This window comes from Saimiri boliviensis, chromosome 1 (assembly GCF_048565385.1).
Source record: "Saimiri boliviensis isolate mSaiBol1 chromosome 1, mSaiBol1.pri, whole genome shotgun sequence".
NCBI classification, from domain to species: Eukaryota; Metazoa; Chordata; class Mammalia; order Primates; family Cebidae; genus Saimiri; species Saimiri boliviensis.
This window is the reverse complement of record NC_133449.1, coordinates 301,191,768-301,332,619: the sequence shown is the minus strand read 5'-3', so window position 1 is coordinate 301,332,619 and position 140,852 is coordinate 301,191,768. Positions and strand designations below refer to the sequence as shown.

The 140,852-nt window shown below is 55.3% G+C and overlaps 2 protein-coding genes, 2 long non-coding RNA genes and 1 pseudogene across 6 annotated transcripts; 3 read left to right on the top strand and 2 right to left on the bottom strand.

Annotated features, from left to right (window-relative positions):
- Positions 1–39,636: 39,636 nt before the first annotated feature.
- Positions 39,637–92,152, top strand: CEP72 (centrosomal protein 72). Its single transcript, XM_039471821.2, has 13 exons — positions 39,637–39,730; positions 48,689–48,816; positions 49,653–49,845; positions 61,310–61,418; positions 70,325–70,503; positions 74,879–74,971; positions 75,594–75,803; positions 77,661–77,962; positions 80,565–80,700; positions 81,868–82,061; positions 85,235–85,361; positions 87,678–87,789; positions 91,629–92,152. Exons 1-13 carry the CDS (start codon positions 39,649–39,651, stop codon positions 91,792–91,794), a joined length of 2,031 nt encoding a protein of 676 aa, XP_039327755.1. The 5' UTR covers positions 39,637–39,648; the 3' UTR covers positions 91,795–92,152.
- On the bottom strand, positions 45,420–46,327 carry LOC101048650 (protein CUSTOS-like; annotated as a pseudogene).
- A 6,590-nt stretch (positions 92,153–98,742) lies between the features above and the next one.
- Positions 98,743–133,311, bottom strand: TPPP (tubulin polymerization promoting protein). Of its 3 annotated transcripts, none has more exons than XM_010343075.3 (4): positions 133,218–133,311; positions 116,123–116,437; positions 104,557–104,710; positions 98,743–104,023 (listed from the first exon to the last, which is right to left on the bottom strand). In XM_010343075.3, the coding sequence occupies exons 2-4, from the start codon at positions 116,431–116,433 to the stop codon at positions 103,829–103,831; spliced, it is 660 nt and encodes a 219-aa protein (XP_010341377.1). In that variant the 5' UTR covers positions 116,434–116,437; positions 133,218–133,311; the 3' UTR covers positions 98,743–103,828. The 3 variants fall into 3 exon arrangements, with proteins under 3 accessions (XP_010341377.1, XP_039326889.1, XP_003932565.1); XM_039470955.2 differs by lacking the exon at positions 133,218–133,311 and adding an exon at positions 132,858–132,930; XM_003932516.4 differs by lacking the exon at positions 133,218–133,311 and adding an exon at positions 132,126–132,625.
- LOC141581618 (uncharacterized) lies at positions 127,728–132,178 on the top strand. The gene is made up of 2 exons (XR_012514355.1): positions 127,728–128,675; positions 131,396–132,178. It is a non-coding gene; the product is annotated as an uncharacterized LOC141581618 (long non-coding RNA).
- On the top strand, positions 133,197–135,560 carry LOC120364618 (uncharacterized). The gene is made up of 2 exons (XR_012514353.1): positions 133,197–133,287; positions 135,025–135,560. It is a non-coding gene; the product is annotated as an uncharacterized LOC120364618 (long non-coding RNA).
- The last annotated feature ends 5,292 nt before the right edge of the window (positions 135,561–140,852 follow it).

Below are 140,852 nucleotides of genomic sequence, written 5' to 3'. Positions count from 1 at the left end.
AAAAGGGGTCCACCCCCATTAGGTCACCAAGGCAAGGAGGTGGGCTGTGTGCAGCAGGTGTCGTGCGCGACACTTCTTACCTGGGGGCTGGAGGCTTCAGAGGGTTTCTAATAGAAGGATGCTGTAAGCCAATGCAGTGGGAGATGACAGACTTGTGCTCTTCTCTTAGGATATTTATGGGATGATGATTTGAGCTAGCACAGAAGCAAGAAAAGACTGACAGGGTGTCCAGCCGCCGTGACTGGTCACACCAGAGGGGTTCTTCTCCCTCCATTACTTCCAGGATCTCAGGCCTGAGGCCAACTTTCCACAGGAACTGGATGCAAGGTGCTACAGCTCCTTTCTCAGGAAGAGAGGCTCCTGCTCCAAGCCTGCCGTACAGCATTTGCCCTTTCAGGCAGGGCCGCCGCCGCCTGGGTCTTTGGTTCTCGTCCTGGTCCGGCTGTTTTCCCATGTACTGCTTCCGTGCTGTGACTGCTCCAGGCATTCCTCCTCCTACAGACTACTATATGGTTATATGGAAGGATTCTATAAATCAGCACTGAATGTGTCAGTGCAGCTCCGACTACAATACCTGTATGATTATATAGAAAGGTTACAAAGAACTAAGTATGCTTGATGTAAGTATTAAGTATGATTATATAAGCTGGATATATGTAAGCAGTAAGTGATACTTCAGACGCTAATTCTATAAACTAATATATGATTATATAAATAGCATTATATAAAGGAAACAGCTGAGTAATAACACTGTAAACTAAGATATTCTTCAGGCACTAATTGTTTCTGGGGTCTGGACAGTTCTCCTTCCTCGGTGCCCATGGGAGGTGTTACCCACAGATGTGTGGGAGGCTGGAGAAGGAAGAGTGGAACCCAAAAGGAGAGAGCCACAGACGACAGGGCCCTCAGCACTGTGTGCAAATTCCATCGCAGTCCCGTCCTGGACTGAGTGTCCTGTGGGAAATGCTGAGGGTTCCTGCAGAGAGGCAGCAGCATGCCTTCCCCCATGAGGGAAGGTGGGATGTGGCCACAGTGCATGGGTGTGTGGTCTGGGAGGGTGAAAGTGACATCTTCCAGTGGAATGTGGCCACAGTGAGAGCAACATCTTCCAGTGGGGCATGGCCACAGTGTGAGCAACATCTTCCAGTAGGGTGTGGCCTCAGTGAGAGTGACATCTTCCAGTGGGGCGTGGCCACAGTGGACTGGCATGTGGCCTGCAAGGGCAAGAGCAACATTTTCCAGCACAGGAAATGTAATCCAGAGTCTCTGTGTCATATTGACAACAACAGCCATATATCGTGCTGACAGAAAAGCTTCCAGGCGTGAAAAGAAACAGGAAAATGTGACCTACAGCTGAAAGAAACAGCAGTCAACAGAAATCTGCCTCAAGCTAATGAAAGATGATAAAATTAGAAGACAGGGACTTTAGTATGTTCAGGGAATTAAAGGAAAGTATAGTCACAATGAATGAACAGAGAATCTCAGCAGAGAAATCATAATCACTTTTTAAAATAATTGTTGAAAGGAAAATAGAATTTCAGGACCCCAAACTCCTGGTGCCTAAGGGAAAGTGAAGCTTGGGAGTGGATTCCTGTGGAAACTGCCATCCTTTTGTTCCCAGAAAGACAGCAGTGATTTCCCATGCTCTCTTTATCTCATGTAAAACTCAGGTCCAGGGGCTGGGCGCGGTGGCTCAAGCCTGTAATCCCAGCACTTTGGGAGGCTGAGGCAGGTGGATCACTAGGTCAAGAGATCGAGACCATCCTGGTCAACATGGTGAAACTCCGTCTCTATTAAAAATACAAAAAATTAGCTGGGCATGGTGGCGCATGCCTGTAATCCCAGCTACTCAGGAGGCTGAGGCAGGAGAATTGCCCGAATCCAGGAGGCGGAGGTTGCGGTGAGCCGAGATCGCGCCATTGCACTCCAGCCTGGGTAACAAGAGCAAGACTCCGTCTCAAAAATAAATAAATAAATAAATTAAAAAAAACCCACAAAACTCAGGCCCACTGGGTGCTGATCAGAGCCTCACAGGACAGAACCATGTGCCTCACTGACCACCCCACTCTTTTTCCTTCCCCTCCTGTCTGTTCTTTCCCTTTCAATATTGACATTCCCCAAACCGTCCTCAGAAACAGCACGGGACACAGATCCCAGAGTGACTCATGGGCATGTCCTCAACCTTGATAAATAAACCTCTAACTGATTAGGATCTGTCTGAGGTACGTTTTCCAAACCAAATGGAAATGCTGAAACTGGAAAGCACCACAGACCACATAATGGATCATAAGATAAATCTCAAACGTTTCCATTAATTGAAATCACAGTGAGGATGCCCTCTGATTACAGTGGAGTTAAAGAGAAATCAATAATAATCATACACCTGGGGAAAACCACAAAGATTTGCAAATTAAATAAAACATCTAAAGAACCTGTGGGTCAAAAGAGCCACAGGGGAAACTTGAAAATATTTTAAACAAACGACAATGAGCACAAAACATATAGAAATCTGTACGATGAGCTAAAAATAAGTTTAGAGAGGAGATGAGAGCTGTAATGCTCACATTAGAAAAAATATTTTCAAAAAAATGATCTAACATTCCACCTTAAGAAGTTTTAAAAAGATAAGCAAATTAAATCCAAAATATGAGGGGACTACAAGGAAAAAAAGTTATAAAGATGAGAAACCAATGAATTATAAAACAAATAGAGAAGTCAATAAAGACAAAAGGTGTTTTTTGAAAAGGTTAATAAAATTGATAAAACGCTGACAAGACTGATCAAGGGAAAACTGCAATCATCCATTACCAATGCCAGGAGAAAAAAGTAGACATCACTACAGACCTTACAGACATTAACAGGAAATAACATAACATTGTGAGTGATTTTCTGCTGATTCATTTGACAGCTTATGTAATAAATTCTGAAAATACAACTTATCAAAATTGACACAAAATGGAATAGAAAACTTGAATATTCCCATATCTAGTCAAAAAATGAACTTTTTGTCAAAAACTTTTCCAGAAAAAAACTCTAGAGCTAGATAATTTCAATGATAAATTTTATCATAGAGTTGATGAAACAACATAATGCTAATATTTAATAAAACATTTCAAAACTTGGGAGAAGAGAAGAAAACCATTCCTAACTTTTTAATGAGGCCAGCTTAGCTCTGATGTAGAAACCTGGCGAAGACATTATAAGATATGAAAATTACAGAACAGTATCCCTCATGAAGATAGATCCAAAAAACTGTAAACAAAATACTAGCAAACTGAGCCCAAAAACTTATAAAAAATATAATACCTCATGACAGAGTAGGGTTTTTTCAGAAATGCAAGAGTTTGGTGTCTGAAAACCAAACCAATGTAACTTCACTTGATGGAAGAAAAGAGAAACCATATGAAACATCAATAGGAGCAGAAAGAGCTTCTGAGGAAATCCAGAATCCATGTGAGGTAGAAGGTCCCGGCCACCGAAGGCATCACGTGAAACCTGCACCCGCATCATGTGCAATGATGAGATGCCACGCGCTTCTCCCCTGAGACCAGGGACAAGGCATGGAAGTGTACTCCGTTTCCACAGCACTGTTTTCTCCAGGTCTCGGCTGGACCCCAAAGGAAGGAATGAAGAGCAGTAAAGACTGGTCGGCAAAAAGTGAAATTATCTCTAATCGCAGACGATGCAGTTATTTACAAGGAAAATTTTACGGAGTCTTCAGAAAACTGGAATGCATGTGAAACTCACAGGGTCTCAGAACACAAGATCAGTACACGGAAATCAGTTATGTATCCATATAGCTGCAGACAGGGAGGGAAACGCTGCCTGGTGCAAAAGGAAAAGGAAATGAAGACAAAGATGAGAGCACACCAGACCGACCCTGAAAGGAGGAATGAGCAGCAAAATACTGGCAGGGCCGGCTGGCCAGAGGCTGCGCAGGTGCTGCTGGTTTCTCTCCATGCCTCTCTAGGTTGAATCTCCTGGTCTCACATCCCTACAGTTGATCACTTTTCAAAGATATAAGCAGAAGTTTTATAAAGAGGGACGTACTTTTGTTTTCTCTTTGTACTTCTCTGAGTAAAGGATACTGAGCCAGCATCCCCACAAATGCTGAATGGGTGCCGAGCCAGTGTCCCCACAAATGCCCAATGCACACTGAGCCAGCATCTCCATACATGCTGAATGCAGCTGAGCCACCATCCCCATGAACTCTGAATGCAACTGAGCCAGCATCTCCACAAACGCTGAGGGCAGCACACACCTCTGTTGGACGGTGGAAGAAGCCAGGAGCCTGTGTTTCTGGGACAATGGAAAAAAGTGGGCGTGATCTGGGGATTGGCTGATGTGAGGGAATTATACTTGTTTGGGCCTGTGGTATTGGGTTCCACAGGAACAGGCCTTATTCTTTAGAGACGCTTGCTGTGTTCCCGAGGGGTCTGATGGCATGGTGTGTATACGTCGACCTGACTCCCTCGACCAGGATAATAGGTGAAGTAAACACAGCCGGATGTGAGTGCGTTCGACAGTGGTGGGGGGCGGCTGGCTCTCTCTGCCTCTGTGTACGTTACAATCTTTCTGTAATTAAAATTTTCTTCTGCCCTCTGCCCAGTGGATGCAGCCAGACCCTGGCAGAGAGGTTGCCTCCCTCTGCCCCCGGTTTCCTAACAGCATTTTCCATAAAATTTTTGTTGCTTAACTTTTATAAGTTGTTTTGGAAGGAATGCATTTCAGAAAGTAACACTTTATCTTAACCACTTAGTTCAGCATAATCGTGACAACAGTGTTAAAATGCCCCGTTTTCCCCGTGGAGAAACAGCCCCTAGTGCGTTTGTCCCCATGGGCCTCCTCCTCCTTCTGCACTTTCCCACCGTCCCTCAGGCTGCATGTGGACTACAGAGAGACCACGCAGGCTGCCACTGCACACGGGCCACAGAGAGCCCGGGTCAGCTGCCACTGCCTGTGGGCCACAGAGAGCCCAGGCTGGCCCCCACTGCATGTGGGCCACAGAGAGCCCACGCAGGCTGCCACGGCATGTGGACCACAGAGAGCCCAGGATGGCCACCACTGCACACTGATCCGGGCCGGCCATTGCCACAAGTGGACCACAGAGAGCTTGGGCCAGCTGTCACCACACATTCATCACAGAGAGTTCAGCTGGCCACCACCTCACATGGGCCACAGAGATCCCAAGCCACTGCACATGGACCACAGAGAGCCCGGACCGGCCGCCGCACGTGGGCCACAGAGAGCCCGGCCAGCCGCCACTGCATCTCATCCCCTGCCTTTCACACTATCTTTCCTTCACCCGTACTCACTTTTTAATTGTGTGATTCTCTCTGTTTATTTTACCTCCTCAGATGCTTTTGACAGTGACACAAAGCAGTAGCATGTATTTCCTATGTCAGCTTTACCCAAGAAGCACCCATGAGTGGGGGTCACTCTGCCCTCAGCACAGGTGTCCCTGGTCAAGGGCAGCCCGCCTGTTTGGGGATGGCAAAGGCTCCAGGTGTTGAAGTGGTAAAATCATGAAGCTGCCTGGCTCATCTCTTACCTGGGCTCTCCTGGGTCATTTTGCCCTCAGGCCACCCCACCCAGCAGCCTTGCTATAAAGATTTTCTGAGGAGTCCAGCAAGGCTGAGGTCCCTCTCAGCCACCTTGAGTTGCCCACTCCTGGTGCCCCTGGGACCTGTGGATGGAGAGGGAGAAAGGCCATCCTAAAGGAAATTCCAGGCACTGACACCAGGAAAGGGGAAGTGGACGTTGGGCTGGTGGATGTAGCGTGCATGTTGTGATGGTGAGGGTGAAGAGGAGTCACTCTGGTGTGAGGCACATCGTCCGAGAGCCCCCACAAATGAAGGCAGGGCTTCGGGGGGCTGGGCAGCATGTAAAAGGTGATACAGGTAGGGGAGGTGTCCGGCAGTGGAAACTGATGAAGGCTTGCAAACAGGAGATACAGTCAAATTTACATGCTGGGGAGGTCACTCTGGCTGCCAGAAGTTTATAACATCAGCAAGCTTGCAGGGCTTCGCACCTAGTAAACCTTTAATAGATGGATGAACAGAGAGCTGAATGGATGGGTGAGTGGGTTGGTGATCAATGGGTGGATAATGGATGGATAGCTGCATGAATAAATGAGTGAGTAAATGGGTGGGTGGATAGATAAATGGATGGGTTGATAGACGGATGAGTGGGTGGGTGGACAGATGGGTGGGTGGATGAATGGGTGGATGAATGGGTAAGTGGGTAGATGGGTGGATGGGTTGGTGGCTGGGTGGATAGATGGATAGATGGGTGGGTAAGTGAATGGATGGATGGAAGAATGGATGAGTGGATGGATGGATGGATGGATGCGTGGATGGGTAGATGAATGGGTGGCTAGATGGGTGGATGAGTGGTTGGGTGGGTGGTGGATGGATGAGTGACTGGAGGATGAGTTACTGGATGGGTGGGTGGATGGATGGCTGGATAAGTGGTTGGATGGATGGGTAGGGTGGATGGATGGGTGGCTGGAAGGATGAGTGGGTGGCTGGATAAATGGGTGGATGGATGAATGGGTGGATGGCTGGATGGTTGGATGCCTGGATGGGCAGGTAGATGGACGGCTGGATAAGTGGTTGGATGGATGGGTGACTGGATGGATGGGTGGGTGGCTGGGTGGTTGGATGGATGGGTGACTGGATGGATGGGTGGGTGGATGGGTGGCTGGCTGGGTGGGTGGGCTGGCTGGGCGGGTGGATGGCTGGCTGGGTGGGTGGATGGCTGGCTGGATAGGTAGGTGGATGGATGGATAAGTGGGTGGGTGGATGGGTGGCTGGAAGGGTGAGTGGGTGGCTGGATGGGTCAGAGAGTAGGTGGGTGGATGGGTGATGGAATGAACAGGTTTAATGGATGGATTCAGGCATGGATGAGGAGGCAGTGAGGCATGAGGAGAGCATGGACTTTGACAACATGCAGATTGGACCCTGGCTCTGCCAGCCACTGGCTGTCCCATCTGAGACAGATCTGCAGCTCTTGCATCTCCACCTCCTCATCTGGAAAATGGAGATAATAGTTCTGCCCTGGCTGGACTTGACGTAAAGGTAATGGAATTATGCAGAGCCTGGCACCCAGCAGGTGACTGAGCATGGGGGCCATGGCACTCTGAGACTGCTCTCTCCAAATGCAGCACTAGGGGGTTGGGCATGGTGGGGGGATGTCAGGGCGTGCCCCCACCTCCCCCAACACCTTCAAAGGCAGGACCCTCAATCACACAGAACCCTAGGAGAAGAGCCTTGGCCGAGGTCGCCTCCATCCAGCGGTGCTGAGCCTGCACCCCTGAAGACACAAGTACTGAAAATCGATGTTAGAAATGCTTTAAAACTCATCCTGAAAAACTCCAGCCAGGTGCGGTGGCTCATGCCTGTTATCTCAGCACTTTTGGAGGCTGAGGTAGGTGGATTGCTCAAGCCCAGGAAGTTGAGGCTGCAGTGAGCCAAGATTGCATCACTGCACTCCAGCCTGGGTGACAGGGTGAGACCCTGCCTCAGAGAGAAAGAGAGAAGGAAAGAGAGAAAAAGAATGAGGAGGAAGGAAGGGAGGAAGGAGAGAAAGAGAAAGAAGAAAGAAAAATAAAGAGAAAATAAAAGGAAGAAAGAAAAGAAAAAGAGAAAGAGATACAATAGCAGACCTGGAACCAACCCAAATGCCCATCGATGATAGACTGGACAGGGAAAATGTGGCACATATACACCATGGAATATTATGCAGCCATCAAAAACGATGAGTTATTGTCCTTTGTAGGGACATGGATGAACCTGGAAACCATCATTCTCAGCAAACTGACACAAAGCAGAAAATCAAACACCGTATGTTCTCACTCGTAGGTGGGTGTTGCACAATGAGAACACATGGACACAGGGAGGGAAGCATCACACACTGGGGTCCGTTGGGGGGAAATGGGGGAGGGACGAGGGGGTGGGGAGGTGGGGAGAGAGAGCATGGGGAGAAATGCCGGCTATAGGTGATGGGGAAGGAAGGCAGCAAATCACACTGCCACGTGTGTATCTGCAACCATCTTGCATGTTCTTCACATGTATCCCAAAACCTAAAATACAATCAAAGAAAGAAAGAAAGAAAGAAAAGAAAAAGAGAAAGAGAAAGAAAATGCCATGCAATATTGTTAGGAAAAGAAAGGGTGAAGCACAGATTGCTGTAGGAAACCTTTTGTGTAAGACGGGAGGAGGGGATGAGCCCGCACAGCCGTTCACTTGCATTTGCAAAAGTGAATTCTGGAAGCCTGAACACAAAAACAGCAGACACAGAGTAGGCAGGGCTGGGAGCTGGCAGGGATGGGGGACAGTGGGAGTTGACACATGAACTTTACTGTTTCATTATCAAGCCACACAAATGCATTGCCTTTTGTTAAAATCAAAGAAAATTAAAACAATGCATCTCCCATTTGAGGGAGCAGTTAGCAGGGGTTGAGCCCACTCCGCCACAGTCCACTGCACTTTCTGCTGAGCCCCTGGGGTCAGGCCCTTCCCTGACTGACCTTGCACCACTCCTGGGTGTCTGCTGCAAAGTGGGTGGGATGGGGGAGGGGGCACGATGGTGTGGGCAGCTCTGACTCGCTGTGTAGAATCATTTCTCCATCGACACCTGGGCCTGGTGGCCCTCACCTTCTGTGGCCATCCTGATGTCCAGGGCGGCAGCTCAGTGGACGCCCGCCTCTTCTCTGCAGCTGCCACTGGCCTGAGTGCCCTTCCTGTGCCTGCCCCATGAGGTGTTGAACCCTCTGGCTCTGCAGGGGCAAGCAGAGCCCCATAAATGCTGAGCTGACTGTGGGCTGTACCAAAAAGCCCTTGGCTTCGTTGGCTGAGTGGTGCCCAGCAGGCCCCGTGGCTCTCCTGGTGGACAGCGTTTGTGGTGCAGGTGCTGGCTCAGTGTTCTCAAGCTGGCTTGTTGCCAGGCTCTGGGGGACAGAGTCCTGCCCATCCCTACAGAGACCTAATCCCAGGGCAACCAGACCACGGGAGGTGCCCTGGACGGCCTGACTGGGTCAGAGCCCTGGGAGAGCTGCCGGGCACTGTGAAAAGACCACAGCACCTGGGGCTGCTGTGTGGCCTCTGGGTGCTGCAGCTTTGGGGACAGCTTCACCCCTGAGACTCACAAGGCAATGACATCCCTCCCTAGATGTTTTTACAAAAACCAGTAGACTTTATTTTAGAGCAGTCTTAGGTTTGTGGGGGCAGGAAGTGCAGAGGTGTGTGGGCGGCCCTCCCTCCCTCATTATAAAATCTTGTGTGTGTGGAATGATGGTTACATGCAATGAGCCAATATTGGTAAATTATTACTAATAGACGTTGCACGTTATGCAACAATACGCACTAATCTGAGCTAATGGGTGCTCCTACTTCCTGGGTCTCCCAAGGCTGCAGCTCCTCCGGGTGGGGTGGGGCCCTGGCAGTACCCACCTGCCTGGAAGAGTGGCTTGAACACGGAGGCACGAGTGTTGAGCAGACTCTCCCGGTCAGGATGCCGTGCACCCGGCTCCAGCTCTGCCCCCACCTGGTGGCAAATTTGCTCTTGTGGATCCTTCCAGACCCCATGCAGTGCACACAGCAGGCCCTGGACACATGGAGGTGCTGTGTTATGTTACTTGCATGGAGATGGAGTGTTCCATGCATGGAGGTGATGTGTTCCACGCTTGGAGGTGGAGCATTCCAAGTGTGGAGGTGGAGTGTTCCGTGTGTGGAGGTGGAGTGTTCCGTGTGTGGAGGTGGTGTGTTCTATACATGGAGGTGGAGTGTTCCGTGTGTGGAGGTGGAGTGTTCCGTGTGTGGTGGTGGAGTGTTCTGTGTGTGGTGGTGGAGAGTTCTATACATGGAGGTGGAGTGTTCCGTGTGTGGAGGTGGAGTGTTCCGTGTGTGGTGGTGGAGTGTTCTGTGTGTGGTGGTGGAGAGTTCTATACATGGAGGTGGAGTGTTCCGTGTGTGGAGGTGGAGTGTTCCGTGTGTGGAGGTGGAGTGTTCCGTGTGTGGTGGTGGAGTGTTCTGTGTGTGGTGGTGGAGAGTTCTATACATGGAGGTGGAGTGTTCCGTGTGTGGAGGTGGAGTGTTCCGTGTGTGGAGGTGGAGTGTTCCGTGTGTGGTGGTGGAGTGTTCTGTGTGTGGTGGTGGAGAGTTCTATACATGGAGGTGGAGTGTTCCGTGTGTGGAGGTGGAGTGTTCTGTGTGTGGTGGTGGAGTGTTCTGTGTGTGGTGGTGGAGAGTTCTATACATGGAGGTGGAGTGTTCCGTGTGTGGAGGTGGAGTGTTCCGTGTGTGGAGGTGGTGTGTTCTATACATGGAGGTGGAGTGTTTCGTGTGTCGAAGTGGAGTGTTGCATACGTGGAGGTTGTGTGTTCCATGCATGGAGGTGGTATATTCCATACCTGGTCTTGCACGCGGAGCGCTGCACAGTTCACACAGAAACTCAGGAGCACCCCTTGCTGGTCAGCTCATCCAGAGAAGACCCTGAGACCCTGGCCCTGGAATTATCAAGAGGGTGGGAATTGGGTTGCAGCACAGACCCGGCCTGTCTCCGCATGTCTGTCCTTCCAACATTTGACAGGCAGCAGACATGCCTGTCACAGAAAAGATGGAGGCGCGGGCTCGCAGCCACCGTGCGCAGTGACGGCCTCATGCCATCGCATCTGCTGGGGAACACGCTCCGTGGTTTGCGCCAGGGCACAGGTGTGCGTGCAGCTGAGGTTCTAGCCTGGGTCTATGTCTTTCCCTGCCGGTCAGGCCTCCTGGTACTGATTGCTGTTTTGTCAACTGTCTTGCATTGTTTTTACGGCCATGTCACTCACACGTGTCCTCCTGCCAACGCCTGCCGGTGCTGTGCGGGTTTCTGTGACATGCTGATACGCCGTGCGGGCGGAAATGAAGTGCTGACAGGGTGTTCTGTTGATGTTTTCTCTGAGAGCTTCGCGGGAGGACACGGTGTGAGGTCTTCTGCATCTGTCAAGGGCTCCTGACCACAGATTTGGGGGACTTTCTGGGTAAGAATAAAAAACAGGGTCCTGTGTCACTAGGATATAGGAGATACATCTGTGCTCCGAGAGGCAGCTGAGCTGTTGAGAGTCAAGTGCCCACGACAGGCTCCAGATGTAGCAGACAGTCAGGAGCAGCACACGGGGTTTATATTCACAATGCACAATTACACACACACACATACACAGGCAAACACACACCACACACATATGCACAGGCAAACACCACATACATGCACACACATAAACACACAGGCACACACACACCACACAGACACATACAGACACACAGGCAGGCACACACACACAGGCAAACACACACCACACTCATGCACACACACACACAGGCAAACACACACCACACACACATATGCACAGGCACACACCACACACATACACACAGACAAGCAAACACCACACACATACACACACACCACATATGCACACATAGCACACACAGACAAATGCATACTACACATGCACATGTAGATACACACACAGAGGCATACTTGCACATACATATGCACATGCACATATGCACACTCACACATGCACACACACACACACACACACACGCACACACGCACACAGCTGCGTGAGTGCTCATGTCCTGCTTTCTCTCTCTGCCAGGAACAGAGCTCTTCTGGCACTTTCTAAACAGTGCTACTAGCTTTCCTGCACCATCCCGGGTGCCTGGTGACCGCTGCTGTCTCTGCCGGCTCCCGAGGGGCCCGCTGTTCAGGGCACAGGGAGAAAGGAAAGAAGGAACTTCCAAGGTGAGAAGAGGCGACCCTCAGCTCAGGGCAGATCGCAGTTCGGACGTCACCCACAGGCATGAAACAGGACGCAGCCCAGGGAAGGACGTCGAGGCTTGCAGCCACGCCAGGCACCCTGCATGGGCCCTGCCCATGCGTTCCGTGTGGCCTCAGGTTCAGTATTGTGCTCAGACTTGCTTTTGAAAGGAAGCTGTAGTTTGGAGCAGTCTTAAGAAGGAGATAGAGCAGTCGGCGTGTGTGTTGTCTGCTGGGCTCTGCTGAGGGTCTGCCCGCTCTCACCCTTCCACCGTACAGCACATTCACAATGCCACGAGGTTGCATGGGACATGGCCTGCAGAGAGGCCCAGGCTGCTCCCGTGCATGGCGGCCGAGTCTCACCCACGGGCACCTCCCTCCCGCCAGGCCCTGGGCTGACCAGGCCGCCCCTTCCAGCCTCAGAGGCTCGGCCCTTCCAGCTCAGCCTTTGACGGTGCCTGAGTCCGAGTGTTCTCAGGAAATGCAAGGCTCCTCCGGCTCCGAGTTTCCTACAGTGAGAGCTAGAGCTGAGAGGAGGAACCAGACACAGGTGAGATGACGCCTCCCAGGCTGCCTGAAACCCAGACTCTTCCTGCTGTGTCTTTCTCTGCTTTTGTTCTTTCCCTTGAAAGGAAACGGCTTCAAACTTCTTTCTGAGGCTGGTTAACCACGTGCTAGAAAAAAATGGACACACTCATTTCCATAGCACTACCCCATTTCCTTTCCTGCCGAAGTCAGTGACCACAGGCGTTTGGGAGGGAGCAGCTCTGCGTCGGCCGGGTTCAGATTCAGCAAAGCTGCTGCCGTCTCTTTGCAGCAGGACGCCTTGGGTGTGTGCGCCATTCCAGAGGGGCCTGAGCAGGCAGTGCGCCCACGTTTCACCATCCCCAGACACCCCCACCCACTTCTTCCTTTGGAAGAAGTCTCCATTGTCGTTCCTATAATTTTGTGGACAAAGAGTGGAAAACATGCAGACTGCTCCATGACCTGAGGTCTGTTCACTATGAAATGTTTGTTGGCTTTGGGGTCAGAAATGATGATGATGTTTTCACTCTGTAACCTTGAAACAAAAATGAACAAGAAATTGGCCAGGCATGGGGGCTCACACCTGCAATCTCAGCACTTTGGGAGGCTGAGGCGGGCAGATCACCTGTCAGGAGTTCTAGACCAGCCTGATCAACATGGAGAAACCCTGTCTCTACTAAAAATTAAAAATAAAAATAAATTAACTGGGCATGGTGACACATGCCTGTAATCCCAGCTACTTGGGAAGCTGAGGTAAGAGAATCACTTGAACCTGGGAGGCAGAGGTTGTGGTGAGCCCAAATCATGCCATTGCACTCCAACCTGGGCAACAAGAGCAAAATCCCATCTCAAAAAAAAAAAAAATGAATAAGGAATCATACCTATCTTCAAATCCACATAATACCCCAGGGCCTCCCTACACAGGTCCAGAATGGAGCCCAGGCCGTGACTCACTCTCTCAGCAGCAGCCCTGGGGTGGCGGTGGACCCACAGCCCGTCCAGGCTGGAATGCAGAGGGCGTGTGTTATTCTTAGTACCCACCATGCACACAACAGTCGGCACATTGTGGGGGGTCATCCTGCAGCTCACAGCTCTGGAGCTTTCTGCCCCAGAAAGAGGGAGAGCGTGACTCCACACTGTCTGACACTGAAGATTCCAGGTGCATCCTCAGGAGTGTCAGGTTCAGCAGATGCTGCTTTCTCAACCATGAATTTGAGCCAGGTGATTTCTCGATTTCAGGACACTGTGATCTATGTCCTTGTCTTGCGGTCACACCATTGCCTTGCTAAACCATAAATAATGTGATTGGAGCACATTTTGGCTTTGAAGACAGCTCCCAAGCCATCATTCATATGCAAGACGGATAGGAAGTCATCAGCCAACCACATAGTTCACAGCTCCACCTCAGCTGCACCCTAACCGTCTCACTGTGAAGTGTGTCCGTCCTCCACGGCTGTGTAACAAATCCCCACAGCTTAGCAGCCCGAGCAACAAGCACTCATCATCTCACGGTTTCTGTGGGTGAAGTTGGGAGTGGCGTAGTTGGGTGTTTCTGTTTCAGGGGCTCTCACATGGCTGCTGTGGGGCTCATGCCTGGGGCTGTGGTCATTCGAAGGTTCGATTGGGGCTGCAGATCTGCTTTTGAGGTCTCTGAAATGAGTTTGGCAGGAGGTACTATTAAAATATTGAAAGTAATGGCAAAAACTGCAATTATTTCTGCACCAACATAATAGTTTCTCTCCTTAAGTGTCTCCCAGAGCCGGTGATCTGAGAGTGATCACTTGGAATCGAGCCATGGTCTTCCACAGCCTGATCTCAGAAGTGACACCTGTCACATCTGCCACTGTCACTTGGCATGGGTCCAACCTGGTGTGATGAGAAATGAATGCCAGGAGGTAGGTCAGGCTGTGGCATCATGGAGGCTGCTAGCACCAAAGTGGACATATTCAGATGCACTTCCTCCTGTAGTGCTTTGTTCTCATACTGCTATAAAGAACTACCTGAGACTTGGTAATTTATGAAGGAAAGAGGTTTAATTGACTCACAGTTTCGTAAGTTTGGGGATGCCTCAGAAAACTTAAAATCATGGCAGAAGGAGAAGCAAACATGTCCTTCTTCACATGGCAGCAGCAAGAAGAAGTGCAGAGAGAAGGAAGGAAGCCCTCTGTAAAACCATCAGATCTTGTGAAAAATCACTCACTGTCATGAGAACAGCATGAGGGCAACCGCCCCCATGATTTAATTACCCCCCACTGGGTTCCTCCCATGACACAAGACGAGATTTGTGTGGGAACACAGGTAAACCATGTTATTCTGCCCCAGCCTCTCCCAAATCTCATGTCCTAACATTTCAAAACACAATTGTGCCCTTCCAACAGTCCCCCAAAGTCTTAACTCATTCCAGCATTAAACCCAAGTTTTAAAGTCCAAGTTTAAAGTCTCATCCAAGACAAGGCAAGTCCCTTCTGCATATGAGTCTGTAAAATAAAAAACAAGCTAGTTACTTCCTAGATACAGTGGGGATACAGGCATTGGGCAAATACAGCCATTCCAAATAGGAGAAACTGGCCAAAACAAACGGGCTACAGGCCCTACGCAGCTCTGAAATCTAATAGGGCAGTTAAACCTTACAGTTCCAAAAATAATCTCCTTTGACTCCATGTCTCACATCCAGGTTATGCTGATGCAGGAGGTGGGCTCCCACAGTCTTGGGCAGCTCCACCCCTGTGGCTTTGCTGGCTACAGCCCCCATCCTGGCTGCTTCACAGGCTGGTGTTGAGTGTCTGTGGCTTTTCCAAGTGCACAGTGCAAGCTGTTGGTGGATCTACCACTCTGGGGTCTGGAGGACAGTGGCCCTCTTCTCATAGCTCCGCTAGGCAGCTCCCCAGTGGGGACTCTGTGTGGGGGCTCCAAACCCACATTTTCCTTCTAGACTGCCCTAGCAGAGGTTATCCATGAGGCTTCCATCCCTGCATCACACTTCTGCCTGGACATCCAGGAATTTCCAAACATCCTCTGAAATCTAGGCAGAGGTTTCCAAACTTCAATCATTGACTTCTGTGCACCCACAGGCTAAACACCACATGGAAACTACTAAGGCTTGGGGCTTACACCCTTTAAAGCCATGGCCTGAGCTGTACATTGGCCCCTTTTACCCATGGCTGGAGTGGCTGGAACACAGGGCACAAAGTCCCAAGGCTGCACACAGCAGGGGAGCCCTGGACTGGCCCAGGAAACCATTTTTCCGTCCTAGGCCTCCAGGCCTGTGATAAGGGGTGGGGTGCCATCAAGGCCTCTGACATGCCATGGAGATATTTTCCCCATTGTCTTCATGATTAACATTTGGCTCCGTGTTAACTTATGCAAATTTCTGCACCCGGCTTGAATTTCTCCCCAGAAAATAGGTTTTTCTTTTGTATTGCATTGTCAGGCTTCACATTTCCAGACTTTTAGTCACTGAGCTGAGATCACACCATTGCCCTCCTGTGGGCAACAGAGACTCCATCTCAAAAAAAATTATTCTGCCATATGCCCTAAATCATCTTTCAAGTTCAAAGTTCCACAGATCTCTGGAGAAGGGGCAAAATGCTGCCAGTCTCTTTGCTTCCAAGAGTGACCTTCACTCTAGTTCCCAACAAGTTCCTCATCTTCATTTGAGACCACCTCAGCCTGGACTTTGTTTACCATATCACTATCAGCATTTTGGTCAAAGCCATTCAACAAGCCTCTAGAAAGTTCCAAACTTTCCCACATCTTCCTGTCTTCTGAGCCCTACAGGTCTCTAGGAAGTTCCAAACTTTCCTACATTTTCCTGTCTTTTTTTGAGATCTTCAAACTGATCTAAACTCTGCCTGTCACCCAGTCTCAAAATCACTTCCATGTTTTTGGGTATCTTTATAGTAGCACCCCACTCCTGGTACAAATTTACTGTATTAATCCATTTTCATGCTGCTATAAAGAACTGTCTATGACTCAGTAATTTATAAAGCAAAGAGGTTTAATTGACTCACTGTTCCGCAGGGATGGGGAGGCGTCAGGAAATTTACAATAATGATGGAGGGGGAAGCAAACATGTCCTTCATGTGGTAGCATCAAGAAGAAGTGTGGAGCAAAGCTGGGGGAAGTCCATTATAAAACCATCAGCTATTGTAAGAACTCACTCACTATCATGAGAATAGCATAAGGGTAACTGCCCCCATGATTTAATGACTTCCCACTGGGTCCACCCCATGACACATGGATATTATGGGAACTACAAATTAAGATGAGATTTGGGTAGGGACACAGCCAAACCATATCATCTCTGTTCTAAATATTTACCGGCTGCCTGATGTATTTCTAATGTGTTGAATGCTGTAGCAAAAAGTCACATATCTGACAAGACCTGAACAATTATAGTTTAATTTTCCAATTTTGCTGCAGAAGGAACTTGCCTTAATGAGAGGGACAGAGACTTGCCCAAGATGCAAGACACAATTAGCTAGTAATATAGTTGTTTTCAAACTTTTTGTCTCGAATGCCCTTTTCTATTTTAGCTCAGAAAATTTCAAATAAAAAAGTACAATCCTTGCCTTTAAAAGTCTGAAAATATTCTTGGGGTGAAAAATGTTTTTAAAATACGTTAATGAATCATGGTCATAGCTGTTTCCATAGAATTTCAGTTTCCTGTAACAAACAAGGGAGTGTTCAGTATAATTAAATATGTTCCCCTAGAAGAATTTTCGTGTGTTGTCATGAATATATTATTTATATTGGAAAATATGGATTACCATTTTAGTCAATAACAGGTTGCAATGAACCTCACATATCAGTGAGGGCACAATCAGGAGACAAAAACCACAGCAATTATTCGAACACAAAAAACTGAAATGAAGGATTGTTAACTGGACTTGGAGTTTACCAGGTAACTAAAAGTACCTTGAAGGTAGAGACTACTAGAGGAAGCTACTATGCCTATGGCTTGCCAGCATCTTTGTAGTTCTCTCTGTTTGTTTTGTCTTTGTTATAAAAAATAGCTTTACTTTAACTTTGTTTTTTAATGATATTTTCACTGGGTGTAATATCCTAGGCTGGTAGTTATTTTTTTCTTTCTCACAGCATTTAAAGATTTTATTCCATTGTCCTCTGGCTTCCATTGATTCTGCTAAGAAGTTGGAAGTCTATCAGATTTTTGCTCCTTATAAAGTAATCTTACTTTGTATGCTGGTTGCTTTTATGATGTTTATCTTTATTTATTTATTTATAGTTCACTATAGTGTATCTAATGTCTGGATTTCTACTTATGCTATTTCACTGGAGATTCTCCCCTTCATATCTTGTATCATTTAAAAAATTTTTCGTTAAGTTGGACTTCACCTTTCTTTAGTATCTTCTTGATTAGCTTAATACCAGACCTTCTGAGTTCTTTTTCTGACACTTCAGGGATTTCTTAGGTGGTTTGGACCCATTGCTGGTGAGCTGGTGTGATCTTTTGTGGGAGTTAAAGAAAATCGTTTTGGGCCAGGTGTGGTGGCTCATGTCTGTAATCCAGCACTTTGGGAGGCCGAAGTGGGCAGATCACCTGAGGTCGGGAGTTTGAGACCAGCCTGACCAACACGGAGAAACCCTGTCTCTGCTAAAAATACAAAAAGATTAGCCAGGCATGGTGGCACATGCCTGTAATCCCAGCTACTTGGGAGGCTGAGGCGGGAGAATCGCTTGAACCTGGGAGGCAGAGGTTGCAGTGAGCCAGGACTGACTGTGCCATTGTACTCTAGCCTGGGCAACAAGAGCAAAACTCTGTCTCAAAAAACAAACAACAAACAAACAAACAAACAAAAACAAAAAAAAACCCCACCAAAAACCAAAAAAACAAAACCCTTGTTTCATTGTTGTATTACTAGAACTGTTTTTCTGGTTCCTTCTCATTTGGTGACTATGTCAGAGGGAAGATCTGGGGCTCAAGTGCTGTTGTTCAGATTCTTTGGACCCACAGGGTGTTCCTGTGAGGTGGTGCTCTCCCCTTCCCCTACCGATGGGCGTCCTAGGAGCTGAACTGAAGTGATTGCTTTGCTCTTCTTGGTCTAGCCACCCAGTGGAGCTGCTGGACTCTGGGCCAGTACAGGGGGTGTCTGCACAGAGTCCTGTGATGTGCTGCACCTTCAGGTCCCTCGGCCATGATGCCAGCACCGGCTCTGGTGGAGGTGCCACAGGAGTGAGGTGGACTCTGATGGTCCTTGATTGTCGTTTTGTTAAGTGCGCTGGTTTTGCATAGGTTGGCCTCCAGCCAGGAGGTGGTGCTTTCAAGAGGATCTGCTGTGGTTTTAGAGGAGAGACACAAGCTTGCCCTAGTGCTCCCAGGAGATTCTGTCCTTTGTCTCCAGCTACCATGACAGGTAGAGAAAGACCACCAGGTGGGGCCGGGCGAGGCATGTCTCAGCTCAGCCTGTCCTTGGGCAGGGCTTGCAGCAGCTGCTGTGGGGGTGGGGTGGTTCCCTGGTCAATGGAGTTAGTTCCCAGGGGATTGTGGCTGCCTCTCCTGTGTCATACAGGTCTCTAGGGAACTGGGGGAAGCTGGCAGTTACAGGCCTCACCCCACTCCCATGCAGCCAGCAAGGCTAGCCTAACTCCTGCTGTTTGCCCACCCCCAACAACACCAAGTCTGTTTCCAGGCAGAGGGTGAGCAGTCCTGTAATCCCGCCCCAGGCTACCCACCTCCCCGCTGAGAAAGCAAAGAGGGCTGTAAGGTTTCGTCTCCCCACCTGGACACACCATCACTCTGGGAACACTGCGACCCAAGATCAGGGATAGCCTGGGGTTCCCAGATGACTTGGAGTTGGGCTGCAGCCCCTGGCGGGCTGGTTTACCTCAGCTTACCTTTTGTCCCTATGAAGAGCTATCCCAAGCACGGGATACAGAGCAGAAACTCCAATCCACCCGGCTCCCTGTGCCAACACTTGCCCCAGACCCCAAAGTACTTCCAAAAGGATGGCACTAATTTTTAGCCGCTGCTCCTGGAGTTGGCATGGCCCACAGAAGACCCATCCCCAGGACCCAGGCTCACCCACCTACAGTTACCCTTTTCTTGTGACTGGCCAGGCGTCTCTACACTCCCTGGCTGCCTTGCGATGCCTTCAAGCAGACACGGTTCTCTTTCGTCCAAGTTTTCCTGTTCTCCTCAGCATCTGGGTGGTATAGATGACCTAGACTTCCATTCTTTGAAGTTGAACTTCCTGGGTTAATTCATTTTCCAGTTTAATATTTAAAGATACACTGTGGGCCGGGTGCGTTGTCTCACACTTGTAATCCCAGCACTTTGGGAGGCTGAGGCAGGTGGATCGCCTGAGGTCAGGAGTTTGAGACCAGCCGGGCCATCATGGCCAAACCCTGTCTCTTCTAAAACTACAAAAATTAGCTGGTAGTAGTGGCAGTGCCTGTAATCCCAGCTGCTGAGGGGGTTGAGGCAGGGAATTGCTTGAACTGGGGAGGCGGAGTTTGCAGTGATCTGAGATTGCACCACTGCACTCCAGCCTGAGGGACCTGTGTTTGTGTCCGTCTCAAACACAGCAACAACAAAAAGCCAACAAACACAAGTGTGCATGTCCCTGGCCAGGGGCAGAAGGCACAGCCCAGCCTGTTGACATTAGACACTCTGTTCTGGGACACGTCCCATGAGACCCACACATTGCCCAGGCCAGATCTTTGCTGACCACAGGAGCCACCTTATGGCCTCAGAACGTGGCCTGCAGATGGATGTCCCTGTGGAAGAGGCACCACCCTGTGCCGTGATGGGGAGCCTGGCTGCTGTGTTCACATGCGGAGCGGAAAGCAAAGCCCGGCCCCTTGTTTAGCCGGCAGGACTCAGGAGCAAGCATTCATCAGGTCCAGTTCTGTCCACGCTGAAGACCCCAGGCTCCTGGCGAGAGGCCGCAGAGCCTCTTGCTTCTCTCGGAACCTCTCCTGGGGATGAGTTCCTGCTCTCCCTAAATCAGCAATGAGGCTGAACCAGAAAGCAATGTGGCCAGGCCAGAGAGCTCTTCATGGCCCAGGGGGAACCTGCACCTTTGCCCAAAGCAGCCTATGGGATTTAAAGACAGAGGCCAAATACGCAAAGTAAAGGTGCATGGTATGCATTTCCTAGGACTTCTATAACAAGTCACCGCACACTGCACTGCTGGAAGCCGTGGAAGTGTGTTCTGTCACTGTTGCGGAGACTAGATGTGCAATTCAAGGTGTCCGCAGGACCAGGCAACCCTAAAGGCTCCAGGGAGGAACCTTCCTTGTCTCCTTCCTTTTCTGGTGTTGTCCACAATCCTGGGTTGTCTCTGGCTTGTGGCAGCACCACACCATGGCGGTCTTCCTTCGGCGTGTGTCTGCATGCCCACATTTCTCACTTCGTAGAAGGGTGTCGTCGTTAGGCTCACTCCAGTCCAGTGTGACCTCATCTTACTAAATGACACCTGCAAAGATCTAATTTCTAAACAGGGTACTGGGTGCTGGGATTGGACACACATTTGCGGTGGACACAGTTGTACTCACAGCAGCTGCCTCCTGTTGTGCACAAGCTGGGGATGGTTCTCTCTCTCTGGACCTGATGCCACTCTTTCTCCAAAGGTCATTGTTCAGTCAACATGCTCCCCAGGGCTCATGCGAACCAGGGAGGGCAATTGATTTCCAGCCACCTGTCAGCATGTGCTTTACCTCCGGCCTGAGAGCTCAGTTTCCCACAGTGACAAGTAATTGATAAAGGACAGGTGTCCAAGTGCTTGCTGGAGAAAAACATTGGTTTAACTTATTTAGTTAGTTCCAGAGACGCAGTCAGACATAAACGACACATTCCCTACCGGGGACAATACTCCAGGTTGCAATTTCTCACTGGATGCCATGGAGACGAGATGTGGAAGAACTTTGGAAAGGGCAAACCAAAGGAAGCACCCAGCCAGAGCTGTGTATCCACAAGAACACCCTTCAGAAGTGGAGGCAAAATCCATGTTCTCCAGTGAGGACGCACTAAGCGAATCTGTAGCCAGGACACCTGCTGTAAAGGATGCTAAAGCAAGTTCTTCAGGCTGAGGGACGATACCAGAGGAAAACCCACAACCCCAACAGGGAAGAAAGGGCATGACAAGCAGTGAAAGTCCAAGTAAACACAGCACACTGCTGCTCTCCTCTACCCCCAGTGACTTTTCTTGCTCTGAGTCTATTTTGTCTGACATGAATAGAGTTGTTTGAGGATTTTTGTGTAACTGATGTTGATCTAGCGGGTCTTTTCCCATCCTTGTACTGTGAAACAGCTGTATCATTACATTTAAAATGGGTTTCTTGCAGATGAGTCTTTAAAGTACATATGATGGTTGAAAGCGACAATGAAAACATCGCGTGGTGGAATTTTCAACATGTGCAGATGCCATGCAATGACTCCGACAAAGAGTGCAGCAGAGGGGCCTTGGTGGGGGCGAGGACCCAGCGTTACAGCCTGAAGTGGGAAAATATTAGTTCTGCATAGACTGGAAAGGTGAGAAGGCGTTGGAATGTATATTGCAATCCTTAGAATGACAATGCACAGAGATAGAATTCCAGAAATCATTAGATAAATCAAAATGAAACGCTACAAAATATCCCAAGAATTCAAAAGAAGGCATGCAAAGGGGAAAGGGGGAAAAAATCAGAGGGGCCAAACAGAGGGCATGCAAGAAATGCTGGACCTAAATTCAGATGCACCTGTAATGAATATACATGTAGATTATTCACACATACTGATTAAAGACAGAAATGATCAGACTGGATAAAGGCAACAAGTCCTACCTACAGGCTGTCTACAAAAACCCTCTTTAAATACAAAATAGAGGCAGGTTAAAAGTAAAAGGATAGAAAAAGGTATGCCAAGCAGCACCAATTGAAAAAACTGGAGTGACCAAGTAGATTTCAGAGCAAGGAAAACCGCCCAGAGTAAAGTGGGATGGTGCACGATGACAATGGGCGAGTCCCCAGGAAGACCCAGTCATCCTCAATACCTATGCACCTAACAACAGGGCTTCCAAACACACAAGGCAAGGGCCAGAGACCTGACAGGGAACAGGCAGCTCCACACTGGAACTGGTGACCCCAACATTCCGTCTCAGTCTTCTAGGGCTGCCATGTCATAACGCCACGCACTGGGGACTTAAAAGTCTGTTTTCTCACCATTCTGGAGGCTGGAACGCCAAGATGAAGGGGGGTGGGGTTGGCTTCTGAGTGTTCTCACATGGTCTCTTTTTGTGCTGGTGTGGAGAGTGAACGATTCCTTGTGTCTTTTCATCTTATAAGGACACGAGTCCTGTTGCATCAGCCTCCCCCATTATGACCTCTTGCAACCTTAATCATCTCTTTACAGGCCCCATCTCTAAACACAGTTATGTTGGGGGTTAGGGCTTCAATGTGTGAATTTTGTGGGACACAATTCAGTCCATAACAACTCCTCTCTCAGTTGCTGATAGAAAAGTGGAGAGTAACTCAGCAAGGATATGGAAGAACTGACTGCTCCAGAAACCAGCTGGACCTGAGTAATAAAACGCTCTGCCAGACAACATCTATGGGCTCCTTCTTTTTGGTCATAAAATGCACGTGAACAAATTTAAAGTAACCAAAAAACTACAATGGAGTTAAACTCGAAGTCAATAACATAAAAATACCTAGAAAACTCCAGATAAGTGGAAATTAAACAACATACTCCTTAGATAATGTAGGTGTTCAGGAGGATGGTTCAGAAAAACTGGAAATCATTGAACTGAATGAAAATGCAAAATACAACATATCAAAATGAAATAGTGCTTAGAGAGAAATTTACAGAACTAAATGCTTATATTAGAAGCATTTAGGTAGAAAGGAATAAAGAAATGCTGATGCTAAGAACAGAAGAAAATGATAAATCAACAATCTAAGCTTCCACCTTAAGAAATCACAAAACTAGGAGCAAATTAAACTGAAAGCAGGCAGAAGGAAGGAAAGAACAAAGATAAGAGAAACCGATGAAATCGAAAACAGAAAGACACAAAGAAAAATCCATAAATGAGAAGCTGGTTCTTTGAAAAGATCAGTAAAGTTGATAAACCTTTAACCAGACTGATTAGAGAGGGAGAAAGAGGGAAATTACCAGTATCAGTAACGAAAGAGGAGATATCTTTATTACCAGTATCAGTAACGAAAGAGGGAAATTACCAGTATCAGTAACGAAAGAGGAGTATTGATCCATAAACATTAAGAGGGCAACACACGAGCATTTCAAGCTACTCTGTGCACATACATCTGGCAACTTCAAACAAACAAGCCAATTCTTTAAAAGCCACACACTGCAAACACTCACTCAACAAGAAATAGATGGCCTGAATGAACAGTCCTTTTGTATTAAAGTCATCGAATTCATAGTACAAAAACATTCTACAAATGCAAGTTCCAGACACAGACGGTTTCATTAGCGCATTTTATGAACATGGAATGAGGAAAAGCTACCCATGCTGCACAGTCTCCCCCAGAAAACAGAAGAGAAACGCTTCCCTACTCATGTTATGAAAACAGTGTTACTCCAATGCCAAAGCCAGAGAAATGACAGTACAAGAAACGAAACCACGTACGAACATCGCTCATGAACAGGGATGCCAAAGTATCTACAAAATACAGCAAGTCAAAGTCAGTACTGTATAAGAACCACCATACATGTGACAGCAGCATGCGAGGCTGGCGAAACAGCTGAAATTCAATCAGCCCTCTCCACTGTATTGACAGACCAGAGAAGAAAACGCACATGAACGTCTCAAATCACGCAGGAAAACAATGACAAAAGTCAAGAATCATTCATGGAAAAACGCTCAGCAAACCAGGAACAGCGGAGAACTTCCTTCACCTGATGGAGCGTACCCATTAAAAATCCGCAGGTGACATCATGTAGTGGTGAAAAACTGGATACTTCCTCCCTAAAATCTGGAAGGAGGATAGGTGGTCCCCACTTCTGTCTTTGCCAGCATCATTCCGAAAGTCCCAGCTAGTGCAATAAAGCAAGAAAAGGAAATGAAAGGCATTCCGACAAGAAAGGAAGAAAGAAAACCATCTCTGTTTACAGAGAGCATAATTGTTGATGTAGAAAGTTCCAAGGAATTTACCAAAAAAGGCATGAAACCCCACCTATAACTAGTCCACGAGTTCGGCAGTGTCACGGGACACGAGACCAGCACACACGTGTCAACGGCGTTTCTACCTAACGGCGGTGAACATTGAAGGAAACCACTAACACAATGCCGGTAGGTGAATAATGGGCAAGAGATCGAACAACTTCTTCACCGAAGGCATTCGGGTGGCAGATAAGAACACGAGGTGGGTGCTCAGCATCGCCAGCCACGAGGGAATAAGAATGCACACAACTCATACGTGGAACCATGACACACCGGTGAGAACAGCACAGGAAAAAAGCAAACGTGTGGCCACACCCAGTACTGGCTAGGACGTGGGTGCAGCAAAGGGGCCTTGGTGGGGATGAGCTGCTGCTGGGGATTGACGTGTGGCAGACAAGGTGTCAGGGTGTTTTAACATTATATCTAGGCTCACCTTGGGATTCAGCCATCCCCTGCCTGGATATGTACTCTGGAGAAATGAAAGTTTATTTCACAGGAAAATCTACACAGGGCTGTTTATAGCGGCTTCAGTCCAGTAATTAGAAAATAAACCACTTACATGAATCTAATGAATATTCACCAAAAACAACTAATCAACTGACAAACGTGTAAACAACAACATTGGGACCTAGTAAAAATAAAAAATACCTGCTGACACATTTTAATTGCTTGCCCATTTTTCCTCTGTGGATTTCCATTCCAATTCTTTACTTATTCTTCCAATACCTATGACTATTTCTGCTTAAGGTATTGAATGAAACATTTGACTGATCAAAAACTGGTAGGACATTTATCTTATTTCCCTTTTAAAAATTCAACTTATATTTTAGATTTAGTTGGAACATGTGCACATTTGTTACATGGGAACACTGCGTGATGCTGAGGTTTGGAGTGTGGGTCCCATCACCCAGACAGCTAGCGTCACACTTGACAGCCAGGTTTTTAATCCCCCGACCCTCCAGGAGGCCGTGTCTTTTGTTCCCATATTTTTGTCCACATGTCCTCAATGTTTATCTCCCACTTGTAAGTGAGAACACGCAGTGTTTGGTTTTCTGTTCCTGCATTAATTTGCGTAGGAGAATGGCCTCCAGCTGCGTCCACATTGCTGCAAAGGACACAATCTCATTCTTTTCATGGCTGCATAGTATTCCATGGTGTATGTACTACATTTTCTTTTTTTAAAATTTAATTGAATTTAATTAATTTTTTTTGAGACAGAGTCTCTCTCTGTCACCCAGGCTGGAGTGCAATGACATGATCTTGGCTCACTGTAACCTCCACCCCCTGGGTTCAAGTGATTCTCCTGCCTCAGCCTCCTGAGTAGCTGGGACTACAGGCATGCACCACCACTCACGGCTAATTTTTTGTATTTTTAGTAGAGCTGGGGTTTCACTGTGTTAGCCGGGATAGTCTCCATCTCCTGACCTCATGATCCACCTGCCTCAGCCTCCCAAAGTGTTGGGATTATAGGCGTGAGCCACTGCACCTGGCCACCACATTTTTGTTATGTGGTCTACCACTGATGGCCACTTGGGTTGATTCCATGTCTGGCTGTTATGAATAATGCTGAGTTGAACATATGTGTTCTTTTAGTAGACTCTTTTCTTTTCTTTTGGGTACATACCCAGTAATGGGATTGCTGGGTCAAATGGTAGCTCTGTTTTAAGATCTTTGAGAAAATTCCAGACTGCTTTCCACAGGGGCTGGGCTCATTTACGTTCCCATCAGCAGTGTGTGAGCATCATCCTTTTCTCCAGCTTTGCCAGCATCTGTTGTTTTTTTTGACTTTGTCATCGTCACCATTCTGACTGCTGAGCTGGTGTCTCGTCACAGTGTTGATTTGCATTTCTCTGATAATGAGAATTTTTTCTTATACATGTTGGTCATTTGCATGTCTTCTTTTGAGAAGTGCCTGTTCATGTCCTTTGCCCATTTTTTTTTTTAAATGGGGTTGTTTTTTGCTTGTTGATTTGTTTAAGTTCCCTCTAGACACTGGATATTAGGCCTTGGTCAGACGCATACTCTGCAAATATTTTCTCCCGTTCTGTGGGGTATCAGTCTCCTCTGCTGTGCAGAAGCTCTTCAGTTCCATCAGTTCCCACCAGTTTACTTTTGTTCTGCTGCAATTGCTGTTGGGGATGCAGCCAGAAGTTCTTCAGCAACACCGACATCAAGAAGCGCGTTTCCCAGGGTGTCTTCCAGGATTGTTGTAGTCTGACATCTTGCATTTGAGTCTTTAATCCACCTAGAGTTGATTTTTGTCTATGGGTGAGGGTGAGAGTCCAGTTTCCTTCTCGTGCCTGTGCCCGAGCTGGCTGTCCCAGCGCCATTTATCTGACAGGGAGTCCTTTCCCCACGCCTGGTTCTGTTGGCCTTGTCAAAGATCAGACGGCTGTAGGTATGCAGCTTCCTGTCTGAGTTTTCCATTCTGTTCTATTCGTCTATATGATAATGAGACCAAATAAATGTCACCTATATATGACATTTATTTTTTTAAAAACTAAAAACTAAGTTGGATAAATGTTTGTGTAAAACCTGCCATTTGGTTTCCACAGCAGAAAAATAATTCCAAGCAAGAAGAAATGAATGGTAGAAAGTCAACTAGCAGGACTTATTTACGTTGTGGCTGCAGGAGGTGTGGGCTGGGCACGGCCACATCCCGCCTGCAGCAAGGCTTTGTGTGGACCTGCCACCATGGCAACCCACCCCGAGCCCAGCGTGCCCGACCCCAGCCCCACCTGAGGGTCACACTGCAGGGTACGCTTCTCCAGAGTCAGGTGCTCACTCCTCGCTCCCTTGTCTCTGCTCAGACACCTTCCAAGGAGGTCTGTGGCACCCACCACCGCATTAAGGCTGTGGCCGCCTGTCCCCTGTGCCTGGCTTGGCCCTGCCCAGCTCCCGGCAGCTGCACCAGCGTGTGCTACGACTTGCACTCCTGGTTTGTCATCTGCCCCCTCAATAGACACGAAGGCCCTCAGGCTTCATCTGCTCCATGACCAGCACCTAGGATGGGACCTGCGGTGCGGGTGGCTCTGGGTTCATGTTCGTTGAATGACTGACTAACTGAAGCTCCCTTACAGAAGCAAACGGTGTGGCCCTCCCTGAGTCCCGGGCTCCCTCTGGGTGTCAGAGGCTGAGGCTGAGATACTGGTGCGGGGAGAGGGCCTGGGAGGGGCTGGCCGGTGTGGCAGGACCTCCGCTCTCTCTTTGACCTGCCTAGGGGCAGCCTTTCCCAACCCTCTCCGCTGGTTTTCACCCTTCGGCGTTTTTCTCTCCTGTGGCTGCCACACTGCGCATCCCACCCTCGGCACACAGGAAGGGGCCCTGTCAGCCGAGCGGGAGCCCATTTCCAAACACCTGTGAAGCTGCTGAGAATTCAGGTGCCTATCGGCTGGGCCCCACCTGTGCACCAGGTGTGGCCGCTTCTCTGGGACTTCAAAGGTCCCCAGAGAGGAAGGAGGCTCCCAGCTGCACACGGGTGAGTCAGGCCCATTGTTCCACATGTCTGAAAAATCAATCAGGTCCAACGTAAAAATATTTATTTAATGAGCAGAAATGTGTGGCCAGTCGGTTTTTAAAAGATATTGCTTCCTGCTCCTTGATGCTGAAAAGGGGCCTTTGAAAAAAATCATTTGCAGGGCTTGAGTTCGGAACTGGCCATTCTAGGTGAAATAAGGACAGAAAATAGCACAGCCCCCACCGAATACAGCCTAGAATCTTCCTTGTGGTGCTGGGGACGCAGACACCCTCGGGCGCTGGAGGGTCCAGTGGGAGGACACTGGGACTGCATGGCATCTCCACTGGGAGCCCCAGAGACGGGCAGGCAGTGGCTCTGGGCTCTCTGGGAGGAGGCCTCTGCCCTGCAGAAGAGAAGCATCTGGGTCAGAGCCCAGTGAGTCCGGGGCTCCCTCTGCCTCCCCCACTCCCTGTGAGATGGACAGAGAGCGAGCCCCTCGTGGACACCTGGTGGTTCTCCGCCGAGATCGTGCCCTGGGATGCCTGCCGGGACCTGCCTGCCTGCCACACTGAGCGCCTGCAGCTCCTGTCTCTGGAGAGCACTGCCCGATCCACAGGGCTCTGAGACCCCTCAGGGTGTTTCCCAGGCATTGGCATGTGGGGACGAATGGCCTGCGCCAGCTTTGGGTGCCGGGTCTGCCATGCCCCTTCCTAGCACAGCTCCCCACACAGCTCCCTGCAGGCATTGGGGCTTTGCTGCTTCTGCGTCTCCAAAAACCCACAAGGTTCTGTGTTCCTGGGGCTGTGTCCCCAGTCTGTGGGTGGTGCAAGGCTTCCTCCCGGATGGCGCCTTGGGCTGGGGGAGCCAATGCCTCACAGACGTCCCGAGGGCCCTGGGGAGGGGCCGTGCCTCTGAGAACTCTGCGCCTTCCTGGCAGGGGGCCTGGTGCCTCTGGCTCTGTCCAGGTGCAGGCCAGCGCACAGCTCCCGAGGGGAGTGAGGACGGGGACTATGGACGGTTCTGGACCGGCTGCAGTGCGTCAGGCCTCAGGTCAGAACAGAGAACAGCTAACGCCTTTGGAGCTCCGGCTGAGAGCGCAGCAGCCGCAAGTGTCCGGCTCCGAGTGTCGGGGCGTGACGGAGGTGATGTCTCAGTCCTGCTCTCGCGTGCTGCTGTGCGTGGGACGTCTCAGTCTCTCGTGACCGCTGTGACAGTTACCCCAGCCTCGGCTCAGAACAACACACAGGACTCTCACTCTGTCTGGAGGCTCTGGGACAGGATCCTCCTGCCGCCTCCAGCTTCTGCGCCTCCAGGCGCCCTGGGGTCCCTGTCTCTCCACTCCACGTCTTCTGAGTCTTAGAAGGACAGGAGTGATTGCATTTAGCTCCCGCCCCCATAACCCGGGAGAAGCGCCTCTCGAGATCCCTAAGTTAATCGCTGCTTTTGCCGCATAGGTGACATTCAAAGTGCTGGGATTTTGCGCAGATTCTGGGGGAGGTCTTGGTCAGCTCAGGTGGCTGCAGCAGCAAACCAGGCACGGGCCGCAGGAGCAGCTGACGCCCATTTCCCACCGCTCTGGGGTGGAAGCCGGAGATCCGGGCGCTGGCCGACTGGCCTACTGGTGAGGGCTCTTCCCGGCTCCCTGGTGCATGGGCAGAGGGAGGGGAGGGCACTGATGCCAGCGGGAGGACCCGCCTCCAAACGCCACAGCCCTGGGTTGGGGCTTACACCCAGGATTCCTGCAGGAGCACAAACCTGTAGCCCTCACCGGGCAGTTTTTGGTTTCAAAAAAGTTTTCACAAACCAGCTTTTTTTTTTTTTTTTTTGAGATGGAGTCTTGCTCTGTTGCCCAGGCTGGAGTTCAGTGGTATAATCTAGGCTCACTGAAACCTCCACCTCCCGGGTTCAAGCAATTCTCTTGCCTTAGCCTCCTAAGTAGCTGGGATTACAGGCATGCGCCACCATGCCTGGCTAAGTTTTGTATTTTTAGTAGAGACAGGGTTTCACCATGTTTGCCAGGCGGGTCCTGAACTCCTGACCTTGTTTGTGATCCACCTGCCTCAGCCTCCTGAAGTGCTGGGGTTACAGACGTGAGCCACTGCACCTGGCCCCAAACCCAACATTTTTATGGCCACACTGTCCAACAGACTGGGTGCTTCTGGGCTGCAAAGCTCCCCGCACTTTATTCTCCCAGTGCTGCCTCTGAGGACAAGGCCTGCTCCAGCGGTTTTGGGGCTGATACGGGGTGCAGGAGGCCCACTCGCTCGCCAGAGCTGCAAAGCCGGCTGATTACATCTCAGGCTTGTGTTCCCTGCCCGACTCACTCCCCCATCCACCCCAACGACTGCTCAGACCTGGACTTGGGCCAGGCTGGACGCTGGGCAGACAGAGGAACGTCCCCAGCAGCTGGCTCCCTCTGTCCAAGCCGTAGACAGGTGGGGTCCTCCAGAGCTCCCCTCCGCAGCCCCAGCCACTCCCATGCTCCTGCTCCTGACCCTCCTGGGGCTCTATCTCCCCAGGGAGAAAGGGGACCGCTCCGCTGGGCGGGCACAGCCTCCTTCCAGGCCTTGGTATGGGCACCTGCATGCAAGCCTGTGCCACCTACGCTGCGCCCAGCATGTCAGAAGATGCCAGGGTCCATGTGAAGGCGCCAGGTGCAGCAGCAGTTATTCAATGCTTGTGCCCTCTTTCTCTCAGCCACAGCCTAGGCCTGGCAGGAGTGGCCTTGGTTTGGAGCCCAGGTTGGGCATGCCTGTGATGCCAACTTTCTTTCCCTTTCATTATCCCAAGGCCACTGCTGCAGTTCCAGACATCATGGCTCTTCTCAGGGCAGAGGAGAAGAGGGACACGGTAGGTACCACTCACACTTGTTTCTTCTGAAAAATCTAAGCTTTACCCAAAATGCCACCATAGCCTCATGCTTGCTTCTCACCAGTCCAAGCTGTAAGGGACGGCTCCATCCTCCGTGCCGGAAATGGTAAGGCCCAAGAGGGCTGGAACCCCCAGTCCCTGAGGACCCTCTTATTTTTATTTTTTCAAGATGAGAAAAGTGGAGTTCGGAGATTGGCTTCTTCACGGCCACACGGCTGGAAGCCTGCTTGCCCCAGTGTGGGCCTGGCCAGACCCGTGCGCCTGGGCCCCCAGAGCCTGGGTTCCTCACAGTGAGGACCCAGCATGCACATTGCCCGCTGGACACAACACAGAGGCGGTGACACTGGGCCCCAGCCTCGTGCGACGGAGCTCTGCCCGATGGAATGCAGGCGGTGGCAGCCGGTGGCTGGAGCCTGTGGGGTTGAGGTGGTGGAGCTTGGTCAGCACGGGTGGCGGAAAGTGTGACAAGCAGCCAGGGAGCAGTCAGGGCTGCCAGCTGACCAGAGGCTCAAGGAGAAGGTGAGCTTTGAGTGATGGCCACTGGGCCATGTGGAGTGGGTGACTCTGGCTTTCAGGGAGCTCCCGTTTGGGGGAGGCCTGGAGCTTCCTGAAGCTGGTAGCCCCAGGCCACACTCTGCCCTGGCCCTCAGGGACGCTGAGCTCTGGGCTCCCCGAAGCCTCAGAGAAGAGGAGCAGGTGGCCACAGGTTCCCCTGGCCACAGTGGGGTAAGCCTGGGAGTTGGCAGAGGACCGCCGCCAGGTGATATCTGATGCTGGCCCTGGTCCTGATCAGTTTGCGTAACAGCAGATGGCAGGAAGACAGGCCGGGCGGTATACTAGTCCTTTCTTGGGTGCTATAAAGGAAACCTGAGACTGGATAATTTAAAAGAAAAAAAGTTTAATGCTCATGGTCCTGGAGACCATCCATGAAGTGCAGTGCCAGGATCTGCTTCTGATGAGGCCTCAGGGAGCTTCCAATCACAGTGGAAGGCAAAGAGGGAGCAGGTGCGTGGCACTGTGAGGGGAGCAAGCCAGAGGAGGGAGGTGCCTCACATTGTGAGAAGGGGAGCAAGTCAGAGGTGGGAGGCATCTCACACTTTTAAAAAAAAAGTTGAGACAGAGTCTTGCTCTGTCACCCGGGCTGGAGTGCAATGGCATAATTTCAGCTCACTGCAACTTCTGCCTCCTGGGTTCAAGCAATTCCCCTGCCTCAGCCTCCTGAGTAGCTGGAATAACAGGCACATGCCACCATACCCAGCTAGTTATTTTTGTATTTTTAGTAGAGATGGGGTTTCATCACGTTGGCTAGGCTGGTCTCAAACTCCTGACCTCAAGTGATCCACCTGCCTTAGTCGCCCAAAGTTCTGGGATTACAGGTGTGAACTACTCTGCCAGCCACCACACAGTCTTAAACAGGCGTCCCCAGACTTTTACACAGGGGGCCAGTTCACTGTCCCTCAGACCGTTGGAGGGCCGCCACATACTGTGCTCCTCTCACTGACCACCAATGAAAGAGGTGCCCCTTCCTGAAGTGCGGCGGGGGGCCGGATAAATGGCCTCAGGGGGCCGTATGTGGCCCGCGGGCCGTAGTTTGGGGACGCCTGGTCTTAAACAACCAGATCTACCAGAGCGAGAACTCACTCCTCACCAAGGGGATGGCCCACACCATTCATGAGGGACCCACCCCTGTGATCCAGACACCTCCCACCAGGCCCCACCTCCCACTCTGGCGACTCCATTTCGATATGAGATTTGTGGGGACAAATGTCCGAACAATATCGGGCAGGCCCAGGAGGCAGCAGACCCGGACGATGCTAAGTGCCTGGGAGGACAGAGGAAGATGCCGGGGTTGACAGGCGCCCCGTGCAGGCACAGCTCCCACTGTTGGCTGAAGACATGGCTCCCGGTGGCGGCAGTATCCTGGCCCTGTCCTTGCTGGGGAGAAGGTCATGGCTCCATGCCTGAGGGGCTGGGGGCTCGCCTGAGAGGGGTGCATGCCCGCCTGTCAGGTGCTTTCAGAAAAGCTGGAAACCAAGATTCCCTTTGGAATCCTGTGCTTTCCAGTATTGTAAAGTGTAGGAAACAGCCTGGCCTCTATTTCCCTTCAGGGTCCAGGATAGAATTTGTTTTGGACAAACCCCTGCAGGCCACATGCCTGGGACACCTCTGCCCTCACCTAGTGCTGTGTCCCCCAGCTGAGGCCCGGCCCCTGCCTGAGAGTGGCTCAGGGATGTGGGGCCTGGCACTGGCCTGCAGGCCTTGGGGAGCTCTTTGGGCTCCTTGCTGAGTGGGTGGCACGTGGCCAAGGACCACAAGTGCTGAGCTGTCCTGGCCCAGTCCCGGGACAGCAGAGCTGCCCACCCTGCCTCTGGTTTCCAGGGCGTCTCCCACGGCCAGGCCACTTGTGGCTGGGTTTGTGCGTGCTGTCAGTGCAGCCCAGCAGCAGCACAGAGCAGTTCACAAGCTCCCGGGACCCACTGCACCCGCTCCAGGGAAACGCGTCTGAGGGTGCTGATATGTCCCATCGTTACAGGGCTCCAGCCCAGAGCCACGGGGATGCCCCTTCCCACACCAGCTCCTGCAACGGGAAGGCCGTGGGCCACTCACTCCAAAGCCTCCCCTTTCCAGACACGACAGCAGGAGTCACGGGCCGTGACAGTGTCCCCCAAAGATGCTGGGGACGGTGTTTCAACCCAAACCCGACAGCGCACTCCCTCCGAGCCACAGAGCAGGACAGAGACCAGGCCACAGCGGCCCGCCGGCTGCTCTCACACTCCCCTCCTCAGGGAATCCCCAAGCCCATCCTCAACTGTGTTCACCAGAAACAGCCCCGCAAGGGCTACGCCTGCCTTCCCATCCACACTTGGGAGGGTTAGTGGGTAAAATGCGGTACTGACAGTTCTCAAATATTGATGTTGACCTTAATGGCTGGAGATACTGTGGGGAAAAGAGCGCTTTTGTTCGACGTTTATGAATGAATAAAGGAGGAACCGAAACCAGCAAGAGGGTGGCTGGCCCTGGACCAGATGCGGCCTCGCCAAGGAGCTGGGGGAGGGTGGCTGGCGCCTCCTTTCCTCTCCAGGACGTGGGCAGCAGCCTGGCGCACTCAGGACGGGTCTCCAGGTGGCTCATGCCACCCACCCCCTCTACCCTTGTCCGTTCCTCTGCACTGCCCACTGGGCTCCTGCCACCCGGGGTAGGGGGAGGTCCACGTGTGGGTGTGTGATGGCTCCAGTGCTGGATGGGGGTCCACATGTGGGTGTGTGATGGGGGCCGGTATTGGATGGAGACTGTGTGTGGGTGTGCAAGCATGTCCATGAGTGTGCATGTACAACTATGTACGTGTCTGGTTTTAGTGTGAGCAGGTGTGCGTGTGAGTGAAGGGCACGAATGTGGTCTGTGTGCTGTGCTTGTGTGTGCACAGGTGAGCTGAGCATGAGTGTGTGAAGGTGAGTGAAGGGCACAAACGTGGATCGTGTGCTGTGCTTGTGAGTGTGTGCACACGTGAGCTGAGCGTGAGTGTGCGAAGGTGAATGAAGGGCATGAACGTGGACCGTGTGCTGTGCTTGTGAGTGTGTGCACATGTGAGCTGAGTGTGAGCGTGCGAAGGTGAGTGAAGGGCACGAAAGTGGACCGTGTGCTGTGCTCCTGAGTGTGTGTACATGTGAGCTGAGCATGAGTGAAGGTGAGTGAAGGGCACGAACGTGGACCGTGTGCTGTGCTTGTGAGTGTGTGCACATGTGAGCTGAGCGTGAGTGAAGGTGAATGAAGAGCATGAACGTGGACCGTGTGCTGTGCTTGTGAGTGTGTGTACATGTGAGCTGAGCATGAGTGTGCGAAGGTGAGTGAAGGGCATGAACGTGGACCGTGTGCTGTGCTTGTGTGTGCACGTGAGCTGAGCGTGAGTGTGCGAAGGTGAGTCCCACTGGCCACATGAGTGCAGGTGAGGTTGCACCGCCAGGCTGTGGATTTCCAGCCCGGCTGCGCTGGATGCCCGCATCTCCTTCTTCTCAAACGCAGGGCGGACAGAGGATGACTCAGGACCAGTCTCTGAGCGAGCTCAGGCACACAGCTGGAGTTGGGCTTGGGTGTAGCTGCTGTGCACAGCCCTGGTCACGATGCTGCGAGCCGCGTGGGCTTAGGGTGAGTGCCTGTCCCTGGGGTGGGTGGAGACACTCATTTCCCTCTCAAGCCCCCTCACTGCACATAGCAGCCTCCTCCCACCCCTACTCCATTTAGAGAAAGCCCAGGGCTCCCTCAGGCTGCTCCCCCAGCTCTCCTCTCCAACCGCGTGGGTCTTCCTGTCTCTGTCTGGTCTCTGGAGGGCCCACAGGCTTGAGGATGGAGACTCGGGGACTGGGAGCCTCCTTGGAATGTTCTAGAAAGCTATGGAGGTGTACCTGTTGGAGAGACGGCAAATGGGGAGCCTCTCCCACCCGGCTTCTGCCACAGCGATCTGGGTCTGTTGGCCTAAAGTGCCACTCCAGATGTGAACTCGGCCTGAGGGCTGGGGCCCTGTGAGGAACCCCGGATAGAACCTGGGGATGGAGGCCGCCGCTGGTCCTTGGGAGCTGCAGTCCTGGGATTCATCATGAGGTCATTCATGATCACAGCTAATCGTGGGATCCTGTGCTGGGATGCGGAGGGGTCATGGTGGGAGCGTGTGCTGGGATGGGGAGTTGTCATGGTGGGAGCGTGTGCTGGGATGGGGAGATGTGATGGTGGGAGCGTGTGCTGGGATGGGGAGATGTGATGGTGGGAGCGTGTGCTGGGACGGGGAAATGTCATGGTGGGAGCGTGTGCTGGGATGGGGAGATGTGATGGTGGGAGTGTGTGCTGGGATGGGGAAATGTCATGGTGGGAGCGTGTGCTGGGACGGGGAAGGGTCATGGTGGGAGCGTGTGCTGGGATGGGGAGGGGTAATGGTGGGAGCGTGTGCTGTCATGGGGAGGAGTCACGATGGGAGCGTGTGCTGGGATGGGGAGGGGTCATGGTGGGAGTGTGTGCTGGGACGGGGAAGGGTCATGGTGGGAGCGTGTGCTGTCATGGGGAGGAGTCACGATGGGAGCGTGTGCTGGGATGGGGAGGGGTCATGGTGGGAGCGTGTGCTGGGACGGGGAAGGGTCATGGTGGAAGTGTGTGCTGGGATGGGGAGTTGTGATGGTGGCAGCGTGTGCTGGGATGGGGAGGGGTCATGGTGGAAGCGTTTACTGGGATGGCGAGGGGTCATTGTGGGAGCGTGTGCTGGGATGAGGAGTTGTCATGGTGGAAGTGTGTGCTGGGATGGGGAGTTGTCATGGTGGGAGCCTGTGCTGGCATGGGGAGGGGTCACGGTGGGAGCGTCTGCTGAGATGGCGAGGGGTCACGGTGAGCTCGTGTGCTGGGATGGTGAGGGGTCATGGTGGGAGCGTGTGCTGGGATGGTGAGGGGTCATGGTGGGAGCCTGCGCTGGCATGGGGAGGGTCATCGTGATCATGGCATAACACACTCTCTTCTGGTCTAGCTTTAGTGATGCCAGTGACACTCGCTGAAGTGTTGGGGTCCCACCTGAGGTGAGGTGTACCCAGGTATGGAGACTCTTGTCTTAGGGCCCAGTCAAAGCCGTAGGGGAGCCCTGGACCCACAGATAGCGTTCCTGCTGCTGGGACTTCAGGCCTGTGTGGGTGCCTCTGCCACAGGCTGATGGGGCCCAAGCCCAGGCACCTCACCCCCCGCCTCTGCTTTCCCAGCTTCTCCATGGCTATGTGCTTTTGCAGTCCCCCTCCAGGCTGGAAGGCTGCCACGTCTCCAAGGATCTTCACAATGTGGCCAGCCAGAGTGACCGCCTTGAAGAAGTGGAGACAGAAACGACGTTCAGCTGCTGAAGACGCGATGATAATGTGGGTTTGGTTTATGCTCTAACGTGACCACCAAAATGCTGTTTAATAAGCGACATTAAAGACTACTTAGTGGCAGAAGCGTGTGGCAATGCTTAGCATAACTTCATGCCTGTGAATGCGCACAGATCTGAGGAAACGCTTGCAGGACCGTGGGAATGCTGAGGTGGGTTATCTCAGCAGGGTGGCACCTCTCATCTGGGTTCCCTTCTGTAGTGTCTATATTTTCTACAACGAAGCTGCGATACATTGATGAGATGAGACATTGTTTTCAAAGTTCCTGTTGGCACTTCCATCACGTCCCTGTGGCTCTGCCCTGGACTGGCTGCCTACTCAGGTCCCACTCGTCCCTGCCCTGCCCTGTCTGGCCAGTGGGCACCTGCCCAGGAGGAAGGGGCTCAGTGTCGGGGGCCTGTGTTATGCCTGAAAAGCCACTGATGTTGGGTGAGGGCCCATGAGGACTTTTGTTTGCTGACGTGTCCTTCTGAAGAGTGGGATGCTGTTCGCTCCTGGCTGGACAGAGTTCCCTCAGTGCACACCAGGGCAGTGGTGGGGCTGGGAGTGTGAGGCTCCGCTGTGTCCTGAACCGTCTTAAAGGAGGGGTCGTGGAGCTGTTGCTGGGTTTGCAAGTTTTGTAAAGCTACCTGACAATCTGCACTCAGGAATGCCGAGTGCTCGGCAGTCCCCATACATGGTGGTCAAGTATGACGTTGTGTGTCCTGTGGCCTAAAGCTGTGGCAGAGACCAGAAGAGCCATCTGCTCCTGCAGCTCTTGAGCCCAACTCAGGGCTCCTCCTGCTGTCCTCCCTGGGTTGTCAGCGAAGACACCCATCCTCCCACAGAGCACTGCCTGAGACAGGCAGGCCACGGTGTCCGGGCTCTTGCTGCACATGCTGAGGTCAGCACAGAGGTGCCCTCGGACACCAGCATGCCCTTGGGTTTGCAGCTTGTCAAATATCAGATGAGGGCAATTGGCCAAATGTACTCTAACACCAGTGGGCCAAGAGAACGTCCTGGGCTGACCAGATGCAGCCCCGCATCCACCATCTGCCACCACCCCCCGTATGCCCCCTGCACCTGCCTCTGCACACACCTTCTGAACATACCCTCTGCACACACCTCCTGCACACACCTTCTGAACATACCCTCTGTACACACCTCCTGCACACACCTCTGCACACACGCCTGCACACACCTCCTGCACACACCCCTGCACACACCTCTGCACACACCTTCTGAACATACCCTCTGCACACACCTCCTGCACACACCCCTGCACCTACCTCTGCACACACCTTCTGAACATACCCTCTGCACACACCTCCTGCACACACCCTGTGTCTATCCCCTGCACACACCTTCTGAACATACCCTCTGCACACACCTCCTGCACACACCCCTGCACACACCTCTGCACACACCTTCTGAACATACCCTCTGCACACACCTCCTGCACACACCCCTGCACACACCTCTGCACACACCTTCTGAACATACCCTCTGCACACACCTCCTGCACACACCCCTGCACACACCTCTGCACACACCTTCTGAACATACCCTCTGCACACACCTCCTGCACACACCCTGTGTCTATCCCCTGCACACACCTTCTGAACATACCCTCTGCACACACCTCCTGCACACACCCCTGCACACACCTCTGCACACACGCCTGCACACACCTCCTGCACACACCCCTGCACACACCTCTGCACACACCTTCTGAACATACCCTCTGCACACACCTCCTGCACACACCCCTGCACCTACCTCTGCACACACCTTCTGAACATACCCTCTGTACACACCTCCTGCACACACCCTGTGTCTATCCCCTGCACACACCTTCTGAACATACCCTCTGCACACACCTCCTGCACACACCCCTGCACACACCTCTGCACACACCTTCTGAACATACCCTCTGCACACACCTCCTGCACACACCCCTGCACACACCTCTGCACACACCTTCTGAACATACCCTCTGCACACACCTCCTGCACACACCCCTGCACACACCTCTGCACACACCTTCTGAACATACCCTCTGCACACACCTCATGCACACACCCTGTGTCTATCCCCTGCACACACCTTCTGAACATACCCTCTGCACACACCTCCTGCACACACCCCTGCACACACCTCTGCACACACCTTCTGAACATACCCTCTGCACACACCTCCTGCACACACCCCTGCACACACCTCTGCACACACCTTCTGAACATACCCTCTGCACACACCCCCTGCACACACCCTGTGTCTATCCCCTGCACACACCCTGTGTCTATCCCCTGCACACACCCTCTGCACACCCCCTGCGCACACCCCCTGTATTAACCCTTGCACACACCCTGTATAAACCCCTGCACAGTTCCTATGTACACCCCCGTACGTACTCCCTGCACAGACCCTGTGTGCATTCTCTGCACAAACCTCCTGCACACACCCCAGAACAGGCCCAGCACGGTGGCTTATGGCTGACCGCCCCCTGGAGGCTCTCCCTGCGTTTACCCTGTGAGGTCCTTCCACAGAGCTTTCAAGGAAGACAGAGTTCAGCCTGTTGGGTGGGAAGACTTCAATTCCACTCAGGACATCCACTGTGTCACTGTGTCACTGTGGCCGAGCCCAGAGCCCCAGGGGTGTCCCCTCCCCACTTTCCTCCTGGTGATTAGGGGCACTGCAGATTAGACCAGGTCACTGGCCACGTCCCTGGTCTGTCACTGCCAGGTGTGTACAGGGGTGAACAGCCCACTCAGGATCCTTCGGGTTCCGTCCGCACAGGCCACGCCCCTCCGCCTCCCCGGCCGCGGCAAGGCCCCGCCCCTCTCGCCGCGCAGGGCCCGCCCCGCCCCGCCCCGCCCCGCCCCGCCGGGCTCTTGGGTCCACCGCGTAGGCCCCGCCCCTCTCTCTGCCCCGCCCGCGGCGCAAGCTCCACCCCGCCCCGCCGCGCAGGCGCCGTGGTGCGCGCTCCGTTTGAAACATGGCGCGGGCTGTCCCGCGGCTGGTGCTGAGTGAGGAAGCGATCCGCTCGAAGAGCGGCCTGGGGCCTCACCGCAACCTGGGTGCGCAGGCGGGCGGGGGTGCAAGCGTCAGGGTGGCGGGGGTGGGTGCCGAGCTTCCCGGGGCGGCCGCGCCTGGTTACCTGGGCGGCGGATCGTGGGCAGGCGGGTCCCTCTGCGCAGGCGCCGCGGGCGGCCGGAACGGTCGCGGGCTGGCGGGGCGCGCGTGCCCAGGTGAGGACCCCACCCCCCATGCCCAGGTGCAGCCCCCGCGTGCCCAGTTGAGGACCCCACCCCCATGCCCAGGTGCAGCCACCGCGTGCCCAGTTGAGGACCCCACCCCCCATGCCCAGGGGCGGCCCCCGCGTGCCCAGGTGAGGACCCCACCCCCCGTGCCCAGGTGCGGCCCCTGCGTGCCCAGGTGAGGACCCCAACCCCCATGCCCAGGTGCGGCCCCCGCGTGCCCAGGTGAGGACTCCACCCCCCCATGCCCAGGTGCAGCCCCCGCGTGCCCAGTTGAGGACCCCACCCCCCATGCCCAGGGGCGGCCCCCGCGTGCCCAGTTGAGGACCCCACCCCCCATGCCCAGGTACAGTCCCCGCGTGCCCAGTTGAGGACCCCACCCCCATGCCCAGGTGCAGCCCCCGCGTGCCCAGTTGAGGACCCCACCCCCATGCCCAGGTGCAGCCCCCGCGTGCCCAGTTGAGGACCCCACCCCCATGCCCAGGTGCAGCCACCGCGTGCCCAGTTGAGGACCCCACCCCCCATGCCCAGGGGCGGCCCCCGCGTGCCCAGGTGAGGACTCCACCCCCCATGCCCAGGTGCAGCCCCCGCGTGCCCAGGTGCGGCCCCTGCCCGCGTCCGTGTCCCGGGGTCCGGCTCCTGCCCGCCTGTCGGGTGGTCGTGGTTCCGTGACGGGGTTACATCGCCGAGAACGGGGAGTCCGCCCTGCTCTCCTGGAGCGTGGCCTGCCCTCCCGCTGGGGACCCCGCTCCTGGTTCTCCTGGGCCCACTCCGTGGTGGCTGCTGGCCTCGGACTTCTTGAGGGATGCTGGTGGCCGGTTTCCTTCTTTCTGGCCTGCTTTTGTCTGGTTTTGACGTCAGGGTGAAGCTGAGTTTATAAACTGTTGAGAAGTGTTGCCTTCTCTTCTGATGTTTACAAGAGGTTTTGTAGTTTGTGCTAATGAGCGTGTGCTTTGAATGTTTCTTGGAATTTTCCAGTGAAACCACATGGGCATGCAAATTTCTGTTTTTGAAGCTTTTAAATGACAAATTCTGTATCTGGTTGTTAGGAAACCGTTCATATTATCAGTTCACCTTGAGTCTTGGCTGTGTGTGATTTTGTGGAGTTGGCTCATTGGAGCTGACTTGTCGAGAATGTGTGTAGAGTTGTTCCTGGAGTTCTGTTATTAGCCTGTTGATGTCTGTGTGTGGTCTGCAGGTGTTACTGGGCCGACAGGTTCAATCAGGTGCTGCAGGGCCACAGGCAAATACACTGAGACTGGGGTGGGGGAGGGGGCGGCGGTTTGCAGCAGAGAAACCGTTTAATCCTGGCAGGAGCTCAGCAGGGAGGTGGAAGGAGGCCTTCATCCGTCTCCCCAAGGAGATCTGAGCTGGGTTTTTTTAAGGAACAGAATCGTGAGGGGCTGGAAAATTGGGGCTGTCAATTGTTGGCGGTAAAGGGCACGGAATCATCGGGATGATTAGATCCTGTGGAACCTGCATTGATCAAGTTCACCTGGAACATTCAACAATCTAGATCTAGTATCAGTTAGATCCTGTGGAAAGTGGATTCTTTGGTGAGTCTGTTTGTGGGGTCCTTAGACCAGCTGGCATCAGTCCCCAGGTCCCGAAAGAATATATCAAATGGAAAATTTAACGTTTTATAATGTTCAAGTTACTATATACAGAGTAGTTAAGGGGAACTATGACCTCATGACAGAGTCTGAGTGATCCTAAGGCAGTAGGTGCCACACAGCTCTGAGGTAATCCCTGAGAGGGCAGCTGACCTCGGGATGCACTGAGGCCCCCCTTCTTCCCTGCTTAGTGCTACAGGGTTTACAGGGATATCCCTCTTCTGTTCCTGATATTGATGATCTGTGTATTCTTTTTTAGTCTTGCTAGAGGTTTGTTAATGTTATTGATCTTTTCCAAGAACCAACTTTGGGTTTGATCAGTTTTTCTCCAGTGTTTTTCTAGTTTCAATTTCACTGATCTGCTTTTTATTTCCTTTTCTGCTTGCTTTGCATTTATGTTACGCTTTTTCTAGATTCTTGAGGCAAAAATGTAGATCATTGATTTGAGACTTTCTTCTTTTCTAATATAAATAGTGCCACAAATTTCCCTCTGAACGCTACTTTCACTGTATTCACAAGTTTTGTTATGTTGTATTTTAATTTTCATCCAGTTCAGAATATTTTAAGAATTTCCCTTGAGACTTCCTCTTTGACCTGTGGATTTTTAAGGAGTATGTTTTTAAGGTTCCATGCATTTGGAGATTTTCCTGTTATTTTTCTGTGTGATTCCATTATGGCCAGAACATAATCTGTATGATTTTAATTCTTTTAAATTTGTCAAGGTTTGCTTTATGGTCCAGCATCTGGGCTGTATTGGTGAATGTTCCAGGTGCACTTGAATGTGTATTCTGTTGCTGGTTGGAGTGTTATGTGAATACATAAATATCAATTAGATCCTCTTGGTTGATGGTATTGTTCAATTCTTCTGTATCCTTGCTGATTTTCTGTCTAGTAACTCAATTACTGAGAGAGGGGTCTTGAACCCTTTAGGGTAATTGTAGATTTTTCTATTTCTCTTTTCACTTTATGTGTTTTGAAGCTCTGTTATTTGTTGAATTACATATCTAGAATTTTTATATTTTCTTAATGAACTGACCCTTTTAATATATGTAGTCTTCCTCTTTTTTTTTTTTTTTTTTTGAGACAGAGTTTTGCTCTTGTTGCCCAGGCTGGAGTACAGTGGCGTGAACTGGACTCACTGCAACCTCTGCCTCCTGGGTTCACACGATTCTTCTGCCTCAGCTTCCCTAGTAGCTAGGATTACAGGCACCCTGCCACCACACCCAGCTAATTTTTGTATTTTTAGTAGAGACAGGGTTTCACCATGTTGTCCAGGCTGCTCTCAAACTCCTGACCTCAGGTGATCCACCCACCTCAGCCTCCCAAAGTCCTGGGATTACAGACGTGAGCCACCGCGCCCAGCCCTTGTTCCTCGTTTATTCACGTGAATTTTCTTTGTTGAGACATCTGTCTAGTTTGATGGGAGTAGCTGCTGCTGCTTTCCTTCAGTTGGTTTTTGCATGGCATATCTTTTGCTATCCATTTACTTTGAACTTTTAACCTACTTTTATTTTATATTTGAAATTAGTTTCTTGGTTCATTATTTTTATTCACTCTGCTAATCTCTGTCTTGTAGTAGTATTTTAGGCCATTTACATTTAATCTAATTGTTAAATATCAGGACTTAAGTGTGCCATTTTATTTTTTAATTGTTTCCTATGTTTTTTCTTCTGTTTCCCTTTTCCTGCCTCCTGTGACTTAGTTGAATATTTTCAGTATCTCATTTTGATTTATCTGTTATGTTTTGATGTATATCTCCTTGTATGGTTTTTATAGTGGTGGCTGTACAAATCACAATATGTATATGTAATTCAACACAGTTTACTTTTACAGACATTTTACCGCTTCTAAGCAAAATGTCCAAACCTTACCACCATTTAGGTCTCCATCCTCTTTACACTTTAGTTGTCTTAAGTATTTCCTCTACATATTTTGAGAACCATATTAATCATGTGAGTTTTAAAACTACCTAGCTTTTTGAATAACTCAGGAGGAAACATATTTATCCGCATGCTTACCTGTTCTGTTATTTTTTCTTCATTCCACCATGTTTCAGGTTTCTTTGGTCTTTATGTTTGAAGAACGTTCTTCAGCGATTGTCTTAGGGCAGGTCTGCTTGTGACCGGTTCTCTTAGTTTTTCTTTATAGTTTTCATCTGTCATCTCCATTCTGCTATTAAACTGCTCAAAAGATTTTTTGTTATTGTATTTTTCTTTAAAATTTCTATTTTTCTTCTTTATATCTTCTGTTTCTTTGCTAAGACTATTTTTTTTTTTTAATTTTTTTAATAGAGACAGGGTTTCACCAAGTTATCCAGGTTAGTCTGGAACTCCTGGCCTCAAGTGATCCCCCTGCTTCTGCCTCCCAAAGTGCTGGGATTACAGGTGTGAGCCACAGTGTCTGGCTGTGAGCTTCTACTACTACTACTACTACTACTACTACTACTACTACTACTACTTCTACTACTTTTTTTTTGAGACAGGGTCTCATCTCACTTTGTTGCCCAGGCTGGAGTGCAGTGGTGCAATGTCGGCTCACTGCAACCTCCACCTCCTGGGTTCAAATGATTCTCCTGCCTCAGCCTCCCGAGTAGCAGGGATTACATGCGTGTGCCAACATGCCCAGCTAATTTTTGTATTTTTAGTAGAGACGGGGTCTCACCATGTTGGCCAGACTGGTCTCAAACTCCTGGCCTCAACTGATCCACCCTCCTTGGCCTCCCAAAGTGCTAGGAATTCAGGCGTGAGCCACTGTGCTTGGCAGCGAGCTTCTACTTCTTGCAGAATGCCTCTGTCACAGGAAACCTAGTCCACGAGCGCTGTGACACTTCCTGAAATCTTGAGTGGGGTGGAGAGAGGAGGAGGATGTTTATTCAAAGTGTCTTAAGGTTCAGCACTGACGAGACAATACCCAACTCACTCTCAGTTTTGTTTGGGTCCCCTGACAATTGAGTTTCCATAATCTGGTCGGCTCAGAGACACCATCATGTGTGGTATATTCACAAATGCAGACAAAGGAAATTCTAGAAAGCCAGGGGTAAAAAAATCTCTCTCCTTTCTCATACACTTCTGTGACGTCTATGTGAGCTAAGGGGAGAAGAACAGAAGTTTCTCTGGGCCTTGGCATCTTGGGATCCCTTCTCCCATTTTCTAAAAACGGTTTCTCATGCCCGGCTAAGGAGGTGGTGGGGGAGGAGATCTACCTTCCCCTGCCCACCTCAGACAGTTCTAGGGAGATAGAGGTTTCACCACTTGGCCACTAGTCTCAATCGGATGGCTCCTTTTCCTGAGGCCATGCAATGTTCTGGAACCACAGGCCCCTCAGCCCCCCGTGGGAGCACAGAGGGCCAGGCTGTGCTTGGGCTTCTCACCCACAGCTACTTTTTTGGCCCGACTCTCAGGCAAGCCCTCATCACCATCAGGGTCTGCGGACAGTCTAGACTTGCCAGCCCAGCCCTTGAACTTGGAGAGGGAGGTGGGGCTTGGTAATGTCTTGTCCCCGGGGCACCCTGTCCTTGGAGCTGAGTCCTTGCCCGCAGCTGGTTCAGTTTGCAGGCACCGCCGTGGCGCTCTTTGTCCTTGCCCGCAGCTGGGTTCAGTTTGCAGGCACCGCTGTGGCGCTCTTCGTCCTTGCCCGCAGCTGGTTCAGTTTGCAGGCACCGCTGTGGCGCTCTTCGTCCTTGCCCGCAGCTGGTTCAGTTTGCAGGCACCGCCGTGGCGCTCTTCGTCCTTGCCCGCAGCTGGGTTCAGTTTGCAGGCACCGCCGTGGCGCTCTTCGTCCTTGCCCGCAGCTGGTTCAGTTTGCAGGCACCGCCGTGGCGCTCTTCGTCCTTGCCCGCAGCTGGGTTCAGTTTGCAGGCTCCGCCGTGGCGCTCTTCGTCCTTGCCCGCAGCTGGTTCAGTTTGCAGGCACCGCCGTGGCGCTCTTTGCTGGTGGGAATGGAGAGGCCTCACTGGCCTTCTTTGCCTTTTTCTTCTTTTTCTTCCTTTTGGTTCCAAGCAACACTCGGTCCCTGGTGATCTCACCTGACTTCTGCTTCTGGACCGCGGCTGCGCTGGTGGGGGTGGTGGCTACTCTCGCCACCTTCTTGGCTTGCTTTTGCAACTTCCTTTTCTTCTTTGCCTCCTTCACCGTGCCAGCGCTATGGATGGCTGCCTCCTGCAGGGTGTCAGAGGCCGACACAGCTGCCCCCCGGCACCGCCGCCACTCCTCGTTACTGTCCTCACTGCTGGAGCTGGAGGGCGGGCGCTTTCGGCGGGGTTGGGGCAACTCTTCCTTCTCAGGGCCTCCAGGGACAGACGTGAAGAAAAGGCAGAAACCGTCATCCTCTGAAGCGACTTTGTACCTGAGCTTTTGTTGGCTCCTTTGCTACTTCTGAGATGGCATGAAGCTGTCCCGCAAGCTGCCAGCTTCTTGGCTACGTGGGCTCGGAATTCGGGGGTGGTCTGAAGCTCGTTGCCATCTTGCTCATGCCCATCCACCTTAGGCCTGAGGCTCGGTTGAGAGGCTCACAGCCGGTTATCTGCAGCACCAGGGTTTTCACGGAACATCTTTGGCTGCTGTGCGGCGCGAGACTGTTGGGGTAACGGCAGGAGCACGGAGTCGACTGCAGCAATTGAGCTGGTGAGACGTGTGGACTCCAGAGAGACGCACCTTCAAGATGGAGGCTCTTGGCTTCGCTGCCCCGTGCGGCCGCGGCTCCGAGCCCCAGGCCGGCATTGCCCCTCGGGCACCGCGCCAGCTCCTCCGTCGCCGCTGCCGCTGCTGCTTTCCGAACCGCTCGCGGTGCCACTGGGCGCCGCCATCTTGAACTACCGCCGCGAAGACTTATTTTTTCTTTTGTCTCAAGCGTTTGTAGTTACAAGTATTTTTTATGACAGTCACTTTAAAGTCCTTGTTAGACGTGACTTCTGTGTCCTCTCTCGGTGATAGCTGTTGATCGACTGTTTTCTCGTTCAAATTGCCATTTTTCTGGTTCTTGGTCGTTTCTTAAATCGGATTGCGGACACGCTGGGCGTGACGTCACGAGACTCCGCTTCCTGTTTCAGTCCCCTCCCTCCGCGCTGGGCGCCGCCTCCGCCCGGACGGCCTCTGGCGGACCCTGCTGCCCGGGAGGGCGAAGGGCGCCACGTCGCTCCAGCCAGGCCAGGACCGTGGTCAGGGTCCATTCTCACGCCCCGGTGCTTGCTGCGGCACAAGGCCAGGTGGATGAAGGGTGTATGTGTGGGTGGGGGGAGGCTTGGTTGCAGTAGGTTGTGTGTGTGTGTGTCGGGGGGGTGGCTAGTTGCAATAGGGGGTGGATGTGGGTGTATGGTTTGGTCACAGTAGGGCTGATGTGAACAAGGCCAGGTGGACGAGGTGTGTGTGGGGGTGGGGGTGGGGGTGTGGTTTGGTCGCAGTAGGGCTGATGATGTGAAGAGAGCCTATGTGAAGGCTTTGACCTTCGTCCTTTGACCATGGAGAGCAGGCTGAGGGTTTTTGGCCCATTGGTGTGTCCGGGATGCTAGCCTGTGTGGCACCCAACAAAACCCCAGAGCCAATCCAGGGACTCAGTGCTGGGTTATTTCTCGAGTGCCGAGGCCCCTGGCTGGCTGGCCTTCTGTTCCCACCTTTCGGCCTCCCAATGCCTGTTTTGTATATTTTCCTCCAGGGTGGTGGGTCTAATATGTGGGAGGAGTAGAGTGAAATGTATCTCCTCCATCTTGCCTGGAACTGGGAGAGCTCCAACCCAAATTTAAACTTAAACCATATTCTGGCCGAGTGCAGTGGCTCACGCCTATAGTCCCTGTACTTTGGGAGGTCAAGACAGATAGATCACTTTAGGTAAGGAGTTCGAGACCAGCCCAACCAACATGGTGAAACCTGGTCTCTACTAAAAAATACAAAAATTAGCTGGATGTGGTGGCAGGCACCTGTAATCCCAGCTACTCAGGAGGCTGAGACAGGAGAATCACTTGTACCGGGAAGGCGGAGGTTGCAGTGAGCTGAGATCAAACCACTGCACTCCAGCCTGGGCAACAGAGTGAGACTCTGTCCCCCAAAAAAACACCAAAAAACAAAAAAACATATTTTAACATTTAAATTTTCCCGGGAAAGTCTTGGTGTATTGATGTATTCAGATCTAAACTGTCTTTTTGGCTGTGGAAACTTTAACCTTGTGTTTGACGTTGCTCTAATGGCTGCTTATGGGGTGCGTGTTGCAGAGGCAGGCCTGGTGCACAGAGCTCGCACGGTCCCACCGAGGTGTGGGGGGAGGACAGAGCAGACAGGTTACCCGGCTGGTGGTTTCAGATGGTGATGGCTGTGAGGGGTGACAGAATTGAGCAGCCAGAGTGGAAGCAGGAGATGAATTAGTGAGGCGTTCCTGGTGAGAGATGGTTTGGGAGGGAGAGGCAATCGAGGTGGAAGGCAGGGTGTGGGCTTGGAGGGACTGAGCTAAAACCCCAGGTGCGGTCCCTGCTCCTCAGTGCTGACATTCCAACTCCGAATGGGTCGCACTGGGGTTCTCGGTGCCTCTTTCAGATGATAAGAAAAGTTGGAAGTACAGAAATGTGTAACAGGGATAATAGAGGGATTTAGTCCCCAGTAGGACACATGGGTTAATGTTTGTCTTTCAGTCTTTTTTACATGTATTGTTAGAGGAAGGACTGTATTGAATGACCCTTGTCAGGCACAGTGAGGAAGGCTTTGTTCAGAACCGTCGAGGCGGGCCTGGGGCCCCCGTGCTGGGATTTTGCAGTGGGGGAGAGAGATGGAGCTCAATGCAAGTGCGGCAGGGGCCAAGGGGAGTTTATAGCTGAGGATCAGGGTGGGGCAGTGGATGGAAAATGACTGAGCAGACGTGAGGAGCCAGGGGGATTTTAGCTAAACCGACCCAATGGGGCTGTTGCGAAAGACAGGCTGGGGGACCCAGCATCACCTGTGGGACGTGGGGGATAAGGAACCTGATCAGATATTGAGGGTGGGGGTTCTGGCTGCGCTAGACGGGACTTTACAAGGAAGGGACGGATGGCCTAGGAGAAGATTCAGGAGCTGGAGTAAGGTTTAGTCAAACCAGGACTGTGTCAGTATCTATACTGTATTCCAAACACCAAGAACCTCATCTTTATTGTAATCATTGTTTTCAAAAGAAAAGATTAAAGTCTCATAATTTTTTGTATTCTCAGCCGAGCTTCGGTCATTGTCTATTCCTGGAACTTACCAAGAGAAGATCACCCACCTGGGACGTTCTCTGATGAGTTTAACAGGTCTGAAATCTCTCGATCTCTCACGCAACTCCTTGGTTAGTCTGGAGGTGAGTTTTAGGTCTCTTTCTAAAAAGAAAATTCGTTGCTATCAACATCAGTGGAAAGTACATTTACAGTGGAAACGGAGTCTGTTTTGCAACTGTGTGCTTACACCTGTGAACTGGACTCTTGGTGTTGTGTTTTATTGTGTTTGCTGTGGGCTAGATTTCATACACATCACATTACATTGTGTTGTAGCCCTCTGCTGATGATAGTTACATATTTAAAGGAAATGAAATGAGACCCCAGAGACTTACTGAGTGGGTCTGGGGCTGTTGCTGGGCCCCTGGCGGGGTCGCCCTGGTGGGAGACGCCGAGGTGATGGTGCGGGGGAGCTGTGCACACCCTGCCCGTGGCCTGATTGGCCTTGACAGGACTGTGGGATGTGCCTGCCCCGAGCGTGGGGCCTGAACATTATGGAGGCTGTGTCTGACAGCAGCTCGGGAGTCTGCTCCAAGTCAGACGTGGGCCCAGCCAGGTTACACCGAGTGTGGCCTCATCCTTCCCCTTCCCAGGCCTCAGCTTTCTCATCTGCAAAGTGGGGCCCCAATGGTTCTCACCCTGTAGGGCGGCGTGTGGATTAAGTGAGGTTGTGTGTGAGAGTCACTCAGCGTGGTGCACATGGAGGCCTCCATAGGTACCAGCTATGCTCAGTCCCATCACGCTGCGGCACACGTGGCTTCCCTAAACAGTCATCTCACCGCGTGGGCCCAGAGAACTTCACAAATGAGAACGTGTCTCATTTTACTACTTTTGCTGGTAACACATGTATTTATTGCAAGTGTGTTTATTAAGTTGGTTGGTTTAAAGTGTGAACGAATTCACAGTGTCTTCCTGTTAACAGGGCATTCAGTACCTGACTGCGCTGGAGAGTCTCAATCTCTACTACAACTGCATCTCGTCGCTGGCAGAAGTGTTCCGGCTCCACTCCCTGACGGAGCTTGTAGACCTGGACTTGCGGCTGAACCCCGTGGTGAAGGCCGAGTCTGACTACCGCCTGTTTGTCGTGCACCTGCTCCCCGGGCTCCGGCAGCTGGGTAGGTGTCAGGCGGGGCGTCGCGGGCGTGGTGGTGGCGTCTGTGTTCTCAACGTCACACACTTGATTCCTTCTGGAACAGGGAGTTGATTTTCTACACCCACGGCTTGAGTCCCCGCAGACACACAGCTCCAGCGGCCCTGTGTCTGCACAGGACGGGGCCGGGAGGAGAGCGGCCTGGGAGGCTGCAGGGCTGTGGCTGTGGGAGTGCAGCCCTGGGCCAGGCTACTCTGTCCTTTTCCGGCACTCCGTGGCGTGGCTGTGGGATGTGAGCACGTCCCTGAACATCATCCGTCCTGTCCTCGTCTAGCCACCGGGCATCATCTCAGGCACCGCTAAACAGCAGGGTGCAGCCTGGCTGTCCCCACTTGGAAGCACACAGGATAGCCAGCTCTTTGTCCCCCACACCCTGCCACGGGGACGGGGTCGGGAGGGGATGAGCTGCAGTGACCTCCAGGTCACGATCCTGAAAGAGAAGGTTTCCGTGGCAGTCCTGTAGACCCTCAGCTGTGCCCAGTAGGGAGGGTCCCTGGGTTGGAGCAGCCGCAGGTCGCCTTCCCACCGGTCTCCTGCCTCTCTGGAGGTGTTGTCGCTGTGAGCACCTGGCGGTGTCTCTGCTGATCCTGCCCTGAGTCACAGATCCAGTGAGAGCTGGGGCCTCAACCCAGGAGCACACTAACCAGAGTCTGTGGGGGAAGGAGAGGGTGCAGGCCTCTTACCTCAGTCCTCCTGTGTGAAGTAGGGGGATACGAATGCTGTGTTGACATGTGGTGGGGAGACCTGAGTTAATATCTGTAAGCTCCTGGGCTGCCCAGCCTGGCCATTCTCTGGCTATTTCTGTTGTTAGGGTCAGACCTATCATGCACCGCTGTTCAAAACCTGCCCCTCCTTCTGAACCTAGGACATTATCAAAAACAGAATCAAAGAGTCCCGACTATCTTGTTACAAAAAAAGACCAGAGAATCAACAGAGGACAGAACCCTTTCCCCACTGTGAGTGCCCTGAACAAGAGGCTTCCATGGCTGTTCTTTCAGAGGATTGAGATTGATATGTCAGTTTCGAGTAAATAGCAGCTGAAGGAGGTCCTGCAATGGAAGCACATTGGTGGTTGATTTGTCTGGCCCTGGGAACTGACTGTCGGGACTGAGGACCCTCCAGGGTTTTGCTGCCCAGCAGATGAACGCCCAGCAGACTTCGCCCTTCAGCCCTGTGACGTCTGTGTGACGTCAGCGAAGCCACATGCAGGAGGTGGGAAAGCAGGTGGAGGAGCGTCTGAGCCATTGTGGAGCGACACGGGGCAACATCACCTCATCACAGGGAGGACTGGAGTGTCCTGACCATGATGTGACCACCCACGAATTTGTAATTGGAATTCTAACACTTCATTTGATACAGAGTCTCGCTCTGTCACCCAGGCTGGAGTGCAGTGGGGTGATCTTGGCTCACTGCAACCTCCACCTCCCAGGTTCAAACATTACTCCTGCCTTGGCCTCCCAAGTTGCTGGGACTACAGGCGTGCACTACCACGCCCAGCTAACTTTTGTATTTTTAGTAGAGATGGGGTTTTGCCACGTTGGCCAGGCTGGTCTGGAACTCCTGGCCTTGAGATCTGTCTGCCCCTCCTGGCCTTGAGATCTGTCTGCCCCTCCTGGCCTTGAGATCTGTCTGCCCCTCCTGGCCTTGAGATCTGTCTGCCCCGGGCCTCCCAAGGTGCTGGGCTGACAGGCCTGGGCTGCTGTGCCTGGCCAAATTCTAGCATTTTAAACTGCACTGCTTTGCCACTGGAAAACTTTCTGGAGATGCTGGAAAGAGCTGTCCGTCAGCATGTAGCGCACACACCCTCCGTCGCCTGTTGGTGACAGTGTCGGTTTAGTGCTGTGGACTGAAATCTGTTTAAAGGAGTCCACTTGTAAGAATGCTCCAGTCTGCCACCGTTTGACCGTTTTTTAGTGACTAACAATCAAGACAGTTTTTCTGTAACCTTCTGAAAGTGGTTTTTGCTGATGGTAGTCCTGTGTCCTGGTGGGCTTTGCTTCTGCAGGAGGGCTCGGGCTGGCGAGTGCCGGGGCAGGAGTGTCAGGTGGGAGGGCAGCAATTGGGGGTGCATTCACTGCTCTGCAAGGGCTGGAGGCACTCCAGGTGTCTGTGTGGCCAGAGTGAGACCCAGCTCCCAGAATCACTGTCAGGGAAGACCCTGGCTCCCCCACTCATGCGGCGAGTGCTGGGCGCTGCCTTCCGGAGCCTGGCCGGTGTGGACGGAGCTCTGCGCAGTAGCTCTCGGCCTCCTTGGGAGCATGTGTGTTGCTGGCCTCCTGAGAGCCTGGCTGCTGGTCCAACTCTCTTCCCCCTTGGGTGGGGCCGTGGGCATTAATAATGGACCCCCCAAGACACACTGTCTGTTTCCAAACCCAATTCAGATTTTGCTGTTCAAGGATAAGAGGCTTTCGAGGCAGAAGCGCCTGTTTTGTATCGGTTTTGTGGCTGGTCAGCCAAATAACTCCTCAACAGTTGAGTCTGGCTCTGTTTCAGAAGCTGCAGTCATGGGTAATTTTTGGAATCTTCAATTCTAAATCATCACCTCTGTCATCCAGGTTTTAGACTCAGAATCTTGGTGTTTCTACAGAGAAGGAACGTGAGGGTCTTCCCACGTCAGAGGCGCCATGGAGCCATGGAGCTGCTGGGTCTCAGGGACAGCCTGCTGCCTGAATGCTGCTCCGGAGGGGCTCAGTCCTCGGCTGCACGTGGGTCGCGGAAAGGCCTTGCTGGGTCCCAGGGACGGCCCGCTGCCCGAGTGCTGCCTCCGGAGGGGCTCAGTCCTCGGCTGTGCTTGGGTCATGGAAAGGCCTTGGTGGTGGAGGAGGCAGATAGCAAGGGCCTGCGTGTGGGATGAAGCCAACGTCTGGGGAGAAGTCAGCGTTTGGGGAGACTGCGCCAGCAGGAGGGGGTAAGCTTGGGGAGAAGGTGAGTTTGCGGTTGCCTTTGGACATGCTACATTAGAATGTACGGAACAGTCCAGAGAAGTGTTGGAGAATGGGATTTGGAACTGACTCAGGAGCAAAGCGAAGTCTTGGTGGACAGACGGCTGTGTGTTAATACAGGGCAGGTGAACGCCAGGGTAGAAGGGTGCGGGGCTGTGGGTAACCCCTCTTCTGGGCACTGAGGAAGGAGAGCTAAGCAGATCTCCCTCACAATTTGTGCCTGAAGAATATCTTAGCTTATAGTGTTACTACTCAGTTACTTCCTTTTATATAATCTCATATATAATCTTATATTAGTTTATAGTTGGTGCGGTTAGTGCCTGAAGAGTATCTCACTACTCAGTTATTTCCTTTTATATAATCTCTTATATATAATCTTACATTAGTTTATGGTTGAGTGGTTACTGCCTGAAGAATCGCTCACTACTCAGTTATTTCCTTTTATATAATCTCTCATATATAATCTTACATTAGTTTATGGTTGAACGGTTAGTGCCTGAAGAGTATCTCACTACTCAGTTATTTCCTTTTATATAATCTCTCATATATAATCTTACATTAGTTTATGGTTGAGCGGTTAGTGCCTGAAGAATACCTCACTACTCAGTTATTTCCTTTTATATAATCTCATATATAATCTTACATTAGTTTATGGTTGACGGTCAGTGCCTGAAGAATCTCTCACTACTCAGTTATTTCCTTTTATATAATCTCTTATATATAATCTTACATTAGTTTATGGTTGACGGTTAGTGCCTGAATACCTCACTATGCAGTTATTTCCTTTTATATAATCTCTCATATATAATCTTACATTAGTTTATGGTTGATGGTTACTGCCTGAAGAATCTCTCACTACTCAGTTATTTCCTTTTATATAATCTCTTATATATAAACTACATTAGTTTATGGTTGACGGTTAGTGCCTGAATACCTCACTACTCAGTTATTTCCTTTTATATAATCTCTTATATATAATCTTATATTAGTTTATGGTTGAGCGGTTAGTGCCTGAAGAGTATCTCACTACTCAGTTATTTCCTTTTATATAATCTCTCATATATAATCTTATATTAGTTTATGGTTGAGCGGTTAGTGCCTGAAGAATATCTCACTACTCAGTTATTTCCTTTTATATAATCTCTCATATATAATCTTACATTAGTTTATGGTTGAGTGGTTAGTACCTGAAGAATCTCTCACTACTCAGTTTATTTCCTTTTATATAATCTCTCATATATAATTTTACATTAGTTTATGGTTGACGGTTAGTGCCTGAAGAATCTCTCACTACTCAGTTATTTCCTTTTATATAATCTCTCATATATAATCTTACATTAGTTTACGGTTGACGGTTAGTGCCTGAAGAATCTCTCACTATTCAGTTATTTCCTTTTATATAATCTCTCATATATAATCTTACATTAGTTTACGGTTGACGGTTAGTGTCTGAAGAATCTCTCACTACTCAGTTATTTCCTTTTATATAATCTCTTATATATAATCGTACATTAGTTTATGGTTGACGGTTAATGCCTGAAGAATATCTCACTACTCAGTTATTTCCTTTTATATAATCTCTCATATATAATCTTACATTAGTTTATGGTTGACGGTCAGTGCCTGAAGAATCTCTCACTAAGTTATTTCCTTTTATATAATCTCTTATATATAATCTTACATTAGTTTATGGTTGACGGGTCAGTGCCTGAAGAATCTCTCACTACTCAGTTATTTCCTTTTATGTAATCTCTCATATATAATATTACGTTAGTTTATGGTTGACGGTCAGTGCCTGAAGAATCTCTCACTACTCAGTTATTTCCTTTTATATAATCTCTTATATATAATCTTACATTAGTTTATGGTTGATGGGTCAGTGCCTGAAGAATCTCACTACTCAGTTATTTCCTTTTATATAATCTCTCATATATAATCTTACATTAGTTTATGGTTGGCGGTTAGTGCCTGAATACCTCACTACTCAGTTATTTCCTTTTATATAATCTCTTTTATATAATCTTACATTAGTTTATGGTTGACGGTTACTGCCTGAGGAATATCTCACTACTCAGTTATTTCCTTTTATATAATCTCTCATATATAACCTTACATTAGTTTATGGTTGACGGTCAGTGCCTGAAGAATCTCTCACTACTCAGTTATTTCCTTTTATATAATCTCTCATATATAATCTTACATTAGTTTATGGTTGACGGTCAGTGCCTGAAGAATCTCTCGCTGCTCAGTTATTTCCTTTTATATAATCTCTCATATATAACCTTACATTAGTCTATGGTTGACGGTCAGTGCCTGAAGAATCTCTCGCTGCTCAGTTATTTCCTTTTATATAATCTCTCATATATAACCTTACATTAGTCCATGGTTGGCGGTCAGTGCCTGAAGAATCTCTCGCTGCTCAGTTATTTCCTTTTATATAATCTCTCATATATAACCTTACATTAGTCCATGGTTGGCGGTCAGTGCCTGAAGAATCTCTCACTGCTCAGTTATTTCCTTTTATGTAATCTCTCGTATATAATCTTACATTAGTCTATGGTTGACGGTCAGTGCCTGAAGAATCTCTCGCTGCTCAGTTATTTCCTTTTATATAATCTCTCATATATAATCTTACATTAGTTTATGGTTGGCGGTTAGTGCCTGAATACCTCACTACTCAGTTATTTCCTTTTATATAATCTCTATTATATAATCTTACATTAGTTTATGGTTGACGGTTACTGCCTGAGGAATATCTCACTACTCAGTTATTTCCTTTTATATAATCTCTCATATATAATATTACATTAGTTTATGGTTGACGGTCAGTGCCTGAAGAATCTCTAAGTTATTTCCTTTTATATAATCTCTCATATATAATCTTACATTAGTTTATGGTTGACGGTCAGTGCCTGAAGAATATCTCACTACTCAGTTATTTCCTTTTATATAATCTCTCATATATAATCTTATATTAGTCTATGGTTGGCGGTCAGTGCCTGAAGAATCTCTCACTGCTCAGTTGTTTCCTTTTATATAATCTCTCATGTATAATCTTACATTAGTCTATGGTTGGCGGTCAGTGCCTGAAGAATCTCTCACTGCTCAGTTATTTCCTTTTATATAATCTCTCATATATAATCTTACATTAGTCTATGGTTGGCGGTCAGTGCCTGAAGAATCTCTCGCTGCTGTTATTTCCTTTTATATAATCTCTCATGTATAATCTTACATTAGTCTATGGTTGGCGGTCAGTGCCTGAAGAATCTCTCACTGCTCAGTTATTTCCTTTTATATAATCTCTCATATATAATCTTACATTAGTCTATGGTTGGCGGTCAGTGCCTGAAGAATCTCTCGCTACTCAGTTATTTCCTTTTATATAATCTCTCATACATAATCTTACATTAGTCTATGGTTGGCGGTCAGTGCCTGAAGAATCTCTCACTGCTCAGTTATTTCCTTTTATATAATCTCTCATATATAATCTTACATTAGTCTATGGTTGGCGGTCAGTGCCTGAAGAATCTCTCACTGCTCAGTTATTTCCTTTTATATAATCTCTCATATATAATCTTACATTAGTCTATGGTTGGCGGTCAGTGCCTGAAGAATCTCTCACTACTCAGTTATTTCCTTTTATATAATCTCTCATATATAATCTTACATTAGTCTATGGTTGGCGGTCAGTGCCTGAAGAATCTCTCACTACTCAGTTATTTCCTTTTATATAATCTCTCATATATAACCTTACATTAGTCTATGGTTGGCGGTCAGTGCCTGAAGAATCTCTCACTACTCAGTTATTTCCTTTTATATAATCTCTCATATATAATCTTACATTAGTCTATGGTTGGCGGTCAGTGCCTGAAGAATCTCTCACTACTCAGTTATTTCCTTTTATATAATCTCTCGTATATAATCTTACATTAGTCTATGGTTGGCGGTCAGTGCCTGAAGAATCTCTCGCTGCTCAGTTATTTCCTTTTATATAATCTCTCGTATATAATCTTACATTAGTCTATGGTTGGCGGTCAGTGCCTGAAGAATCTCTCGCTGCTCAGTTATTTCCTTTTATATAATCTCTCATACATAATCTTACATTAGTCTATGGTTGACGGTCAGTGCCTGAAGAATCTCTCGCTGCTCAGTTATTTCCTTTTATATAATCTCTCATGTATAATCTTACATTAGTCTATGGTTGGCGGTCAGTGCCTGAAGAATCTCTCGCTGCTCAGTTATTTCCTTTTATATAATCTCTCATGTATAATCTTACATTAGTCTATGGTTGGCGGTCAGTGCCTGAAGAATCTCTCGCTGCTCAGTTATTTCCTTTTATATAATCTCTCATGTATAATCTTACATTAGTCCATGGTTGGCGGTCAGTGCCTGAAGAATCTCTCGCTGCTCAGTTATTTCCTTTTATATAATCTCTCATATATAACCTTACATTAGTCTATGGTTGGCGGTCAGTGCCTGAAGAATCTCTCGCTGCTCAGTTATTTCCTTTTATATAATCTCTCATACATAATCTTACATTAGTCTATGGTTGACGGTCAGTGCCTGAAGAATCTCTCGCTGCTCAGTTATTTCCTTTTATATAATCTCTCATGTATAATCTTACATTAGTCTATGGTTGGCGGTCAGTGCCTGAAGAATCTCTCGCTGCTCAGTTATTTCCTTTTATATAGTCTCTCATATATAACCTTACATTAGTCTATGGTTGGCGGTCAGTGCCTGAAGAATCTCTCGCTGCTCAGTTATTTCCTTTTATATAATCTCTCATGTATAATCTTACATTAGTCTATGGTTGGCGGTCAGTGCCTGAAGAATCTCTCGCTGCTCAGTTATTTCCTTTTATATAATCTCTCATATATAATCTTACATTAGTCTATGGTTGGCGGTCAGTGCCTGAAGAATCTCTCGCTGCTCAGTTACCTGCTTCCGTACATACGGTCATATCTCAGTTTATGGTCATATCTCAGTTTATCGTCGGAGGAATGTCTAGAGCGGTGGGTGCCGAGCACCGACTCCGGGAGCGCAGTGACACCGGGCGGTCTGTGGCCCGGGCGGCGGCGCCTCTGCGCGGACGGGCATCGCCTGCGTGGCGGCCCCTCTGCCCGGAAGGGCGTCGCCTGCGTGGCCGCCCCTCTGCGCGGAAGGGCATCGCCTGCGTGGCGGCCCCTCTGCGCGGAAGGGCGTCGCCTGCGTGGCGGCCCCTCTGCCCGGAAGGGCGTCGCCTGCGTGGCGGCGCCTCTGCCCGGAAGGGCGTCGCCTGCGTGGCGGCCCCTCTGCCCGGAAGGGCGTCGCCTGCGTGGCCGCCCCTCTGCGCGGAAGGGCGTCGCCTGCGTGGCGGCCCCTCTGCCCGGAAGGGCATCGCCTGCGTGGCGGCCCCTCTGCGCGGAAGGGCATCGCCTGCGTGGCGGCGCCTCTGCCCGGAAGGGCGTCGCCTGCGTGGCGGCCCCTCTGCCCGGAAGGGCGTCGCCTGCGTGGCGGCCCCTCTGCGCGGAAGGGCATCGCCTGCGTGGCGGCCCCTCTGCCCGGAAGGGCGTCGCCTGCGTGGCGGCCCCTCTGCCCGGAAGGGCGTCGCCTGCGTGGCGGCCCCTCTGCCCGGAAGGGCGTCGCCTGCGTGGCGGCCCCTCTGCCCGGAAGGGCGTCGCCTGCGTGGCGGCCCCTCTGCCCGGAAGGGCGTCGCCTGCGTGGCCGCCCCTCTGCGCGGAAGGGCGTCGCCTGCGTGGCGGCCCCTCTGCCCGGAAGGGCATCGCCTGCGTGGCGGCCCCTCTGCGCGGAAGGGCATCGCCTGCGTGGCGGCGCCTCTGCCCGGAAGGGCGTCGCCTGCGTGGCCGCCCCTCTGCGCGGAAGGGCATCGCCTGCGTGGCGGCGCCTCTGCCCGGAAGGGCGTCGCCTGCGTGGCCGCCCCTCTGCGCGGAAGGGCATCGCCTGCGTGGCGGCGCCTCTGCCCCGAAGGGCATCGCCTGCGTGGCGGCCCCTCTGCGCGGAAGGGCATCGCCTGCGTGGCGGCGCCTCTGCCCGGAAGGGCGTCGCCTGCGTGGCCGCCCCTCTGCGCGGAAGGGCATCGCCTGCGTGGCGGCGCCTCTGCCCCGAAGGGCATCGCCTGCGTGGCGGCCCCTCTGCGCGGAAGGGCATCGCCTGCGTGGCGGGCGGCCCGGGCGGCGGCGTTCGGTGTCGCGACGGCACCGCGTGTGGCAGGCTTGGAGCGAGGGTCGCTCCCCTGGGAGCAGCTGCGGGACCTTGCCGCGGTGCTGGTGGAAAGCCGGCCCCTGGCGGCGAACCGTGAGCGCCCGAGGGCTTCGAACCCCGGGTGTGACCGGCCTTGGTGGCCGCTGTGCTGACTCAGCGTCCTCCTGCGGGACGCTCTGGGGGCCGCCGGCAGGTGGCGCAGCCCCCGTCAGCTCTGTGGCCGCTGTGCTGACTCAGCAGCCTCCTGCGGGACGCTCTGGGGGCCGCCGGTAGGTGGCGCAGCCCCCGTCAGCTCTGTGGCCGCTGTGCTGACTCAGCGTCCTCCTGCGGGACGCTCTGGGGGCCGCCGGCAGGTGGCGCAGCCCCCGTCAGCTCTGTGGCCGCTGTGCTGACTCAGCGTCCTCCTGCGGGACGCTCTGGGGGCCGCCGGTAGGTGGCGCAGCCCCCGTCAGCTCTGTGGCCGCTGTGCTGACTCAGCGTCCTCCTGCGGGACGCTCTGGGGGCCGCCGGCAGGTGGCGCAGCCCCCGTCAGCTCTGTGGCCGCTGTGCTGACTCAGCAGCCTCCTGCGGGACGCTCTGGGGGCCGCCGGTAGGTGGCGCAGCCCCCGTCAGCTCTGTGGCCGCTGTGCTGACTCAGCGTCCTCCTGCGGGACGCTCTGGGGGCCGCCGGCAGGTGGCGCAGCCCCCGTCAGCTCTGTGGCCGCTGTGCTGACTCAGCGTCCTCCTGCGGGACGCTCTGGGGGCCGCCGGTAGGTGGCGCAGCCCCCGTCAGCTCTGTGGCCGCTGTGCTGACTCAGCGTCCTCCTGCGGGACGCTCTGGGGGCCGCCGGCAGGTGGCGCAGCCCCCGTCAGCTCTGTGGCCGCTGTGCTGACTCAGCAGCCTCCGGCAGACCGCTTAGAAGTAGGCAGACCGGGATGAGAGATGTTGCACACCGCCCGCTCATTCGCCGCACCCGCGCCGCGCCCCGCCCCGCCCCGCCCCCTCCTCGCCCCCTTATCGCCCCGCCCCCTTCTCCCGCGCCCCGCCCCCTTGCCGCACCCTGCCCCCACTGCTGTGCCCCGCCCCCTCACTGCCATGCCCCGCCCCTCCTCACTGTGCCCCGCCCTCACTGCCGTGCCCCGCCCCCTCACCACTGTGCCCCGCCCCCTCCTCGCTGTGCCCCGCCCTCTCACCGCCGGGCCCCGCCCCCTCCTCGCCACTCCCCGCCCCCTCCTCGGCCACCTGATGGGGGTGGGCCCCTTGCTTATCACTCACGTGAATGTCTTGACCTCGTCACTGTCCTTAGGATGACCTCTCTCAGGACCCCACCCCCTAACCTGTACCCGATCCGTAGAGACGCTTCTGGGCGTGCGGGGCCTCGCCTGTCTCTGCCCGCAGGTGGTGGCCCCCAGCCCAGCTGTGCTCTCTTTGTCCTTTTCTGTCCTGTCTCTTTATTTCTCGGATCCCGTGCCTCGGCACAGCCAGCGGGGACACCCCACGGCCCGTAGGGTGCAACCCTACAGGGGGCATGTGTCTGGGCTCACCGGGTCTTCTGGGGGCGTCCTGTGTACAGGGTGGAGAGGGCCCCAGGCCACAGAGGCCTTGCACTTGCCATCTTTGTGTGATTTTCAGAACTCTGTTTTTCTGCTTTGAAAATTATGTTGTGCTATCACTTGCTCAGGTCTGACTGTAATTATATAGTTCTCAAGGTGTGCTGTAGGCTATGTGGAGGCTGTGTGGGAGCTTGTCACAGAATTAACATCACGACTGGGAATTAAAATGTGTTACAAGTTCCAAAGCGCCAGTGTTGAAGGCCTGAGGACCTTCTTATCTTCAGGGATTCATGCCAGGAAGCTCCAGGAGTTCTTGGATGGAAGCCTCATGGCCCCGGGCACCCATGACCACGAGGTCCAGCTCTAAGCACAGACCCAACAGGCCCCTGAAAGTTGCCCTCACGGCCTGGGCAGGTTCCCTTCCATGGAGGGTCCTCTGTGTTACCTCAGTGTGACTTGAGAATCCACCCTGCACCTGCTGTACGTGCTAAAGAAAGAGTGTGCATGCGTGTGTGAGCCTGGTCCATGTGCAGCTGTGCCTGTGAGCAGCAGTGAGCTTTGATGAACAGGCGGCTCTCGGCACCACGCTGGGCATCTCCAGGAAACTGCAGGACCACCAGAGCCCAGCGTTCCTGTACTAGTCAGCCTACACAGGGCCGCCCCTGACGGACGGGCATCCTGCCCTGTGCGGATGCTCCAGGGTGGACGCAGCCGCCTGCCACCCGCCTAGTCCTCTGTGGCCTTTTCTCCTAGACGATCGCCCCGTGAGAGAGAGTGAGCGGAAGGCTTCCCAGCTGCATTTTGCATCAGAGGACTCAATGGACTCAAAGGAGAGCATCCCAGCTGCTTTGAAAGTGGGCAGGTATGAAGAGAAGTGCTTGGATGCCCAGAGTGTTTGACACTGGCCTGCTGCCAGGAGGATTGACTGTGAGTCACGTACTGTGTGTGCCAGTCTCTGCCAGGAGGATTGACTGTGAGTCACTTGCTGTGTGTGCCAGTCTCTGTCGGGAGGATTGACTGAGTCACGTGCTGTGTGTGCCAGTCTCTGTCGGGAGGATTGACTGAGTCATGTACTGTGTGTGCCAGTCTCTGTCGGGAGGATTGACTGTGAGTCACGTACTGTGTGTGCCAGTCTCTGTCGGGAGGATTGACTGTGAGTCACGTACTGTGTGTGCCAGTCTCTGTCGGGAGGATTGACTGTGAGTCACGTGCTGTGTGTGCCAGTCTCTGTCGGGAGGATTGACTGTGAGTCACGTGCTGTGTGTGACAGTCTCTGTCGGGAGGATTGACTGTGAGTCACGTGCTGTGTGTGCCAGTCTCTGTCGGGAGGATTGACTGTGAGTCACGTGCTGTGTGTGCCAGTCTCTGTCTGGAGGATTGACTGAGTCACGTACTGTGTGTGCCAGTCTCTGTCGGGAGGATTGACTGTGAGTCACGTACTGTGTGTGCCAGTCTCTGTCGGGAGGATTGACTGTGAGTCACGTACTGTGGGTGCCAGTCTCTGTCGGGAGGATTGACTGTGAGTCACGTGCTGTGTGTGCCAGTCTCTGTCAGGAGAATTGACTGAGTCACGTGCTGTGTGTGCCAGTCTCGGGGAATTGACTGAGTCACGTGCTGTGGGTGCCAGTCTCTGTCTGGAGGATTGACTGAGTCACGTGCTGTGGGTGCCAGTCTCTGTCTGGAGGATTGACTGTGAGTCATGTGCTGTGTGTGCCAGTCTCTGTTGGGAGGATTGACTGTGAGTCACGTGCTGTGTGTGCCATTCTCTGTTGGGAGGATTGACTGTGAGTCACGTGCTGTGTGTGCCAGTCTCTGTCTGGTGGATTGACTGTGAGTCACGTGCTGTGTGTGCCAGTCTCTGTTGGGAGAATTGACTGAGTCACGTGCTGTGGGTGCCAGTCTCTGTCGGGAGAATTGACCGAGTCACGTGCTGTGGGTGCCAGTCTCTGTCGGGAGGATTGACTGAGTCACGTGCTGTGTGTGCCAGTCTCTGTCGGGAGGATTGACTGTGAGTCACGTGCTGTGGGTGCCAGTTTCTGTCTGGAGGATTGACTGTGAGTCACGTGCTGTGTGTCCCAGTCTCTGTCTGGAGGATTGGCTGTGAGTCACGTGCTGTATGTGCCAGTCTCTGTCGGGAGGATTGACTGTGAGTCACGTACTGTGTGTGCCAGTCTCTGTCAGGAGGATTGACTGTGAGTCACGTGCTGTGTGTGCCAGTCTCTGTCGAGAGGATTGACTGTGAGTCACGTGCTGTGTGTGCCAGTCTCTGTCGGGAGGATTGACTGAGTCACGTGCTGTGGGTGCCAGTCTCTGTTGGGAGAATTGACTGAGTCACGTGCTGTGGGTGCCAGTCTCTGTCTGGAGGATTGACTGAGTCACGTGCTGTGTGTGCCAGTCTCTGTCAGGAGGATTGACTGTGAGTCACGTGCTGTGGGTGCCAGTCGCTGTCGGGAGGATTAACTGTAAGTCACGTGCTGTGGGTGCCAGTCTCTGTCGGGAGGATTGACTGTGAGTCACGTGCTGTGTGTGCCAGTCTCTGTCAGGAGGATCGACTGAGTCACGTGCTGTGTGTGCCAGTCTCTGTCGGGAGGATTGGCTGTGAGTCACGTGCTGTATGTGCCAGTCTCTGTCGGGAGGATTGACTGTGAGTCACGTACTGTGGGTGCCAGTCTCTGTCGGGAGGATTGACTGTGAGTCACGTGCTGTGTGTGCCAGTCTCTGTCAGGAGAATTGACTGAGTCACGTGCTGTGTGTGCCAGTCTCGGGGAATTGACTGAGTCACGTGCTGTGGGTGCCAGTCTCTGTCTGGAGGATTGACTGAGTCACGTGCTGTGGGTGCCAGTCTCTGTCTGGAGGATTGACTGTGAGTCATGTGCTGTGTGTGCCAGTCTCTGTTGGGAGGATTGACTGTGAGTCACGTGCTGTGTGTGCCAGTCTCTGTCTGGTGGATTGACTGTGAGTCACGTGCTGTGTGTGCCAGTCTCTGTTGGGAGAATTGACTGAGTCACGTGCTGTGGGTGCCAGTCTCTGTCGGGAGAATTGACCGAGTCACGTGCTGTGGGTGCCAGTCTCTGTCGGGAGGATTGACTGAGTCACGTGCTGTGTGTGCCAGTCTCTGTCGGGAGGATTGACTGTGAGTCACGTGCTGTGGGTGCCAGTTTCTGTCTGGAGGATTGACTGTGAGTCACGTGCTGTGTGTCCCAGTCTCTGTCTGGAGGATTGGCTGTGAGTCACGTGCTGTATGTGCCAGTCTCTGTCGGGAGGATTGACTGTGAGTCACGTACTGTGTGCGCCAGTCTCTGTCAGGAGGATTGACTGTGAGTCACGTGCTGTGTGTGCCAGTCTCTGTCGAGAGGATTGACTGTGAGTCACGTGCTGTGTGTGCCAGTCTCTGTCGGGAGGATTGACTGAGTCACGTGCTGTGGGTGCCAGTCTCTGTTGGGAGAATTGACTGAGTCACGTGCTGTGGGTGCCAGCCTCTGTCTGGAGGATTGACTGAGTCACGTGCTGTGTGTGCCAGTCTCTGTCAGGAGGATTGACTGTGAGTCACGTGCTGTGGGTGCCAGTCGCTGTCGGGAGGATTAACTGTAAGTCACGTGCTGTGGGTGCCAGTCTCTGTCGGGAGGATTGACTGTGAGTCACGTGCTGTGTGTGCCAGTCTCTGTCAGGAGGATCGACTGAGTCACGTGCTGTGTGTGCCAGTCTCTGTCTGGAGGATTGACTGGGTCACGTGCTTTGGGTGCCAGTTGCTCTCCAAGGGCAGGTGCCAGGAGGGAGGAAAGGAGAGCCTGGCCCGTGTGCAGGGACTCCGTGGACGGTGGGACAGGACCTCTCTCCTGTTCTTGATACTTCCTAGAGGTCACTTCTAATACTGAAAGTGTTAAGGTAACATGTAAAAGCAACCCAGCAAAGGGTTTGTCATGTCCATCTTCCCAGGGCTGGCAGCTCTCAGTCTGTGGTCGCCTCTGCTTCTGGCTTTTGTTTCAGTTCCTTTCTCAGCTGCCCATCCAACCAAATCCCTTTCCTGGCGGGGAGCGCCTTCACCTGGACCCACCTGCCTGGAGAGAGGAGGACTCTTCTTCCCCGGCCTTGCCAGGACAGCGCTGGGTTGCATCCTCCTGCCTTCCTCCCCACAGCTGGTGCCGGCGAGGCTGCCTTGGTGGACCATGGGCATGCGTGTGAGCCGGGCCTGCCTCTGTGGACTGTGGGCATGATGTGAGCGGGGCCTGCTTCCCCTTGCAGCCCCAGCCCTGCTGCCTGCATTTCTGTGTTGCGTTGATGGTATCTCCCTGTATCCGAAAACCCTAGAGAGACTTTGAGTTTTGTTTATGGGTTGATTCAAGGGACAGAAGTTAGTGAGCTCTGTCTGCATTGCTGTGGGAAGTCGTTGGATTATATGCTGTTTCTTGAGCAGTGTTTTATCTGAAGCTTCTAATCATTTTTTTTCTGTGCAAGATGCCTTAGCTCATTTTAAATTCCTCTAGTGCAGGTGTCAGCTTTTTTTTTTTTTTTTTTTTTTTTTTTTGAGTTGGAGTATTGCTCTGTGTCCCAGGCTGGAGTGCAGTGGCACAATTTTGCCTCATTGCAACCTCTACCTCCTGGGTTCAAGTGATTCTCCTGCCTCAGCCTCCTGGGTAGCTGGGATTACAGGTGCCTGTCACCATGCCCAGCTAATTTTTGTATTTTTTTAGTAGAGACGGGGTTTCACCATGTTGGCCAGGCTGGTCTTGAACTCCTGACCTCAGGTGATTCATTTGCCTCAGCCTCCGAAAATGCTGGGTTTACAGGCGTGAGCCACTGTGCCCAGCCATGTCACCTTTTTTTGTGTGAATGTTTTGGGCCCTGCAGGCTACATGACCTCTGTCCTAGCTTCTCAGCTCTGCCTTTGCAGGGTGGAGGCAGCCACTGGCAATACAGAAATCATGACGGTGAGCCCATATGCTGCCTGCCCACAGTGCTGGCAGAGCCAGATTTGACCCATGAGACACCTGCCCACAGCACAGGCAAGGCCAGAATTGACCCATAAGACACCTGCCCACAGCGCAGACAGGGCCAGATTTGACCCGTCTAATCTGGGCTGTCACGTTTGTGGGCATACAGTTGTTCATAGCATTCTTCTGTTTCCCTTTAATGGCTCGGATCTGTGGTGATGATCCCTCTTTCCTGTCTGGGATCTGTGGTGATCCCTCTTTCCTGTCTGGGATCTGTGGTGGTGATCCCTCTTTCCTGTCTCTAGGATCTGTGGTGGTGATCCCTCTTTCCTGTCTGGGATCTGTGGTGGTGATCCCTCTTTCCTGTCTGGGATCTGTGGTGATGATCCCTCTTTCCTGTCTGGGATCTGTGGTGGTGATCCCTCTTTCCTGTCTCTGGGATCTGTGGTGGTGATCCCTCTTTCCTGTCTCTGGGATCTGAGGTGGTGATCCCTCTTTCCTGTCTGGGATCTGCGGTGGTGATCCCTCTTTCCTGTCTCTGGGATCTGTGGTGGTGATCCCTCTTTCCTGTCTGGGATCTGCGGTGGTGATCCCTCTTTCCTGTCTCTGGGATCTGCGGTGGTGATCCCTCTTTCCTGTCTCTGGGATCTGCGGTGGTGATCCCTCTTTCCTGTCTCTGGGATCTGCGGTGGTGATCCCTCTTTCCTGTCTCTGGGATCTGCGGTGGTGATCCCGCTTTCCTGTCTCTGGGATCTGTGGTGGTGATCCCTCTTTCCTGTCTCTGGGATCTGAGGTGGTGATCCCTCTTTCCTGTCTCTGGGATCTGAGGTGGTGATCCCTCTTTCCTGTCTCTGGGATCTGTGGTGGTGATCCCTCTTTCCTGTCTCTGGGATCTGTGGTGGTGATCCCTCTTTCCTGTCTCTGGGATCTGTGGTGGTGATCCCTCTTTCCTGTCTCTGGGATCTGTGGTGGTGATCCCTCTTTCCTGTCTCTGGGATCTGCGGTGGTGATCCCTCTTTCCTGTCTCTGGGATCTGCGGTGGTGATTTCTCTTTCCTGTCTCTGGGATCTGTGGTGGTGATCCCTCTTTCCTGTCTCTGGGATCTGAGGTGGTGATCCCTCTTTCCTGTCTGGGATCTGTGGTGGTGATCCCTCTTTCCTGTCTCTGGGATCTGTGGTGGTGATCCCTCTTTCCTGTCTCTGGGATCTGTGGTGGTGATCCCTCTTTCCTGTCTCTGGGATCTGTGGTGGTGATCCCTCTTTCCTGTCTCTGGGATCTGTGGTGGTGATCCCTCTTTCCTGTCTCTGGGATCTGTGGTGGTGATCCCTCTTTCCTGTCTCTGGGATCTGTGGTGGTGATCCCTCTTTCCTGTCTCTGGGATCTGTGGTGGTGATCCCTCTTTCCTGTCTCTGGGATCTGTGGTGGTGATCCCTCTTTCCTGTCTCTGGGATCTGTGGTGGTGATCCCTCTTTCCTGTCTCTGGGATCTGTGGTGGTGATCCCTCTTTCCTGTCTCTGGGATCTGTGGTGATGATCCCTCTTTTCTGTCTGGGATCTGTGGTGGTGATCCCTCTTTCCTGTCTGGGATCTGTGGTGGTGATCCCTCTTTCCTGTCTGGGATCTGTGGTGGTGATCCCTCTTTCCTGTCTGGGATCTGTGGTGATAATCCCTTTTTCCTGTCTCTGGGATCTGTGGTGGTGATTTCTCTTTCCTGTCTGGGATCTGTGGTGGTGATCCCTCTTTCCTGTCTCTGGGATCTGTGGTGATGATCCCTCTTTCCTGTCTCTGGGATCTGTGGTGGTGATCCCTCTTTCCTGTCTGGGATCTGTGGTGGTGATCCCTCTTTCCTGTCTCTGGGATCTGTGGTGGTGATCCCTCTTTCCTGTCTGGGATCTGTGGTGATGATCCCTCTTTCCTGTCTCTGGGATCTGTGGTGATGATCCCTCTTTCCTGTCTGGGATCTGTGGTGATCCCTCTTTCCTGTCTGGGATCTGTGGTGATCCCTCTTTCCTGTCTGGGATCTGTGGTGGTGATCCCTCTTTCCTGTCTGGGATCTGTGGTGATGATCCCTCTTTCCTTCTCTGGGATCTGTGGTGATGATCCCTCTTTCCTGTCTGGGATCTGTGGTGATGATCCCTCTTTCCTGTCTCTGGGATCTGTGGTGATGATCCCTCTTTCCTGTCTGGGATCTGTGGTGATCCCTCTTTCCTGTCTGGGATCTGTGGTGATCCCTCTTTCCTGTCTGGGATCTGTGGTGGTGATCCCTCTTTCCTGTCTGGGATCTGTGGTGATGATCCCTCTTTCCTTCTCTGGGATCTGTGGTGATGATCCCTCTTTCCTGTCTGGGATCTGTGATGATCCCTCTTTCCTGTCTGACATCTGTGGTGATGATCCCTCTTTCCTGTCTCTGGTATCTCTGGTGGTGATCTCTCTTTCGTGTCTGTTATTAATTTTGTCTTCTGTCTTTTTCTTAGTTAACATTTCCTTTTCCTGTCAGTGTTGGCATTTCAAAAGTTTTGAATTTTGGAGCATTTTGGATTTTGGAATTTTGGACTGGGATTGCTAAACCTGTACTCGGAGCTCAGGCTGTTGTCTCTGTAGCTACCCTTGGGCTGGGCTTGGGGAGTGGACTCAGCAGATTTGAGTCTCACAGTGTCGGTCTGTCTTGAAAACTGACTGTTTTCCTGCACAGTTGGTAGCTGGGTATTGAGTTCCAAAAAAGTTCATTCTGTTACCTTTTCCTATTTTTTATAAGTTGATATTTATGGAGGGCTAGAATTTGGAGCTCTTTTCTCTGCCATTTTTGCTGACACCACTCCAAATATATTTTTATTCTGATTTATGAGATTGTTTCAAATTTTTTCTCTCTTGTTATAATACGTATGGGAATAAAGGAAGCACTTTTATTCAGTATGATTGGAAATGTAGTCAAAAAAGCTTACTAGTGTCTTCCTTGGTTTCAGATTTACTTATGTTAAAACTTTACAATGGTATTTGATTGGTCTAAAACACATAGAAAGGGATGAAAGAAAGGGAGTGAGAGTCTCCCTCATTCACCATTCATGCTGCGGACCAGGAGCGGTGGCAGCGTGGAGATGTGTGCGTGCCTCCCTGATTTCTCAGGGTGCGTGCTGACACAGAGCGCCACTGCGTGTCAGATTACTCTTCCTGCCGCACACTACTCTCAACATCTAGACGATGAGAACAGGGTACGCTTCATACCGAAGTGGCATGAACACGAGGGTTGGTGACGGACACGCCCGCCGGTTGTCTTTCTGGATGTCCGAAATCATCATGTCCTGGCATCAAAGCATAGTCATGGATTTTCTCACTTGAGATTGTCGACAGTTTCTATCCTTGATCATCTCAAGACTGAATGATCCCAGAGATTAGAGTTCGGGATGACGTGAGTCAGTGTCTGTATCACACAGAGATGACAGTGGACGCCCACTGAGCTGTGCTGAGTGTGGGGCGTCTGGGGAACCCTGGAAGGAACTGTGCTGAGTGTGGGGTGTCTGGGGGAGTCCCAGGTGGCGGAGCTGTGCTGAGTGTGGGGTGTCTGGGGGAGCCCTGGCCCTGGGGGGGAACTGTTCTGAGTGTGGTGCGTCTGGGGGAGCCCCAGGTCTTGGGGAGCTACGCTGAGTTTGGGGCTTCTAGGGGAGTCCCAGACATGGGGAGAACTGTGCTATGAGTGGGGCATCTGCGGAAGTCCCAGGCCCAGGGAGAACTGTGCTGAATGTGGCCATCTGGGGGAGCCCCGGACATGGGGGAGCTGTGCTGAGTGTGGGGTGTCAGGGGGAGTCCCAGACGGGGGAGTTGTGCTGAATGTGGCCATCTGGGGGAGCCCCGGACATGGGGGAGCTGTGCTGAGTGTGGGGCATCAGGGGGAGCCCCGGACATGGGGGAGCTGTGCTGAGTGTGGCCATCTGGGGGAGCCCCGGACATGGGGGAGCTGTGCTGAGTGTGGCCATCTGGGGGAGCCCCGGACATGGGGGAGCTGTGCTGAGTGTGGCCATCTGGGGGAGTCCTAGGCGGGGGAGGTGTGCTGAGTGTGGGGCATCTGGGGGAGCCCCGGACATGGGGGAGCTGTGCTGAGTGTGGGGCATCTGGGGGAGCCCCGACTCTGGGACTCAGTTCTCCTGCTTTGTGCAGGCCTTGGGGTGTGGGACTGGCCTCCTCAATGGACTGGGCGTCTACATATGAGCCACCTCAGAAGGCTAGTGGTGTTCCTGGTGGCTGCCCTTGGGTTTGTTTGCTGCAACATCTCGTAACTGCCTTAGTTGGAAACAAGGTCCGCTTTGAGCACACTCTCCTCAGTATAGAGGGGTCATGGCAAGGTGGGGTGTATTCTGACAGCATGAAATATTTTCCCTGAATGGGAAAGTGGGCGTTTGGAACGTTTAAGTTTCTTGATCACATGTATCTCCTTGTGGCTAGGATAGGAAAAGGGTAAGTTGAATTTTAACCTGCTAAGACATAGCAGAACAGAACCTTCCAGAACTTTAATTTTTGAGCCAGTCCTAGTGGGGTTGTGTGCAGTGCTGAGGTGGTGTCACCCAGCTGTTGCTCACCACCTGTCCTGGGTGGGTCCCTCTTCCGGTGGGGTTGTGTGCAGTGCTGGGATGGTGGTGTCACGTGACCCGGCTGTTGCTCACCGACTGTGCTGGGTGGGTCCCTCTTCAGCGTCATTCCAGTGGGAGCAACAGGACCCACTGCCCCACAGTCACACCAGACTGCTCCCCTCAGAGACCTTGCAGGCAGTTTCCTTCTCGGGGTCTGCGTGGGCTGGAGCAGACGGCTGGTTTGAGAGATGCTGATGAGTTTGCCTTTCCTTGCAGACCACACCACCCCAGAGCCAGGGGCACCGAGGCCTCAGCCAAGCAGAGCCTGGTCATGGATGCGGACGACGAGGCGGTCCTGAGCCTCATTGCAGAGTGTGAGTGGGACCTCGGCAGGCCTCCCGGGAGCGCGAGCTCCAGCCAGAAGGAGCGCGAGGCCTACTCCTGTGCTTCCCAAGGTGGGCTGCTCACCTGCCTGCCTGGAGGCCAGCGGGGCCGCCGGCTGTGGGATGTAGTTGTCACTGCCTTGAAGGGCACAGTTGCACTTTTTATGGGACTTACCTGTGAGGGTGTGTGTGCTTTCCAATGCCAGCCACGTGGACTGCAGAGTTACAGAAGAAAAACCTTACTGTGTTTGAGTATAGTCATAGTGCGTGATCATTTAAATTGTATCCTTCTGAGATCACGGGAAAAGGCAAACTGTCTACAATAGTCCAGGAGACGAGTGTCCTGTGGCTATGAGGGCTGACATCAGCGGCAGCTTAACTTGTAGGAAACCCCGAGCGCAGCTGCCACATGTAGACATCCAGTTCCCAACCTGATGTCACGGGAATGCCACTCGGGGCATGAAGGCTTCACATACATCCCTCAGCAATGCCACCTTCTGCTCGGGCACGGAGGCTTCACATACATCCCTCAGCAATGCCACCTTCTGCTCGGGCACGGAGGCTTCACGTGCATCCCTCAGCAATGCCACCCTCCACTCGGGCACGGAGGCTTCACATACATCCCTCAGCAATGCCACCTTCCACTCGGGCACGGAGGCGTCACATACATCCCTCAGCAATGCCACCTTCTGCTCGGGCATGGAGGCTTCACATACATCCCTCAGCAATGCCACCTTCCGCTCGGGCACGGAGGCTTCACGTGCATCCCTCAGCAATGCCACTTTCCACTCGGGCACGGAGGCTTGACATACATCCCTCAGCAATGCCACCTTCCACTCGGGCACGGAGGCTTCACATACATCCCTCAGCAATGCCACCTTCCACTCGGGCACGGAGGCTTCACGTGCATCCCTCAGCAATGCCACCTTCCACTCGGGCACAGAGGCGTCACATACATCCCTCAGCAATGCCACCTTCCGCTCGGGCATGGAGGCTTGACATACATCCCTCAGCAATGCCACCTTCCACTCGGGCACGGAGGCTTCACGTGCATCCCTCAGCAATGCCACCTTCCACTCGGGCACGGAGGCTTGACATACATCCCTCAGCAATGCCACCTTCCACTCGGGCACGGAGGCTTGACATACGTCCCTCAGCAATGCCACCTTCCACTCGGGCACGGAGGCTTCACATACGTCCCTCAGCAATGCCACCTTCCGCTCGGGCACGGAGGCTTGACATACATCCCTCAGCAATGCCACCTTCCGCTCGGGCACGGAGGCTTGACATACATCCCTCAGCAATGCCACCTTCCGCTCGGGCACGGAGGCTTGACATACATCCCTCAGCAATGCCACCTTCCGCTCGGGCACGGAGGCTTCACATACATCCCTCAGCAATGCCACCTTCCGCTCGGGCACGGAGGCTTCACATACATCACTCAGCAATGCCACCTTCCGCTCGGGCACGGAGGCGTCACATACATCCCTCAGCAATGCCACCTTCCGCTCGGGCACGGAGGCTTCACATACATCCCTCAGCAATGCCACCTTCCGCTCGGGCACGGAGGCTTCACATACATCCCTCAGCAATGCCACCTTCCACTCGGGCACGGAGGCGTCACATACATCCCTCAGCAATGCCACCTTCCGCTCGGGCACGGAGGCTTCACATACATCCCTCAGCAATGCCACCTTCCGCTCGGGCACGGAGGCTTCACGTGCATCCCTCAGCAATGCCACTTTCCACTCGGGCACGGAGGCTTGACATACATCCCTCAGCAATGCCACCTTCCACTCGGGCACGGAGGCTTGACATACATCCCTCAGCAATGCCACCTTCCACTCGGGCACGGAGGCTTCACATACATCCCTCAGCAATGCCACCTTCCACTCGGGCACGGAGGCTTGACATACATCCCTCAGCAATGCCACCTTCCACTCGGGCACGGAGGCTTCACATACATCCCTCAGCAATGCCACCTTCCACTCGGGCACGGAGGCTTCACGTGCATCCCTCAGCAATGCCACCTTCCACTCGGGCACGGAGGCTTCACATACATCCCTCAGCAATGCCACCTTCCGCTCGGGCACGGAGGCTTCACATACATCCCTCAGCAATGCCACCTTCTGCTCGGGCACGGAGGCTTCACATACATCCCTCAGCAATGCCACCTTCCACTCGGGCACGGAGGCTTCACGTGCATCCCTCAGCAATGCCACTTTCCACTCGGGCACGGAGGCTTGACACACATCCCTCAGCAATGCCACCTTCCACTCGGGCACGGAGGCTTGACATACATCCCTCAGCAATGCCACCTTCCACTCGGGCACGGAGGCTTGACATACATCCCTCAGCAATGCCACCTTCCACTCAGGCACGGAGGCTTGACATACCTCCCTCAGCAATGCCACCTTCCGCTCGGGCACGGAGGCTTCACATACATCCCTCAGCAATGCCACCTTCCACTCGGGCACGGAGGCTTCACGTGCATCCCTCAGCAATGCCACCCTCCACTCGGGCACGGAGGCGTCACATACATCCCTCAGCAATGCCACCTTCCGCTCGGGCACGGAGGCTTCACATACATCCCTCAGCAATGCCACCCTCCGCTCGGGCATGGAGGCTTCACATACATCCCTCAGCAATGCCACCTTCCGCTCGGGCACGGCGGCTTCACATACATCCCTCAGCAATGCCACCTTCCGCTCGGGCACGGCGGCTTCACATACATCCCTCAGCAATGCCACCTTCCGCTCGGGCACGGCGGCTTCACATACATCACTCAGCAATGCCACCTTCCACTCGGGCACGGAGGCTTCATATACATCCCTCAGCAATGCCACCCTCCGCTCGGGCACGGAGGCTTCCTGTGCATCCCTCAGCAATGTCACCTTCCACTCGGGCACGGAGGCTTCACATACATCGCTCAGCAATGCCACCTTCCACTCGGGCACGGAGGCTTCACGTGCATCCCTCAGCAATGCCACCTTCCACTCGGGCACAGAGGCTTCACATACATCCCTCAGCAATGCCACCTTCCGCTCGGGCATGGAGGCTTCACATACATCCCTCAGCATTGCCACCCTCCACTCGGGCATGGAGGCTTCACATACATCCCTCAGCAATGCCACCTTCCACTCGGGCACGGAGGCTTGACATACATCCCTCAGCAATGCCACCTTCCACTCGGGCACAGAGGCTTCACATACATCCCTCAGCAATGCCACCTTCCGCTCGGGCACGGCGGCTTCACATACATCCCTCAGCAATGCCACCTTCCACGGGGAGTGTTGATAGGCTTAGTTTCATTATTCCACCTCCATTGTGAGTTTCTGAGAACTTTTCATGAAAACAGCAGGTTGATACCTGAGTTTGGGCTGAAATCCTAGATTAATCTGGGCAAGGCCATCTGCCCTGTGGCAGCAGTGCCCAAGCCTCATGCATGCCAGCGCTGGATGCTGACTCTAACCCTGTCTCTGGCCGGGGGTTGTGGTATCTGTTTATGGCTGAGGCCCGCCGCTGTGGGGACACTGGCTGTGGGTGCCTCTTCCTTTCTCTTCAGGTCTGCCCAGCTTTCTCCTGGGGTTGCTTCTCTTAGGATCGAGTCCGAAGAGATCTTGGTGTTTGACACAAGCCCCGTCTCAGGCGCAAGCGCTGTTGGTTTCCACCCTTCTGTGGTTGCCTTTTCATTTTCCAAGCACTGCTTTGAAAAGCACGAGTTTCAATTTCAATACAGTCTAGTTTATGAAAAGTTTTGTTTTGTTTTTAAGACGATGTCTCGCTCTGTCCCCCAGGCTGGAGTGCAGTGGCACGATCTCAGGTCACTGCACCCTCCGCCTCCCAAGTTCAAGCAGTTCTCTGGCCTCAGCCTCCTGAGTCGCTGGGATTACAGGAGCCCACGCCCACCTAATTTTTGTATTTTTAGTAGAGACAGGATTTCGCCATGTTGGCCAAGCTGGTCTTGAGCTCCTGACCTCAGGTGGTTTGCCCGCCTCAGCCTCCCAAAGTGCTGGGATTACAGGCGTGAGCCACCGCGCCCGGCCAGAGAGCACATGTTTTAATTTCAGTCCAGTCCAGTTCATGAGTTCTTTTCTTTGATGGTCTGGGCTTTTGTGTGTCTGTAAAGGAATCTTTGTCCACCCCATGCTCGTGAAGATTTTCTCTCGTGTTTCCTTACAGATGTCCCATAGTCTTAGTGTCTAGCTGTACAATTCACTTTTTGGGGTTAGTTTTTTTGTGTGTTGTGAGTTAACAGGTCAAGACATCCCCGCTACATGTACAGCTGACCCTTTGTATGCATTGGTTTTGAATCTCTGGATTCAACCAACCATGGATCGAAACTACTTGGAAATATTACAGAAATCCGCCCCCTCCCAATACAGCAATTAAAAAATAATACACTGTAACTATTTACACAACATTTATTTGTTTTGTATTTTTGTAGAAATGGAGTCTTGCTATGTCGCCCAGCCTGGATTCAAACTTGCAGACTCAGGCGATCCTCCTGCCTCAGCCTCCTCAGGATCCTGGACTGCAGGCATGTGCCGCTGTGGCCAGCTATGGTAGTGTTTGTGTTGTGTTTCATGCTGTAAGTAGGGAGGGCCAGCTACGGTAGCGTTTGTGCTGTGTTATGTTTGGTAAGCAGGCGAGAGATGACTTGTAGGGGAGGAGGTGTGTAGGTTATATACAGCTAAACCGTTTCACGTGAGAGTTGTGCGTCCTTGAATCTTGCCGTCCCTGAGGTGTCCTGGAACCAATCCTCTGCGGAAACTCAGGAATGACTGTACATTCAGCTGTTCTGATGCCTTTTGTTGAAAAGGCTCTTTTTCCTCATTGATTACTTGGCACGTCGGACCTGAGACCATCTGGACTCTGTCTTCTGTTCTGTGCCTTGTTTTGTTTGCGTTCCCGCCTCATGCTGCTGGATTCTTGCAGACACATCCTGAGTCCCGCAGTGAGTGGGGCCAGCTCACTAGCCCCCACCTTCTCTGCTGCTAGGAGTCACTGTGCATTCACTCTGGAGTCACCTGGCACGTGATTAACCCCTCAGTCTAGCCGATACCATACGCTGTTCAGAAGCTTAAAATGCAATTTTTAATGAAATAAATCTTGTACAGTATTTAATGAAATCTTTTATTTACAATATTTTAATAAAATAGAATCCAGACATCTGTTGAGCCCGCAGTCACTCCAGCACCAGTGTGGGGACTCCGGGAGGCAGGGCCGAGAGATGAGGTGGCGCAGCTGCAGAGGGTGCTGTGCAGAGAAGGCGCCTCGGAGCTGGCCCTGTGGAGAGCACCCGCCACAGCCACAGCCACAGCACGCCACGGAGGCGCATGGGGCGCACGCCCGCTTCACCCCACACCCAGGTACCTCGTGTGCGTCTTAATCTGTTTCCTGCTGTTATAACCCAGCTCTGTGGAGAGTGCCCGCCCCAGCATGCAGTGGAGCCGGAGGCCTCCCATGCCCACGGGACACATGCCTGCTTCACCCCACACCCAGCTACTCACACACGTCTCAGTCTGTTTTCTGCTGCTAGAACAAAAAAACTGCAGACTGGTAATTGATAAAGAACAGAAGCTTATACGGCTCATGGTTCTGGAGACTGGGAAGTCCAAGAGCACAGCGCTGGCTCCTGGTGCTGGCCATCCCGGGGTGCAGACGGAGCCAGCTTGAGAGAGTGGTGGAGAGAAACTCATCCTGATCAGGAGCCCCGCCTTGCGATACGGCATTCCTCCCTCCCTGAGGGCTGGCCCTGCGACCTCTTCACCCCTGAAAGGCCTCTATTAATACTCTTACGATGGCCGTATGTTTCCGCCTTAGGAACTTTGCGGATTCCTTGAAACCACAGCAGCATGAAACCCGTCAACCTTTATTCCCTTCCTTTCCTTTTTAAGTGGTTACATATTTTTCACAGTGTTTGCTTTTACTATGAAATTTCCGTTCTCTTTACATTTATTTATTTGTTTGTGGAACTCTCTAAAACATCTTTGGAAAGAATGCAGCACGCTGACATTTATAGTCCCTTGATGTTTGAGATTCATGGTCGCTGAGTAGTCAGTTGCTTTTTCTCTGCACGGGTGTGTGCTTCCTGCCTTTCCGCCCCCCTCGCCCCTCCCACGCACACACACACTTTCTTTTAAGTATATGGGCCCAGGTTATGGCAGTAGCAACATTTTGAAAACCAAGGTGAGAAAAGTTAACCGAGAGTGTCCTGTGCTTTCTTGTGATGCTCATCTCTGTGGTGTAAGTATCAGGAAACCTCCCACCACGAGCAGGCCAGGTGTGGTGGCTCATGCCTGTAATCTCAGCACTTCGGGACGCCGATGCAGGTGGGATCATTGGAGGTCAGGAGTTTGAGACCAGCCTGGCCAACATGGTGAAACCACATTTCTACTAAAAATACAAAAATTAGCTGGGCGTGGTGGCACATACCTGTAATCCCAGCTACTCGGGAGGCTGAGGCTTGAGAATCGCTTGAGCCTGGGAAGTGGAGGTTGCAGTGAGCGGAGATTGCACTACCACACTCCAGCCTCCACTACACTCCAGCCTGGGCAACAGCAAGACTCCAACTCAAAAAATAAAAATAAAGATAAACCTCGTCTTGAGTGAGCTTAGCACCTTCTGGAAGCTTGCTTGTGCCCAGCTGGTGAGAGGCAGGGCCGCTGGGTGGAGGGGACCTAGCCAGGTTGTGTGTCGGCCACTATGGGATGTGGTCTTGAGTTGACCCTGCCCATTTTGTGCCTTCTCCTGCCTTCACTGTCCTTCCCCAGACAAGGTGGCCCTTCCCTGGGCCTTGTGTGTCTGGGGGCTTAGTGATTGGCACAGTGCATGGGACCCACCACCTCGTGGACCGTCAGAATCTGTCACTTCACCTGCCATCAGAGATGGATGTGTGCTTAGACGTTGTCTGGAGCTCTTCATTGACGTGTGTTGCACGCTGGTCATGCTGGGCTGAACACGTCAAGCTGTGGCAGTCCGTGTCTGCGTCATCCAGATTCCCCTAGAGTTCCTGTGTTAGCACGTATGCCCGTGTGCCCTTTCCTCCCTCAGTGCCCGCCCTCTGCATGTGTCTTTGTACAAGTGTGTGTGTACATGTGTAAGTGTAAATGTGTGCCTGTATGCATATATACAGGGGAACACACATGCCTTTCAAAAGTTACAGTGCTAAACCATGCACCCGGACGATTTGGCCTGACATGGGCCCCGTCCTCTCTGTATTGCAGACTCTGTGGATACTGAGGACTCAGCCTCTTCACAGAAGTTGGATTTGTCAGCAGAAATGGCGCCCGGTCCCCTGCCTGCCGCTGGAAAGTGCAGGAAGCAAAGAATGCCTGGTGGAAGATTCCAGGTCTTTTCAGAACAGAAGTGTCTGGGCTGCCTGGAGGGGACTCATGGGTCCTGCAAGCCCGAGGAGAGCGTGAGCAGAGAGACCAGCTCAGAAAGCAGGAGTGGGAGGACCTTATCTCAGCCCGAGGCCTTGGAGACTGAGGAGCAGAGGTCTGGGGGCGTGAACGATGCTGGAGAGGTAAGGGAAGGGCTGGGGAGTAGCAGGCCACTGTGCGTCTTCCTCACGTGGGGCTCGGTTTCGGCAATGCCATGACTTACGCCTACGGCACTGACCGTGTCCTAGAATACAGGGAACCATTACGTGTAGGTTTCCAGGGTGCTTGTTGCTGTGCCTTTTTGGACGTGTGCCTCTGTGCCGTGTGCTGCTCCCGCAGTGCCTTTCTGAGTGGAAGCCCCGTGGCAGAGAGAGGGGACTCTGCCTTATGGTGTACGGGGCGTTTGTCTCCAGAGTCGGAATCGGGCATCTTGGCTGGCTTAGCCATCGATGACCCTGTTGTGAGTGGGGAGGATCCTGGAGGTGGTTCTGATGAGAGACCAAGAGTCACGCCACCATCAGGGTGGCCTAGAGGCCATGGGGACAACGGCACGGGCCCAGTCGGGGCTGTCAGGACACATAGGCTGTGGGCGTGAGTGCAGACCACCCGGAGGAGAAGGAGCAGTGGCTGTTCACTTGGTGTTTGCCACTACAAGGGCTTCAGACTCACAGGCAGGCAGAGGGGCTGGAAAGTGTGGAATTGGGGGGCCAGAGGGGAAGGCAGGGTTGGAGCTGGTGGCGGCTCTCTAGCAGCAGCGGGTGGAGGGTCCAGAGCTGGGTGGGGTGCCTTTGACATCCCTGGCAGGTCCTGAGCTGGAAGGGAGGCAGATATGGGGGAGGTGGGCAGTCACTCTCAGAGTTATTGTCTGACTCTTGGGCCATGGCTGGGGAAAGCGTCGAGCACCCTGCAAGCCTGCCTTTAGGCCCAGGCCGCCTCTTGGCCATCCCTTTCAACACAGGCTCTGACCACAGCCTGGCGTGTCTTCCACTTCACTGCCTGGGTTGACAGAAGGAGTCTGGGGCATCCTTGAGATGGGAACTTGTGGTTTCTATCCTGTCCTGTCATCCAGACCTCACTCACCCAGGACCTGTAAGTCATCCAGACCTCACTCACCCAGGACCTGTCAGTCATCCAGACCTCACTCACCCAGGACCTGTCAGTCATCCAGACCTCACTCACCCAGGACCTGTCAATCATCCAGACCTCACTCACCAGGACCTGTCAGTCATCCAGACCTCACTCACCCAGGACCTGTCAGTCATCCAGACCTCACTCACCCAGGACCTGTCAGTCATCCAGACCTCACTCACCAGGACCTGTCAGTCATCCAGACCTCACTCACCCAGGACCTGTCAGTCATGCAGACCTCACTCACCCAGGACCTGTCAGTCATCCAGACCTCACTCACCAGGACCTGTCGGTCATGCAGACCTCACTCACCCAGGACCTGTCGGTCATCCAGACCTCACTCACTAGGACCTGTCAGTCATCCAGACCTCACTCACCCAGAACCTGTCAGTCATGCAGACCTCACTCACCCGGGACCTGTCAGTCATGCAGACCTCACTCACCAAGGACCTGTCATGCAGACCTCACTCACCCGGGACCTGTCAGTCATCCAGACCTCACTCACCCGGGACCTGTCAGTCATGCAGACCTCACTCACCAAGGACCTGTCAGTGATGCAGACCTCACTCACCCAGGACCTGTCAGCCATCCAGACCTCACTCACCCAGGACCTGTCAGTCATCCAGACCTCACTCACCCAGGACCTGTCATGCAGACCTCACTCACCCGGGACCTGTCAGTCATGCAGACCTCACTCACCCGGAACCTGTCAGTCATGCAGACCTCACTCACCCAGGACCTGTCAGTCATGCAGACCTCATTCACCCGGGACCTGTCAGTCATGCAGACCTCACTCACCAGGACCTGTCAGTCATCCAGACCTCACTCACCCGGGACCTGTCAGCCATCCAGACCTCACTCACCCGGGACGTGTCAGTCATGGAGACCTCACTCACCCAGGACCTGTCATGCAGACCTCACTCACCCAGGACCTGTCAGTCATGCAGACCTCACTCACCCAGGACCTGTCAGTCATACAGACCTCACTCACCCAGGACCTGTCAGTCATGCAGACCTCACTCACCAGGACCTGTCAGTCATCCAGACCTCACTCACCCAGGACCTGTCATGCAGACCTCACTCACCCAGGACCTGTCAGTCATGCGGACCTCACTCACCCAGCACCTGTCAGTCATGCAGACCTCACTCACCCAGGACCTGTCAGTCATGCAGACCTCACTCACCAGGACCTTTCAGTCATCCAGACCTCACTTACTCAGGACCTGTCAGTCATCCAGACCTCACTCACCCAGGACCTGTCAGTCATGCAGACCTCACTCACCCAGGACCTGTCAGTCATGCAGACCTCACTCAGCTGGGACCTGTCAGTCATGCAGACCTCACTCACCAGGACCTTTCAGTCATCCAGACCTCACTCACCAGGACCTGTCAGTCATCCAGACCTCATTCACCCAGGACGGACGCACCTGGCTAAGCCTACAAGTGAGCACTGCTGAGCTGCCCTCTGCCTGGCTCAGGGCTGGGGACTTCTGGCGCCTGCCTTCACTTCCCCTCTGTGTTAGAGCATGTTTCAGGGTGCTCTTGGGACACCTACTGGCCTCAGCACCTCAGTTCTCACACTGGCTCCTGGGGCCCACGATTTTGTTTCCATCACAGCCATCTCCCAGGTCGCACTCAGCTCCCCCCGGGAAGAAGGCAGGCCTGCCGGCGGCGCTCCTGGAGACGCTCGTGGACCTGGTGGACAGGAGCCGGGGTGGCTGCAGGTCTCTGCACAGCAACGAGGCATTCCTTGGTGAGTCAGTGTGGCTGCCGGCTCTCGCCCTCCTGGCGACATCTGTGTGGGATCCTGGTTCCTCTGCGTGTGGTGACCTGGGAGTCATCTTAGCCCTTCCCACGTGCGTGTGGCGGTCCCGCACCGGGGCCTTCCTGGCAGTCTGCCTCTCACAGTCGCCACGGCTCTTGGCACCACATGGGCCTGGGCCTGTGGGTCCCCCATGTGCTCTGGGTGTTGGGGGGCTGTCACCTTGTTTTGCTCCGAATGCGTTTGGTTCTGATGGTGGTGCTCACGTGGGGGTTTGGGGTCTGGAAGCTACCGCGTGTCTCCCTGACCCACGCATGTAGCTTGTGCTGGGCCTGCCTTGCCCTGACCCATGCGTGTGGCCTGTACTGGGCCTGCCTTGCTGAGCTTCTGCTTGGCGTGGGGCCCAGCAGGGCGGTCCCTCCACAGACAGGACTCAGGTCTGTTTGATTCTTCCGGGTGACCTGTGTGGGAGCACGCTGGGGTCGCCCTCATCTGGGGTCACACTTGGAGACCAGGAGGTGCCATGTCCCCGGTGGCACCTTCTCTTTGTCCTGCAGCCTGGGGTGTGGCTGTGCGTGTCCCTCAGGAGCCGGGGCTCACTAGCCTGTTCCTCCTGGCAGACCCTGGGGGTGGCTCTGAGCTGTCTGAGCGCCCCCTGAAGCGTTGCGGCCCCTCAGCTCCTAGAATGATGACGCCCTGCAGTTGCAGCCCGCTTGGACCCCAGCCCCTTAGACGCCCCCCTCCCTCGGCTGGTGTTCTGCGGGAGCCTCCTGAGCTTGCTGTGGTCGGTGGCAGCAGCACTGTCCCTGGCTCAGGCCGCTGTCCCAGTGTGGAGTTGCCGGCTGTCGTCAGTGTAGTGGTTTCCACACCAGGGTGGTCGGTGCTTGTGGAAGGCGTAGCGAGTTGCGGTGGCGCCATTGAAACCTTGAGACGTGGTGGCCCGTCGCAGCCTTTTTTTGGGGGTCACTTCTTCTTTTTCTTCAGTTCCTACCCGGCCCGTGTGGACGCGCAGAGCCTGAGGTGGTTTCATGGTGCCCCCTCCCTGCCTGCTGTCTTTTTAAGGTATCCTCTGTGTGATTCAAGACGCACTGAGCCGGACTTGTTTATGTTCACCCTTTCAGCCTCGGTGCTAACGTAACATTTGATTTTCGCTCCTAGCTCAGGCAAGACGCGTCTTGTCCTCTGTTGAACTCGCTGCAGCCCAGGACGGCTCCGCGATGATGGGTGAAGACGTCGGCTCCCCGGCTCTGGGGAGCAAGTCCCTGCAAAGCCGCCTTGCGGAGCAGCAGCGGCGGCACGCCCTGGAGATGAGCGAGGTGACGGCGGAGCTGCACCGCGCACGCAAGGAGCTGGTGAGCCCGCCCTGGCAGTGCTGCTGCGTCCGTGTGTGGGGGAGATGGGCTTTGACTTCCAGGAGTGAGGGCTGCTCCTCGATGCCACACTGCCCCGGCCGCCACTTCTGCAGCATCTCGTCTCCCCTCCCTGCCCGGGACCCAGCCGCCCCCAGGATCACGGCCGGCCCTGTTCCACAGCAGGCCGGAGCACTTTGGAGACAGCAGTAGTGCTGGTCATCTTCCTTCCTTGGAGGGGCTGGGCGGGGGTGGTGGGCAGGGGTGACGCCGGCCGGAAACGGTCTTTAGGCCCCTGTCCTCTGGCCCAGGCTCCCCAGTCCCCTGCCGAGAGGCTCCAGTGCTCCAGGCCGTCGCAGGCTCCCTGCTGCTACCCTGCCTGTGCCAGCTGAGCAGCCCCCTCCCCCGGGTCCGAGGGAGCCTCCAACACGGGGCGGGGCCGGGCGCTGCAGGAGCCAGGCCTGGACCTGACTTTATCTTGTTGACCCGCCTCACAGGGCCTTAAATTGGAGACACCCGAGCCCACTCTCCTTTTACAAAGGAGATGATGGCCAGTGTCCCACAGGGAGGTGGGGCTACAGGGCAAGTTACCCCAAAACCGGCGGCTGAAAACCCACCTTTATCAGCTTGGATTTATGTGGATCAGGCCTCAGGCTCAGCTCAGTCAGGTGTGTCCGTCTCCGCCTCCACCGAGGCCTCCTGGGCAAGATCCTCCCAGGCCCCTCCTGCCTCCCCACGGGCTGCTGGAGTCCTCGGGACATGGAGGGGGTGGCCAGAGAGCCACGCCCAGACAGAAGCCGCCCTCCGGGAGTCCTGGTGAAGGCAAGGCCCCACGAGGGTGTGCACACCCGGGGGGCCTCATCAGCATCTGTAAAATGGGAGTGAAGCCACTGTGGGAGGGCTGGGAAAACCACCTCTGAACTTGTCTGCCAGGTAGATGCTGTCTATTCTGTGAGAACCTACATCTCAGAGAGCCCATACAACGTTTCCTCTTTAGAGAAGGAAAAGGACAGATGGCGAAACAGCACAGGCAGCCTCTGTATTTAAACACACGTGGCCCTGCCCCATCCCGTCCAGAAGCCTCTGTTTAAACACACGTGCCCCCCCCAATCTAAAAGTCTCCCTTTAAACATACGTGGCCTTCATCTAGAAGCCTCTGCATTTAAACACGTGGCTCCCTGTCCAGAACCCTGCATTGAAATACACATGACCCCCTACCCCCGGTTTGGAAGCCTCTGCATTTAAACACACGTGCCCCGCCCCCCCAGTCCGGAACCCTCTGCATTTAAACACATGTGGCCCTGTCTGGAAAGTGAGCTGGGCACCATCACTGCTGATGTCTTTTCTGTGGGACGCAGCAGGGTACCCCCCCTGCCCTTCTGAGCCTGGGACCACACAGAGCTGACAGATGGAGCCCGAGGGTGAGCTGAGCAGCAGGGCCGCCTGGGGTGGGAGTCACGTACAGCTGTAGCCACCATGGCAGCCTGCTTTTTCACCCTGTGCTGTTTGCCCACCCCTGTCCCTCGGGGCAACCCTGGGCCACGGGACAGAGCAGCCCCAGTTCCCTGGTGAGTGATCCGGAAGAGTCACCACGGGCAGGAACCCCGCAGAGAGAGCAGCCGGCAGGCTGGTAGGCGCTGCCTTCCAGGGAGGTGTATCTGTCATTCCAGAAGCACCCAAGTTTACTCTGCAACACGGGGATGCGCATCCTTCGGTCACATGAACCGTGCTTCCTGTGGAAGCTGCAGTGGTGTGTCCTGGGGTGCAGTTGGCCCCACTCCCAGCTGCTGTGCTGGGCACGGCCTCTGAAGCAGATGTGCTGTGCCCAGCCTGGGTGCAGCTGGTCCTCTGTTCCCTGCACCTGCCGTGGCCTCAACTTCAAAATTAAAAATCAGTCGTGTGGTGGCACGTGCCTGTCATCCAGCTATTTTGGTAGGTGGAGGCAGAGGCTCAGGAGTTGAGGGCTGCAGTGAGCTGTGATTGTGCCACAGCTCTCCAGGCTGGATGACAGAGCAAGAACTTAAGTTCAATGAAAAAGAGCTGGGAGCTCACAGCCCCACCTTACAGAGCTCATCGCATCCTTGGGAGGCCAAACCACGAGATGGGCGCTGCCACGAGCTTTCAGAATGGCCCAGAGCCCTGCGAGGAGGGTGGGTGGTGCAGGTTGGCATCACCTCAGCAGACGCCTTGGGCAGGAGACTGCAAAATGAAGAATTGGTGAAGATAAGCCTGAGGGGAAGAGTCTCAGACCTGGCGATCAGCCTTCACCACGGGTGTTGGGAGCCTGGTGGATGTCTGCATGCCAAGGGGGCCATTGGCGGGTGGGCTCAGGCAGGTGGGCTCTCCGAGCAGAGATACCCCGAGCACGAGGGCTCTACCGCACATTCTCCAGCGTTCCCTCCCTTGGGGGCAGCAAGGTGGGGCCTGCTTAGCGCCCCTGGCCCCGGGATGTGCCTGCTGGTGCCTGAGAAAGCAGCAGGCAGGTGAGACTGGATCCCTGGGGACCCTGGCTACAGCTGCTGGCGGCTTGGATGGCTCACGCCTCACTAAGCACCCTGGGGCCGGGGAGGGGCAGAGGCTGCCATGTGGCTGCGGGCATGGCCCTGTCTTCTCCTTGATGACAGCATGTCCTGTGCTCCACGTGTTCTCCATACTCTGAGGATATGAGAGCCAGAGCAGAAGGGGATTCCTGCAGGGCCCCCGTGCCTCATGTGGCACCAAGGCCTGGAACCTGCAGTGTCTGTGAGGGCGACCTGGGAGAGGCCCCAGCTCCCACCGGCTGCCCTGCCCGGCACTGGACCTGCAGGTCCCTCTGGACCACACACCTCTCGGCAGACTCAGGAGTGGGGATCTCTTGGGGCCAGGCGCCCCTTTCTGTCCCCTCCTCTCTTTCTGCCCCTACCCTGAGGGTACAGGAGGTTTGGGGACTCAGAAGTGGGGCTCTCACAGGCTGGGGTGCCCCTTTCGTCCCCTCCTCTCTTACCAAGGGGGCTGTGGGGCTGGGCAGGGCTCAGGGCTGGGAGCAGGGAGCTTTGCCAGAAATGGAATCATTGCCTTCACATTGCGACTACGCGAAAGGAAGCCTCTGGGATTTTCAAAAGGTTTCAGTTCTGTGTTCTTCATGCATTTTACTGAATTTGACTTGTGCATTTTGAGTGTATTTTCTGTGTCCCCAGAATGATTTGAGACAACATTTAGATACATCTTTGGAAGAGAATAGTGGCTTAAAATCGCTTTTGTTCAGTATGAAAAAGGAGGTGAAAAATGCAGACGCTGCAGCTACATTGAATTTGCAGATCACTGGTAAGTTTGGTTGGTAAGACAACGTTGTAATCAGATCAGTGTTTGGTTGTGCCTGGGTTGACCTGTTTAAATTCTTACTGAGGGAGGGAGCAACCGCAGACGCAGTTGGTAAGTGCAGAGCTGAGCCCCTGCCTCGCGGCTGGCGGGGAGGCTGCCTCCGCCGGAGTTTGTGCCACAGACACGTGTTGGGGAGGTCTTGGCGTGGATGTGGCATGGCAGCCTGTGTGGACAGTGAAGTTGGCTTCATTATATATGCTGTGGGAATGTCACTCCGGCTCCTGTCAGCCTGTGTGGACAGTGAAGGTGACTTTGTTACACGCTGTGGGAGCGTCACTCTGGCTCATGTGGGCGCTGTGTGGACAGTGAAGGTGACTTTGTTACACGCTGTGGGAGTGTCACTCTGGCTCTTGTGGGCGCCGTGTGGACGGTGAAGGTGGCTTCGTTACACGCTGTGGGAGCGTCACTCTGGCTCATGTGGGCGGCCTGTGTGGACAGTGAAGGTGGCTTCGTTACACGCTGTGGGAGCGTCACTCTGGCTCATGTGGGCGGCCTGTGTGGACGGTGAAGGTGGCTTCGTTACACAGCGGTTGCTTTGCTTCGTGGCCGTTTCTGGGAACCATCAGCGGGAAGCGAGGACGTGCCGGACTCTGTCTTGACTCAACCTTCCTTCCAGTGTGAATTTTTTCTTTGATTGCTAATTCTTCCCTGAGTGCAGACATCTCTTTTCTGACATTTCCGTCATTGTTTTTTCATCTCTTCTGTCATTTCCTTGTTGTATTTTGCTAATTTTGAAATAATGGCTACGGTGTGTGGGTTCACTGTGGGCGTGGCTTGTCGTGTGATATTCTTGTGCCCTTACCCTTTGTCCTACAGAAACTGTGGGATTTGGCTTTGATACTTTCTACTCCTTTTCACATGAAATTTATTCTTCTGAACTTCAAGGAGGAGGCAGGGTCAGGACAGCTTTCTGACCTCATGGATCAAGGCCAGGGCAGCTTTCTTCTGAGGATTCTCAGGCCCTGTTCTCTCCTCCACCCTTCTCTGATGCTGTCATCTATTTGACCTTGACCCTGACCCCATACCCATTGTTCTTCTTGGTGCTGGCTCTGTTCTACAAGGGACCAGGTGGGTCAGCTTTGAGGGATAACAGGGCTGCACCAGCTTTCCACACCACACGGGGCTCCCTGGCCTCACCATCTTGGGTGGGGGGCAGGGCTGTGGTTGCCTAGTTGGCCCACTGGGTTTCCCAAGGGAGCAAGGACACTTGGGGGCTGTCAGCTACCCACTGCTGACAACTGCCTCACCCCCGCAGAGGTGGACATGGGGTGCGACATGTGGCTGCTGGGGGTTTGTCCCAGCTCTTGTGTTTGGGGTCCCAAGGCTTCCTTGTCTCTGGGAAGCTGTCGCATTGTCCCCGGGGTGCTGTCACGTTGTTTCTGGGGTGCTATAGCTTAGATGGTTTTGCCTCTAAGGACTCTTGGTTTGACCACCATGGGGACTGTGGAATGTCCCAAAACGGTGCCACCCTGCGTTTCCTTCACTCATGCCCTCCGTGAACGTATATGTTGACATAGACGCCACATGGCATGGCGTGGCATGGCCTTAACACTGTGGCTGCTCCTGCAGCACCACTGCCTTGTGGGTGGGAAGGGCCTGCCATAGATGTCACCGTCACCCTCCGCCTGCTGCTTTCCCCCACCCCGCCTTTCTCACTGCCCTGGTCACCATGTGCTTCTGTGAGAGTGGGTCTATATGTGTGTTTATTTGTATCCCATGTGTGGGTTTGGAAAGCCACTAAAGAATATCTCTCCTCTCCTCTTGCGTTGGAAATCCAGAAACAGGCAGGGGTTTGTAGATGGAAACCAGCCACGTGTTTTACCGCTGATGGATGCAGAGGCAGAGGGCACTGGGGAGACCTGTGGTCACTGTGGGCCGCTTGGTGCTTTTCCTGAAACCCATGGGCTCTCCCATGAGGGACAGAGCATGCTTCCTGGTGGAGGAGAAGCCAGCAGACAGGCCCAGTGGCGGGGCCTCCAGCCGGCGCTGCCTCCCCTTGCCGTCACACGGATGTGGCTCCGTGGGGGGCTGTGGAAGGCAGACCACACAGCTTCAGCCCTGGGAGGGCAGGGGCAGAAACAGCACAGGTGGGGCCGTGGCATTCATGCTCACCCCGTCTTTGCGTCTCATTAAAACTGATCTTTTCCCGCTGTATTCTTCTGGTAACCAAGATCCAGTTTAAATCTAGAATTGTTTTCATTTTCAAAATGTATGGATGATTTTACTAAGAAGTGACACTTGGTTTTCTTTCTTTTTCAGGACTTCAAACAAGCGTGACGAGGCTGTGTGGTGAGATTGTGGAGCTGAAGCAGCACCTGGAGCACTATGACAAGATCCAGGAGCTCACGCAGATGCTGCAGGAGAGCCACAGGTGCCACCAGGAGGCCTGGCAGGGCCCTTGGGAGGGGGCTGAGGCACAGGGAGGGCAGGGCTGGCCTGGGTCGCACCAGAGGGCACAAGGAGTAGCTGCTCGTGAGTCTTGGTGGATGGCACCCAGGACCCCTGCTGACTTGAAACTTCCACAAATGTTCCTCTGAAAACTGAGGTCTTTCCTGCTCTAGCAGGTATGTGACTGTGAGGCGTGGACTGTGAGGTATGTGACCCTGGGGAGTGGGTCATGAGGTGTCAGCCATAAGGCATGACTGTGAGGCATGGACTGTGAAGTATGACTGTGAGGTGTGGACTGTGAGGTGGGACTGTGAGGTATGGACTGTGAGGCGTGGACTGTGAGGTGTAGACTGTGAGGTGTGGACTGTGAGGTGGGACTGTGAGGTGTGGACTGTGAGGTGTGGACTGTGAGGTGTGGACTGTGAGGTGGGACTGTGAGGTGTGGACTGTGAGGTGTGGACTGTGAAGTATGACTGAGGTGTGGACTCTGAAGTATGACTGTGAGGTGTGGACTGTGAGGTGTGACTGAGGTGGGACTGTGAGGTGTGGACTGTGAGGAATGGACTGTGAAGTATGACTGTGAGGTGTGGACTGTGAGGAATGGACTGTGAGGTGTGGACTGTGAGGCATGGACTGTGAAGTATGACTGTGAGGTGTGGACTGTGAGGTGTGACTGTGAGGCGTGGACTGTGAGGCGTGGACTGTGAGATGGGACTGTGAGGTGGGACTGTGAGGTGGGACTGTGAGGTGTGGACTGTGAGGTGGGACTGTGAGGTGGGACTGTGAGGTGTGGACTGTGAGGCATGGACTGTGAAGTATGACTGTGAGGTGTGGACTGTGAGGTGTGGACTGAGAGGTGTGGACTGAGAGGTGTGACTGTGAGGTGTGACTGTGAGGTGTGGACTGTGAAGTGTGACTGTGAGGTGTGGACTGTGAAGTATGACTGAGGTGTGGACTGTGAGGTGTGACTGAGGTGTGGACTGTGAGGCGTGGACTGTGAAGTATGACTGTGAGGTGTGGACTGTGAGGTGGGACTGTGAGGTGTGGACTGTGAGGTGTGGACTGTGAAGCATGACTGTGAGGTGTGGACTGTGAGGTGGGACTGTGAGGTGTAGACTGAGGTGTGGACTGTGAGGCGTGGACTGTGAGGTGGGACGGTGAGGTGTAGACTGAGGTGTGGACTGTGAGGCGTGGACTGTGAGGTATGTGACCTTGGGGAGTGGGTCATGAGGTGTCAGCCATAAGGCATGACTGTGAGGCATGGACTGTGAAGTATGACTGTGAGGTGTGGACTGTGAGGTGGGACTGTGAGGTGTGGACTCTGAGGTGTGGACTCTGAGGTGTGGACTGTGAAGTATGACTGTGAGGTGTAGACTATGAGGTGTGAATTGTGAGGTGTGGACTGTGAGGTGTGACTGAGGTGTGGACTGTGAAGTATGACTGAGGTGTGGACTGTGAGGTGGGACTGTGAGGTGTAGACTGTGAGGTGTGAATTGTGAGGTGTGGACTGTGAGGTGTGAATGTGAGGTGTGGACTGTGAAGTATGACTGTGAGGTGTAGACTGTGAGGTGTGAATTGTGAGGTGTGGACTGTGAGGTGTGACTGTGAGGTGTGGACTGTGAAGTATGACTGAGGTGTGGACTGTGAGGTGGGACTGTGAGGTGTAGACTGTGAGGTGTGAATTGTGAGGTGTGGACTGTGAGGTGTGAATGTGAGGTGTGGACTGTGAAGTATGACTGAGGTGTGGACTGTGAGGTGGGACTGTGAGGTGTGGACTGCGAGGTGTGAATTGTGAGGTGTGGACTGTGAGGTGTGACTGTGAGGTGTGGACTGTGAAATATGACTGTGAGGTGTGGATTATGAGGTGTGACTGTGAGGTATGGACTGTGATGTGTGACTGTGAGGTGTGACCATGAGGTGTGGACTGTGAGGTATGGATTGTGAGGTGTGGACTGTGGGGCATGGACCGTGAGGCGTGGACTGTGAGATGTGGCTGAGATATGACTGTGAGGTGTGGGCTGTGAGATGTGACTGCGAGGTATGGATTGTGATGTGTGACTGTGAGGTGTGACTGAGATATGACTGTGAGGCGTGGACTGTGAGGCGTGGACTGTGAGGTGTGACTAAGGTATGACTGAGGTATGGGCTGTGAAATGTGACTGTGAGATGTGACTGGGGTGTGGACTGTGAGGTGTGAACCGTGAAGCGTGGACTGTGAGGTGTGGACTGTGAGGTGTGGACCGTGAAGCGTGGACTGTGAGGTGTGGACTATAAGGTGTGGATAGTGTGGTGTGACTCTGCATGCGATGTAACTGGGGAGTCAGGCATGTGGAGATGGCCGGGTGTGGCTTGGCATCCTGGTTCCCTGGACCGCACTCCTGCAGCTCTGCTTCCCCTCACTTCAGTTCGTGTTCAGTTAGAAACATGGAGATGTCACCTTTGCTCCCTGGCTACAGTGGGGTAGTGAGAAGGAGGCTGGGTGTGAGGGGTTCCTCAAGGCGGAATCTTAGTTTGTATTCAAAGAATTGTGTGTTGGGAAGTGGTTGAAGGTCAGGTGCAGTAAGGAAGAGGTGAGCTGCTGGAGGAGGCGAGGACAGGTGGCTCTGGGCGGGTTTGTGGGTGCTGTTGTGTGAACCCCTGTTCCTGTGGCCTAAGCAGGGAAGGCTGGTCTGTGGTCAGTTCCTCCCCCCACTTCCCCTCCCTTTCCCCCTCCCATTCTCCCTCCTGTTCCTCTCCACTCCCCCCTCCCTCCTTCCCCCTCCAGCTGAGGCTGCCACACACCTCACTTGGGTTAGAGTACAGTCTAGTCATATGTGTAGCCAGGCTCTGCCCCTTCCAGGATAAAGGCCACAGACCCCCGTGGGTCCATCACAGGTGTAAGTTAGAGGGGAAGGGTCCTGAAAGGTGAGACTGGGCCGAGGCAAGATGCGGAGGAGCAGAAGGAAGGGGATTGTGACAGGCACAGTGCAGCCACACCACTCCAGGTTCCGGGTTCCACTCCCTGGAACCTGGCAGGCCTGTCTGTGGCAGGTCAAGGTAGAATTGGGGGTCACGCTCCTTGAGCATTGTGGCCTGGATGTGGACGAGGCAGGGTGCACAGCTCCCAAACATGGTAGGACTGGGCTTCTGCCCCCAGGATCCATGCTGGCTTCATCCAGTCTGGGCCTCTGCCTGCCAGCGGCTCCATGGTGTCCAAGCGAACAGGGCCTGTTCCCGCACAGTGTCTCTGTCCATGGCGTGCCCATCTCTGCAGCTAATGTGGCAGAGGTCAGTGGGCCCTGCCTGGTCTAATCCTTGCAATGCCCTGAATGCCCTTAAGTCACCGCTGACTGGGCAAGCAGGGCAATTTGGAGATGACACAGTTGGTAAAATGCAATAGCACTTTATTCCTAAAAATCCTTTCTAGAATAAAAATGGTCAACAGTATTAAAAACTAGGACTTTTCTATTAAACTATTATGATATCAAAATTATTAGATTGTACTGGGAATCAGATTTCAGTTCTGTATCATTTCCAGAGTTAGAACATTGTTTTGTCAACCATGATGCTTATCATCCTCTTGTCTTAAAACCGCGTGTAGCTGGAATGCCAGAGGGGCATTCACTCGCTCATGAGCCCATTCAGCTCATCCATTCTCAAGCTGCTCGGGGGTCAGCCAGTGGCTGGGAAGGGAGGAGGCAGTAGCCAGTGGGACACAGGGGATGGGACCACGGGACGGGCTGTGGAAGGAGCGTGTGTGTGGGGAGGTGCAGGCCCGGCAGCTGAGGGCAGCACCACTGGAGGGGACGGAGCCTCAAGCAGCCGCTTCCCGCCGTTCCGCAGCTCCCTGGTCAGCACCAACGAACACCTGCTGCAGGAGCTGAGCCAGGTGCGGGCGCAGCACAGGGCCGAGGTGGAGCAGATGCACTGGAGCTACAAGGAGCTCAAGAAGACCATGGCTCTGTTTCCGCACGGGAGTGCTGGCCCTGGACGCTGCCAGGCCTGCTGACTCCTGCCAGGGGCGGTGCTGCTCCTTGAGCTGCCTGCTGAACGCGTGGCCTGTGCCTTCGTATTTCTTTACTGAGTGTATTGGCTGGCAAGAGTTCTTGCTTCTGTTTGTAAGTACTTAGGATTTTTGGAATGTATTCAGGGCTATAGCTTGGTTTTCTAAAGCATCCGAAAATGATATGATCCATCCAAGCCCTTCGCATGTTTGGAGGCAAAACACATTGATATATTTTGAGACCAACTGACCATTAATCTTTCATCCAGTATCCAGAGATGAGTAAATGCAGTGTTTCACTACCTGATGTAAATGAGAGCTATGGATGATCTTTATTTAATAAATGGACACATTGTTCTGGAAAGTTAACCTTTGAAGTGTCTTTATACACACTATAACAGCTTGTCCTTGAGTTATTTGCTAGAGCAAGTTATGCACCATGCTGGGTGAGCAGGAATGATTAAGTTCAGGCGTGATACAAGGAACACTTACAGATGTGGGGAAAAATCCTTAAGAGTGTTGTTTTACGGTATGAAGGTATTGTAGCTAAAGCATCTGCCCAAGCCCTGGCTCTCTCCTTTGCAGTGTAGTTCCGGAAGTCATGCTGTTATAGAACACAGAAGCGGATAGTTTGGAAATTTCCTATCTCGTGTCACACTTGCTGTGATGATAAAACAAGGTTTTTTAAAATGATATTTAAATGATTTGGGAAGATGAGCAGGCCTAAGAAAATGCTCTGTGCTAGGTGTGCGTGTGTGTGTATGTGTGTACGTGTGTGTGTGCATGTGCGTGTGCGCGTGCGTGTGTGTGCATGCGTGTGTGTGTGCGTGTGTGTGCGCGCGCGTGTGATCCCTGGGGAAATCAGAGGTGGGACTCCGCTGTCTGTTCCCCGGAGGAGGACTTCCTGGGCTTCAGGTTGCCCTGTTGTGTCACCTCTCTGTCTGGTCATGGTTGTAACTCAGCAGGAAAATGTGTCATACCAAATTTATTTTTTGTAGGGTTGCAATGGGGTTCATCTGTCATCATATAATTTATGTATGTGAGAGTATTAGAAGGTGTTAGTCTACTTTAACCTTATAGACGCTTACCTCCTTTGAGTTTCAGTGAGCTTCTTGGACCTGTGAGTTCATATTTTTCCTCAGATTTGACAGAGTTTCAGCCACTATTCATATTCTTGTCTGACCCCATCTCTCTCACTCCTCCCTCCCTCCCTGCCCCGGAAGGGACTCCAGTTCGCTTTCTGTTAGACTGTGGTCCTGTCTGTGGGTTGCTGAACTCTCTGTTAGACTGTGGTCCTGTCTGTGGGTTGCTGAACTCTCTATTAGACTGTGATCCTGTCTGTAGATCACTAAACTCTCTGTTAGACTGTGGTCCTGTCTGTGGGTCACTAAACTCGATTATTTTTCATCCTTGCTCTCTCATCCTTTACTTTAGATGGTTTTATTGTCCTGTGGCAAAGTTTACTAATCTTTTCTTTCACTTGCCTAATTTGATGTTAAGCTTGTATAGTGAAGTTTTTATATCAGGAATTGGATATATTTTTAGTTCTAAAATTTATTCGAGGCTGGGCAGGGTGGCTAACACCTGTAATCCCAGCACTTTGGAAGGCTGAGGCAGGAGGATCACTTGAGGTCAGGAGTTCGAGACCAGCCTGGCCAGCATGACGAAACTCCATCTCTGCTAAAAATGAAAATCAGTTTGTGGCACGTGCCTGTAGTCCCAGCTTCTTGGGGGCTGAGGCAGGAGAATCGCATGAACCTGGGAGGTGGAGGCTGCAGTGTCGAGATTGCACCACTGCAGTCTAGCCTGGGTGACAGAGTGAGACTCCATCTCAAAAAAAAAAAAAAAATTCCATTTGATTATTTTTATTAGTTTTGTATCCCATTATGTTCGTGTTTCCATTAACTCCCTAAGGTTTAGTAGAAACTCCAAACTGTTCCGCGTGGCTGCACCCACAGGCCCGACTGCTGGTGGTCTGTGACCCCGTCTGCTGGCCCGTGTTTTCCGCAGCACTGCCGAGATGTTAGTGCCTCGCTCCGGAGGGTGTGGGCTGGGCCGCCTCCTGGCCTCGTTGGCTTCTCCCTGTTGGGCACCTTCGCAGTGTCTGTGGCTCCCTGGGACTTCCTGTTGGTAAAGTACCTTGCGGGTGTTTTCCCTGTTTGTCTATTGGATGGTCTGTCCCATTTACAGGCAGGTGTTATTTATGGTTCTGGGTAGCAGGCTTTGTGAGTGACATTCGCAAATACCTTTTCTTGTCTTTTAACTTTAATGGTGTCTTTTAGTGAAGAGAAATGTTAAACAATGTGGCCCAATTTATCAATATTTTCTTTTATGATTAAACCATTTTGGATCCTAATTTTTAATAATCTTTACTCTGCCTGGTCATAAAGATATTCTGCTGTGTTGCATAGTTTGGATTTTAGATTTAGATTCTACCCAGAATTAATTTTTTTGTGCCTGTGGTGGAGGTGAAGGGTCCCGTTTCGTGGTGTTCCGGACATAGACCAGTCTTCCCAGTCCTGGCAGGCGAAGGCTCCTTCGTCAGGATGATTTATTTATTTATTTTTTTTTTTTTTTGAGACGGAGTTTCTCTCTTGTTACCCAGGCTGGAGTGCCATTACGTGATCTCGGCTCACCGCAACCTCCGCCTACTGAGTTCAACCGATTCTCCTGCCTCAGCCTCCTGAGTAGCTGGGATTACAGGCGCACGCCACCATGCCCAGCTAATTTTTGTATTTTTTAGTAGAGACGGGGTTTCACCACGTTGACCAGGATGGTCTCGATCTCTTGACCTCGTGATCCACCCGCCTCGGCCTCCCAAAGTGCTGGGATTACAGGCATAAGCCACGCGCCCAGCCCGTCAGGGTGACTTCTGTGTCTGTCTCTCTGCCAGTACCACACTCTAAGGTGCGTCCTTCCATCTGAAGTGAGGACATCTTGGCTGCTTTTGACCCTTGGGGTTTATGCATTTTAGAAGTAGCTGGTTGAGCTGAGATTTTGTTTGGGGTTTCACCTGTAGATCAACTTGGGAGTAATTGACACCCCTGGGACACTGGGTTGTACAGACGGTGAATGTGGACTGTGAATACAGGGTCTGTCCCGGATGGATAGAAGGACTGGATACTCTTCACAGTGCTCTGGTGTGTCTTTTGTTACATTTAATCCTAGGTCCTTGTTATTTTGCAGTGCTGTTTTTAAAAATGTGTTTGGTTTCATTTTCCTAATTACGTGTTGCCATTTCATGGCGATTCCATGGTCGTGTGTTAGCTCGTAGCCAGCAATCTGGTAATGTTCCTGATTTGCGTCCAGCTGTGCTCTCCTCACTGGCACAGGCACGTTCCCTGTGAGTACTGGCTTTTCTCTCCCTTTCCTGCTACTCTGGATTTTCACTTCATGTTTTTATTTTTGTTTTGTGTTTTGCTTTTCTGCACTGGTCAGAACCCTGAGTGCAGTGCCGATGAGAGGCGGCAGTAGGGTGGGCCTCATGTTCCGGATATTCAAAGGGTGATAAATTCTCACCATTTATCCGCTTACTTGTAATAGATTTTTTTATTGTCGTTTTAAAGCTTCTTCTATCAATAATTTGCATCGGGAATGGATGAATTTTATTACTTTTTTCTGCAATGATTGAGAATATCACATGACTTTTCTCATTTAGTATATTGATGTGGTTAACAACCATAATTTGCTATTGTGAAAAAAACCCTTGAATTTCTGAAATAAACCCAACTTAATAATTTCGGATTTTCTTTTACATACATATGATTGTATTTGGTTTGTGAATATGTTGTTTAGCATCTTGTGGCCCGGCTGTACCACTTACCCCCGTGTTTGGGCCCTCATTTCGTCGTCTGTGAAACGGGAACAGTGCCTTCCTCACAGGGCTGTCGTGAGGGTGAAATGAGTTGGCGTGAATGGAACTCTCGGACGGCCCCGGTGCACCCTGAGCATGGGTGGCTGCTGCAGCCCAGCGTCAGCCTCTGTCTTCACGGCTGACAGAGACGTGCGATTGTCCTCTGTAACACTGTTCCCGCCAGGCTTCGCATCTTTACACCACCGGAAAACGAGCTGGGTTGTGCGTTCTTTCTCCATTCTCCAGAAGTTACTTAAGATTGTAGTGATTCCTTCCATGGGTGTGTGATGGATCTTGCTGGTGAAGTCCCCTGGGCCTGCAGCTTTCTTTGTCAGGAGGTCTGACTGCAGATCCAGTAGAACTCGGTGTTCCCGGACGTGGGAGAGCCGTTCACACGACCGTCCCCCGTCCCCGTGTCCCCCTCATTGGCCCTGCGTGTCCCTGAGCTGGGTTGGGGCTGTGTGGCTGCTTCTGAGCTACAGCCTGTGTGTGGGGTCGAGGTGGGGAGCTGGGGTGCCACTCGGAGAGCTTCCCTGCCAGTGGCCGGGGCAGCCGCACCGCAGGGTCAGGAGCCCGCTCATCTTCCGTTGGAAGAGATCTCCTGTACCGCTGAAGCTGGACGTGCTGTGAGTGGTCAGTTCTGTGTGTCCCACCAGTGAGGCGTCCGCGTCTCCCCTGTAGCTGGCAGTGACTTTCCCTTAGTCACGGGTCTGAGCAGGCATTCCATCTCTTTTGGAGTTAGTGTTTGTAAGTTATGTGTCTCTACGAATTGGTCCATATTGTCTTAATTCTCAGTTTTGGGGGAGTATAATACACATAATCTTTAACGACATTTGCATGGCTTCAGCATTTGAAGTTGTGTTCCTGTGGCAGAGATGTAAGGACAGTGGTGTCTCTTCAGGCAAGTTCTTGCCATCCAGAGCAAGGAGTGCAGGGTCAGAGACCATCTCCAGCCACCCATGCCGTCCGGCTGTGCCCAGGCTCCGGAGCTGAGGACACACGCCCAGGCAGCCGAAGCCGGGTCTCAGCAGCAGAGCCCAGCCCTAATGCGAGCCAGTGTCTCGTCTCCACAGCTGTGAGGGGCTCACAGGACCCTGCAGGGCTGGACCCTACAACCTGGCGTCTGCCTCCCGGGGACCCAGCCCGCTCTTCGCCATTTTTACTGGTTGTTTGAACTTCCTCCTCAGTCCTTTTGAACAACCACCCTTTGCCTCCACTTTCTTTTCGTTTCAAGTTCTGATCTGGTCTTTCTATACTTAGCCAGCCTGGAATTACAAATAAGTAGGGGTTAAAACAGTATTTTATCAGTTTCCCTGTTCTGCGTTCTGTCTTGCTTTTATCAGTGAATGTGATGGACCCGCCGTCTCACTCGTTTAAATCTACCGTCTCATTTCGTGTGTTTGCTCTGATCCGTGATTTCCTCCTTCTCCGTGTTTGCCGTTTTCAGATGCTCTCCCGCCCTCCTGCACGCCCCCTCTGCTCGTTTGGAGACTGTGCTCTGCCTCTGTTTTATTCTTACGCCAGGTGTGCGTGCAGGCCGCGCTCTCACCCAGCCCCGGCTCCCCTCTGCTTACCTGTGGTGGTTCCATGTATTTTCACAGAACATTTTAATCTCACAAAGTACTGATACAGTCGCTGTTAACTTGGATTATTTACCTATTGATTCTCTTTGCTCTACTTTCTTCACACACCAGACATACCATCTGTGACCACCTTTTCTTTCTGCATTTAGAATTTCTCAGCGTCTGCTGGTGGCAAATTCTCCTTTCACTGCCTAAGAATGCCTCTGTGTCCTCGTCTGGGAAAACTGTTCACTGGGTGGTATTTCAGGCATTTTTCTTTATACAGCCTGTGATGACATCACCCGTTTTGGGGGCGACGGTGGTTGGTGGTCAGAGTGTTCACATCCGTTCCCCTTCAATCTACACCCCACCCAGGGCTGCACCAGCACCAGACCAGGCCTCATACCTGACAGGCGGCCGATCCGCCTCTTCCTTCTTCACAGTCCTCCTGTCTAATGATGAAGCGAGAGACTCACTTGGGCGACAGGGACACACGGCTCTCAGCCACCCAGTGGAGGCGCTCTGCACACGCCCACCTGAGCCCCTCTGGTGCCCGTCCCCCGCTGTCTGTCTCTGCACACGCCCACCTGAGCCCCTCCGATACCCGTCCCCTGCTGTCTGTCTCTGCACACGCCCACCTCTGCCCCTCTGGTACCCGTCCCCCGCTGTCTGTCTCTGCACACGCCCACCTGAGCCCCTCTGATACCCATCCCCCGCTGTCTCTGCACATGCCCACCTGAGCCCCTCTGGTACTCGTCCCCCGCTGTCTGTGTCTGCACACGCCCACCTGAGCCCCTCTGGTACCCGTCCCCCGCTGTCTGTCCCTGCACATGCCCACCTGAGCCCCTCTGGTACCCATCCCCCGCTGTCTGTCTCTGCACACGCCCACCTGAGCCCCTCTGGTACCCGTCCCCCGCTGTCTGTCTCTGCACATGCCCACCTGAGCCCCTCTGGTACCCGTCCCCCGCTGTCTGTCTCTGCACATGCCCACCTGAGCCCCTCTGGTACCCGTCCCCCGCTGTCTCTGCACACGCCCACCTGAGCCCCTCTGGTACCCGTCCCCCGCTGTCTCTGCACACGCCCACCTGAGCCCCTCTGGTACCCGTCCCCCGCTGTCTCTGCACACGCCCACCTGAGCCCCTCTGGTACCCATCCCCCGCTGTCTCTGCACACGCCCACCTGAGCCCCTCTGGTACCCGTCCCCCGCTGTCTGTCTCTGCACATGCCCACCTGAGCCCCTCCGGTACCCGTCCCCCGCTGTCTCTGCACATGCCCACCTGAGCCCCTCTGGTACCCGTCCCCCGCTGTCTCTGCACATGCCCACCTGAGCCCCTCTGGTACCCGTCCCCCGCTGTCTCTGCACACGCCCACCTGAGCCCCTCCGATGCCCGTCCCCCGCTGTCTCTGCACACGCCCACCTGAGCCCCTCTGGTACCCGTCCCCCGCTGTCTCTCTCTGCACACGCCCACCTGAGCCCCTCCGATGCCCGTCCCCCGCTGTCTGTCACGGACGCCGTGCACTCCAAGGAACAGAGAAATCCGTGTTTTAACACATTTATTCGTCACTTGACCAATGTGACACACAATGTTAACGACAGCAGACACACAGGGGCCGTGTGCACACAGACACGAGCTGTTTCACTACGGGTTTGCAAGCCAGGCTCGACGGCAAGTCCAGCAGGCGACACCACACCTCGCACTGCAGGAGGGACAGCAGGGCCACGGACCCCACAGACGTCCCGTGAGTGCGGGTCAGACGGCGGCAGAAGTGCCTTCCACAGATCCCAGGACGTGGACATCACCCGCCACGCTGATAAAGTGATTCGCTCAGTACTCCCCAGCGTTAATCAGACAGTGTAAAAATATATTGCATATATATATATATATAAATTTGTTTCCCTTTCTTGAAAAAAACTTAGTACAAACTAGTAGTTACACCATCCCTTTCAAGTTTCTCTTGAGTTGTGCAGGTTTCCTTTGTGGTTTGGCTTGGTTTAGTTTTTTAAGAGGTCGAAAGAAAGAGTTAAGTAAAGCATCTCCACGTGCCCTTGACTCACGGACAGACGCCACACCCGGAACCACCAGAGGCCGCACAGCGTTCAGTAGTAAGAGCAGGAAAGGCGCAGGCTCGTTTGAAAGATATTCTAGCCTGTTGGCGTATCGCAGCCCAGCCTCACGGTCACCTGTGCCGTCCCCTCGTCTGTGGGCTGCAGGGTGGGAGAGCGGCCAGTGCACACGTGGTTGCCTGCAGGAGGAGACGGGCTGGACCAGCACACCCGCCGTCCCCGTGGAGGGACAGAGACGCGTCTCCATCTCACCACCTCCCCGCTCCAGCCACAGAGCCACAGGCAGTGTGTGAACACACAGGACGGGCCCCCTGCCCGTGAAACACCATTCGCAGAAGAGGGGGCCACAGAGCCTGAGGCGGGGCGGGGTGGGGGTGACACCCACGCAGGGCGCTTGTGGCCGGCCCTGAGCTGGCACCACTGGGGCCCAGGACAGTGGCACCGATGGGCAGGTGGGGAGGCCACAGGGCATGATGCCCGCCCAACCCCAGCATCTGCGCCCAAACTTAAGACAGGATATTAGAAGGTGTAAAAATAGTCCAGTATAAATATATATCTTCTGCTACAATATGTTAAACATATAATTTGAACTTTAATTTTGGTAAAGCTAACTGTCAAGAACACTACCTAGTTGCTTATCCTATGGCAGTAAATAAAAATAAATAAGTACTCTGGTGAGACCAGTCTTCACACAATCTCTCTGCCTTTCTCCCTTCCTGATTCTCAGACACGATCAGTGCTATCCTCCCGACAACCTGTCCCTCTCTCCTGGTGTCACCCCCGACAGAACCTGTCCCTCCCTCCTGGTGTCACCCCCGACAGAGCCTGTCCCTCTCCTGGTGTCACCCCTGACAGAACCTGTCCCTCTCTCCTGGTGTCACCCCCCCGACAACCTGTCCCTCTCTCCCGATGTCACCCCCGACAGAACCTGTTCCTCTCTCCTGGTGTCACCTCCCCCAATAGAACCGGTTCCTGTGTCCTGGTGTCACCCCCACAGAACCTGTCCCTCTCTCCTGGTGTCACCCCCACAGAACCTGTCCCTCTCTCCTGGTGTCACCCCCGACAGAGCCTGTCCCTCTCTCCTGGTGTCACCCCCGACAGAACCTGTCCCTGTGTCCTGGTGTCACCCCCAACAGAGCCTGTCCCTCTCTCCTGGTGTTACCCCCGACAGAGCCTGTCCCTGTCTCCTGGTGCACCCCCGACAGAACCTGTCCCTGTGTCCTGGTGTCACCCCCGACAGAGCCTGTCCCTGTCTCCTGGTGTCACCCCCAACAGAGCCTGTCCCTCTCTCCTGGTGGCACCCCCGACAGCCTGTCCCTCTCTCCTGGTGGCACCCCCGACAGCACCTGTCCCTGTGTCCTGGTGTCACCCCCACAGAACCTGTCCCTCTCTCCTGGTGTCACCCCCGGCAGAACCTGTCCCTCTCTCCTGGTTTGCAGGCTGTGCAGTTTCTTTGATCACAAATACACATTTATTTTCTGTTGAAACATGGTTAGTAGAAGCTAATTGGCAGTGCAAAAAAACATGCAGAAGAGAAAAAACATCTGCCTGGAATTCACAATATTCAGAAACGGACTGAGGAAGATGCACGGGTCTCCTGTGCAGCGGACGGACAGAATCACAGATTCCGCAGACAGGTTTTAGCTGACAGTGGTGCCTGCTGTGTCCTCATGACTTCATTTTTGCTACCCCTCCTGGTTAGGTGACAGAGACAGGAGCAGGGTAGGTATTTTCAAAGGTTTGCTTTGGAGCTGAGTGGGGAAGGGCACTCTCCTGGCTCCCGCATGTCTGAGGACAGCCTGGGGGCCGCAGGGGAGGGCAGGACGCCAGGGAGGCCGCCCCTCTGACTCTGGGAGTGTGGAGGGAGAGCGGGGGCATGGGGCCTCTCCCTCCAAGAGCCCAGGATGCTCCAGGTAGGACGGACAGGGTGCCACAGCAGCCTCGATTTCATTCACGGAACCCACAGGCGTGTCCAAAGGTTTGGGACACACGCCGTGACATCCCTTGGAGTGAAGGGGCCACTTCTGTGAAGGAGCTCACCTCCAGGGCCAAGATGGACGCCATGGGCCCCGCGGCTCCAGCCACTCTGGCCAGGTCTGGGGAGGGCTGTGGTGAGTCGGTGCTGGTGCGTCGACGAGGTGGCCTGGCATGGACAAGGTAGCCTGGCGTGGGCGAGGTGGCCGGCAGTGACAGGGCCTGCTCCCTGCGAGGTTGGTGGTGGCTGGGCTGGGCGGAGGCGCTTCTCGTGCTCAGGTCCAGCTTCTGGTCGCTCCTGACGCAGCTTGGCTCTTTTCTCAAGGCCCCAGGGACCAGGAGGCAGCGTCCTGCGCCCAGCACCTGTCCTGTGTCCCTCGTCCCCACAGACTGCAGCAGGGCCTGGGCAAGCCTCTGCCTGCCACACGGTGTGGGGACAAACAGACCCCAACCCACCTGTCCCTCCGTCCTGACCCAGCGCCCTCAGCTCCAGCGCTGGGGTCCTCGAGTCACATTCATTCTGCGTGACTTGGCTGTGACTGTGGGGACCGGGCTGCCCACGGACTAGGAGACCCAGCCCAGGGTGGAGCTGCGCTGGCACCAGGGAGGCTGAGGCAGGCAGGAGCACGAGGGGTAGGGTGCAGGGTCCTCAGGTCTCAGGCTTCGGGACCTGGGGAGCCGCCCTGTTCAGTGACCGTTGTCCTCGGTCTCTTCAAGGGCTTTTGGGGTTGTGGTGGTGGTGGTGTGTGATTGCGTGATTCCACACTTTGCACATTCAGAGTTTTTTTCAAATGCTTCCCGCATGTTAGTTCTGCCTTTCACACGTGGTCCAGCCAGGTTCAGCGAGGGCACAGGGCTGGGCTTGTTCGTCCCCCGCCCTCCCCAAGCTGGCGAGGTGATGTCGACGTCCTAAAGCAGTCACGAAGCCTGAGTCCATTATTCCTCCATCTTTATTGCCAGGCACCATGAACTTCCAGGACCTGTCATGGAAGCTGCCTGCCAAGACCCCGTCCTCAGGTTGAGGCTTCCCTGCCAAGGGGCCTCGGAGACTCCCCAGGTCTGGGCGGACCATGCTGGCTGGGAGCTCAGGCTCTGGGGCTCCTGCTGTGCCCAGGTGGGGGGAGTCTGCCATGGCGTGGTGGCTGCAGCAGGTGCACTCTTGGGAGTGGGGAGGAGGGTGGTGCTCACACGTGCCATGGCGGTGGAGAGACCTCGCTGTCCTGTACTGTGAGCCTGGCCCTGGCCAGAGCCTGACCGTGGCCACCGACAAACAGGCTCAGAAGCATTTCCCCGAGACTGCTGCAGGCTCCTCCCCAGGTGGGCTCCAGACCCACGGCCCAGCAGGTCACACGAGAGGCTGTGGCTGTGTGCGTGCCAAGGGACAGTGGCAGTGGGGCTGTTGTGACAGTGGCCACGCCCGTCAGCTGTCCCAGGAGCGGGCAGGAGCACCGGGTTCTCCCCAGGTGCAGATGGGCAAGGGTGGGCAGCCTGGGTGTCCTGGCAGTGCAGAGGGTCCTGGACAGGCTCTGCTGGGCCACCCACTAGCAGAGAAGCCCCCACAGATGCTGCAGGCCTGGGGTCCTCCCTGGTGTCCTGCTCTCTGAGGGGAGAGGCTGGGAGAGGTCAGGCGGGGCCATTTAGGGAGAGTTGAAGGAGGTGCTTGGGCTGTGGGTAGGAGGTCTGTGAGCAAGCAGGGTGCAGCTAGTGAGGGCAAGGCCAGGTAGAGGCCCTGCCACGTGTTAGGTGAGGAGTGCCTCCTGCCTGGTGACACCACCGGGATCAGACACTCCGAATCTTCCCAGACCCACTTGAGAATGACAGGCAGCTTTTCTCCGGAAAGCAGAGGGAGCCAACTCCAGCCTAACACTCCAGGGCATTGTGGTCAGCCGGGAAGCCACCCTCTGTTCCCCACAGCCTTCTTTTCACCAAGGCTGTGCCCTGGGCACAGAGCTGGCCCGTAGGCACGTGTGCACACGTGTGTCCGTGTGGCCAGCCTCCCCACACCTGCACTAGGCACCCAGTTCACCTGCCTGGTGGGCCGAGTCTCCCCTCTGCCCAGGAAAGCAGGCAGGCCCTGTGGTGTCCACTGCACGCAGGACAGGCCTTGGCCCCACAGACACCTCCCACGTCTGGGGTGGGGCCGACTCGTGTTAGCTGCCTGCTGGTTGGTGTTAGCGCCTGCCGCCCTCAGAGCTCCTGGAAGGGGTCTGCTGGTCAGGAGGTCAGCATGGCCTCCTGTTGCCACGACAGCCCGCTCCTTTAAAACACCCCTTTGACCTGCAAAACACGTGCCCAACGTGGCGTGATCCGGGAGACATGTTGGAAACAGCTGTCCTCTTCCCTGCTGAGGACGAGACGGTGTATTAGGGGAGTCAGTGAACTGGGGCCCAAACCTGGTTTGAGAGGGAAGTGCTGGGGGCATCTGGCAGGAGGAGGGGCAGGAGGGAGGCCTGGGCCTGGCCTCCCCACAGCCCCCGCTGGGGCACTGGTATGAGTTCTGCCCGAGTGAGCACAGGAATGTAATGAAGTGTGAGGTGACAGAGTCCCTGCTCCGGGGACACGCGCAGTGCCTCGGGCACAGGGGGGCTACTTGCCCCCTTGCACCTTCTGGTCGTAGGTGCCCGCGTGCTTGTAGCCGGACACGTAGCCCGACTCGTCCACCAGGTCCACGCGGCCGGCCTTGCCCTTGCCCTTGCCAGAGGGGTCAAAGCGCTCCTTGTGGGAGCCCGTGAACTTGGTGGTGTCTGTGAGCCTCGACACGGTGGGCGACGAGATGGCTTTCTGCAAGAGGAGTGGGGGAAAGGGAGCAGGTGAGTTGCGAGCCAGGTGAGGTGGCTGCGCCCTAAGCAGGTCTGCGGGCGGTGGGATGGTGGGCAAGGGGCATAAAGCCTGTGATCTATGCTCCTTTACATTTTCATTTTTATTTTTACTTCACCTGGCCCTGGGGCAGCCTTGGGCCTGTGAGATGCCACAACCCTAACAACTGCCCAGCTCCACCTGGTGTTTATGCAGTTGAGGACCCTATGGCCTGCACCCTCAGAGGGAAGGAAGGGGCTGTCAGGACAGCCAGGCTCCACCCTCCAGGACACGCCCCGAAATCCTTGCCCCTTCTGGCCACGCCTCCCCTGACCACGCCTCCCACGAATCGCCCGGGCCACGCCCCCAACCCCGCCCTCCTTGCCACGCCTCCTCAGGCACCGCCCATCGACAAGACCACGCCGCAATCCATGCCCCTCCTGACCACGCCCCAGGCACCGCCCACTGCCACGCCCCCAGCGCCCGCCACGCCCTGCCTTCGGTCCCGCCCCGCTCACCGTCACCCCGGAGATGATGGGCGCCTTGCCCTCGATGAGCCTGTGCACCTCGCGAACCGCCTCCTCGCTGCTCTTGTCTTTGAATCGCTTCTTGGCGAGCTCCTCCAGCGCCTCCTGGAACTGCTCAAAGGTGATGGTCCGGCAAGACTTCCCTCTGCAGGGACACGGTGACTTAGGGCTGGGCCCGGGCCGGCTCAGGGTGCCCTCCCCGCGTGGGTCCACAGCACAGCAGCCCACAGGCTTCGCCCGCAGGCAGCCGCCTGTAGGGCTGAGGGCCCGCAGGGTCGCGGGTGAGCCTTATGCTGTGCTGAGGTGCCGGATCCGAGAAATAAAGAGGCAGGACACAGAAGTACAAAGAAAACGCAGCTGGGCTCGGGGGCCACGCCACCTATGAGCGGAGTCAGGCGAGGCCCCGAATGTCCAGAAGCCTGAGTATTTATTGTGTATAGGTTGGGGGCAGCGCAGTGAGTGGAATCATCTTTAAGGACAGTGATAGGGTCGTGAGCAATAAAACATGGGGTCCACCCCCATTAGGTCGCCGAGGCTTGAAGGTGGGCCGTGCGCAGTGAAGAGGGTGCCGTGTGCAATACTTCTGCCTATGGGAAACTACTTCTAAGGAAGATTTATGGGGGGATGCTTTAAGTCACATAGCAGTGACAGCGCTGTCAGGGTTACCGCCACCTTCTGGCAGCTTCCAGTGGCTTCTATGGGAAGATGCTTTTCAAGCAGCACAGTAACAAGAGCTGATGAGGTTCACAGTCCCCAAGGTGGATTGCCGGTCTGAGGGCAGCCTTCCGCAAGAACCGGAGCAGGGTCCTACAGCTCCTTGATCAGGAGGAGTGGCTCTCGCCCCACGCCTGCCACACAGCGGGTGTCTTTACGATACTGAACGCTGCCGCCTGGGCCGTGGATTCTTGTCCTGGTATAACTGTCTTCCCTTAAACCATGCTCTGCACTGTGTCCGCTCTAGGCATTCCTCCGATTATGAACTAAGATATAATTATAGGTATATATGTAGGGAAATATTCTTCAGGCGCTCATACTATCAACTATTATATGATTATTTAGAGAGGATTTTATAAAGGGATTCTTCAAGTCCTAATTCTATAAACTAATATATGATTATTAAAGGATCATATAAAAGGAAATTGCTGAGTAGTAACACTATAAATTGAGATATTCTTCAAGCCCTAACTGTGCCAGGGTTCTGCTTAGCTCTCATTCCTCAGTGCCTATATGGGGGGTTGCCCATGGCTGCCCTGGCAGCGCTGCAAATCCAAACTCTCCTGGAAGAAAGCTTTGCAGAAGCAGGTCCTCTATACCCAGCTGGATGCTGCCACAGCCCTGCAGGACGCCGCACTCTGCTGGGGTGGGGGGGGGAGAGCCCTTAGGGAGCAGTGCCCACCTCCTCCTCCCGGGGCCACCACAGCCCCATCCAGCTGCGGGGGGAGTTGGGGATCCTGAGACCTGCTGGGGGCCCCAGCTCTGTCTGTGTTGGGATCCCAGGTGGCGGTGTCCCCCACAAAGGGACAGCGTGAGGAGGGGCTGCTGCCCCAGGACAGTTGGCAGCATGGGTACAGGCCCCCACCTCAGACCCCCTGGCTCCAAAGCCCTCCAGGCAGCCCCCCGTGCTCTGCCCCCACTCGGAGCCGCAGAGCCTGGTGGGCAGAGGTGCACACACTCCACGCCCCACAACATCCTCCCGTTACAGGCCATTCCAGCGATTTCAGAGAGGTTCTCCAGTGACTCTTGGTCTTTCGTATAACAATTTTAGTTAGAAAACATTTTTCTCCTCTGATCAGATCTACCACAACCAACCCAAAGTGAGGTTTTTCAGTATTTAAAACGAGATCCTGTGGACGAGGCTCAGCTCTGCAAAGGGCACCTGTGTTTCACCAGGGAAGCCTCTGGAACGGCACGAGAAGGCTACACCCCGCAGGCCACGCATTCTGCAGGCACTCCCAGCTGCAGAATCCACAGTGACCACGATTCAGGAGACAAATCACCCATAAAACCCCAGCAAAGCTTTCCAGAATTCAACGAGCAGAGGGCCTAGCACAGCCAAAACAATTTTGAGAAGTGAGAACAGTCAGAGGACTGACTGCCCAATTCCAAGACTTGACTGCAAAGCAGCTGCGTGCGGGGTCCCGCTCAGCGCACGGAGGCCGCCTGCCAAGGGGGCGGGTGCAGAGTGAAGCACAGAGAGAGGACCGCCCCGTCCGCCGCGGAGCTGAGCAGCTGCTGACCCCTGTGCAGAGTGCAATGCACCGTGATCTATACTTCACTCTGTATGCAAAACTAACTCAAAATAGAGGACTGTCTTAACTATGAAACTGAAGCTTCTAACGCACAGAAGATCTCTGTGACCTGGGGTGAGGCGATACTTTCTTAGAAATGGCAACAAAACATGATCTATATGGAAAAAATGGATGAACTGGGCTTTATCAAAATGTTGGAAACTGCGCTCTCAGAAGCCACCAGCAAGAGAGCGGGAAGACAGGCCGCAGCCGGGTGACGCGCCTGCGAAAGGACTCGCCTCCAAGACACGCAAAGGACTCTTCAAGCTCGGCAGTGAGGGAAAATCCACGTAAAAAGACGGGCAGGATATCTGAGGCAGACACCACCAGAGAAGACGCGTGTGTGCATGCGAACAGGCACGTGGAGAGGCGGACGCGTTAGCGCCGTCGGCGTGTGGACAGAAACCACAGAAGCCCCCGTGCGCTCTCCGGGGGGCTCAGACAATCACATAAACGACCTGCCAGCACTTTGAGCTGAGCAGGCCACGGGTGGCGGGCATGCCCACCCACAGCCGGCCATGCAATGTGGCAGAGCCACTGAGGACAGCGTCTCGTCACAGCCAAAGGCCCTGCAGTCCCGCTCCTGGGTCCCTGCTCAAGAGAAACGAGGGAGGCTCACACATAAACCCAAACGTTCACCGCTGCTCCGTTCAGAGTCACCAAACCCCAGACAAGCCGGTGCCCTTCAGCAGTGGCCAGACCAGTGCTGTGCTGTGTGCACATGTGGACGGCACCCCAACCCTTGAAGACAGGCCCGGGATACGCGCCCGACGTGGTTCAGAGCCAGCCACAGAGGTGCCTCGGGAGGTTCCCAGACCCCGCGGTGTCTGCTGTGTTGAAACAGCACCTGAGGTTCCCGCGTACTTTACACGCGTGTTCTGAAGACACGACGCGGCACCAGCAGGAACAGCCCTGAGCCAGAAGAGAAGAAATCCGCTCAGAAACACCAAGGGCTCGGGGGCCCACAGCTCAGAGCCTCACAGCTCACAGGGGCCCAGGGAGGGGAGCTGAGGCCTTGCGCTGGGCCGGAGCAGGCTCTGGGGAGACAGTCCCAGGGAGGGGCCTGATCTGCTGAGGACGACCACGCAGGGAACGTTCCAGAACCACGGTCCTAGGTGCTGTTGGCGAACAGCGTCCCCCAGGAGGGGCTGGTGGCTTGGGGGTACACGCATTGGGTAGGTGTTAGCCCCTTAACGCTCTCAGCCGGGACACCCGAACCGTTTCCTGTAGGGCTGGAGGAGACAGGCCACCCCAAGCAGCCATGCCCTCAGCCCAGCGGTGCCTGGAACTGACCGTGCCCGCTGGGCCCTGCGGGGGTGTTGGCTCTCCAGGGTCCTTGGGGCCTGTCTGTCCTGGGCCGTCAAAGGCTCTCCTGTCTTCTATTCACGCCCTGCCCAAGCTGACATGTGGATGCCAGGCCTGACTGCCAGCCTGGTGACCAGTGCCGGGGCAGGCAGCCCTTTCTGACGTCCTCGGAGCCAGGCACCACCAGCATGAGTCACTCGGCAGGGAGGGGGATGACTGAGGGTTTCCCCATCAGAGGCGACATTCAGAGCAGGACACCTGCTCTGCCCATGCCCCCAGTGTCTTGGGGAAAGGGTGCCTGGGTCTGTGCCCCGTGCCCACAGGGAGCTCTCCCCAGGAGACCCGGGTGCCCCCTGCCTGGAGCAGTCCTCAGGAGTTCTGGGACAGCCGTGCCTGCCTCTTCCCCAGAGACACAGTCCGGCTGCCCGGCTCTCCCGACACAGAGTGGGCCCGTTCTCCAGAGCCCAGGGTGCTGGAGGAGCCTCCGAGGGCGGAGCCCGGCATCCTCACTACCCATGCGCTCCCCGGCCCAGCGCCCTGCCCCGAAGCCCACCCAGCAGGTCATGGCCGCCATGCACACAGGATGCCCTGGGGGGCCTGCACTGGCTTCTCAGGCTCGGAGTCCCCTGGGCTCTGGGCCTGGCTCGGTCTCCCAGGGACACTGAGGCCTCCGGGAGCTGGAATCCGGCCAGCACAGCCTTCAGAGGACTGAAGCCTCTTCCTCAGGGGCGGATGTCACAGGCCGTGCTGGGCTCGGAACTGTGTGTCCACATCCTCGTGAAACAGCCCCTCCTCCACATGCTTAGGCGAGCCTGGGAGTGAGGGGCTGCGGCTCCCCCGGGACACCAACCTCTGGGATCTTCCAGGAGCTCCTGAGACTTGAGGAGGCTGGGAAGGAACCCCTGACTGGTGGGGCCCGCGATGGGAGTGGGGGCTTCCGGGAAGCTCCTGCCCGGTAGGGACCTGGCCTTAGGGGAGCCGTGTCCGGCGCTGCCGTCCCGCACGTCAGCTTTTGCGCTCCAGGAGGGTGCAGTGGTCCCGTCCAGCAAGACCCAGCCTTGAGGTCCCCAACGTCTGCTGGCCGCCCCTGCCTCCCCCAAGCCCCAGCAGGACACAGAGGACATGGAGTGGCCTTTCCTAGGGCCAGCAGTGGCCGGTGACAAGCTCCCTGCCCGTCCTCCCCTCACGGATGACTCCACCAGCTGAGCTCCGGGGGGCAGGTGAGGTGACGCCCAGCCGCCTGGGAGGGCTCCTTCCCTCATCTCAGGAAACCAGAGCCCTTCCTGCACCCCACCTGGGCTCAGGGCCCGCCTACCACCACGCGGGCCCCAGCCCCAGGCACGCCCACCACGAAGCCCCGCACAGCCGGGGGCGGGCTGCTGGACTCCAGAGGTCTGGCTGTCGAAGCGCCCACCCTGCCTGAGGGGCCACCTGTGAGCCACCCACACCCTCTGGACGGGCCCCCAAGATTCCTCCTAATTTTGCGTTGCCACAAGCCTTTGTTTTCCTGGGCAGGGGTGGGGGTGGTGAGTGTGTGGTCACCACCCTGTGGACATCACCAAGAAAAGGTGGCCCTTGGTGGGACATGGACTTGGGGCCCAGAGGACCCCGGGCCCTTGTGGGGGTTCCCAGCCTTCTTTAGGGGCCACAGGGGCTGGGCTGCCTCTGTGCACCCTAGTCTTGGCCTGGGCAGGGCTTGGGCCAATGCACCTGCCGTCAGCGTCTGGCTGTTTGGAGGTCACCCTCTTAAACGACCTGTGCTGCCAGGCTGGGCTCCTGGGCAGAGTGGACAGCCACAGACCCGCCCGCCACTGGCAGAGAGCAGAGGACGACGCCTGTCACCACGCAGCACGCGGACGACTGCCGGTGCTGCCTGGCCCGCAGATCACCGGAGCCCCAGGCCTTGACCGTGAGGCCACGGGGCCACGAGCCCATGAACCCCCGGCCACAGAAGCATCCACCACCAAGGGACCCCAGAGCCTCCACGCTGCAGGGGCTGTGGTCATCCTGCACTGCCAGGGGTGGCCACTAGAGGCCCCCCAAAGACAGAACAGGCCCCCGGGCTCCGCTGCGGGCCAGCGCCAGCCGGACAGGGTGGGCACCCATGCAGTGGAGGCACAGGGCTCAGTGTGGGGAGCGCAGCCCACCCTTCCCCAGGGCTGGGAACCACGGGGGAGGGAAAGGGGAGCAATGGCCCCTTCCAGGGAGCTGACACCTGCATTTCTGGGGTGGACAGACAGGACGACGCCACGCACAGCGCCCAGGACCTGCCCCGCCCTGCGGCGGCTGCCCGCCCAACACGCTGTGACCCGGGTTCTCTCCAGACCTGGGTCTGGCTCCTGGGAGGTGGCTGGGTCGGCTTCCGTACTCGAAACAGTCTGCACACCTTAGGGCAGTGTCCCGCCTGGTGGCTGGGCAGGTGTACCGGGCTCTGAGCAGCTCTCCACGCTCGGGGCGACCACGGAGCCCGGGCCTGCTGTCCTCTGGGACTGGCCCTGGCTTCCTCCTAACCTGCGTCCAGGCAGCTTTAACCCCCAAGCCAAGTCGCCGCCAATCAGGTGGCTGCAGGAAACGTCAGTGCATTTACCTGGGAGAACACCCCACACCCAACACACACTTGTGGGTCCCGGCGAGCCAAGACCCCAGCCCAGCCCCCTTCCTCTGCCTCATCAGCTGGATGCTCCCCCCACCCCAGGGCTAGATGGACCCGCAGGGGGCGCCGTGAGCGAGGCTTCCCGACCCTCGCCCGGGAGCTGGTGGTGGTTAGCGCAGGTGGGGAGGCAGTGGCTGAGCCTGACCCCAGGGGTCCCAAGGCACCCATGGCACAGGCCCCTCCCCAGGCTCGTGGAGGCGCTGGGAGACCTGCTGTCCGTAGCCCTGCAGGGCCCCACTCCCACCGCTATGGTCGGGTTCTGCTTGTGCACCCCACACCTCTGCTATTAATATTTTAAAGCTGCCCCTGTGCTCTTCGCAGGAGGAGTCATTGTCTGGGTTAGCGGTAGTCTTCAACAAAAACCTGGCATCGGGCTGCAAGAAATTTGTTTAAGGTTTAACACATAGTAACATCAAAACAAACAAGCGCTGCCGTGGCAACGAGGACCAAACAAAGGCTCGCAGATACCCCAGGCTGGCGCCACGCCGGCGGAACCATGGCAACCTGCCCCGAAAACAGAAATCGCTGGACTCCCTCTCGGCCGAGCCCCGTCAGAGTCAGCAGCTTTCTTCGGTACCTACGGCCACTTCCTCGCAGTCCCCAGGCTCCCGAGGGAGGCAGGGGCTCCCACAAGTGACAGTGGGCCTCCCCTCCCCAAAATGCAAAACAAAAGCAACCCGACACCCCTCAGGCCTGCCGCCCCACCTCTCCTTGCTTTTCCCGGAAATCAAAGGAAAATCTCTGTTGTCCTAGACCCCTCCTGGGGGCCCCGCCCCCTCGCCCTTCCTGAGACAAGGGTGTGAGTTCGGGTCCCTTGCTCCTGCACAGCTGGGAGGTCAGGAACCCCTGACAGGATCATAGGGACCCCCGAGGGCAGTGCAGGCTGCAAGAGGGAAGGACAGTTTGAGGGTGGGGAGGGGAGGAGGCGGAGGCAGCCCTGGAGGAACCCCGGGGGTCACAGGGGCTGCGTCTGCAGGTGAATGGGGAGGCGGAGAGGTCAGAATCCCTTGGCCTCCCCTCAGGCCAGGGTCACCTGAGCTGCTGCCTGCAGGACGCTCTCCCACGCAGCGCCCACCCACGGCGCCCACTGGGCTGCCCGGGACTGGGCCTCAGTCTCAGCCCCTCTCTAGACTTGGGCCACAGCTCTCTGCTGCCCCCAACCTTGACCCTCATGGTCAGCCCAGACTGGCACACCCCAAGGCTGGTCCCAGGCTCTGCAGTGGGGAAGTGGTCGTGCTAGAGTGGGGGTCCGAGCCTCGGGTCCCAAGTGCCTGGGCAGCCCCAGCCTTGCCTCTGGCGGCGAGCCTGGACCGGCGGGGGCTCCTGCGGCCTCCTGTGGCGCCAGCACCCCCCACAAGCAGGGAAGGGCTCGCATCATCCTCCAAGTGAACCACGGCCCCACGGCCCCACCCGCCACAGGGCGAGTTCCGCATGTGTGTGCAGGCGTGTGTGTGCACATGTGGCCATGTGAGTTCTGCATGTGTGTAGGTGTGTGTGTGCACGTGTGCAGCTGTGTGATTTCTGCGTGTGTGCAGGCATGTGTGTGCACGTGTGCGGTTGTGTTAGTTCTGCCTGTCTGTGCAGGCATGTGTGTGCCTGTGTGCGGTTATGTGATTTCTGCGTGTGTGCAGGTGTGTGTGTGCACATGTGAGGTTGTGTGATTTCTGCGTGTGTGTGCAGGCATGTGTGTGCACGTGTGTTTTCAGCGTGTCTGTGCAGGCATGTGCATGTGTGAGGTCGTGATTTCTGCATGTGTAGGCATGTGTGTGTGTGTGTGCAGCTGTGAGTTCTGCGTGTCTGTGTAGGCATGTGTGTGCACATGTGCAGTTGTATGATTTGTGTGTGCAGGCGTGTGTGTGCACGTGTGGGGCTGTGAGTTCTGCATGTGTGCAGGTGTGTGTGTGCATGTGTGGAGCCGTGTGATTTCTGCATGTGTGTAGACGTGTGTGTGCACGTGTGGGGCTGGATGAGTTGTGCATGTGTGCAGGTGTGTGTGCACATGCGGCCGTGTGATTTCTGCATGTGTGCAGGCGTGTGTGTGCACGTGCGGGGCCGTGTGTACGCATGTGCCACAGCTTGAAGGCAACTTTCCGCAGAAGTAATCGTACAACGTGTCCTGGCCAATGCCAAGGCGGCCCTGCAGGGCTGACAGCTCCTGGACAGGCTCTTCCTGCTTCCTGCCCAGTCCTTCTAGAAACTTCACCCATGGACACCACCTCCACACTGCTTCGCCCCGGGTCTGCTCTTGTGTATCCTGGAGCACACACTGGGTGGCACAGAGGGCAGCCGGGACTGATCCCAGATGCACCCACACACCAGGCCTGTTGAGAGGCAGCTGTCAGGGCCAGGGAGCATGGGCTGGGATTTGCGAAGGAGCTGGCCCCTCCAAGCAAGGACACCTGAGGGTGGGGGAGGAGCACTGCGAGAGCAAGGGCCCTGGTGGCCGAGGGGAGGAGCCTGCCCTGCCCATGCCCACGCAGGCTCCAGACACGGCGGCCGCACCGTGAGCTCGGCCTGCCACTGCACGCACTAAATATAGCTGACCCAGTTTCCCTCTCCCGGTCCGTGTGCCCAGGACACGTCCCCTTGGCAGAGTGAGTTCTGGGCTCAAGACAAGGGCAATGCCAGTGCCAGAGGCTCTGGCCCCCAACCTCCCAGGCTCAGTGCAGGTCAGTGCCACCTGCCCGTGGCTGCTGACCCACCAGAGTGGCCCTGGTCAGCAGGACCTGCCAGCTGCTGGCTGGGGCCGTCCACACAAGCCCACATCGCGTGGCCTGCTGCTGCAGGAGGCTGCAGGTTTCCAGCAGGGGACAGCAGGTTGGTCTGTTCCCCAGGTGCCGGCTGGCATGGCGAGCCCTGCATGTGATGTGCCAAGCCCCAGGGAGCCTGTGGGAGCCACCCTTCACCAAAGAGCCCACAAGCGAGGTCTGGACAGCAGAGTCGCCTCCACCACAGTCCCGAGGGAGGTGCAGGGACAGTGGGCCCCGAGCCCCGAGACAGTCCATGGAGAGTCTGTGGCCGGGGGTGTAGCACTGGGGGTGTGGGCTGTTGAATGGACCCTCACAGGCTGAGAGCCAGCCTTTGTCAGGGCCTTGCTGGTCCCCTAACTTGGGCAGGCACTGTGTGCTCTCCTGGTCTCCAGGGTTCCCAGGGATGAGTGGTCTTGGGTGGGCGTGGGCTCTGACCGCTGTGGCATCAGCAAACAGCAGCCCTGCCAGAGGCCAGGGAGCGCGAGGCTGCATGGCTACCTTGCCAGAGGCTCCAGCCACAGCCTAGTCTCACACCAGACAACGCCTGAGGACACGGAGGCTGGGAAGTCACAAAGGAGGGAACTGGGGGCACTGGGTCAGGACAGGGTCAAGAGTGAGACCAGCTCACACCTGGGGCCCCTGATGGAGCCTCTCCTCCAGCTTCTCTCCAGGACTGAGGCTGCGAGCTGTCAGGATGACGAACAGACCTTGCTGGTCTGGCCGCCCCATGCCCCACGCCATCTCGGCTGCCCCACGCCCCACGCCATCCCGGCCACCCCATGCCATCCCGGCCGCCCCACGCCATCCCGGCTGCCCCATGCCCCATCCCGGCCGCCCCACGCCATCCCGACCACCCCACGCCATCCTGACCACCCCACGCCATCCCGGCTGCCCCATGCCCCATCCCGGCCGCCCCATGCCCCATCCCGGCCGCCCCACGCCCCACGCCATCCCTGGCCGCCCCACGCCATACCTGGCTGCCCCACGCCATCCTGGCCGCCCCACGCCATCCCTGGCCACCCCACGCCATCCCCTAGAGCTGGGGCAGCCTGAGAGGCAGTCAGTTGGCTGGAGAGAGAGTCCAGGCTCAGGCATCCTTCGGGTGTTTTCACAACTTTTCCAGCATAACTTTCCTTAGGCAGCCTGGCGGTTCCCCACTCCCAGGAGGTCACCATATTGATGCTGAACTTCTCGCGGACGCCGGACCGGCACAGCACACTACAGCCCAGAACTCCTCCTCCCTCAGCCTCCCGAGTAGCTGGGATGACAGGTGACAGGCACGTGCCACCGCGCCAGGCAATCATAACTTTCCAAACCCAAACGCCCTCGGATGCACTCAAAGGTGCCACACACAACAGGAAGCTCAGCAGGGCACACAGAGTCCAGGAACACACACGACCCAGGAGACAACCGAGACCCAGGGGACACGCGCGACATCGCCATGGAGCGCGGCAGAGACGGCACCGCTGCAAAGGCCGCAGGGCCCACCCAGAGCAGGCAGATGGGGTGCTGGGGCTGCAGACGTGAGCCCCCACGGCCTTCAGCACGGGGTGTCTGCCCCACAGCCCGGCCCCTCGAAAAGCCAAGGTTGCTGGTGGGAAGGCGGCAGGACCTCTGAGGTGAAAGAGGTGATGGGGTTGCCGCGACATGGGACCGAAATGGATCACACTGGCGGCAGGTGACGCAGGAGCACAGTCGAAATGAGATAGAGCCATTTCCACCCAGGAGGCGGGACGGGGCTGGAGCCGGGGCTCGGGGGAGCCGCTGCTTTCATCAGGCGCAGTCACATGGGGTGTCAGGACATGTGGTCAGTGCAGCGGGGCGTGTCAGCGTGCCTCTGCGTGCTTCCCAGCGTCCGGGAGAAAACAGGCACACAGTTGACACAGCAACAAATGTGTGCACACACAAAAACACACACGCACACAAGACGCACAGCGCGCGGCGCAATGTGGTTTCACAGCGGTGGCTGCTGCTGCTCCCTTGGTACCCTTTGCTGTTTTGGGGCCCGTGGGAGTCCCCAGGCAGCAGTGAAGTGACACAAAAGCTGTGGGAGGGGCTGGGGACAGCCGAGAGGCCAGCTCCATGCCCGGGACGCAAGCGCCCCACCCCACAGACTCAGCCCCTGAGCCAGCCCGCGGAGGGTCGGGAGCTCTGCCCGCCAGCAGCCACCTGCCTCTCCGGGCTCCAGGCAGGCCCCATCCCCATTCCTGGGGCGGCCCAGTGATCCCAGCCACAGCTTCCGGACTTCAGGGTGCAGTGTTCACTCCAAGGTGTCTCCGAGGCCAGACAGCCCTCAGGCCACCTCCCATGCCCAGCCCCCAGAGACCATGGGGCCGCTCGGGACATGGCACCCAGGGGTCCGGCAATGCCAGGACCCCTGCTCCCCGGATGCCCAGAGGGCACGTTCAGACTCCTGTGTCTGGGCTGCTTCTGAGAAGGGTGGGGTCTCGAAGCACGACCCGCTCCACCTCCCCATGGCCCACTCCCCACAGAGCCCACCCAGGGACTCAGAGTCGCAGACCCCACAGGCGAGGCTTTGGGCTCGAGGCCGGCACACTCACTTGATCTTGCTGAAGACGATGTCCACGTCGGTGACCGTCACGTTCCTGCCGTCGATCACCTGGCAGTCCTTGCACAGCTTCGACCAGTTCTTCCCGTGCATCTCCCTCCCGGTGGCCCTGGTGTCCCCGTGCACGGCGAAGCGCCGGAAGGCCTCCTCCAGGGCGCTGAGCTCGGGGGCCGCAGCCGCCCCCTCACCGGCACCCTCCGATTCCAGCGACAGCCTCTTGGCTGCCCTGTCCTTCGAGGGGTCCCCCGGGGACTTGGGGGGCGTCCTGTTGGCAGCTTTGGCGGGCTTGGCCTTGTCAGCCATGTTGCTGTGGAGGAAGGAGAAGAGAGAGGTGTCACCCAGGCCACGTCCTGACTGACCCGGGCGGCACACAGGAGACCCGCTGTGCCAAAGACCACCAGGACGTGGCAAGGGCTGAGCCAGGCAGGCCCTCCTGGGGTTGGGCGCGAGGCCCCTCAGACACTCGGAACTGGGGCACTTCTGTCCAGCTGCCGGACAGAGCTGAGCCAAGTGAGGTTCTGCCCGCCGCCGTCAGTGGGTCAAGGACCCCCTAAGCCGGATAAAGCCAGCAGCACAGCAGAGCCCAGGGTGGGAGCCGAGCTGGGTGCCCAGGGGCTCTAGGCCAAGGAGGCTCACGGTGTGACCTGGCAGCATCAAAGCCTATCCCAGGTCTCCCCATGCCACAGTTCCACTGCTTTTCTGGTCCCCCTGCCACAGTTCCACTGCCTTTCCGGGTCCCCATGCCACAGTTCCACTGCCTTTCCGGGTCCCCATGCCATAGTTCCACTGCCTTTCCGGGTCCCCATGCCACAGTTCCACTGCCTTTCCGTGTCCCCCATGCCACAGTTCCACTACCTTTCCGTGTCCCCCATGCCACAGTTCCACTGCCTTTCCGGGTCCCCATGCCACAGTTCCACTGCCTTTCCGTGTCCCCCATGCCACAGTTCCACTACCTTTCCGTGTCCCCCATGCCACAGTTCCACTACCTTTCCGTGTCCCCCATGCCACAGTTCCACTACTTTTCCGTGTCCCCCATGCCACAGTTACACTGCCTTTCTGGGTCCCCATGCCACAGTTCCACTGCTCCTCCTGTGGACGCCCGCTCTGCAGCTCTGGTTGACACCTCGGGTCACACCCTCCCTGGCATCCATGAGGGGATGCCCTCCTCTGGGGTGCATGATGCGTCACCCTCTTCCAGGGGGTCCACAGCAGTCGTGTGACAGCTGCTATCACCATAGTGCAGAGCCTCTAACTGGAGACGGAGCTTTGGGTTGGGGAGGGTGTATGGTGGCTCTGGGGGTGCCCGAGGAGGCTCTGCCCAGGAGCTCAGGGCCTGCTGAGCATGAGGTGGCCCCAGCCAGGGGAGGGGACTGTGAATGTTCAGGGCTGAGGTGGCAGGAGGGTGTTGCAGGGACACCCCCTGGACTTTGCAAGGCACCCGGCGCCAAGCAGGCTGCTGGGCCATGGGGTTGAAAAGACAGGGGTGCTGCCCAGGCAGGGCTCAGGGATGCAGGGCATCGCAGTGGTGCAGTCGTGGGCTGCGGAGGCCGCCTCTCCACCACACGTGGCCTCCGGTGAGACCCAGTCAGGCCCCGAAGGACCCAGTGTGCGGTATCAGACTCAGGGCACCACAGCCGCTTCCCCGAGGGGCCTGGACACCAGGTCACTCGTCAGCACCACGCCAGGAGCTGCACATGGGCCTCCACACACAGGCACAAGAGCAGGTGGGAGGGTCCGTGCCGAGGACACAGGTGCATGTCCCAATCCTGGGCCCCACGGTGCCCTCTCAGAGCTAGAGTTCTCAGCACCAGTCATGGCCAAAGTGTGCTCCGTCATTGTGGGGGTCCTGTGGGTGGCCCCTGATGACCTTGAGATCCCACAAATTCCCCCAAAACAGCTGGAAAAAATGCCGGGGCACTCCCTACATTGAGGACCTTCAGGGCCTCAGGTCCCACCCGTTCACCCCTTTCCCAGAAAGGCACTGAAAATGCAGATGCCAACCCCGAGGGGGGCACAAGGGTAGGACCGAGTCAGGGGCAGGGCCATGTGGGGCAGGATCCCGGGGGTGGGGCAGGGCCGTGTGGGGCAGGATCCCGGGGGTGGAAGGGCCGTGTGGGGTAGGATCCCAGGGGTGGGGCAGGGCCGGGTGGGGCGGGATCCCGGGGGTGGAAGGGCCGCGTCGGGTGTCAAGCCGGGAACAGTTTCCAGTTTCCTCGCTGACACCGTTTCTTTGTCTGAAACAGGAGCTTCTCACAGGCCTGACCTGTTTCCCCCGGGCCTCAGCAGCAGGGGACTCTGGGCAGGAGGACCAAGTGGGAAATTACTGGAAGCAATGACAGGTTTGTGAGCACCCAGAACTGCGGGGGGCGTGCGGGCGAGAGAGAACGAACCTTCTGGGATGCTTCAAACTCAGGGCTGCATTCTGTGTTCTCATGTTCTCATCTGGGAGGGGACGCGCCTGAACAAGGACCCGTATTCACACACCTCAGCGAGTCATCCGAGAGCCTGCCCTGTGGGGCCTGGCTGGGAGCAGAGGGATGAGGGCAGCCCCTCGGAGCTGCCTTCTGGGCTCACGAAGGACGTCCCGGCCCATCAGCCCACGGTTTGCACGATGCATGCACACGGTTGTTCGCTGCAGCACTGTTCACAATAGCAAAGACCTGGAACCAACCCAAATGCCCATCGATAACAGAGTGGACAAAGAAAATGCGGCACAGATACACCATGGAATACTATGCAGCCATAAAAAAGGATGAGTTCATGTCCTTTGCAGGGACGTGGATGAAGCTGGAAAGCATCATTCTCAGCAAACTAACACAGGAACAGAAAACTAAACACCTCATGTTCTCACTCGAAAGTGGGTGCTGAACAATGAGAACACATGGACACAGGGAGGGGAGCATCATACACTGGGGCCTGCTGGGGGGTTGAGGGCCTATGGAATGGAGAGCAGGGCGTGGGGGGGTGGGGGGATAACATTAGGATAAATGCCTAATGTAGGTGACCGGGGGTGGAGGCAGCAAACCACCACGGCGTGAGCATACCCATGTAACAACCCAGCATGATCTGCACGTGTGCCCCAGAACTTAAAGTGTAATAAAAATAAGTAAATAAACTTGGAGACTGGCCTTGGAGGGCTGAGCGGGACACAAAGGTCCTGTCCTCATGAGGCCTTCAGTCGGGACAAGTGAAAGGCAAATCAGCAATGAAACATCGGGCAGCAAAGAGGAGAAACTGAGGCAGGTCAGAGGGAGGCCGGCGGAAGAGGACGCACAGGAGCACAGACCGGGGCAGGTGGAGTCTCGGTGCGTGAGAACGGCCCGGCACGCGGCCCCTGTGCCTGCGTGGGCCTGAGTCCCTGCTGGGCTCGACCCCTCCCATTACAGCAAGCCGCGTGAGACGGCGCCCACGGGAGCACGGTGGGGCCGTGGGGGAGAGGGCAGAGAGGAGCAGGGGTCTGAGGAAAACGCTTCCAGCCGGGACTTTGACCCCCACATCGACTGTCCCCACTCAGGCGAGGCCACCTGCAGTGGGTGTGAGCTCGAGGCGTGGCCACAGCCCCCGCTGAGGTGCTTGGCGACTGCCAGCTTCCCAGGAAGAGGAGGGCGAGAGCCATCGACAGCTGGCGGAAGGAGCCGACGCGGGAGCCCACGGCCGGCCACCACACCGGAGCGCGGCCACGGCGCTTGGGAGGCCCGAGGGCCAGCCCCGGAGGGTCTGCAGGGAAAAGCAGACCCCGCCTCAGCTCGGCCCGGGCCCTTCTGCACCGACGGGTGGGGCAGCGTCGGCCTCAGACGCCGGCGGCCGGAAACGCGTGCCCAGGGGTCTCACACGGGACCTGCCTCAGAGCTCCCAGACTTCGCTGTCTGGACAGGAGGGTTCGGGTGCGGGCGAGGGGCTCGGAACGCCCCTTGGGGGCTGCAGAGGGGTCGGGCCCCGGCACGCCACAGACAGCAGAGCCCCCTCCGGAGACCCAGAGCCCATCCGGGGTCACTGCTCTGGGTTCTTGTAGTTTTGGCTCACCTCAAACATGCGTTAACGTAACAAAATATTTTAAAAAGGTTTTTAAACTAAAAATGACAGAACAAATCAGGCATGGTGCTCCTGTGGGAGGAGTGTCAGGCTGCTCCGGGGTCTGGAGGAGCAGGACGCGTGGCCACACACCGGAGCGGGAGGGGGAGACGGAGCCGCCTGTCTGTGCTTACCGTGCCCGCCCTTCCTCCTGCCTCTAATCCAGGGCTCTGCCTGCAGGCGCTGCCTGAATTCTGACCATGCCCATGGAACAAACCCTCCCTGCCTGTCAGCAACCAGGTGCCCCTCCCGTCCCAGGACCCCTCCCTCCTTCACTCGCTCCCCTTTACCCCCCACCACGACCCCTTGTTCACTGCCCATGCCCAGGTGGGGATGGCACCGACAGCCCACACGACCGCTCTCCACGTGGACGGCTGGAGGGGGCTGGTGGCCGGGCTGTGCAGGAGTGCCAGGTCAGGGGCAGAGGCAGAGCCACCACCCTCTCAGCTCATCATCCCTCCCTGGGGCCTGAGACCCCAGAGTTGGCCCCCAGCCCTGCTCAGGCCCAGCCCTCCCCAGGAACCTCTGTCCTGGCTGCGGGTGTCCTGAAGGCCTCCTGGGCTGTGCTGGGCTGGACCAGTCCGGGGGTGACCTGACAGCTCCACCTGCCCTGGAGTAGCCACCAGCAAGAGGGGCCTCCGGCTGCACCCACTGAGCCCCAGAGCTCTCTCAGACAGGTGCCCGCGGTGGGTCAGGTGCCTGGGCCTCAGCCTCCTCATCCTTGAAGGGGTGCAGCCCCCCCATCTCCCTCGTACCCAGATGGCTGTGCAGGCACAGCCCGAGGGAGAAGCTGTCTCTGTAGAGACAGATGCTCCCTGATGGCAGCGAGTGGACCGCTCCGGGACCCAGAGGCGAGCATTCCTCGAGAAGTGACCAGCTCCCACATCACACTCAACCCAAACCTTCTGGCAACCCGGGTCCCCGGAGCCCGGCGTGCCTCTGCTTGTCAGGAGCCGGTGCTTGTGCCCTGGAGGACTCCCTGTTCATGGGTGACGACGGCCTCCCTGGTGATTTGGAGGCCTGGGGACTTGGGTGGCGGCCGCTCCCTCTTCTGAGCCCTTGGAGATGCTGCCCAGGCGTCCAACGTGCTATGACCGCAGGATGTCCCTGGCAGGGGCCATGCTGGCTTGGACGCCTCTCAGCAACCCCTTCCTTCTCAGGGCAAAGCACCCATTGCTTAGGGCACTGGCACCAGGGAGTGTGAGGGGCCGCCATGCCGCCATCGGATTGGGAAACAGGCAGACCCCACGGTGCGCGGCAGGATTCCGGCATCTCTGGGCTGGTGACAGGCGCTGCCCCAGGCCCTGTGGGTGGGAGCGCGTACCGGGCACCTCGGGGGTCCCTGGTCCTGTGTCCATGGTGCGTTCCCATGCGGGTGCCCGGCCTCCCCAGGCTCAGGTGGGTGTGGTGCCGCTGGACCTTTACACCCAAGTCCTGTCCAAGGGAGCGCCCGCCACCCCAGGCCAGCCGTCACCACGGCCCTCGGCCCTCCCAGATTCCCTGGACATGGCTGTCGCTAAACCCCACTCCTGTTTGGGAAATGCCAGGGCCAGACCCCACGGCCAGCAGGGCACGCTCTCGGGCCCGCAGGTGGAAACGCTCCTGGGGGCCTGATGGACCCTCCAATGTCCCATGGCCACACGTCCCACCTTGGCACTGAGGCCCCGGGACGACCCTCTGGAGGCTTCATCACAGCCTGGCTCCAGGATGTTGACCGAGGTAGGGGAGGGGGCCGGAGACCTGGGGGAGCAGCCCCCGAGTACATCGGAAGCGCAGCCATGGCGGAGCCCCGAGGGAGACCAGGCGCCAGGGGCCCACGCAGGCTGAGGGGACAGCCTGACTCCAAGGTGCCTGCTGGGCCCCGTAGGGCAGTCCTGGCCTCACGCTGCCCACCGGACATTCACCCTGGATGGCTCTCGGCTCCGGAGGCCCCCACTGGTCAAGGGAACAGCAACATCAGAGACCACAGTGACCGAAGCCCCAGAAGGAAAAGCTGCCCTCACAGGGAAGGGGTGGACAGAGCCCTGTGGAACTCGCCCGCCCGCCCTGTCCCGCCGAGGCTCCTCCGAGGACCCGGCCCCTTCTGCCGAGGGGGTGCTGCCCGAGTAAACAGGGCTGGGGAACCGGGCGGCTCAGGACCTGCCATGCCAGGGTGGGCCCCGCACAGCCCCCACCAGTCCCCCATTTCAGCGCCCATGTGAGCACGGCGCAGCCCTTCGGCACGCTGTTCCTGTTTCTCAGGACCATCGCGTGGCACTCGCCGCTCCATGCCACGGCACTCCACGTGAGTGTCCCTACACTTCTCGGCCAGTCTGCCTGTCAGGCGGTCAGAGCTCCCAAGCAGGACGAAGCTGGCAGTTTCTGAGTCCAAGGCGCCCCCCTGCAGTGTAGGAAGCAGGATGATGAGCCACTCCAGCCCAGTGTCAGCTCAGCACAGTCCCCACCGCACCCTTGAGAGCACACCCCACTCAGAGGCTAGGCAGGCACACTCAGCCGGGCCACCCCAGCATGCGCGTCCTGAGAGGTCATGGTCCTGAGGGGTCCTGAGGGGTCATGGTCCTGAGAGGTCACAGTCCTGAGAGGTCACGGTCCTGAGAGGTCCTGAGGGGTCACGGTCCTGAGGGGTCCTGAGGGGTCATGGTCCTGAGAGGTCCTGAGGGGTCACGGTCCTGAGAGGTCCTGAGAGGTCACGGTCCTGAGAGGTCACGGTCCTGAGGGGTACTGAGGGGTCATGGTCCTGAGAGGTCCTGAGAGGTCACGGTCCTGAGGGGTCACGGTCCTGAGGGGTCACGGTCCTGAGAGGTCACCGTCCTGAGGGGTCCTGAGGGGTCATGGTCCTGAGAGGTCCTGAGGGGTCATGGTCCTGAGAGGTCCTGAGGGGTCACGGTCCTGAGAGGTCCTGAGAGGTCACGGTCCTGAGGGGTCACGGTCCTGAGGGGTTACGGTCCTGAGAGGTCACGGTCCTGAGAGGTCACCGTCCTGAGGGGTCCTGAGGGGTCATGGTCCTGAGAGGTCCTGAGGGGTCACAGTCCTGAGGGGTCACGGTCCTGAGGGGTCACGGTCCTGAGAGGTCACGGTCCTGAGAAGTCACCGTCCTGAGGGGTCCTGAGGGGTCATGGTCCTGAGAGGTCCTGAGGGGTCACGGTCCTGAGAGGTCCTGAGAGGTCACGGTCCTGAGGGGTCACGGTCCTGAGGGGTCACGGTCCTGAGAGGTCACGGTCCTGAGAGGTCCTGAGAGGTCACTGTCCTGAGCGGTCACGGTCCTGAGAGGTCACTGTCCTGAGGGGTCCTGAGAGGTCACTGTCCTGAGGGGTCACGGTCCTGAGAGGTCACGGTCCTGAGGGGTCACAGTCCTGAGGGGTCACGGTCCTGAGAGGTCACCGTCCTGAGGGGTCCTGAGGGGTCATGGTCCTGAGAGGTCCTGAGGGGTCACGGTCCTGAGGGGTCACGGTCCTGAGAGGTCACCGTCCTGAGGGGTCACGGTCCTGAGGGGTCACGGTCCTGAGAGGTCACGGTCCTGAGGGGTCACGGTCCTGAGAGGTCACGGTCCTGAGGGGTCACGGTCCTGAGGGGTCACGGTCCTGAGAGGTCACCGTCCTGAGAGGTCACAGTCCTGAGATGTCACGGTCCTGAGGGGTCACGGTCCTGAGGGGTCACGGTCCTGAGAGGTCACCGTCCTGAGAGGTCACGGTCCTGAGATGTCACGGTCCTGAGGGGTCACGGTCCTGAGAGGTCACGGTCCTGAGGGGTCACGGTCCTGAGGGGTCACGGTCCTGAGAGGTCATGGTCCTGAGAGGTCACCGTCCTGAGGGGTCACGGTCCTGAGAGGTCACGGTCCTGAGACGTCACCGTCCTGAGGGGTCACGGTCCTGAGAGGTTATTGGTCCAGAGAGGTCACCAGGATGGGGTCTCCAGGCCAGGGCAGAGGCCCTGCCAGAGAGGACCTGAGGTCGGGCTCCTGCTCTTCAGGGACCCTGAGGCCCAGGCAGCGTGCAGTCCCCAGGGAAGTGGGGGAAGGAGGCCGGGGCTGAGACCTGTGGGGGCGTCCCCAGCACGCCACGCTCCTACCCTGGCCGTCTTGTGTGGGGCCCTCCAGCCATCCTGCATGGGGCCCCTGCCACTCACCACAGCCACGTGCCCCAGGCCTGGGCAGGACAGGGCAGGCTTCACACTCTCCCAAGGCCCATGGGGTGGGAGGGGCTCTGCACAAGGAGCCTTCCGGTAAGTGGGGGACGGGCGAGGGGCTGCCCAGCCCTGGCCACCTCCGTCCACCCTCCCTCCACCCTCAGAAGAGAGATGGATGCTCAGGGGCTTCTCAGGTCAACAGGGGGCAGCCCAGCACCCAGCACCTGGTGTCCTCCGCCTCTGGGAACCACATCCTGGCCCCACCCCAGCCCCCACCTGCAGGGCGTGGCCCTCACAGCTCTCAGCACGGCCACTTTGGAGGCAGCCACCGGAGCCTGTCTGCACCCAGGTCTAGGGATGGGGCAGCCACAGAGAAAACCCCCAGTCCACTCGGCAGATCCCTCCTGAGTGGGAGACTCAGGTCTAAGGATGGCCGGGAGATGCGGACGGGAGGACGGAATGTTCCAGAGCACCACGGCTGACCGTCCAGGCCACCGACGCCGGGGCTCCAGGAGCACCCACTCAACCGTGGGAGGGAGGGAGGTGCGAGGGGCTCCCGGACTCTGCAAAGGACCCAGCTCAGAGACCGTCCAAGGTCCACGTGAGAGCGAAACCACATCCCCAGTGCCCATCGCCCAGCGCCAACACCATTTCTCTAAAGCACCACACAGGACATGCTGCCGACAGAGCACCCCAAAGGGAATGAAAGACAGATTCCAGCTGGCTCACGCCATCATCCACGTCGGAGACCCAGTGGCTGCAGACACAGTGGGGCCTGCCTCCACTGAAGGTACCTCCCAAGGGGACAGCCCGGGGTCTCGGGGGGGGCACAGTGGGTTACAGGATAACACAGCAGGGGGGTCTCACGGGGACACAACAGGTTACAGGAAGACACAGGCGGGGGGTCTCATGGGGGGCACAGCGGGTTACAGGAAGACACAGCCAGGGGTCTCACGGGGGGCATAGCGGGTTACAGGAAGACACAGCCAGGGGTCTCATGGGGGGCACAGCGGGTTACAGGAAGATACAGCCGGGGGTCTCATGGGGGACACAGTAGCTTACAGGAGAACACAGCTGGGGCGTCTCACGGGGGGCACGGTGGCTTACAGGAGAACACAGCCGGGGGGTCTCACGGGGGCACAATGGGTTACAGGAGAACACAGCTAGGGGTCTCACGGTGGGCACAGCGCGTTACAGGCCACTATAGAACCAGAGGTCAGTTCTTCATCCAGTGCAGCTTCACTGAGCGCCAGATGCAGGAGGACCCTGCCCCACCCAGTCCAGTCACTGCCCTTGGGTCGCCCTCGAGGCTCCAGGTCCCAGGCACCTTCGGGCAGCTGGGGCCGGGCCAGCTCTGGGCTGAACGGTGCCCCCATCTAATCCCCAGAAGCAGTGAATGCGACCTTGTTTGGAAAAGGATCTGTAAATGAGATCATCCCAGATCATCCACAGCTGAGCCCTAAATCCAGTGGCAAGTTTCTCTACCTACAAGAGGCAGGAGAGAGGACACAGAGGGAAGAGACGGTGCTACGGGCTGAATCTGTCCCTCCAAAATCCACGCTGAAACTTAACCCCGTGGAGGAGGCACTGAGGGCTACAGCGTCTGGGGGACAAGATGAAGCCATGGGGTCCAGGCTCCAGCAAGTGAAGGAATGCCCGGTCAGAGGGCAGGGGCGTGAGGACGCGGCCGCTGGGCCCTGCCCCGGAAGCAGGGAAGGGGCCCTTGTCAGACACCTTGACCTTGCACCCTCCAGCCTCTAGAACTGTGAGAAGTGAATGCATCATTTCATCCATTACCATGTGTGCTGCCGTTACACCAGCACACATGGACCAAGACAGTCACCGTGAAGCTGAGACTGGGGTGACGCCGTCACACGCCCAGGAGCCTGGAGCCACCAGGAGCTGGAAGAGGCGGGAGGGTCCCCAAGTCTCCCAAGGACACTGGGCCCTGAGAGGCCTGGACGCTGGGCTTCCTCTCCAGGACCGTGTGGGAATGCGGTCCTGTTGTGTTGACCCCAGTCTGTGACAACTGTCAGCGGCCTCTCTCTGGACACGGTGGCCCAGCGGGCAGGACCAGAGGCTCAGCACCCGTCACGGGGAAGAGTCTGCAGAGGCCTGCGGGTAGCACTGAGCCCACACGGGGCTCCAGAGGCCTGGGGATCCGCCTCGGCCAGGACGGCATGAGGCCATGGCTGCCGACGGCACCGGCCTTCTGAGCCCCAGCCGGCCTCTGGTTGCCCGTTTGCACATGGAGAAGATGCAGGGTGTATGTACAGGCAGCTGGCATGACGGAAAGTTGCTTGGCGGGAATCCGCTGATTTAAGAGAAGGTTCGGCTGCGGCTGGTGCTGCGGGGCTGCCCTGCCAGTCGGATCGAGGCGCCTCGGAAGGGGAGGGAAGGAGCTTCTCAGGTCCTCTCAGGGGAAAACGCGTCACGAGGACACAGACAGACTTGCCCTGCAGGAAGAGATTCCTAGACGGCACCAGGTTGAAAGAAAGTCCTTCTGCTCATTGAAAAAGTATCCAGAGAGTGAGAAGGCAGCTCCGGGCGAGGGAGACGTCTGCCACACACGGCTCCTACTGGCTTGGCTCAGAAAATATAAAGAGCCTCCACAGATCAGTAAGAATGAACACACAAACGGAGCCAGCGGGAACAGGCCCCTCAGGACCGGGGTAGCCAAGTGCCCTTGGTCAGTGGAGAGCACCCAGCTTCGTTAGCATGACCAGGAAAACGCAAATCAGACGCTTCCGCACGGCCTCATTGCAAAAGCTGACGGTGGCACGTGCCGGCCAGGACGCCGGTCAGCAGGAGACCGCGGGGCCGGGCCGTGCGAACGGCGTCAACCCCTGGGAAACTGCTTGGCATCAGCTAATGAGTGTAAGGACACCGAGGACCCCAGACCCAACGGCTCCACTTCCAGACTGACCCAACAGAGACCCCTGCCCATGTGCCCCAAAGAACATCCCAGGAACACCCACAACAGCTTCATTCCTGCGTGCCAAGCAAGGGAACTTCGCGGATGTGCGCCTGCCGACGGTCCGGTGGTCGGAGGGACAGTGGGCGTTCCCAGCGGGAGCGTGAGCAGCGCTGAGCGCCCGGGCATAGCGGCTCCTCGACGCGGCGGGGACGGATCCCTCACGCACACGGCTGACCCAGGTGAGCTGGCACGGCAGAGCGTCTGCTGCCTGGCTGCCGGTGAAACGTGAAAAACGCAGGCAAAGCCAAGGCCAAAGCACGGTGCTCAGGGGTTTGTGCTTCGATGGGAAAATGGAGACAGGGAGTGAGACCCCGTCCCACTCCTGGAACACAAAGAGGCAGCCCAGAATGACTGGCACCAGAACCACAGATGGACTGTGACGAGTGCCAGGCGGGGCCCTCACAGCAGGCGGCCTGGGGACACGTAGCACTGGGGAAGGCAAAGGCGGTGGGAACGAGGCTGCTGGGAGCGGAGGCTGACGTGAGCTTCACCCCAGTGGCTCCGTCCACGGCCCGGGTTCCTCAGGCACTGAGAGGGCAGCAAGCAACCGGCGGGACCGGAGCTGACGCGGCAGAGGCGCCACGCGCAAAATGGGCAGAGGAAACCGGCACTCGGGCAGCCTTAGGAGAAGCGGGGGCCGATGTGTGCAGGGAGGGCGGATGCCCCAGAAGCAGCCACGGTGGGCAGGTCACTGTGAGATACCGTGGGTGGGAGATGCAGGTGCCCCGGGTGCAGGGGGAGGGGCTGGGACTATCCCCGGGCTGGCTGGGGCCTGGACATGGCTCCCCAGTCCTCAGGCGCCAGCAGCACTTTGAGTGGGGTGGGACTGGCCTGGTCTGTTTCTGGGCAGGAGCCAGCGTGAGCGGGTGAACAGTGAGTGGCTGCCGCAGGCACGGTGAGGCGAGCACAGCTCGGGCGCCTCTGTGGGCCAGGAGGGCATGTCACACGCGTCCTGACGAGGCAAAGGGTGCTGGGAGCCCGCCTGTGTCAGATGTGAGGGCACGTGGGCCGAGGCCTGGGGTTGAAGCCACATCCACGCCCCATGGACTGATGGCCAGAGGGAGGCAGCAGGTGTGTGAGGTCACCCGGCAGGTATGGCTGTTGGTGACATTCTCTTGGCAGAGGTCACGCTGGACATTTGTAAACAAATGGGCGTGTCAAGTTACAGGTTATAGGATCTGAGAAATGTGGTCTGTGACCCCACGCCTGCTCAGCAATCACCCGGAGCCCACGTGGATGGGCACCTTTTACCGTGCCAAGAAGTCAGACGTGGGACCCCAAGCCTGCCGGAGGAACGCACCGGCTGCTTCCCCGAGCCCCACTCGACAGGGAAGGGGCTGCTGGTGGCCTTAACTGCTGGGCTTAAGGAAAGGTAAGAAACGTCCCTTCCCTTCCAGAACCTCACTTTTAAACGATGTCAGTGCAGCTGGGGCCCCGAGGAGAGGCTCCCCCTTCCATGACGAGGAGAGGAGCCCGGCGTTCGGAGCGGATGGGGCTGCGGGAGGCAGCTGGTTCGGTGCAGACAGAACGCTGTTGTTAGCTTCTACTCTTTGCAAAGAATTTTTTATATTCCTTCCCCAAAGAAAGTTATGCATTTGGGCATGTAGACGTTAAATTGCAATTCACAAGCAGTGCCTGCACAGTTAGAGGAGGAGCATGGAACCCAGAATAGTCTTCATTCGAGCATCAGGAAGCAAGACTTAGGGACAGCTGATGTTTCTGTTTATTCTTTTTTCTGAGAACCATGAGCCACTCTCCTGCGGGGCGCTGCCCCCCCCCAACCGAGGCGTGATTCCAGGGGGCTGCAGCCCACAGCACCTGCCCTCCCTTCCCCGCCTGGGACCCAGCAGGGCCAATCAAAGCCATTCGCAGGAACTAACGTGCGGAACTGGGGCGGGGGTTCCTCACTGAGGACTGCTGCTGAGCTGATGCGCCCTGGAGGCCCTGGCAGGGAGGTGCCCTGGCGGGGTTGGGGGGAATGCCCTGGGTGGAGATCTATATGTGGGGGAAGCCCTGGGTCGGGGGGAGCCCTGGGTGGGAGTGGGGGGAAGCCTTGGGTGGGGGGAAGCCTTGGGTAGGGGAAGCCCTGGGTCGGGGGGGGGATTCCCTGGGGAGAGGCATTCCCTGGGTGGGGGAGCGCCTGGAGAGGGGGACACCCTGGGTGAAGATGCCCTGTGTGGGGGAATCCCTGTGGGGGTTGTCCTGGGTGGCAGAGCCTTGGGGAAGGAATGACCTGGGGGATCCTGTGGGAGGGGATGTCCTGGGAGGGGTATGTCACCTTAGGGGGAAACCCTTGTGGGGGAATGCCTTAGGAAGGAAACCTGGGTGACAGATCATCTTGGGAGGATACCATGGGTGGGAGATGCAGCAAGTGGGGGCTGCCCTGGGTGGGTGTTCTACAGAGTGGGGATCACCTGGGTGGGGCTGCCCCGGGTGGGACTGCCCCGGGTGGGAGATCATCTGGGTGGGGGATCATCTGAGTGGGAGATCATCTGGGTGGGGGATCAACTGGGAGGGGGCTTTCCCAGGTGGGAGATCCTCTGGGTGGGGACTGCCCCGGGTGGGAGCTGTCCTGTGTGGGGGATCATCTGGGTGGGAGATCATCTGGGTGGGGGCTGTCCTGGGTAGGGGGTCATCTGGGTGGAAGATCACCTGGGTGGGGGATCATCTGGGTGGGAGATCACCTGGGTGGGGGATCATCTGGGAAGGTGCTGCCCTGGGTGGGGGATCATCTGGGTGGGAGATCAACTGGGTGGGGGCTTTCCCAGGTGGGAGATCCTCTGGGTGGGGACTGCCTCAGGTGGGGGCTGTCCTGTGTGGGGGATCATCTGGGTGGCAGATCATCTGGGTGGGGGATCATCTGGGTGGGGGCTGTCCTGGGTAGGGGGTCATCTGGGTGGAAGATCAACTGTGTGGGAGATCACCTGTGTGGGAGATCATCTGGGTGGGAGATCACCTGGGTGGGGGATCATCTGGGTGGGAGATCACCTGGGTGGGGGATCATCTGGGTAGGTGCTGCCCTGGGTGGGGGATCATCTGGGCAGGAGATCACCTGGGCGGGGGATCATCTGGGTGGGGGCTGTCCTGGGTGGGGGATCATCTGGGGAGAATATAGGGGGTTACGGCCCTGTGGCACCCCTGTTCCCCTCTCACACACACACTGAGAGAAAGCCGGTCTCCCTAGGAGGACTGGCGCAGAGCAGCATGGGGTTTGGCTCGCGGGTGCCGGGACCAGGTCTGAGCCCCAGATGTGGCTGGGTCTGACCCAGGCAGTTCCACCCCTTCCTTCCCAGGAAACACCTTTTGCTCTAGGAGTAGGAACTGGGTGTGTGTAGATTCTGCTGCCTGATCCCGGCTCCTGGCTGAGGGTTTGTGGGCTCAGATGGACTTGACACCCGGCCTTGAACCTCCTGGGTGCAGCCTCCTGGCTCCCCCAGCCCAGGCAGAGGCGATGGGCGCCTTTTTCTCACCTGGAGTGTTTCCCGAAGGCGCTTTTGCCTGAGGGCACCAGGTTGGGCCAGGTACTGCAGGGCGCTGACCAGCACTGGCCTGGGGGCCCCGAAGCCACAGATAGCATCCCTCTCACACACGCCTCCTGTCTCACCACCGGCTATAAATAGACTTGGCTCTCTGCTGGCACGGCCTCTCCCGAGGAAGCTTTTAATTCTCTGCGTCCTCTGCAGGGAGTGGCTCCCACAGGCTGGGAGGGGACAGACTGCCTGACTCTCCAGAGAGCTCTCTGGCCCCATCTGCGATGGGTGACCCTAATATTCTTCAGGGAGTCCTCCTGGGCCTTGCGTGTGGCGCTGTGGCCTTTAAGAAAGGCCACAGGAGGCCCCTTTTGCCCACGGAGGCCCCTGCAGCCCCTCCCTCCAGGCCCTGCCCTGCCCAGCCTCCCAGCCCGGTGCTCGAACCCTGTTTTCTGATTCCCAGGCCTAGGTCAGCCACTGCCAGTGTGAGGCTCGGGAAATTCCGGCGAGGAGCGTCCCAAGCAAGCCGCCTTTGACCATTTATATGAGCATTTATATGCTCATTTCCACAATAAGCATTTATAACCTTGTATAACCGTTAAAACATTTATTGCGACTTCAGGGACTTCAGGAAGATCGACCAACAGCAACTGCAAGATGGAAACGCAGCCCGCAGACCTGCAGCGCTTCCTCCGCGCACACGCGGCCGCATCGCCGCGACCTCACCCTCTGCGCTCGGACCGCGGCGCTCACAGCCCGCGCCGCCGTTCGGAACCAGGGGCCGCTTTAGAAACCAGGAAAGCGGCGGACCCCACCCCTCCCCGGACAACGCACACACCCTCCGAAAGCGCGCGGTCTGCAGCCGCTCCCGGAGCCCGCCCCTCCCCCACGGGCCCTCCGAGGATCACGTGGCGGGACGAGGCGCTGGCACCGAGCTGCTGACAGTCGCGGGAGCCCAGTTTACGGCGCCGGCATCAGGCTGCAGCTGCCTCGCTCCCCTCCACTTCCTGCCCCTTCCCGGCCTCGGTCCGGCCCCTCCCCGCGTCCCCGGAGGTGGTCCCAGGCCACAGGGAGCAGGGTCACCTGCTGGGCGCAGGGAAGCACCCCTGAGAGGTCAGGAGGGGTGTCCGGAGCCAGGGTGGGCGGGGGTCAGTCCCCCAGGGTCCCTGCACCCAGAAGGGCCAATAAACATGGCAGGTGGGTCAGGCGTGACACTGATGGCGACGACGCAAACCCTCATCAAAACAGCAGCCCACACAAACCCCTATCAAAACAGCAGCCCCCCAACCCCAACCCTTATCAAAACAGCAGCCCCGGCCAAGGCCAAGGCCCGGGAGGGACGCGCTTCTCACCTCCCTTGGCTCCATTTACGTAACTGAAACCGCAGAATAAAGGGCTCCTCAGATCCCTGGGCACTGCTCCCAGGGGTGCGGGAAGGTGTCCTGGAGGCGCCTCTCCATCGCCACAGGCCCGCGGGGGCAGCCACGGCCGGGGGAAGTCGGCGTCTCCGCGGGGGGCCGGCGGGCCGCCCCACCTGCCAGGACGCGGTGCTGTCAGGACCCCGGGACCGGCGCCGCGGTCTCGCCAAGGGCTGGTTCTGGCCCTTTTCTGTGTCCAGGAATCTCGCAAGATCTGCCGCAGGGCCGCGGCTGCATTCCGCCCCTCTACGCCCCAATTTCCCACGCCTCCTACCCGCGGCCCCTAGGCCTGGGAGCGGATAAACAGGGTTCCAGCCCCGGGCTGGGGAGGGCCTGGAGGGACGGGCTGCAGGGGCGTCCGTGGCTCGAAGAAAGGCCCACAGCGCCAAGCGAAGATCCGTCCCTGGCGCGACCGACGGAGCCCCCCGCCCGCGGCCCCCGCGCAGCCTCCCCGCCGCCTCCGGGCACAGAGGACGCAGCGCCGACCGCCGGGTATCCCGGGGGCGCAGGGCGCACGGACGCGCGGGGCGGCTCGAGAGGGGCTCAGGCGAGCTTGGGGGGCGCAGCGGCCGCGGCGCAGGTGGCCGCTGGCGCTGACAGGCGGGGTCTGCGTCCCCAGGCGGCCCCCGCACCGCGCCCGCAGGACCGAGCCCCGCGCCCACTTACCTTCGCGACGCAGCAACTGCAGCGGCGGCGCCTCCGCGACTCGGCCGCGCGCGACCCGGTGCCCAGAGGAGCGCTCGCGCCACCGCCCCGCGCCAGCCAGGCCCCGCCCCGCCCCGGCCCGCCCCCGGCCCCCAGCGTCCCGCGCCCTCCCCGCGCCCCGCCCCGCCCCGCGCGCTCATTGGCGGCCCCGCCCCGCCGCCCCACCCGGCCCGGGGAGCGCGCGGGGCGCACGGAGGCCTCTGCCTTACAAGGCCGGCTCCGCGCAGGCCCAGCCGGTCACCCGGCGCCTGCTCGGCGCAGGGCGCGGCCGACTCGCCGGGCCGTGGGAACCGCTGGGCAAGGGACTGCGGCGCCCCTCACCTGGCTCTTGCCCCCGACCCCGGGGACGACCGGACCCGGATCTCTGCGCCCCGCAGGACGCGCGTGGACGGTGCGGCAGCGCGGGATGGAGGAGCGCGGCCGCGGCCTCCTGGGGCGGGGCGGGTTGGCGGCGGGGACGCGGGGACGCTGGGACGGTGCTGGGCGTCCCATTCTCTAGGGAGCCGCAAACGCTGCAGGGAAGCGGCAGTATCGGGCTGCGGGGGTGCTTTGACCTCGAGGCGGGGCGCAGGCTGGGGACGGGGCTCCCAGGTGGGGGCACCGAGGCCGGAGTCGGCCTGGGCGGGGAGTGGGTCCGTGCCAGGCGCCGAGCGCAGCTGCCCGAGCCCTTCCCGCAGGAGCGGCGCGCGCCTCTCCCGGGCCTCAGCCTTGGCTCTTCCTGCGGGTCGCCGGCATGCGGCGCGGCAGTCCCGGCCACTCTTCTAGCCTCGTCTTTCTCGGGCACCTGCTGCCCCGCGCCCCCAGCTAGGCTCTGCCGAGGCGACGCATTCGGCCCGGAGCTGTCCGGACGAGGTTCTGGGGCCAGGCGGACTGGGCGGCTCCGTGGTGCTAGGTGCTGGGACTCGAGGGGCACAGGGGCCCCTTCCCTGGAGGAGGCCGAGGCGCAGCCCCCGGGAGGAAGGGGCGCCTTAGGTGACTTCCAGCTGGACTGTGTCCGGTGACGCTGACCTCCCCCAGCCCTGCCTCTGTCCCTGCACCAGGCGTCCCGCAGACCCCGGGCCCCTGCAGAGGCAGCAGGAGAAGGCAGAAGGGTGCTGGGTGCTGGGCAGCAGGTGCTGAGGTCTCGGAGCCCGGCTTGGACCCCACCCACCCCACGGTGGTCCCGCGCCCCGCACTTCCCCTCCTCCCCTCTGGTTTCTGTCTATTCCTCTTCTGAGAAATTCCACACTCGGAGCAGGGAAGTCCGGAGAACCCGGAGCCGAGCGGCGGCCACGCTGGGGTCCCACTTTTCTCTGGCTCCGGTGGGGCTCCGCTGCGTCCTCGTCCCACAGAGCCCAGAGCGACTCCCCTTTGCCTCCGGCAGTTCCTACTCGAGGCGTGGAAGTCGTGAGATGACCTCTCCTTGTGCTCTCACTGTCGTATGAGACACACGATGACCGTCAGTGCATCTTTCAAAACCTGTACAAACTCTCTTTTGACATAAATGCAGTGATTTTACAATAAAATCGAAGTGGGAGGTTATGCCAGGCTTCGGAGCCAGACATCGTCCCGGAGCCTTTGGGAGGAGAGGAGAGGCAGGGGCACCGGTGGGTCCTGGGGGCTGTGGGAGCTCTGGCAACCCCACACCCCAGGATGAGAAGAGGACAGAGCTGAGTCTGGGGCTGCCCGGGCGTCAGCACAGGACCCACAGTGACCGGGGCTGCCCGGGCGTCAGCACAGGACCCACAGTGACCGGGGCTGCCGGGGCCTCTGTGCAGGACCCACAGTGACCGGGGCTGCCCGGGCGTCAGCGCAGGACCCACAGTGACCGGGGCTGCCGGGGCGTCTGTGCAGGACCCACAGTGACCGGGGCTGCTGGGGCCTCTGTGCAGGAGACACAGTGACCGGGGCTGCCCGGGTGTCAGCACAGGACCCACAGTGACCGGGGCTGCTGGGGCCTCTGTGCAGGAGACACAGTGAAGGGCTTCTGGGTCTCTGAGTGACCCGGGCTGGGTGTGCATCTGGCCCTGGTTCTCCCGTGGGGAATCCATGTGTTCATGAGTCTGTTTCCATGTCTGTGGGTAAAATCTGGGTTTCGGGTCACGGGTGTGTATTTCATGGTGACAGTCGGTTCCGTTGGCCCTTACAGATCGCCAGGAAAGGGCACTGGATCTTGCTCCGCCGGGACAGGTGGATCCTGATTCAGCACGCGGGCCCTTCATCTGGCTGTGGCTGCCTGTCCAGTGGCCCTTCCAGGGGTGACCCTGCCCCCAGCTCTTGCTCCACCCCAAACCTGGACAGCCTCCTTTTACCCTGCAGTTACTGAAAACCCAATGACGTCGTCCACGCAGTGTCTTGTAAGCTATTTCCTGGGGTTCGTAGCAAATCACTGCAAAAGGGCTGAACACAGGTTTCCTCTTATGGCTTAGGAGGCCGGAAGTCCAAGGCCAAGGCCTGCACCTGCAGGTTCCACGTCTTCCAGCTCCTGTGGCTCCAGGCGGCCCTGGGCGTGGTCACACGGCCCCACCCCGCCTCTGTCCTCATGGGGCCTCCTTCACCAAGTTTGTGTCTGTCTCCTCCTTTGCTTTTCAGGACAACTGTCACTGGATTTAAGGGCCACCAGGATAATCCGGGATGATCTCAAAATCTTTAATCGAATTACATCTACAAAGATCCTATTTTAAAGTAAGGTCTTACTCTGAGGTTCTGGGTCCATATGAGGTTTTTGGGTGGTAACCTCCCCACCCCCAGCACGGATGCTTGTCCCAGTTCCACCTGTGGCACCACGTCAGTGACCAGGAGCGTTCGCTGGGGTGCCTGTCTGCCTGCTGTTGTCTCCGTGGCCTTCTGCACAGGTTCTGCGTCCACAGTGGGGAGCACCAGGCCTGGCAGTTGTCACATAGGAGGAGGCCAGCTCTCAGGGACAAGCCCCAGCTGCCCAGCACCCTCTGCCCGCACCTGCCTGGGTTTGGGGTTGGGTTTTGTGGGCAGGGGCTCAGGCTGACAGTGGAGGTTGGGAAGGGCAGTGTGGTAGGTAGCCTGGAAGGCCTGGGCGGAAGGGATGCTGGGAGACGCTGGGGCCACCCGCGTCTGCAGTGGGAGACCAGGGCTGGAGCCCAGCTTCACTGGGAAGCCCCGTGCTGAGGACGGGGGCCTGGGGGAAGAGGTGGATTTGTGGGGATTTGTGCAGCAGAAACAAAAACACTCCGAGGCCAAGTGTGGGGTTGCCGGGTCCCGGCAGCTGAGGCGGGACTGCTTCCACCAAGCCTGCAGGAGGACCCATAGGAGTGGAACCCGCCCTCACAGCTGAATGTCCTTTGACAGCCTGTGGGCTGAACGGCTTCTTTGGGCCCTGTTGGGGTGTGGCCCACAGCAGGTGAGCAGTCAGGACCCACTGGGGACCCTAAGCAGCTCCTGTGTGGGCCCCGGGCTGGAGACAAGCTACAGCCTGGGTGCATGGGGTCAGAGCGGGTGGTCAGTGTGACACCTGCCGACTGGAGCAACCACGTGCCTGCCTGAGTGTGGGGCCTGGGAAGGCTCATGGGGGTGTTGAAGCCACATCACCTGGTGACCTTGGCAGCTTAGGCAAAATGTCTGCCGGGATGTGTGTGTGCATGTAAGTATGTGAGGGTGTGTGCAGAGGCATGCATGTATTTGTGCATTCCTGTGGGTGAGTGTGCACCTGTGCGTGTGTGCATATGCATGCCAGTATGTGTGTTGGTGTGCGTTCAGCTGTGTATGTTCAGCTGTGTATTTGTGTCTTTGTGTTTGCAACAGTGTGTGTGCATGTCTCTGTGTGTGCATGTGTGTGTGCACATGCCTGTGTCTGTGCATGTGTGTGCACACCTGTTTGTGCACCTGTATGTGCTCATGCCTGTGTGTGCATGTTTGCACCTGTATGTGTGCACCTGCCTGTGTGTCTGTGTATATGCATGTGTGTTTGCACCTGTGTGCATGGCCCATGTCTTTGTGTGTATGTGTGTGTGCACATGCCTGTCTGTGTATATGCATGTGTGTGTTTGGACCTGCGTGCCCATGTGTTGTTGTCTGTGTGTGTGTGTGTGTGCATGTGCCTCTGTGTGTTTGGGCTACTATTGCATCTGGTTATTTTGTTTAAAGAAGCCAAATTCAATTTTTGGGTTTGAATTGCTGTGGAACATGGAATTAAAGTGCAGGCTCTGGGTCTTGCTGCCAGGGAGTGACTCTGGCTCCACTATCACTCACTTGTGACGGAGAGAATGGCAGCTGAGCCTTGTGGCCCCTGACTCTGGCTCCACTATCACTCACTTGTGACGGAGAGAATGGCAGCCGAGCTTTGTGGCCCAGTGTTGTCATTGGTCAGCTGCTAATGAGGAGGGAAAGCCACATGGTGGGTGTTCGGTCCTAGGCAGAGCTGGTTGGAGCATGTTCTTAATATGCCAGCCACTGCTACCATGGTTCCACTGCCGACATTAGGGAAGAAGGATGTGGGGACGTGGCAGTAGGACAGTGTGCTGGGCAGCAGATGTGGACAGGAGCCCATGGCTGGCAGAGACACGGAGGACCAGAGAGAGGATGGTGTTGCAGAGCTGAGGGCCACAGAGAAGGGAGGCACTCATGTCTGCAGTGCAGAGGACACACCCAGCTGGCAAGGGCAGGGGCTGAGGCTCTGGGTGTGGCTGTCAGAGGCAGTGGGCAGTGAGCTCTGTAAAGCCGAGACTGCTCCGAGCAGAGGCACAAGGCGCCTGGTCAGCTTCTGTCCCTGCAGTTGATTCCCCACTGCCAGAAGTGGCTTCACTTGTGTGGACGCCCGCACTCAGCCTAGGACTACATGGATTCACAGCCAGATTCTACCAAACATATGAAGAACCAACACCCATCCACGAAATTGAAGAAGGGGTATTTCTCTCTAACTCATTCTATGAGGCCAATGCCACTCTGGTACCAAACCAAAGACAAAAAACAAAAACGAAAACCAAAACCAAACGTCCAGATCCACATCCCTGTGAATATAGATGCAAAAATCCTCAACAAAACACTAGAAAATACAATCCAACAGCACATCAAAAAGAGAACACACCCCGATCAGGTGGGATTTACCCCAGGGATGCAAATCAATAAATGTGATGCATCACATGAACAAAATTAAGGATTAAAACCATGTGATCAGCTGAATTGATGTAGAAAAAGCATTCAATTAAATTTAGCCTCTTTCATGATAAAAATCTTCAACAAACTAGGCATAAAAGAAACATGCCTCAACATAATAAAAGCCTTATAAGACAAATCCACAGCCAACATCATACTTAATGGGGAAAACTTGAAATCATTCCCTCTAAGAACTGGTATAAGACATGGATGCCTACTTTCACCACTCTGATTCAACATAGCCCTGGAAGTCCTGGCCAGAGCAATCAGGCAAGAGAAAAAGAAATAAAGGGAATGCAAATTGGAGAAGAGGGAGCCAAAACTTCTCTTTCTATTGGTGAAATGATCTTCTATATAGAAAGCTGTAAAAACTTGTATTAGTCCACTTCACACTGCTGGTAAAGACGTGCCCAAGACTGGGTAATTTATAAACAAACAAAAAAAATGTTTGTATGATCCCACATGACTGGCGAGGCCTCACAATCATGGCAGAAGGCAAAAGGCATATCTTACATGGTGGCAGATGAGACAATGAGAGTCAAGTGACAGGGGTTTCCCCTAATACTACCATCAGATTTCGAGAGACTTATCCACTACCATGAGAACAGCATGGCGAAAACTGCCCCATGATTCAATTATTGCCTACGGAGTCCCTCCCACAACATGTGGGAATTATGGGAGCTACAATTCAAGATAAGATTTGGGTGGGGACACAGCTAAATTGAATCAAGACCACCAAAAAACTCTTAGCTTTGATAAATGAATTCAGTAACATTTCAGGATACAAAATTAATGTACAGAAATCAATAGCATTCTTATATATCAATAACAATCTGGCCAAATACCAAATCCGGAAGGCAATATCATTTATTATAGCTACAAAAATTACCTAGATATATATTTAAGCAAGGAAGTGAAAGATCTCTATAAGGAGAACTACAACACACTGATGAAAGAAATCATACAACATGAACAAATGGAAAAGCATCCCATGCTCATGGATTGGAAGAATCAATATTGTTAAAAATTATCATACTGTTCAAAGCAATCTGTGGACCCAACACAATCTCTATCTAATTTTTAAAAAATCCTTAAATTCACGTGGAACCCAAAAAGAGCCCAATTAGCCAAAGCAATCCAAAGCTAAAAGAACAAAGCTGAAGGCATCACATTACCTGACTTCAACTTATACTACAAGGCTATAGTAACCAAAACAGCATGATCCTAGTATAAAAACAGACATATAGATGAATGGAACAGAATAGAGGACTCAGAAGTAAAGACACAAAGTCAATAAAAATATACACAGAGGAAATGACACCCTTTTCAATAAATGGTGCTGGGAAAACTGGATTGGCACGTGCAGATGAATGAAACTGGACCAATACCTCTCACCATACACAAAAGTTAACTCAAGATGGATTGAAGGCCTAAACATAAGACCAAAAACTGAAAATCCTAGAAGAAAACTTAGGAAAAACTCTTCTGGACATTGGCCTAGGCAAAGAATTTATGAGGAAGTCCTGAAAAGCAACTGCAACAAAAACAAAAATAGAGAAATGGAACTTAAATTAAAAAGCTTCTGCAACAAACAAACAAACAAACAAACAAACAAAACTATCAACAGGGTAAACAGATAACCTGCACAGTGGGAAAACACTTGCTAACTATGCATCTAACAAAGGGCTAATATCCAGAATCTACAAGTAACTCAAACCATTTAAGCCCATTAAAAAGAGGCAAAGGATATGAACAGCGATTTTTAAAAAGAAGACATAAAAGTGGTCAAAAAACATATAAAAATGCTCAACAACACTAATTATCAGAGAAAGGGAAATTAGAATCACAATATGACACCATCTTCCACCAGTCAGAACAGCTATTATTAAAGTCTAAAAACAAGCGACTTCAGTGAAGACGTGGAGAATGGGGAATGCATGTTGGTGGGAATGTAAATTAATGCAATCTTTATGGAAAACAGTATGAAGAGTTCTCAAAGAACAAAAATTAGAACTACTATTTGATTCAGCAACTCCACTACTGGGTATGTACCAAAGGAAAGGAAATAACTGACATGAAAAACCACCTGCATTTGTATGTTTATCACAATGGAAAAGATAATGGATCCACCTCAGTCTCCATCAGTGGGGGACTGCTTAAGGAAAGTGTAGCATATATACACAAGGTAATACCACCCCTCCATAACAAAGGATGAAATCAAATATTGAGGGAGATGGGTGGAAGGCCATTCTTCATCCGGAGTGAAATAACTCAGAAACAAAAAGTTAAATACCACATGTTCTCACTTTTAAGTGGGATTTAACAATGTATACACATGGACATATGGAGTGGAATAATAGACACGGGACACTCTAAAAGGTGGTGAGGGTGGAAAAATTATTCAGTACAATGTTCAGGTGATGGGTACCCCAAAAGCCCAGATGTCACCACTATGTAATACAGCATGGAAGACATCTGCACTTACACCTCTTACACCTATAAACACTTAAAAAATCTGTTCTTAAATAACTGCATCTCAGGATAAGATTCTATCTTATCTGCATTCCAGAATAAGATTTGCCTAGGTGTGGATTTCTTCTTTTCATTTATGCAGCTTGTCATAAATTACTCATTATGTACCTGTGGATTCATGCATTTTGTCAGTTCTGTGAAGTCTTCAGGAATATTCACAGGAATACAGAAATATCTAACACCAGAGAAGGCAACGATTTTTGACATCTAATCAGAAATATTAGGCATACAAAGAAGTAGGGAAATAGGAGCCATAAGCAGACAACAGTCTATGAAAACTGACCCAGAACTGAAGACACAAGGGCATTAAAACAACAT

What these genes read in the sequence shown, in the direction of transcription:
- TPPP (XM_010343075.3), bottom strand. Translation starts at nt 116,433, where the DNA reads ATGGCTGACAAGGCCAAGCCCGCCAAAGCTGCCAACAGGACGCCCCCC. An exon ending in ATCGTCTTCAGCAAGATCAA is followed by an intron (nt 104,711 to 116,122) that starts GTGAGTGTGCCG and finishes GTGTCCCTGCAG; the next exon opens with AGGGAAGTCTTGCCGGACCA. An exon ending in CCATCATCTCCGGGGTGACG is followed by an intron (nt 104,024 to 104,556) that starts GTGAGCGGGGCG and finishes CTCCTCTTGCAG; the next exon opens with AAAGCCATCTCGTCGCCCAC.
- CEP72 (XM_039471821.2), top strand. Translation starts at nt 39,649, where the DNA reads ATGGCGCGGGCTGTCCCGCGGCTGGTGCTGAGTGAGGAAGCGATCCGC. An exon ending in GCTGCTTTGAAAGTGGGCAG is followed by an intron (nt 61,419 to 70,324) that starts GTATGAAGAGAA and finishes CTTTCCTTGCAG; the next exon opens with ACCACACCACCCCAGAGCCA. An exon ending in GCGTGAACGATGCTGGAGAG is followed by an intron (nt 77,963 to 80,564) that starts GTAAGGGAAGGG and finishes TTTCCATCACAG; the next exon opens with CCATCTCCCAGGTCGCACTC.